The 139,894-nt window shown below is 44.4% G+C and overlaps 10 protein-coding genes across 19 annotated transcripts in view; 6 read left to right on the top strand and 4 right to left on the bottom strand.

Moving 5' to 3' along the window:
- slc46a3 (solute carrier family 46 member 3) overlaps nt 1-1,181 on the bottom strand; it is a 3,403-nt gene extending 2,222 nt beyond the window's left edge. The window contains exon 1 of the mRNA XM_058087061.1: nt 275-1,181. Within this exon, the coding sequence (XP_057943044.1) occupies nt 275-1,181 (907 nt within the window). The remainder of the gene's footprint in view (nt 1-274) is intronic.
- Nucleotides 1-21,232, top strand: part of synj1 (synaptojanin 1) — a 42,001-nt gene extending 20,769 nt beyond the window's left edge. Inside the window, exons 2-33 of one of the 4 annotated variants that reach the window (XM_058086488.1) lie at nt 3,001-3,092; nt 4,945-5,101; nt 5,253-5,339; nt 5,579-5,846; nt 6,831-7,056; nt 7,293-7,376; nt 7,596-7,673; nt 9,144-9,205; nt 9,802-9,898; nt 10,741-10,916; nt 10,984-11,065; nt 11,156-11,308; nt 11,926-12,091; nt 12,357-12,380; nt 12,710-12,901; nt 12,980-13,064; nt 13,888-14,028; nt 14,097-14,289; nt 14,358-14,516; nt 14,580-14,736; nt 14,809-14,935; nt 15,010-15,222; nt 15,300-15,378; nt 15,467-15,632; nt 15,704-15,886; nt 16,193-16,321; nt 16,433-16,471; nt 16,824-16,865; nt 17,626-17,678; nt 17,761-17,950; nt 18,028-18,269; nt 19,053-21,232. In XM_058086488.1, coding sequence (XP_057942471.1) covers nt 3,045-3,092; nt 4,945-5,101; nt 5,253-5,339; nt 5,579-5,846; nt 6,831-7,056; nt 7,293-7,376; nt 7,596-7,673; nt 9,144-9,205; nt 9,802-9,898; nt 10,741-10,916; nt 10,984-11,065; nt 11,156-11,308; nt 11,926-12,091; nt 12,357-12,380; nt 12,710-12,901; nt 12,980-13,064; nt 13,888-14,028; nt 14,097-14,289; nt 14,358-14,516; nt 14,580-14,736; nt 14,809-14,935; nt 15,010-15,222; nt 15,300-15,378; nt 15,467-15,632; nt 15,704-15,886; nt 16,193-16,321; nt 16,433-16,471; nt 16,824-16,865; nt 17,626-17,678; nt 17,761-17,950; nt 18,028-18,269; nt 19,053-19,850 — 4,896 coding nt within the window. In that variant the 5' untranslated portion in view covers nt 3,001-3,044 and the 3' untranslated portion in view covers nt 19,851-21,232. Of the gene's footprint in view, nt 183-278; nt 3,093-3,926; nt 4,109-4,944; nt 5,102-5,252; nt 5,340-5,578; nt 5,847-6,830; nt 7,057-7,292; nt 7,377-7,595; nt 7,674-9,143; nt 9,206-9,801; nt 9,899-10,740; nt 10,917-10,983; nt 11,066-11,155; nt 11,309-11,925; nt 12,092-12,356; nt 12,381-12,709; nt 12,902-12,979; nt 13,065-13,887; nt 14,029-14,096; nt 14,290-14,357; nt 14,517-14,579; nt 14,737-14,808; nt 14,936-15,009; nt 15,223-15,299; nt 15,379-15,466; nt 15,633-15,703; nt 15,887-16,192; nt 16,322-16,432; nt 16,472-16,823; nt 16,866-17,625; nt 17,679-17,760; nt 17,951-18,027; nt 18,270-19,052 lie in introns of those variants that run through there. The other 3 variants (XM_058086489.1, XM_058086490.1, XM_058086487.1) reach the window with 3 other exon arrangements.
- Nucleotides 21,233-21,382: 150 nt separating this feature from the next.
- On the top strand, nt 21,383-25,603 carry cfap298 (cilia and flagella associated protein 298). The gene is made up of 8 exons (XM_058086495.1): nt 21,383-21,526; nt 22,068-22,213; nt 22,455-22,622; nt 22,687-22,754; nt 22,827-22,985; nt 23,066-23,197; nt 23,754-23,849; nt 23,918-25,603. Exons 2-8 carry the CDS (start codon nt 22,075-22,077, stop codon nt 24,026-24,028), a joined length of 873 nt encoding a protein of 290 aa, XP_057942478.1. The 5' UTR covers nt 21,383-21,526; nt 22,068-22,074; the 3' UTR covers nt 24,029-25,603.
- On the bottom strand, nt 21,847-29,722 carry eva1c (eva-1 homolog C (C. elegans)). 3 transcript variants are annotated; one of them, XM_058086493.1, is made up of 8 exons: nt 29,427-29,722; nt 29,034-29,236; nt 28,816-28,939; nt 26,561-26,713; nt 26,035-26,178; nt 25,792-25,866; nt 25,085-25,180; nt 21,847-25,018 (listed from the first exon to the last, which is right to left on the bottom strand). In XM_058086493.1, the coding sequence occupies exons 1-8, from the start codon at nt 29,503-29,505 to the stop codon at nt 24,690-24,692; spliced, it is 1,203 nt and encodes a 400-aa protein (XP_057942476.1). In that variant the 5' UTR covers nt 29,506-29,722; the 3' UTR covers nt 21,847-24,689. The 3 variants fall into 3 exon arrangements, with proteins under 3 accessions (XP_057942476.1, XP_057942475.1, XP_057942477.1); XM_058086492.1 differs by having other exon boundaries at nt 21,847-25,180; XM_058086494.1 differs by lacking the exon at nt 26,561-26,713 and having other exon boundaries at nt 21,847-25,180.
- A 562-nt stretch (nt 29,723-30,284) lies between these two features.
- haus1 (HAUS augmin-like complex, subunit 1) lies at nt 30,285-32,971 on the bottom strand. Its single transcript, XM_058088254.1, has 9 exons — nt 32,756-32,971; nt 32,508-32,682; nt 32,229-32,364; nt 32,032-32,166; nt 31,836-31,959; nt 31,606-31,671; nt 31,470-31,541; nt 30,461-30,508; nt 30,285-30,384 (listed from the first exon to the last, which is right to left on the bottom strand). The coding sequence occupies exons 1-9, from the start codon at nt 32,774-32,776 to the stop codon at nt 30,340-30,342; spliced, it is 822 nt and encodes a 273-aa protein (XP_057944237.1). The 5' UTR covers nt 32,777-32,971; the 3' UTR covers nt 30,285-30,339.
- A 429-nt stretch (nt 32,972-33,400) lies between these two features.
- On the top strand, nt 33,401-39,315 carry mis18a (MIS18 kinetochore protein A). Its single transcript, XM_058088255.1, has 5 exons — nt 33,401-33,989; nt 34,131-34,197; nt 34,612-34,734; nt 35,895-35,997; nt 38,960-39,315. Exons 1-5 carry the CDS (start codon nt 33,584-33,586, stop codon nt 39,038-39,040), a joined length of 780 nt encoding a protein of 259 aa, XP_057944238.1. The 5' UTR covers nt 33,401-33,583; the 3' UTR covers nt 39,041-39,315.
- Nucleotides 39,316-47,466: 8,151 nt separating this feature from the next.
- hunk (hormonally up-regulated Neu-associated kinase) lies at nt 47,467-56,633 on the bottom strand. The gene is made up of 10 exons (XM_058088253.1): nt 56,050-56,633; nt 52,533-52,825; nt 52,301-52,356; nt 51,830-51,965; nt 51,617-51,744; nt 51,222-51,348; nt 50,974-51,142; nt 50,750-50,912; nt 49,673-50,398; nt 47,467-49,583 (listed from the first exon to the last, which is right to left on the bottom strand). The coding sequence occupies exons 1-10, from the start codon at nt 56,290-56,292 to the stop codon at nt 49,549-49,551; spliced, it is 2,076 nt and encodes a 691-aa protein (XP_057944236.1). The 5' UTR covers nt 56,293-56,633; the 3' UTR covers nt 47,467-49,548.
- Nucleotides 56,634-57,433: 800 nt separating this feature from the next.
- scaf4a (SR-related CTD-associated factor 4a) lies at nt 57,434-69,996 on the top strand. 2 transcript variants are annotated; one of them, XM_058088250.1, is made up of 19 exons: nt 57,434-57,634; nt 61,206-61,289; nt 61,368-61,412; nt 61,495-61,656; nt 62,650-62,776; nt 62,853-62,989; nt 63,083-63,244; nt 63,318-63,397; nt 63,509-63,572; nt 63,793-63,963; nt 64,467-64,537; nt 64,610-64,800; nt 65,739-65,839; nt 65,916-66,029; nt 67,102-67,258; nt 67,327-67,442; nt 67,505-67,649; nt 67,711-67,860; nt 67,962-69,996. In XM_058088250.1, exons 1-19 carry the CDS (start codon nt 57,605-57,607, stop codon nt 69,038-69,040), a joined length of 3,186 nt encoding a protein of 1,061 aa, XP_057944233.1. In that variant the 5' UTR covers nt 57,434-57,604; the 3' UTR covers nt 69,041-69,996. The 2 variants fall into 2 exon arrangements, with proteins under 2 accessions (XP_057944233.1, XP_057944235.1); XM_058088252.1 differs by having other exon boundaries at nt 57,435-57,634; nt 67,505-67,646.
- An 832-nt stretch (nt 69,997-70,828) lies between these two features.
- Nucleotides 70,829-73,633, top strand: sod1 (superoxide dismutase 1, soluble). The gene is made up of 5 exons (XM_058088256.1): nt 70,829-70,998; nt 72,191-72,287; nt 72,363-72,432; nt 72,929-73,046; nt 73,131-73,633. The coding sequence occupies exons 1-5, from the start codon at nt 70,927-70,929 to the stop codon at nt 73,236-73,238; spliced, it is 465 nt and encodes a 154-aa protein (XP_057944239.1). The 5' UTR covers nt 70,829-70,926; the 3' UTR covers nt 73,239-73,633.
- Nucleotides 73,634-74,524: 891 nt separating this feature from the next.
- On the top strand, nt 74,525-139,415 carry LOC131138896 (rho guanine nucleotide exchange factor TIAM1-like). 4 transcript variants are annotated; one of them, XM_058088248.1, is made up of 31 exons: nt 74,525-74,608; nt 76,757-76,839; nt 84,366-84,395; nt 105,245-105,371; nt 105,616-106,253; nt 107,609-107,892; nt 108,588-108,842; nt 109,866-110,097; nt 110,572-110,744; nt 112,170-112,394; nt 115,713-115,898; nt 116,972-117,118; nt 117,457-117,531; nt 119,583-119,753; nt 121,428-121,532; nt 122,845-122,926; nt 123,194-123,280; nt 125,644-125,856; nt 127,688-127,812; nt 132,448-132,666; nt 132,860-132,928; nt 133,004-133,129; nt 133,534-133,642; nt 134,130-134,309; nt 134,399-134,514; nt 134,583-134,691; nt 136,008-136,063; nt 136,184-136,280; nt 136,489-136,576; nt 137,158-137,330; nt 137,567-139,415. In XM_058088248.1, exons 5-31 carry the CDS (start codon nt 105,623-105,625, stop codon nt 138,130-138,132), a joined length of 4,899 nt encoding a protein of 1,632 aa, XP_057944231.1. In that variant the 5' UTR covers nt 74,525-74,608; nt 76,757-76,839; nt 84,366-84,395; nt 105,245-105,371; nt 105,616-105,622; the 3' UTR covers nt 138,133-139,415. The 4 variants fall into 4 exon arrangements, with proteins under 4 accessions (XP_057944231.1, XP_057944230.1, XP_057944232.1 ...); XM_058088247.1 differs by lacking the exons at nt 74,525-74,608; nt 76,757-76,839; nt 84,366-84,395 and adding an exon at nt 89,521-89,643; XM_058088249.1 differs by lacking the exons at nt 74,525-74,608; nt 76,757-76,839; nt 84,366-84,395 and adding an exon at nt 104,878-104,947.
- Nucleotides 139,416-139,894: the final 479 nt, after the last annotated feature.

The raw sequence follows: 139,894 nt of genomic DNA, 5'->3' as shown, positions 1-139,894 counted from the left end.
ACTATATCTGTGTGTCAATAAGTACCTTGGTTTTTGTTATTAATTCATTACAAAAGCAAAACATACAAAGGCCATTTTTTTCTATTGGAACTCATGCAAATCAAATTCCACTGTTTCAGACTCCCAAAAATATGAACAGAAAATAATTGTTGCCGGCCCTCGTAACCGTCTTTGGTCCCATGGTGAGTTATTTAGCATTCATAAGCTAGTAAGCAGTAAGCCTGTTTTCAATTTGCGAGGCAAAGAACTTTAATGGCTGTATGTTTCTCCTCACCCAGAAATACCATGAGCGTTGTTTTGGAGAACGCCATCATGACCATGCCCATGGCTACGGACAGGATGCCCATCAGGACTATCAGCAGCTGAGGCGTGCCGCAGTACGTGAACGCCGCCACGCCCATAAAGCTGGACAGGAAGATGGCGGTGAACAGCGCCGTGCCATAGCCAATCAGGATCTCGGTCCAGCACAGCGGCTCGTTGAGCTCATAGAGCACAAAGAGGGAGATCCCGCCCATGTAGGTGAAGCAGAAGCTGTTGAAGATCAACATCAGGAGGATCAGTAACGCCCGGCGCTTTGGGCTGGCCCCCGCAAACATCTGGTAGACGCCGTAGAACATCTGCTGCATGGCCCAGCGCTGCTGGGACTCGCCCAGATTGGCGGCGTCAGGGGGAGGCTGCTTGACGGTCTCCTCCAGAATGAAGATGGCGTACAACAGGATGAACACTTGACACACGGCGGAGGTCAGGAAGGGCCAGTTGAAGCCCGCCACCTTCAGGAAGTAGCCCGTCGACAGGGCGGCCACGCCCGACAACAAGCCAATCATCGAGTCCAGCCCTGCAATGCGCAACGTCTTCTGCTGGCCGTCCTCGCTCAGGTCGGCGATGTAGGCAAAGCAGCCCCCCAGGAAGGTGCCCAGGCCCCCGCATAGAGCAGAGATGAGCGTACAGCCCACCAGGATGTAGACGTTGAGCTCGAAGTAGGAGACGGACAGGAGGGCCAGGGTGTACGCCAGCGTGCCGACCAGGGGAAGGATGATGGCCAGCTTACGGCCACCGCGGTCGCTGTAGGCCACCACCATGAGCGTGACCACCAGGGAGGGGATGGCCGACAAGACCTCTGAGTAGAGTGAGAAGAGGGACGCTTGCCGCTGCACTTCCTGGAGACACAAGCGGAACACCATCTCTTAGAGCAGCGGTCTCAAACTTGTGGCTCCCTACTTGTCATCAGAGTCAATCGGTAGCCCAGGGCCTTCTATATATTGTGGGGGCCTTACGTCCCACAAGAGATGTTAAGAGGCCCTTTGATTGGCCAAACAGGAAGTAACCACAGGACTGTACCACTACTGCAATGGAGAATCATAAAGAAAAGCTACGTTAAAACATATAAAGCAAGTGCCGCAAGGCATGCTGTGAAGTCAAAAGCACACCCAGTGATGCTACAATGTATTCTATTTTTAGAATGATTCTATTTTTTGTGGAATCATTGATTCCTCCAGCGACCCCCAGGTAATTTGAGTTTGAGACCCCTGTCTTGGACATTTTGCATTCATCGCCATATCCATATTGACAGTTTGACACCACCATCATGTTGTTTTTGCCAGAAGTCCGAGTCAGCACAATCAAAGACTGAGACCGGGACATGTTTTCCTAGTCTTCTATTGTCCAACTTCAGTGTCCCCCGTGTGAACTGTGGCATGTGGACACAACCAATTGGTTTGTGTTTCCAAACAATCCTGCCGTGGGAAATAATCTGAATAGATTTAATCTGTTCCAGAGTCAAAAACGCCGCCACCATGAAAGCAGGTGATGTTTTAAGTATTTTGGTACATGTTCTGATCAAAGGAGAAGTGAAAATTAGCAGAGAGGAATATCAAACACCTGATCCTGTATTTAGCACATTTTTCAGCTCGCATAGAAAATGGCAGTTGAAGCAGCTGAATGTTTACAGACAACTCCTTTGCATTTTCTCTTCTCGGTGGTTAAAAGCCATCTGATAACAGTTATTGATTGTATAACCTCCTAAGAACAACAAGGAGGGTTTCGTATGTGCTTTTCAAATGCTAGTCTGTGTATAATACAATACTCTCACCATATTTGTGCAAATACTATAATGCAGTATTAATATCTAGTACGTTATCTGTGCATATCGCCTGTGAATGCATCATTATGACCACACCCACAAGAGCTGAACAAAAGCAGTGTTTCCCGCAGGACGTTTACAGGTAGATGGTGTCATCGTATAATTGGCCATGACTCACGTGTACCACAGACAAAAAGCAAGCCAAAAAAAAAAAACAAAGGCAAAACAAATATACAAATGAACGTTCTTCAAAAAAGAACTTAAGAAGAGCGAAACATGCTAACGTTTAACAAGACCAGAAACAGTTGCTAGATTTATTGCTAGAGAACCTAGAGGGGTTTGAAGTTTGGGAGTTGGTAACGCTGATCCCTCATGCCACGTCTTCTTATTCTTCGAGAAACCAGGTGCGTATACAATACAAAGTCAGACATTCCTGTTATAATGTGTTTAAGAGCCAGGGTGAACAGCTAAGGGGTACAAATGTATTTGTGTCAGCACTAAATGGCTGCATAGGAAACACTGAAAAGTGGATACCGTCAAGTATTCAATAAAAAAGTGGCATAGACCTGGACTGTATCATTCTAAGAGATCTTTCTCGTGTTTTGGTTAGTCCATTTAGCTAAATAGAAGCGTCAAAACAGTAGAAACAGCTCTCTGGTGTGGCGCAATGTTGTTGTTACCCACGAAAACAATAGTATAGACATTGTTACATGAATTAAAAAGATGAGTTAGACCTCCATGCCCAACATCTCATACCTGTGCAACTTCCACTTCAATAGTTATAGTGAGAAAATGTGATGATTTACTATCTTCACCATCTTGTGCGTTTGTTTCTTCTACAGCTCCAAGTAAGATGACATTTTTGACTTGCCTCAAAGTAGATGGACTGGTTGATGTTACTGCTCCTGTTTGCCGCACAGGTGGATGCGTTGTCCGAGATGGGATAGGTGCTGTTGGTCAAGTCATGCCACAGGCGCCTGTACACGTACTGCTGCATCAGAGGGTAGGTGAGGTACGTGGAGAAGGCATACAGAGCCACCACCGGCTCCACCAGGTAAAGACCCTTCATCCTGAGTTTGCCTCGACGCTGCAACAGAAGAAGATGTGATTAGTTTGCCTCCCAAAAAAAAACATTAAAGGTGAAAGTGTGGGCAGCGATGAGGGACAAGCTGTCCACAAGACGGATGGTTTGACGTGCACATCCTCTACAACTTCCAGGACAGGGTTATGTGTGGGTTACACCTAATTTTTGTCTTGTGATGCTTCACTAATTTCCGTAAATGCACTGAAGGACATGATCACGAACAAAGCAAGCTGACATTGACTCTGTTTGCTGAATGTGCAGTCATTAGCACAGACGCTACATGCATAAATAGGCACAAAAAAACAACCAAATTATATTAATTGCCTAAACCTGTCTAGGTGAATGTAGTAAAATACCTACCTTCTTATACAGCTGTTATAATCATAGTTGAGTCAGCCGACAAAACCGGTCGCTGCGCTTATCAGTGTGTTGTGAAACAATCAAGTCCCGCCTTCCTCTAAACCCAATTGGTCAGTTGCCTCTCAAAGCCGCTCCTATTGGACAGTACATATCTGTCGTTTACAAAACACATTGGACTACAACATTTTTAAATACACCTTTCCCGTCATTCTTTTGTAATGTGTGTATTTGTAGTTCATCCATCTATACTAATATAGAGTATATTTCAGAACACTTATTACGGTTGTTTGAGTTTGGCTTAGCCGCTGTCCTACTAGAGCCAGTTAGCTTAGTTTCGCGTTGGACTGTACCATTGTGCCACCGCAGCGGGGAGGGTTTCTGTTGTGACAGCGGAGTCTCAGCCCGGCGGTGAGCTTCCTCCTCTTTACCTGTGTTTGTTTTACATCGACACTCGTCTCAGTGAAGCTGACGCGAGAATTTCCGCAGGCTTTTTTATGTACACCCCGCAACCAAAGGGGTTGTTTGTCTAGGTAAATAACAGTTGAACAGGTGGATTTTGCGGATAGTGCAGCCGTCAACATACAGTAAGCTAGCGGCATTTCGGCGATTAGGCTAGCAGGCTAATGCTAATTGGGCTAACCTATTGCTAGCCAGCTGATCGATGACGGTTCATCGTTGCTGCGCTCGTGTTTTATAAATTAGATAAGTCAACCATACACTAAACAGTCTTGGCGGGGTCACATTCGCGTTAGCTGTTGAAGTCGTGACTGACCGCGTCAACCCACTGGCCTCTATTACCCCAGTGGCTCTTAATCTGCACACAGCAGCGATGCTCTTGTTCAAATTTACATCAGCTTCAAAGTGGTATATGATTTCGCAGTTTTATTTATGTGCATCTTAGGGATGTGTAATGCAGCTCATTTGCGGTTTTCACGGTAAACCCTTCGAGTGTGTTATCCGCAGTGGGGTAATTGATTAACAATACATGGAAAGGTAGCATCATTCCTAATGACTAGGAAAGTTAAATGAAAGAGCCGCACCGTGGGCAAGTGGTTGGGATGTTAGCCACACAGCCAGAAGACCTGGGTTCCAGTCTCCCAAGATATCTTGCTGTGGAGTTGACATGTTCTCCCCCTGCCTGCGTCAGTTTCTCTGCGTACACCGGTTTCCTCCCACACACTTTGCGACTCTAAATTGTCCCTAGGTGTGAATGGTTGTTTCTGTATTTTGACTGGCGACCGGTTCAGGGTGACACACCCTGAACACCCCGTCTCTCGCCCAAGGGATAGGCTCCAGCATACAGTGAGGATTAAGAGGCATAGAAAACCAATGAATGAAGGAATAAATAAAATAGCATATTATGTGTGCGATCACATTGTAGAATGTAGGCAAAATTGACAGTTGTGATGTCTTTCCTTAGTCCCATTATAGGTCCTTTCTTCTTGGATCAATAATGGCCTTCAGCAAAGGTTACCGCATTTATCACAAGCTGGACCCACCTCCCTATAGTGTCATCGTGGAGACACGGAGCCGGGAAGAATGCCTCATGTTCGAATCTGCGGCTGTTGCTGTCCTGTGTAAGGAATCCTCTTCCACATGACTAGTTTCCCTTTGGAGACGTTCTAATGATTGTATGCTATGATGGAGGTCACAGATTATATTCCAATGAATATTTCACACACAACAGTCTTGCAGTCTTCTCATATTTTCTCTCCCTTTGTTTTCCAGCGGCAGCTGAGAAGGAGGCCATTAAAAACACATATTCCAAGATTGTTGATGCCTATGGAATTTTGGGCGTGCTCCGCCTGAACCTGGGTGAGCTGTTTTACGAATGTCCACATTCTCCTCTCTGTTCATCTTTGACTCTTTGTGTGTGTACCTCTTGGTGTTCACACTTAAGCTGCTTTCTCATGTCCTCTGCTTGACCTTGAAGGCTGTCATCACAGCAAGGAAAAAACAAAGTGATGGAATTAAAGCTGTAGAGAGATGGCTGCTGAGATTGACCTGTGTACAGTGATAGCTCCTAAAAATAACACGTTTCTCATGTCCGGCAGGTGACTCCATGCTCCACAGCCTGGTGGTGGTGACCGGCTGCAGCTCTGTGGGCAAAGTACAGGAGTCGGAAGTGTTCAGGGTGACACAGACAGACTTCATATCGCTGAAGAACGACCCCGGGGACGAGGAGCGCATTGCTGAGGTGCGGAAGGTGTTGAACTCGGGACACTTCTACTTCGCCTGGTCTTCCACCGGCGTCAGCATGGACCTGAGCCTCAATGCACGGCGGAGGATTCTGGAGGACACCACGGACAACCGCTTCTTCTGGTAAGAGCATGGCAGGATGAATGTGGGGGTACACTCATACTGAATGACAGGACCGTATTTGTTTAAATGCAAGCTGACATCATCTACTGTCCCACAGAATATTGAGTTTTAGGACTACATAAACATTGAAACCATGTAAAGACACAAAAAAAACTTTGTTTCTAGTTTTTATCAATCAGCAGAACATAGGGTGGTTTCAGCGAAAACACCCGATTTTGACCTTTTTCTGCAGAGAAGCAGAAGGGTGACTGAGGTCCATATTTCTTTGTTTTAGTGACACCTCAAACATCTGAACACTTATCGTATTTTCCGGACTATAAGTCGCACGTTTTTCATAGGTTATACTCGACTTATACTCCAGAGCGACTTATAAATGAAAAAACTGTTTATTTTACATAAACACTGGACACCTTTTCTGTTCATGTTTATTTTTTGTGTAGCTGAATAAGCATTGTGTTAGCATATCTTACACCTATTCCTGTTCTCTATTCTTTTATTAATGTCACAACTTGCCTTCCAAGAGCATGTAATGTTTTGGTCAAGTAGTTTGTAAAATAAATTACCCGGAAAAATTGCGACTTGTACTCCAGTGTGACTTATGTATGTTTTTTTTCTACGTTACGTTATTTTTTTTAATACTTTTGCTGCTTTTTATTTTATTTTTAGAATGTGCCAGGCGCCAACAGAAAGCAAGCTGGGGGCTGTGTTTTTGACACCCCTGGCTTGAGGGCTCAAGTATTGGCCTCCACTACAGTAGGCAGTAACACGCCCTCCCTTTCAGCCTGTTTTGGATTTGTTCAACAATTATCTCACCTATGCCAGAAAAATATGACATTTGTCGAATTGCGGGAATTCAAGTACTGATTTGAACCCCATTATGACATATGACAACATTGGGGTAGGGACAATGTGTATTTTGGAAAATGTGCATTTTTGTGAGGACTTGGCCTAAGTGCTGAAGCCAACGTGTGTGTGACCCGTCAGGAACCAGTCCCTCCACCTGCACCTGAAGCACTACGGCGTCAACTGCGACGACTGGCTTCTGCGACTGATGTGTGGTGGCGTGGAGATCAGGACCATCTACGCCGGACACAGACAAGCCAAGGCCTGCATCTTCTCCCGCCTCAGCTCGGAGCGGGCCGGCACACGCTTCAACGTGCGCGGGACCAATGACGACGGGCAGGTGGCCAACTTTGTGGAAACGGAACAAGTGAGTGACAGATGGCCGCATGTGTGATGAAGTGGTTTGATGCAATCGCCGCCATGGGTCGTGCTGTTCTTTAATAGCCGCCATCCATCAGTAAATATGCGACAATGGTGAGCTTTGTCTTCAGGGCTAATTTGATGTCACAAGTGGGTGTGTTGTTGTAGCCTCAGCATTGTCAGTGAGAATGGATTTGCATTCAGCGTTTCCATGACTACTTTATGTGCTTATGTGTCCAACAGGCTATTTTCCTGGATGACAGCGTATCATCCTTCATACAGATCCGCGGATCCATTCCGCTGTTTTGGGAGCAGCCGGGAATCCAGGTAATGGAAAGGACATCCACTTGCACACAGTCACATGTGGAATTGTGTTTGACGGTTTCTTCTTCAAACTAAACAACTGAGCATGTTGCGGAGCGAGGCTGTGAAAATGTTCCAGTTTTCAGCTTTCACTTCTGTGTTTGTGCCAAGAGGCTGCGAAGGCAATGAAGCGTTTATTTTTTTTTCCGTCCATTTAACACATTTTGTCCGTGCTGTGTTCAGAAAAAGTCCATTAAGGGTGTTTTCTTGCACCTGAATGGGAATCGGCAACCTAATCGACTGGATCAGAACCCTCACCTGGTATAAGCCTTTTTTGTCGGGTTTTGGGACGAGGGGGGGTTCTCCTGGCTCGCACTCATTGTTTGGCATTTAGGGATTCTCTGTGCAGTGCCACATGTCTGGCAAAAACCAACGAGTCCACTCAGACATACGATACTTTTCAACCTGGTGACGCTGCACAGACCGGCTGTTCCATGATCAGCTTGGGGGACGCTCACTGGTAGATGCAGTGGTTGGTAAAGGGCATTTTTCTGTTTTCCTCAGCTCCCCGACATCTTTGGGCAGGTGAGAGCCTGGTCTGAAAACATACCCCAAGTACTTTTTAGTCTGCTCACCGTCCCCTTAACCTGCACAGGTGGTCCTAGACTACATGCAGCAACTGTAACTGGAGAGCACAAACTGGTTCCAAACACACGGTAGAGAGCAGGGGCTTGTTTTCAGACACTTTCAGAATGTTGGCACTTCCTTCTGCTTCCATGGTTCTGCTGTAGTGCTCAATTCCCTCCATCCAATGTCACAGTCTCCGTCCCAAACACTTTCCTCTGCACAGGACTCATTGACCAGAGTAGTGGTTGCATTCTCATCATAGGGAGTTTGTAAAAAATATACATGTATTGACCATGAGTTAAATGTGTCAGACAAGAGTGGATGAAATGAAAGATGGTTTTTGGTCGGATGTGATGGCAGGAAGTGATTAAGTATGCAAAGCTGCACAGTGGCACCAACAGGAAGCGGCGGCAACATTGAGACACATGCAGGTTTATTCCAAAATTACCGAGTGTGCTCCTCCTTTCACTGCAATGGAGCAGCTAGTTTAGAGAGGAGTGGAATGTGTGAGTAGAGAGATGTTAGATTCTTGTCTTGGTGCTGCTGGGGCCTGTTGAGTCCTGTCGAGGCATGGTGACTGTGCGCTTTACTTTACTGATGCTTTTCAGTGAGTCACACCAGGAAATCAATTCAAGAAAAGGCACGGGTGGATTCATAGTTAAGTTGTTGTGTGACAACAAACGTTACTTTAAGGCCCGTTTCATAAAGAGAGGAACACATGAGCAAGCACTTTGGCCACAGACGGCAATGAACAAACTTCCCTCTAAGGTTAGTAGAGCTCAGTAGATCACCGACCTCCACCAAGGCCGAATTTCGATCGGCGCGTTCATAGATACACACATTGTGTATGCAATTTGTCATTAATACTCTTATTATTTATGTATCACAGATAAATGAAAAAATTCTCTAGAGAAATTACAAAAACAAAAAGTTGTCCTTGGTGGAGGTAATTAAAGTTACGTCAGCTGCTGCTAAAGTGTGCTCCCTTATGCCCCCTGCATCCTTGTGTCCTATGCCTTATGACACTCTCAGAGTCTTGTTGTCGCCTCGTAAAAGTCGTCTTCTATCGTCATCAACAAGTTCTCTGTCTTCCTGCGACGTATGTGTGTATTTTCAGTGTGTGCTGTTATTCAATGCGTGTGCATTGTGTCTGCTGCCTTACAGGTTGGCTCTCACCGTGTCAAACTTTCCCGGGGATTCGAGGCAAACGCACCGGCCTTTGAGAGGTACTTGGAGTCTTCACACAGGCTTGTATGCATGACAACCACGACGTTTGTCCTCTGCGCTAGATTTATTGTCACGAGCAGGAAGGACACATGAGATGAGCTGTCAAAGCTAACGGCCTATAAGTCTTATTCATCAGCCTTGACCTCTCTCAAAGAAAATTGTTCAGTGTTGTTTCTTAGTCTGTTGGTAGTCTGCAGCAGGAATGGACTGAGATAATCTCTGTGCCACACCTTGATGCTAGTGTGCTAGTGTGAATGCTTAAAACCTTATCAACTTTTTTGACTGGTCTATCAGTGTCAGGCTGGAGAACACATTGCAGGATGAAGGATGATCGCTGCTACTCTCACGAGATGTGTTGTATAGAGCTTATTTTCTACCCGTCCTCATTGGAGCCTGTGGGGTGTTTTACTTTGAAAAATACTGTGATTCCATCCCAGCCATCACCCCTGCCTGTGCGTCTTTCCCTACACGTCACTGTAAAGTGCCTCTAAATGCCTCCACCTAAATTAAGGCCACAGTGAATGGATTAGGGAATCTCCTATTCATTGACACAGTTTGAAGCCTAGTTTTTCTTCACATTGATTTGTTTTTCCAGACACTTCACCGCTCTGCGGAGGTTGTATGGGAAACAGGTGATCATCAACCTGCTTGGCAGTAAGGAAGGAGAGCACATGCTCAGCAAAGCCTTTCAGGTGAGGAGGATTTGGATCATCTCTCAACATTCACGCATCACTTTTATGTGACATCAGGAACCTGTTAGTGTTTCCTTCAGGACTGCAGTCTATTTGTGGTGGTGTGGAATTAATTATGTATTATCTAATTTCAACCATTGTCCATGATGCATTTGCATGTAATTGTAGTAGATGCTGTAGGAGAATGGAGTAGTGTTGTGGGAGACAAGTGAGTAAAAAACCATGAAGAGCACAACAAATAGAGTATGTGTAGAACTACAAATGATTTTTTTTCTGTCACCAGCCAGGGTCCCACAGCAGCACCTGCTGCTCGATAGTGCTATTTGTTTTTATGGCAGAATTTTTGTCAGATAGCTCACCAGTTTTACATGTTTGATTGATCATGTTTTTCATCAAGCATTAAGATTTTGCACTTTGTTCGGCAGTCCTTGAATAAAATACAGTTATGTTCTATGAGCCTAAAAAAGGGATACTTACTTAGTTTCTTTGATGCTGCCACAGCTTAATAATTCCTCCAAATAGAAGACAAACTGTTCTTTAACTTAAGCATCTGTATTGCTGTCTTTTTGCTTGTTTGTGAGAGTGTCTTAAGGGGGCTGATTACTCACTAAGTATCGCAACAATGTCGAAAATGTGACTGACTGACCCATTCTGTTACATCATCTTATTGTCTGGTAAACTAGGTACAAGTGAAGCATGTTAACAAGCGGTGTTACACAGACATGGCTCATCATAATGTGTTTATGAGGGAGGCTGAAGAGATACCACCGAACCGATGGGGAAACACCGCATTCATTGAGACATTTCCCAGTTTGACCTTGCATCTTCTCTGACACTGCCAGAGTCACTTGAAGGCATCGGAGCACGGCGCGTTTGTGAAGATGGTCAACTTTGATTACCATCAAAACGTGAGGGGGGGCAAGGCAGACAAGCTGCACAGCGTGCTCAAACCTCAGCTCAGCAAATTCATTGACGAGTGCGGCTTCTTCTACTACTCAGGAGAGATGGGCATCACCAGGTAACACGCACATTTCACTTTTATTTCCTCTGAAAGCCATCCTTACCACTTGCGTGTGTCTCTTTAGGAGCCAGGGTGGCACCATCAGGACCAACTGCCTGGACTGTTTGGACAGGACCAACAGTGTCCAAGCCTTCTTTGCTCTGGAGGTACAGAACTTCTACAAGCGTCGGCTATCAAGCAATCAAACAATCCAGGAGGTTTCTGTTTGACTTAACCATCACGCTGCCTTCGCTTAGATGCTACCCAGGCAGCTGGAGGAAATGGGCCTGACTGAGAAGCCGCAGCTGGTTGCCCGCTTTCAGGAGGTGTTCAGGACCATGTGGTCTGTCAACGGAGACTCCGTCAGCAAGATCTACGCTGGCACAGGCGCCCTGGATGGCAAGGCCAAGGTGCACAAAGCTGACTCGTATATAAAGCACACTCTCCTCTAAAATATGACGAGCATGTTACTTTTAGCCTTGAGCTCTTATGGAAGCCATGCTGTGTGAACGTGTGTGCTGCACTCTCTTACCTTTTGTGTACTGTCTCTTTCTGCCGCCCTCTGGAACGTTCTGCATGCGTGGTAAGTTCCTGTGTGAGCTGTCATCTTTCCTGATTCCCTGATTTCAGTTTCTTTGGCTTAAACTCTTGTGAGGGGGCGGGATGGGATGGCTACATCCTGTGTTGTCTTCATTTTCATGAATCAAGGCGAGGTATTCATTTGATTTGAAGAATCAGAGCGAGACCCCCCCACTTTTTCTGGTGGAAAGAAATCTGGTGATGTTGTCTCTTGATTCCCAGAGTCCTTTATTGTTATTTGCAGGTCTTGTTGAGTTTCTTTATCACAATGAGAGCAATGCAAACTTCAACATCTACACAAATCCATCACATACCTGCTACCAACATCATCATGTGCTTCTCTGAAGTGTCACTTTGGCTTCCTTTGGGTGGCGTAGGAATTATATCTATTGTTCTCCCCCCTCACTGGCATGCAGCAAATAATGATGGTCATGTCGTTTACCCCCAGGCGGGAAAGCTCAAAGACGGCGCTCGCTCTGTGACGAGGACGATCCAGAACAACTTCTTTGACACCTCCAAGCAGGAGGCCATTGACATCCTTCGGCTGGGCTCCACCCTCAACAGTGACCTGGCCGACAAGGCTCGGGCCTTGCTCACCACTTCCAGTCTTTACGGTAGTTCATCAGCATCACACTACTTTTTAGCCATCAGAAACTCTGATCTTTACCCTTGATTGTATATTGCCTGCATTCCATCAGCTAGCATAAAGCTAGTATAAAATCAACATTAAACAGTGTGATTTTCCTGAACTGGCCACTACCTTGTGAGCTATTATGCAGTAGCTAACGTGTGTGGGCTACATGTCTGTCCTGGTGTTGCGTGTTAACTAACGTGCCCTTTTCTTCCTTCTCTCCACGCTGCGCTCGCTTACAATGTTAGTCACTGAGCCCGTCTTGCAATCAGGTACAGTAACTCAACACCCAGTGGACGGACGCTTTCATCCCATCACCTCATTTGTGTTCATTGTGCTGTTAAAAGACGCCATTGGTTGCTTCAAGCTTCAACAGAATGCTGATGTATTGGAAGTTAATTCATTATTTGAATCTTATTTTGTTTATCCCAAGCCCCCTTTGTTTTATTTTAGACCAGCGTTTGTCTGCTGCAAGTGGATGTGGTGTGTTAGCGATTGTCATGTTTTCTCTTTGCCACTTCATTAGGCACACAATCTAATGAAATCCACAACAAGAGCTTTGCCGCCTGAGTCAGGCACTAATCCTCAATCCCCTCTGCAGCCTCCCCCAGGGTACTGCTGGGAATGTGTCAGAACTTCCACAAGTACACGCGGCCCAAACAGATCCGTGTGTGCGTCGGCACCTGGAACGTTAACGGCGGCAAACAGTTCCGCAGCATCGCCTTCCGCAACCAGACTCTCAACGATTGGCTGCTGGATGCACCAAAGATAGCGGGACACCCTGAGTTTCAAGGTGCGCTGATGTACTTTATGTCTACGTGCTTTATGTCCATCTCTGTTAAACTTTGCGGGGTTTCTCGCCTTCTTCCAGATACTAAAGCTAACCCTGTCGACATCTTTGCCATCGGCTTTGAAGAGATGGTTGAACTGAACGCTGGAAATATTGTCAGTGCCAGGTACGTTGTGAGGCCCTGTAAGACAAGAAAGGGACTGTATGCAACATTCAAATGTCCCGCAAGCATGATAGAATTAGAGAATGTTGTCTTCCTGCTTGGGGTACATAAAGTACACCCACCGTAATACATGCACGCACTCTACTTATGTTTGTTGTCAGCTAATGATAGCAATTTGACAGCATCATAAATGTTAATTATTGCTTGTCTCTCTGAGACTGCTTGTGTGGGTGCGTCTACATGCTATGACATGTATGTGGATTTCAGACAGTGGTGAGTGACAGCCATGTAGGCTAGTTATTTTATTTGGGAAGAGTGAAATTTTACAAAATTTGTTTGATATTTTGGCTGCACGGCATTCAAGTGGTTAGCACGCAGGCCTCACAGCTAGGAGACCCAAGTTCAATTCCACCCTCGGCCATATCTGTGTGGAGTTTGCATGTTCTCCCCGTGCATGCGTGCGTTTTCTCCGGGTACTCCGGTTTCCTCCCACATTCCAAAAACATGCTAGGTTAATTGGCCACTCCAAATTGTCCATAGGTATGAATGTGAGTGTGAATGGTTGTTTGTCTATATGTGCCCTGTGATTGGCTGGCCACCAGTCCAGGGTGTACCCCACCTCTCGCTTGAAGACAGCTGGGATAGGCTCCAGCACCCCCTGCGACCCTCGTGAGGATAAGTGGTAGAAAATGAATGAATTTTATATTTTATGTTTAGAAAATTGAGCCAGTTGCTTACAGTCCCTTTAACATCCATATTATGGACATAAGTCAGATGGCACCTGAGTTGTGGGTTCTTTCAACATGTGTGTTTGATGCTCGCACAGCACCACCAACCAGAAGCTGTGGGCTGCTGAGCTACAGAAAAACATCTCACGGGATCACAAATACGTGCTGCTGGCCTCGGAGCAGCTGGTGGGCGTGTGTTTGTTTGTTTTCATTCGTCCGCAGCACGCGCCCTTCATCAGGTACTCCTCACTCCCTCAAGGAGATGACACCGTCTTTTCCCAGAGGTGACATTTTTGCTGTCGTCCAGGGACGTCGCAGTGGATACGGTGAAAACGGGAATGGGTGGGGCTACGGGCAACAAAGGGGGTGTGGCCATCCGCCTGCTCTTCCACACCACCAGCATCTGCTTCGTGTGCTCCCACTTTGCGGCGGGACAGTCGCAGGTCAAGGAGAGGAATGACGACTACAACGAGATCACGCGTAGACTCAGCTTCCCCATGGTGAGATTGTGGTTTTCTAAATGACAACGTGAAATCTGAGCGTGACATGCATGCCTCCTCCCCACCAGGGTCGTCTGCTCTACTCGCACGACTACGTCTTCTGGTGCGGAGACTTCAACTATCGCATCAACCTGCCCAATGAGGAAGTGAAAGAGCTGATCAAGCAACAGAACTGGGATGCTCTAACTGCTGGCGACCAGCTCTTTGACCAGAAGAACGCTGGTTTGGTATGGCAACACGCCACCTCTCCTTAGCTAACACATCGGTGCTCATGCAAAACTTCTCGTCAGGTGTTTCGAGGATTCATTGAAGGCAAGTTGGACTTTGCGCCGACGTACAAGTACGACCTCTTCTCAGAGGACTACGACACCAGCGAGAAGTGCCGCACGCCAGCCTGGACTGACCGCATCCTCTGGAAGAGGAGAAAGTGGAACTTTGACAAAACAGGTTTTTGCTGACACAGCAACAGTCTTCCTTTTGTCTTGACGTGGTTTTACCATCACTTGCTTACATATGCAGCAGAGGAAATGAACGTGGTCGGCGCAACGTCAACATCAGCTGAGAGCGAGGATGACCCGGATCATCCCTGGAGTCCTGGGACCCTGAAATACTATGGCAGGGCGGAGCTGAAGACCTCAGACCACAGGTAAGCTGAATACACTCGGTGGCCACAACATTAGATATACAAGATCCACACCGTATCCGTGTGTGTGTCTCCAGGCCCGTGGTTGCCATAATGGATGTGGACATTCTGGAGGTGGACCCGGAAGCTCGGCACCAGGTCTACAAAGATGTCATCGCCCTGCAGGGTCCTCCAGACGGCACCATCCTGGTATCTCTGTGCTCCTCCGGCCCCGACGACTACTTTGACGACCCGCTCATTGACGAACTGCTGGACAAGTTTGCAAATTTTGGAGAAGTGATCCTCATCAGGTGAGAGTGACATCCTGACACGGACATGTACTGCTCTCACGCTCGCCACATTTAAGGCAAATATTCTTGTGCTGCAGGTTTGTGGAGGAGAAGATGTGGGTGACCTTCCTGGAGGGTTACTCTGCTCTTGCTGCTCTGTCACTGAGCGCTTCAACTGTAAGTCTCTAATAATATGAAGCACTTTGTAGCTTTAGGAACATTCTTAGCGTAACAACCATGTCCTTTTCTGGTGACATCACCGCAGGTCCTTGGCAAGGTGATTGACATCCGCCTGAAGAGTCCCGGCTGGATCAAGAGTCTGGAGGAGGAGATGAGCGTGGAGAGGATCTGCGGGAGCATCCCAACGTCGGCCAGCTCCACCCTGCTGGCTGAGGACGCCGACATGGGTGACGATGACTACGACATGGAGGGTGAGGAAGGGTGCAAGCATGAAAGGCTGCGTTCAAAGTACATTCTGACCCGTTTGTCTTATTTTTATCAGGTGACGTGGATGAGGAGGTGGAGGCCATCCTTCCTCAGCACCTCCAGCCATCAGTGGGCTCTGGACCTGGATCTTCTCCTCTCCCTTCCCCTCGCAGCAGCCCTTGCTCCTCCCCCACCCACGGGGAGCCCGTAGCACCCATCAGGCCCGGGCGCTCCGCTCAACCAGTCCGACCATCACACGGTAGGTCCATGTTGTCCAAGGCCACTTCCATACTACGTGTATTATCATCATTATCAGTCACAGTAGCGATGCCATAGTCTGATAGACAGCCCCGGTCCTGCACGACAGATTTTCTATTAAACCAGAAATACCTTCACGTTTTAATCTCCAAGATCTTATGACATCCACCACCACTAGTTGGTATCCTCCACAAAACAGGAGGTAGGCTGATGACAAAAGAAAGACGGATAAACATTTGATGTAAATTTGAGATAAATATATGAAAATTCATTGTAACATATGAACCCGTTTTCCTCGTTTGCACAGGACCTCCTGTGGACTTCCAGCCTGGTGCGCCGACACCGCAAAGCCTGGAGCCCAAACGCCCGCCGCCTCCTCGGCCTAATGCACCCCCAGCAAGACCTGCACCCCCCCAGCGCCCACCGCCACCTTCAGGTAGCGTAATACTGTCGCACTTTTCTGGTCAGGTCAGCCAGCTGAATGAAGCAGAGCGATGTTAACACTTTCACTTTTACTTCACGGTGTCTCATCCCTCCCCCTCCGAAGGAGGCATGAGCCCCATACCTGTTAGAAAGGACTCAGGAGGTAACATGTCTGCTGTTTTCCTAATGCGCTTTATGACCTGCCTTCCATCACGCTTACACGATTAGAGGCTTGTTGCAAACCATAACCACTCTAAGATGTTTCCAAGAAGCTGTGGTCGTTGTTACAGTGATGGAATTAACAAAGCACTATTAAGATCCTTTGTCCTAGCAGGAAGGCTTAGAGCGTGAAATAGATGCTTCTAGTGCATCCTCCATCAGCAGCCCATACATGCATGCTAGCTGGTCCCTTTAGTCGTCTCAACAGCCTATGTCGCATAGCGCTTCCTGGACAGTTTTGATGTTGCAATCTGTGTATGACAATTGTGTGTTTTGGTTCCCGTTGTGCTGCAAAGGATCAAAAAGTCCGGCTCTCCCTCGGTCCGATGCCGCTGCAGGTGAGTGCCGTAGAGCATCACGTTGCATCACCGGCAGGGATAGACGTGTTCACTGGAAGTCTGCCTCAAAGTGGCGTGGGAACATGTTCTTTCACACATGAGCTTGGTGCTGAGAGACAATAGTGAAAAAGTGTTTAGTCAGCAGTTTGGCCTGCCCCCTTGCCTCCGGACCTCCTGCAGCGAGTCGCTGAGTCATTCTTAATGACCAAGTCGGCCGTGGAGAACATAATGGAGCATTTACGCAACAACAGAATACTGCAGAGGCTTCGTTATGCTCCAGCGGCTGGCTTCTCCCCTGGCAGACCCTCCGGTGGAGCTGGGCACGCACCTCCAAAAAATACCTCACGTCAATGGCGACACGGGCCGCAGAGTTGGGATTAGTGGGCCAAAGGAAAATAGAGAATGGGACAAGAGGATGTTGCAGCGACAAAATATGCAAATATGAGACGATACATGAGATGGGGCCTACGGTAACAATACACGGAATGAATCCTCTTCCTGCCTGGGTGGAGGCAGGAGACAAGGAACACAGACACACATCCACGTGGCGATGTCATGACACCGGCAAAATGATCAAGTCCATTTCCATCTACTTTGTGATTGATTCATCAACCTCATTGTCCAGGCCAAGTGCCCAGCAGACATTTCTTGTCTATGTGGGAAATCTTTTCACATTTTAACAGTTTGTCACTGCAGCTAATTCATCCATCTAGAGGAGGCAACAGTTATCCAAGTTGTTTGTCCTTCTGAACGCTTTCAGGTCGAGGCCAGGTCATCTCAGGACCTCCTGGACTAGCAGGCGCTGCAAGGCCGGTGAGTTTTTAGCCAAACTCCTCACAGAAATCCAAGTGATGGCGGAGCTGGTGATGCTGACGATGATGTTCGCTCGCTCTAGAACCTTCCTCCTCGAGCCGGCGTGATCAGCATGCCCCCACAATCTCGCCCTCCTCCTCCATCCCACCCAGGCGCTCCCCGCCCCATCCCAGAGGTGCACCCAGGAGCCCCTCGACCCATCACTGACACCCACCCAGGAGCCCCGCGACCAGGGCCGGGTGGCCCCGCCATGACGCCTGATCCTCCTTCAGGTGAGGCCGTGTGTTTATTGGCCACGGTATGTCCTTTCGACTCCTTAAGACTCAACTCATTTCTTTGGTGGCATCAGGAGCTGCTCCAACAGCGCCCCCTCCTGTGAGAGCGCCGGCACCCACACAACCCCAGCCTGCTGCCCCGGTTCCGTCTCACCTGCCTCCCCCGATGCAGCCCACGCCAGCCGTGGCTCCTCCCCCTACTGCCGCCACCGCCTCTGGTCCTGCTCACAATCTGGCCTCCCCAAAACCGCCGCCACGTTCCCGCTCCCATCACGCTCTGCCGCCGGACGCCACCAAGGCCGACTCAGCCGCCCAGGTAGGTGTCACCTTTCTTGTGATTGTGATGTTGCACTCGGGAGGTAGAAAGATAAACATGGAAGGAGCTTCTCTCTCTTCTTCTTCTCAAGCTTAATGTCTTCTTGCTTTTGTCTCCCTTGACTCCTTTGTCTTTCTCTTCCAAGCCGGAGAAGCCGTCAGGCTGACAGGTACTTGACATCTATCCTCCATAGCACGCTGCACCTCCTCTGTCCACCTCTCACGTTTCCTTCTTAGTTTGCTCTCCTTTCTGTACGTGTCTGGCCACGGGCAAACACTGCCGAGTTTCCATTATGTCGACAACCGCTTATGTTGACGCCAGTCTAAGTCGCGTTGACATAAACGCTTTCCACTCTTTTTGTCTTTCTGTTGTTGTTGAACAGAAGAAAGTCTGTTTATTGTGATATGTTTCCTTCATATGTGTGTACATGTTTTATGGTTGTGTAGGTTATGGCACCATCTTAGTCTATGTAGGACTTCATTCATCTCTGCTAGTTTCTTTCTAGTTACCACCAAACAGGAAGTAGGCTACCGAATTGGGGCGGGGGCTACACAGTACACACTACACAGTGTAGTGTGTTGATTGAGGGCACTGATGACTTCCAGAATGGGAAGAACACAAAAGACATCCTCCATTGTTTGTTGCGTTCTGGCGGTACACCGTGTGATGTCCCCGTGACGTCCCCGTGACGTCCCTGTGACGCTTACATAGCGGATCCCAGCATCGGATCCAAAGTTGCCGCTTGAGATGGCGACTGATGCTTTGTGTGTGTTTCATTATCAGACCAACGGACTCAATGGCGTCCAGTGGAAGCCCAACCCCTTCGACGCCTTCGACTTCCTCCCCTCGTCGTCTTCTCCCTGGCAGACCACCCAATCCCTGACCCGAGGATCCTCGCTGAGGACTCCTGCCTCAGTTCCCAATTCCTTAACCCTGCCTCATTCCCCCGCCTCATCCTCACTGGCCGCCACCCTGCTTCCGCCTCCCCCTTCCATGCCTCGCAGTCGCTCCCAGGAGGCACTACGGGCCTCACCCAACCCGTTCACAGCTGACCCGCTCCCAGCCCGACCCAGCAGCACCAACCCGTTCACCGGGCCGCAGGCGCAGCAGCAGCCGCTTCCAGCTCGCCAGCCACTGGACTTCATCACCCAGACGCCACACCCCCAGTGGTCAGCACTTTCCGAGCCTCTCATTCCCACCCCTGCAGCGGCCCCCAAGCCTCTCTCTAGAACCATGTCCCTGTTTGCACCCTCACCGGCCCCCGCCCTGCCTTCGGGCCCTCCATCGTCCCTCCCGCCCATGCTCCCGCCCCGCCGTAATCCGCCTCCCCAGAAGGGCAAACCAGCGCAGCAGTGGGTGACCTTCAACGATGACTTCGACTTCCCTCTCCCCGCTAAACCCCCCCAGGCTTTGGCCAGCCAAACTCTGCCCTCTAGCTCCACCCCTCTCACCGAGCTGGACTGGTTAACCCCGACCCCTGTGTCGACATTCCCGACACTCCCTCCTCCCGTCCCATCACGGAAGCTCCCAGACGGGTCCAGTCAAAGCTGCCTCTTCCCCAGCGAGCTGACGGAAAGATGACCTGAGAAGCCAACATCCAGACACGTATACATTTATCTTAGACGTACAGAAACAGTTGATGTGTGTGAAAGAGTATTTAAGACTGATTCCCGTCGGAAACCCAGGGATGGAATTATGTGTCAGTATCACAAGAGCCCGCACGTGCGCTCTCATCTTCCAGTTTACTCCCTTAGCGTTTTAAATGTTTATTTTTTAAATGAAACTATATCTATGTGCACATTATCTACAAGCGCCTGTGCAATATCAAACACGCGTACTGTTTGGTTTGTCGCGTTTCATTCCGTCTCGTCTCGGCGTCCATCGCTGCGTTGTAGGCGCCGCTCTTCTTATGAATGTATTCCACGTTGCACTGAGTCCCGTCACTGTCGCGCCCCGCGCCGCTCAGCTGCTCTGCAACCAGTCTATACATAGTGTTGAGGTAGGAACCATACGTTTGTGTACGTTTGTGTTTGCACTGAGGCTGCACATGCCACACACCAGAGGGATTTGGTTTTGTATACCCCCCCCCCCCCCGTCAAAAGCAACAACACATTTGTGTGTGTGCGTGCGTGTGTGTCATCCACTACATAAAAGGGCACATTTTCCAAGTCCTCTTTAAAGCCATAGTGCTAACTGAATAATACGTGGTAACTGTGGTGAGCTGTGACGTGTTGTGTTCAAGGTGCATTTTGTTTGTCGTGCTAGTGTTGTGTGAGTGTCGGTGCACAGTCGGCAGTGAACCCCCCCGCCCCCCCACAAGGTCCAAGGTGTTTACTTCTCCTTTCCAGACAGCGTAGTCACTAGCCTACAGCAAGTACCCCCCCCGCCCCCCCCCCCCCCCGCTGCAAACATTCGTCTGATTGATTGACGTGTTGAGTGTCCCTGCAACAGTGTTAGTGAAGTGTGCGGGGTGATGCCACGTGCCAGGTGTGAGTGCACAACACGCAACAGTCACCACAAATATGATCAATATTGACTAATCATGGCAGACATCCGTTAACTAACTTTATCCCCCTCTGTGTGTGGTTTCAAAATAATCTCCATTCACTGCTCTTAAAGTATCATTTGTTTGTGACGTAGAAAATATATCAAAATATCTTTATCATAGTTCGCAATAGGCGACGAGCCAGCGCTTTGTGTCACATTCAAGATTTTATAGCAAACAAAATTGCTCCGTTTGTGAGGTCCGTGTCCCCTTTTTAATGATTATAATCCATAGTGAATAATTATGATGAACTGTGCTGGTGAACATAATCTATGTGTATTAAAGAGCAAACATGAATCTGCTGTTCATGTTGATATCCAGAAATATTCCATATTTAAAGTGTACAACCGGTTGCACATCTATGTATAAAGCAGTTTATGTTATATGTATGCAAAAATAATTAAAAAAATGGAACTCAGCTGAGTTTTGTCTCTATCCAACAGATACATATACAGCTTTTTATAAATACACTTTACACTTAAATTATGGCAAATGTGTTATTTCTTATCTATCAACTTAAAACAGCTTAGTAGTAACACTATTGGCCGCTAGATGGAGCAACACCGTGTCGAGTACTTGATCCTGCCGTTTTAGGAAAGAAGAAGAAATGCTGCACTCGTACACACAGAAGCGAGTACTGTACACATGTGAGTTGCTCAGTCACAACTTGTCAACAAATGTGAAAGACTGGGGTCTGCTATTTGGACAGAAGGTACGTCTATTTTTTGGTTTGTGGAGTGAGCTTTTACGGAATGTGTCAGGGAGAGCGAGCGAGCCGGCTAAAATAAAGGGAACTCTTATGATGCTGTCAACGATTAATCGCCTTACAAGTGAAAAAAAACCCAAGTAGTTAATTTCCAACGTAAATGCATACATAGGAGTTATCTAATATAAACATCCCATTGGTACAGTTTAATTCATCTAGCTAGTTAGCCGACATTTTCCCTACGGCAATACGATAGTAGTATTTCGTGCAGGGTATATTTTATTTAAACGATTTAAATATGTTTCAAATAATTGAGCCATCGCCGCGAGAAGATACATTTATGTTGCTTTTGTTTCATTATCAAGGTGGGTTACTCGATTAGCCGAAGTGAGCTAGCATGCTTGCCTCTCAGTACATTCTAGAATGCAGAGGCGGGGCTGTTGCTATGGTTACATTGTTGTTGTGTATCCGTGATAGCAGTCGGTCCACCAGAGACACGTGCACCTTTATTCAACAACCTTTCTTTATTTTTGGTGTTTGTCTTTAGGGACAAAATGGTGATTCTGCATGTGAAACGCGGAGATGAGAGTCAGTTTCTCTTGGCCGCCAGTGTGGACGCCCCCGTGGACGTTCTGCTACAGGAAATCACGGCCATTTATAACGGAAGACTCAAAGTGGGCCGCATATGTTCAGGTAAGGAACCCTTTTACTCATGTAGGCATTTCCCTCATGCACTTGTTTTGGGGTTTTGTGTGGTTTGGGCATATGCAGCACTTTACTTAAGCATTAGTTTTGTGTGTTTATGTAGCAAAATGGTGCCTGCCGTGGTTTGGACACCTTTGCAGCGTGTTCTCCCCTGTCGGTCACCTTAAATCTTGTTCTGGAATGACATGCAAAATACTGCAATGCCTTTGATATTGGGTGCTTCCTTTAGAGCTGACCGAGCTGGCCGAGCATGGCATCACACTCCCTCCAAACATGCAAGGCCTGACGGACGAGCAGATCGTGGAGCTGAAGCTGAAAGACGAGTGGGAGGAGAAGTGCGTGCCCAGCGGCGGCGCCGTCTTCAAGAAGGATGACATCGGCAGGCGGAACGGACATGGTTGGTTCTCACATTTGATCGATGAAAGTTGTTGTTTTATTGATTTATTTCTGCTCCGTGTTAGCTCCAAATGACAAAATGAAAGAAGTGTTACTTAAAACGGTGGACGAGGTCAAAGCGCTCATCTCCAAAGTGAGTACGGCTTCATTCTAAAAGTGGACATGTCTACTTCAAATGTTCATTTGACTCTTTTCCTCCTTAAAGAAACAAGCGGAAGCCAATGTTTGCGTCACCATGGCGATGGTGAAAGAAGGCCTGGACCAGCTCAGGGGGGCCACCATGATTGTGTACCCTATGGGGCTGCCCCCTCATGACCCCATACGGATGGAGTTTGAAGACCGCGAGGACCTCTCAGGGACGCAGGTCAGTACCGACTCCCCCACTCTGACTCGCGAGGATCCAGAATCACCCGAACTTCCTTTGCCCTCTTTTACCGACCCCAGGCGTCACTCCAGGTGCTGGAGGAGGAGGAGTGCCAGCTATGGTGGGCTGCCAAAGAGATACAAAGAGGCAAGAAGCTGCAGGACTACATTGGCAAGAATGACAAGACCAAGCTTGTGGTGAAAATCCAAAAGGTGAGACTAGGTTATTCTCATTAAAAAAAAAAAAAAAAAGATGCGTTTAGAGGGGACCTATTATCCTTTTCCTCTTTGGTGACCAATAAATGTAGTTCGAATGTTGGATTCTGATGTTAAACGATGCCAAAGCATCAGATCATGAGGTTTGTGCCAATTATTCTCATCTGTCAACGACACACGGGGCTGTTTAGTGAAAGCTGGACGCTATGAAGCTGGACAATCCGCCAAACTGTTGCTGAAGTCTGACACTCTTCCAACATTACTCGGTCGTGTTGAAGAGCAAGCATTAAGTAACAATTTATCAGTGTCATCATACAAAATGGGTTCGGCAGCTGTCCGGAAGTCCTTGGGAGCACTTGGGAGTGTGACCAATCACATAAATTAAACAAACAGTTTGGGTGGGAAGCAAGAACTCCATGAAACGCTGCTGGAATCCGGAAGATCTGCGGGTCGTCATGTGTCGCTGCTCTATAGGAGTCCACGTCTCAATACAGAGGGCCGAAATGAGCATAATGGCTCCCCTTTAAGCTTGGTGTCCCGCTGCTCCCTGCAGAAAGGACAGGGGGCGCCAGCGAGGGAGCCTCTGGTGAGCGATGAGCAACATAAGCAGATGATGCTGCATTACTACAGGAGGCAGGAGGAGCTCAAGGTGAGCAAAAACACCTGCACGCTCATACATGACTCAGATTTTTAACGCCGTTTGATCCATTTTGATAGAAATTAGAAGAAGCCGACGACGACACATACCTGGACTCGGAGTGGTCTGACAGACAGGCCCTGAAAAGACAGTTTCAAGGCCTCACCAACATTAAATGGGGGCCCAGATAATCCTTTTACACCGGGAAAGATGTCACACACTGGAAAATCTAACGTTTGAACTGAAGTGTGATGATGTCACACATTTAATAAAGCGGATTTCACGCAAACATGTGGACCCTGCATTGAAAATAAACATTCCAGTCAAAGAAGGAGTTGCCATTGAGTGCAGCAGCAAGGATGCTACACCTTTCCTCTCTTTGTCTCGCATCTCCGAGTGTGGGCGCAGGAAGTTCCCACTCGGAAACCTGATGCCTCACTGGTGAGAGTGATACAATAGTCAACGTTTAAGGTAGAGTCTGTTCTCGGCCAATGGAGTCTTCATCAGTGTTAGTTAGCAGGGCAACCAACCACAACATTTTGGTGCAGATCAAGATAAAGGCAACATTTTCCTTCATTTGAGTGAATAATGTTTTCCATTCATTTATGCGAAATCTCCCCTGTTAAAAGGGACAGTAATCATTTTTTACCACTAGAGGGCGAACAGCAAAATACACATGCATGTTTTTGCAGCCTCAAACCCAATTCCACCTTATATTATTAGCTTCATCTGGCACTATATGTAAATAAATAAAATGGCTACGTATACAAAATGAATAAAAACAGTTACATTCAAAGATTGAAGAGAGTAAGCCTTCCGTAGGTGGGTAAAATCTTTGATGACACCGCTTCTTTATAAACAGGAGCCTCCGTTTAAGTAAGCGTTCATCCAGATTTCCTGCACAATCATCTCTCTGCGCTCAATCCTCTCCGCCCTCTCCGCCGCCTCGCTCACATACATCACATCCTCCCAGTCGTAGTAGACGGCCTTCCTCTCCGCTAAAGAGCTTCTCTCTGTATTATCATCATCATTATCATCCTCCTCATCTCCATCTTCATCCTCATACACCTCGAGCCTGTGGCGCCCCATGCAGGTCACTCGGACTGATACGGCGAGTAGCGTGACCACGAGGCCCACGCAGACGCTGGACGTGAAAAGCAGTGCCGCCATGTCGCGATGCTCTGGATTGGCAAGTAAATAAAAGGATGCCGGTGTGTTGACGCAATGGCGATATTCTTTACACTGACCTTTAATGAAGGTGTAAGTGACGAGGGAGGTGCTCATCATCGCTCCTGAGCTGTCCTTGTCTCTGGAAGGCGGTACGTCCACATCCACAGGAAGACCTGCGGAAAAAGGAAGCGTTAAAAGGTGATGGTGGAGTACAGTAATCCCTCGTTTATGGCGGTTAATTGCTTCCAAAAATTCCACCCATTAGGATTCCTTCCTTGTGAATGGAAACTTTTTGAAACCTGCTCATGACCTTCTAAACAAGGTTTTTATTAATATAAGTAGAGCTCTCTGGACATGAAATAACACCCCTATAGTCACCGTTAAACTTCAACAAATGAATTTTTGACTCTGTGTCTGTGACCCACCCAAAATGGGAACCGCGGGTCCTGACCCACTAGAAAACCACTGATCTAGAGGACCTGAAAGGCTGGCAGTCAGTAAGTGATGTTGGGGGGGATTAGAGTAGCTTGTGTTTTTATTGTGGCTGTTGCCCGACAATTCAAACCTGCAATAAAATCCTGTTGTTAAGGTGATCGAATCTGATACTTGTGTGCCTCACCAGACATTACAGCAACATTACTGACACCTAGTGACCAGTGTAGAATACTACATATTAACATTAACACAACACGGGACGTTAGATGATCTTGACTATCTAATGAAATGGAATGGGGGGGGGGGGTATGAAACCACAACACACAATCAATAAAAGCAGATAGCTAACCTTTTTCTGTGATTGCTGTTGGCGATAAAGTGATGAGAATTTTGGCGTCCACCTCCCTCAGTAAAGTCCAGGGCACTAGTAAGAGGTAAATATGAAAAAAAATCAGCACTGTTGCTAGGCAACCTGTCTGGACAGAATGTGTGGATGACAATGTGGCCTCAGCTTTTTTTCATTCATTGGTCTACTCCAGTTCAGCGTCTGATTGATTGATTCGACAACCGTGTATCAATACTTGTGTCCTACCGCAAGAAAAGAGCACGCTGAGGTACTTCCTGGTTCCGGGGGCGCAGGGGTCCTTAAAGGTTTTGTTGCTGACGGCGACAGCACACCTCTGTTTGCTGTAGCACCGCTTGTTCAGCACCTGTATGGCGTCATAGTTCAGGCAGTCTGTAGGGGGCAGTAAAGAGATACTGTGTACTTTGTGGCATCACTGCATTCATTGTGTCATGAAAACCTCAGGTGTAAGGTGTAATTGCACTACCACTCTCTGCCGCAGGGGGCAATAGTGAACCCCAGTCAAATACAGTATTAGCGAGTGTTTTTGTACTCAAAGAACAAAGAACACTATAATGTTCTAAATTGATGATTGTCACAGTTGCTTCAAACAAGATATGGTGATAATTGATAATAGCTCTTATTGAAGATTGTTTTAGATACCTCTATACTACCCACAGTCACTAGGGGGCATGGTTGCATGGGCTCTAAGGATTGCTGTGCTATACCAGTGTTGTAGTTGCCATTTGGTTTGTTTTATTTACAAGCTACTCACCAAATGGGGGGTCTGGGGCCAGGATTGAGGGGCAGGTGTCAGCCTGGTGTAGACCTCTCCCATAGACAGCTGCATAAATGTTCAGCACCCGGGGGGGCTTACAGCGTAACACCATGGTCTCGCCCTCACACGCCACTCGCCTTTTGTGCTCAGCTAAATGTGAGATAAACATACGTGTTAAGATAAATAGACTCCATTGTAAGCTAAGGTGCTAGTAAAGGCCTCTAATATGAGCTAGTATTATATTACATACGGCGGTGTGAAGAAGTGTTGGTCCCCTTCCTGATTTGTCACACTTAAATATTTCAGATCATCAAACATATACAAATAATAGTTAATAATAAATTAATTAATAAATAAATAATAGTCAATGACAACACAACTGAACACAAAATGCAGTTTTTAAATGAAACTTTGTATTATTAGGTGAAAAATCCAAAGCTACTCGTGTCTCGTCAGACCACAGAGTATTTTCCCAAAGTTCTTGGGGATCATCACAAAATGTTCAGCAGTGGTTTTGGTCTTGGAACTCTCCCATGCAGGCTGTTTTTGCCCAGTGTCTTTCTTATGGTGGAGTCATGAACACCGACCTTAACTAAGGCAGCCTTAACTCATGGAAAGGTTCACCACTGTTACATGTTTTCGACATTTGTGGATAATGACTCTCACTATGGTTGGCTGGAGTCCCAAAGCTTTAGAGATGGCTTATAACCTTTTCCAAACTGAAAGATCAAAATTAATCTCAGTTATATTTCAGCATACACCCTACATGAATGGATGGATATAGAGTACACGAAAAAAGTGGAATTTGAAAAAATGCTATTTGTTTTTTTTTTTTGTACAGTACATAATAATCAAGATTGCATGATACAGTGGAATGTGCAAAACTATTATTTAAAGGTTTTTTAAAACTATAAATAATAATCTGCAGTGCACGAGAAAGTGGAATGTGAAAAATAAAATGTTCTGGTTGTTTTTACTATATTTATATTCATTCATTCATTCTCTACCGCTTATCGTCACAAGGGTCGCGGGGGTGCTGGAGCCAATCCCAGCTGTCTTCGGGCAAGAGACGGGGTACACCCTGGACTGGTGGCCAGCCAATCACAGGGCACATATAGACAAACAACCATTCACACTCACATTCATACCTATGGACAATTTGGAGTGGCCAATTAACCTAGCATGTTTTTGGAATGTGGGAGGAAACCGGAGTACCCGGAGAAAACCCACGCATGCACGGGGAGAACATGCAAACTCCACACAGAGATGGCCGAGGTGGAATCAAACTTGAATCGCTCTCCTGGCCTGCATGCTAACAACTCGGCCGCTGTGCAGCCTTATATTATAGATATATAATGTATTCATTCATTCATTTTCTACCGCTTATCCTCATGAGGGTCGCGGGGGTGCTGGAGCCTATCCCAGCTGACTTTGGGCGAGAGGCGGGGTACACCTTGGACTGGTCGCCAGCCAATTACATAATATATATTATATTATTTATATTTATGTATACACTATATTGGGCTGCACGGCGGTCGAGTGGTTAGCGCAGCCCTCACAGCTAGGAGACCCGGTCTCAATCCCACCCTTAGCCATCTCTGTGTGGAGTTTGCATGTTCTCGCCGTGCATGCGTGGGTTTTCTCCGGGTACTCCGGTTTCCTCCCACATCCCAAAAACATGCTAGGTTAATTGGCCACTCCAAATTGTCCATAGGTATGAATGTGAGTGTGAATGGTTGTTTGTCTATATGTGTCCTGTGATTGGCTGGTCACCAATCCAGGGTGTACCCTGCCCGAAGACAGCTGGGATAGGCTCCAGCACCCCCCGCGACCCTCGTGACGATAAGCGGTAGAAAATAAATGAATGAAAGAATGAATGTACACTATATTTACTATTTACGACTTTTTTACTATAAATGATTATCTGGACTGCATGAGAAAGTGGAAAGGGGCACAAAGCTCTCTTTGACCTCATGGTCATTTATGAACAAGTAGAGCAACACCAGAAGCAATATTGTAATAGCAGCAAGGATGAAACTGCTGAGTCAGCATGAATAGCATTGATGAGTTAATTGTTAAAAAACCAAACAGCACAAGTGTAACATGCATGACTTTGACACCAACAGCTGAGGAGCACATGATACTTGTAGCGTTAATGTCGAGTTAAACTAAATGATACATTTTTTTGGACTTGGTGACTGTAGGAGACTTGGTGGTTAAATGAATAAAAGGTGTCGTTCGGAGCAACTTACTTGGTTTACACATGTAGTCCACATGGAGGTACTTGCTGGTACCGGGGCAGGGGTCGGGTCCAAAGAGCAGGTGGTTGACATACAGCTGACAGTCTCTGTGGTCCTGACACTCTGACAGCAGCTTCTGCTTCCAGCAAACATTGCAAACAACAAACATGGCTGCTGGGGAAATTTGCTAATTTCTACTTGGTCTAGACTAGGTCCTTGAAGGCACCTACTTGCAGGACAGTCAAAGACGAGCAGCTGCGGTCCCAGGCCACCACAACAGGGGGAGGTTCTACTGGGCACCACTGGGCCAGCAGGCCGCTCCCGTAGAAGGCCTTGTGGATGGAGATGGTGGAGTGACGAGGACAGGTAAGTCTGAGAGGATGGCCGTCGCAGGCGTAGACTGAATGACTACTAAGGATCTTGGACAGGTAGTCTGGAAGGGACCGGTAGGCAAGAAAACTAACACCAGGGTTCTCAACGGTGTAAAAATAAGTTCACCACTGTTAATATTCCATATTCCAGTACAATTCTGCCTTTGCAAATATAATAAAATAATAATATAATCATCACCTATTAGTGATGATGATGATAGTATTGTGAAAACATCTCCATCATCCTCTTACTTGAAAAGTCAGCCAGTCCGTTCCCTCGTCTCGTCCACAGCAGTAAAGTCAGGTAAAACAAATCCGGTCCGTGGCCCATGGCTCCCCTGTGAGATCATATTAATGAATCAACTGGACCTGGCTGGACCCTGGACATGATACCGTGAGGAGAACCGGAACACTGGAAGTAAAGTGCGAGACGAGTACTGTGGGCGCGGAGGAAAAACGAGTGCGCAACAAGTTGTGCTGAGGTGCTTCTCCAGGTACCACACTGATAGACGCGCGGGGGTGGGGTGTCATGTGGAGACAACAGCTGAGTTTTGGGAGGGGGTGTGGTCCAGCCGCCAAGTGTCGAATGACGCACTTGATTTGGTTTGTTTACTTCCGGTTTTTAACTTTTATTTCCCTCCACTTTAAAACGCACGTGCCGATTTAAAATTGACTTGAACCGAGTTTGGCTCGTGCTCGAGCGCACTTTCAGCACGGAATAGTAAAGGAAAAGAAGCCGTAAACATCTTCACGAGAACGGTGGCTCTGAACTACTGCCCCCTACTGGCTCATCTCCTCCTTACAAATAACAATTCAGGATACGTAAGTAAAAGCTCATGCTTCGATTGTAATAAACGTGGTTTTATACTTACACGCTATGCCAACAAAGAATTATTTTATTGTGATTTGAAGAAGACATGTGAATACATTGCTGCTTCAGCTTATATATATATATATATATATATATATATATATATATATATATATATATATATATATATACACACACAATATATACACACACACACACACATATGTATATATATATATATAACTATATACATATAACTAAATATATATAGCCTAATTTAAATGAATGAAAACACACGATTTGAAAAATGCTACATTTATTTCAACACAAACTCACAAACCACTTAGCACCGCTTCACTTGAAAGCCATGTTCATCTCCAGTTTGGAGTCGAGCGCCGCCTGACATTAAAAAATAAAAAAATAAAAAGCTGACACCCAAAGCCCAGTAATGTAAATGCAAACCAACAATACTCACCAGTTCTCTTTTTGCTTCTTCTATTTTAACTCGAGCAAGAGATGGGTTCTGTGGAGGATGAGCATATCGCCAGAAAGACGCACACATCAGCAGTGTTTCTCATACATTCATTTGTGGCAGCCCACCACTTTGGATCGCCACAGGAAGATTTGGTGGTATCTGTGGGCAGAAACCGGGGGGCGGCAAACTACGGCCCGGGGGCTACTTGCGGCCCACCAAGTGCTTGTATCTGGCCCGCCAGTTGCTTATTTCAACTTTTAACATACAAACTGGCATGTCTTCTTCAGTAAAAAATAAAAAAAAACAACAGCAAAATTCAATTTTGTAATTTGATGTGGTCTCATACACAACTGGTCTGTCAGAGGATAAGAGGTCATACATGGTTTCCCCAAGAGGGTTCTGAAGCTGTGGTGGTGGGCTGCATGGGACTGCCCCCGCGATGTTGTGCTGCTGCTGTGTGTGAAATCTTTTAAAATTATGACAAATTTCTATGACTTATTTATTTACTTTTTTCAACAACTGGCAGAACATAGGGGTGGAATAAATTAAGCCAAGGAAATACAACTGGAATAAGTGTAGATTCTGGAAGCTCAAGAAAGCTTTCTGTGTGGCTATCGGTTACCTTTTATTTTGTCATGGCGGTGCGCCACGATCAATTACATGTAGAGGAAACCCTGACACAGCAGAAGGTAGCAGTCTTGGCAACTTATATTTAGCAAGTATTCTGAACACTCTATATTCTATTTTTCAATAAAGCAACTCATGACAAATGTAGCGACTTTTCTGGTGTAGTTGGACACATTTAGGGACCAACATGGAAGCAAAAATCGCCCTTCCATACGAGGAGACTCAGCCTCTCGCACATTATTAAATGATTATGTCATCAACCCACCGCAACAAATCACTTGTACTCCTGTGGGGAAACACTGCAAGCCTTTCCAGTCAATCAGGATGCAACAAAGACAATGAACCCACATCTGTCTAGTGTTAATATGATGAAACAACCAACCGGGCTGAGGTCCATGTAAGGTTCCAGCTTCTTTTTCAAGGGCAGAATTTCTTGCTTCAGTGTGGTCACTTCCTGTTGAGAAACAAAAGGAGAATGTCAGGCTTGTGTCTTATATTTCAACGTGGCTTGAGCTCACCTCTGAGAGTTCAACCAAAGCTTGATGTGTAAGGGACGTGTCCATTTTTCTGGAAGCTAGCTGGGCCTAGATCAACATGGAGGCAGCACGGTTTAAATACAAGATACACATCAGAAAAGTAGACCTCCTGCAAGGACAAACTATCCTAACCAGAATGAGCACTAATCCATACACCTCCTCTATGTGTCTGAATTTGTTATATTTATGTATCTAATGGCCTGCAAGTGTACCTCTTGGCTCTCCCGTCTGATGCGGAGCTCTTTAGCCTTTGCCCTCACAAAGTCCATGCTGAGTAGCCTCTCCTCAGCTTTGGCGCTTTCCACCGCTTGACTCTCAGCAATTTTGCTGAGATCCCTTTGGATGGAAGCAAAAATGTTCAGAGGGCGCACTCAGACGTCATCATCAACGGGTGTTCAGTGGTCTCACTCCTGCAAGTTGCTGCGCAGCACCAGAGTGGCGCTTAGCCTCTTCCGCAGGGCCACGACCTCCCGCTCCACTTTCCTCTTAGACTTCTCCGCATCCAGAAGCTCATCGGTGAGGCGGTTCAGCGCGGGCATGAAGCTGCACAGTGCAGAAGCACCATTACGAATGCAAATGAAGTAGAATCAACAACAACAGTTTACCTGCACAGCGACGTGTCTCTGACCCCCAGCACCATGGCGCTATCCACTAAAGCAGACAGGTAGACCACAGAGGACTTGGACAAGCTTGCGTAGGACAGACCGACGCCTTGGAGAAGAACGTCCTGGAGATGAGCGCCTGCTTGGAAGAACCTTCGCTCACTTCAGTGTATGCCAGAGGCTTCATTTTCACAGAACTCAAAATTAATATAAACGCCTACAATACATTTGTATTGGTGTAGCAGTAAAAAGTTGTAAAATGAATTTTCGAGTGTGTCTCACCCTCAGCCTGGTACTCTGACGCTTTCTGGTTGAGGTCTTCTATCAGCAGCTCCGTGTCATTGCAACGGGCCTCGCTGGCCTGAGCCAGCTGGCACAGAATGTCCACGGTTCTTGAATTGACCTCATACTGGGGCACGGCCTGGTCCCCGAACGCAGCACCTAGCCAGCTGTTGACCTGAGAACAACATGCATGACAACATCACACGTAACTTTAATGATAAAGTCGCTCCCAAGACAGGGATAATTACCTTATCAATGTTTTCGCACATGGCCAAAAAGAACACGATAGCTCTGTCAAAGACGGGTAATCACACAGGCTTTACAAGTCAACAATAAAAAAGCAGCTCCTATATTCCATTTTCGCGCCGCCGCCACCGTTTTCCTTCCAACTTCCGGGTTGTTACCCAATGAGAGGACAGTAGTATACTTCCGCCTTTAGAAATCGCGTAAACACATTTTGACAAAACAAAAATTTGGACTACAACTACTCGCCAATCGCACAAACAATGAAAAACAATGTATTTCATCAATAGACAACAGACAAACAAAATAGTTAATTTTGTCTGTTTACGTTTCTTATTTCTTGAAAAGAGTTAACAAATAACTGAAGATGGTTCACCCCTACTAGAAACTAGAAAAAGAAGTCCGCAAGAAGGTTTTGGAGAATGAAAAGCGAAAAAAACAAAAGTACATCTAATCTATTGTTTATAAATAGCATGTAAGCGACATTTTAAAATGTCATAAGGTAAAAAAAAATCAGTAGTTTATCCTTTGGTGGCCATTAAATACAAAAGCGGAAGCTTACAAGATCGAACTATCTTGCTTAATTGGCTCTTTGAGCACGAGACAAAAAAATGTGATGCTGTAGCTAGGATGTGCCTGAAACAGTGCAACATGATCATATAAATTGCCAGTAGTTAATAGAGAAAAAAACAATTTATATACGACTACTGCGGACATGGGATATACATTCAGAATGCAAGCTCAAAAGCAAATAATCAGAACATAACGTCATAAAATATATATTCGAGTTTTTAAAAGCCTCGTTCTAATTTCTTATTTCCCAAATTCTTCAAATGAGTTCTTTATTGATTGTACCTTTGAGCCATAGAGCTCATACACATCCGAAGGGCGGCGGTATTGCACTAATATGCTTTGCATCCGCCGTCAAACGACAAAAGTGTAGAAGAAGAAGACGTCCTAGAGCTGCTGTGTGTCCTGTATCCAAGTCGCGGCGCCAACATTCAAATGTAAAAATGGCGACCAGGGGGAAGTTTTCTTCTAACGTCCTCAATAGTGCAAACAGTACATTTGAAACCCAAAGCATGGACTCCACTATCGTCCGAGAAAAGTTATTCGGCCAAACGGAAGAAGACGACGACGAACCAGTGGTGTTCATCTGCGGGAAATGCAGGCTCCCTGTCGGGGATTCCTTGTCTTGGGGTGGAAGCGAAGACGGACAAAATCAGATACGGTTAAAACGTGAGTTGTTTTATGGCCTACGGAACAAGTGTAGCACGTTAAACGGTGACTGTTCTACTAATGTTGAATTCGAGCTCAGACGACACGTTTAGTCTCAACTCGGAAAAAAACACCAACAATCCTGACATGTTTTCATCTCAGGGGTCACTGACAATGTTTTGGTTGGAAAGGACGCTCGCCTGCATGAAGCCAGCAAAGGTTCACTCTGGTAAGAAACGTCCATCCATCCGTTTTATATACAGCTTGTCCTCATTGGGGTGGCGGGTGAGCTGCTTTTTATCCCGACTGGCTTTAGTGTCCCGATACACCAGCAGTCACATAGTATAGACCAACAGCAATTCACACAACTTCTTAAAGCCAAACATGTTTTGTGGATGTGGGAGGAAGCTGGAGTACCTGGAGGAGACCAACACAAGCACGGGGGAAACAATGCAAAGTCCACAGAGAGATTCCAACTGAAGCTGTCATTCAAAGCATTTTGCCATAAGAAACTCCAAAGCAGTAATTTTGAGATCCTTCACTCAATACAAGTAGAATCTGTGTTCACTACAACCATCTGATGTGTTGAGATGTAACAATAGAAGTGTTTTAGAGGATAACATCTATCGATCTCCCTGCGCAGTCTCATTGTGGATTTGATGTGCCGAGGCTGCCACTCTGTGCTGGGCATGATCTACTCCTCCACCCCCAAGAGCCTGGACCACAAGAGATACATGTTCTGTTTCAACGTTGCCGACATTGACAGGTGGGCTTGAACTGGGTGCTAGTCACGAGTGGACGGGGATGCTTAATTGTGATTGGTTTGATGTGTGCTGTACTCAAGTCGGTCGATTTGTTTAGTTTATCCATAGCATGGGAGCATCGTTTTTAATCCTAAAATGAGTGTTGCTCAAAAATCACTGAGATAGTGCTTACTCATTTACTTTACTCATTTTTCTGATGCGTCATTGCCAGTAATGGAAATTATCCCTGTGTGAAAAAGTGAAAAAGCCCTCTAAAGCTAATAACTGGTTGGGCCATCCCTAGCAGCAACAACTGCAATCAAGCGTTTGGGATAACTTGCAATGAGTCTCTTCCAGCGTTGTGGAGGAATTTTGTCCCACTCATCTTTGCAGAATTGTTGTCATTCAGCCACATTGAAGCACATTTTTAAGGTCATGCCACAGCATCTCAATAGGATTCAGGTCAGGACTTTGACTAGGCCACTCCAAAGTCTTCATTTGCTTTTTCTTCAGCCATTCAGAGGTGGACTTGCTGGTGTGTTTTGGATCATTGTCCTGCTGCAGAACCCAAGTTGGTTTCAGCTTCAGGTCACCAACAGATGGTCGGACATTCTCCTTCAGGATTTTTTGGTAGACAGCAGAATTCATGGTTCTATTTATCACAGCAAGTCTTCCAGGTCCTGAAGAGTGCCCAGATAATTACACTACAACCATATTTTACTATTGGTGTGATGTTCTGAAATGTGACGTAACTACAGATGTAATGGGGCACACACCTTCCAAAAAGTTAAACTTTTGTCTCGTCAGACCGCAGTGTATTTTCCTAAGTCGCCAATTAATCTAGCATGCATGTTTTTGGGATGTGGGGGGAAACTGGAGTACCCAGAAAAAACCCACACACGCATGGGGAGAATCAGTTATCAATTACTAATATTTAAATTTCTTTGATCTGAACCATTTATGTGTTACAAACCTGAAAAAAAATCAGGAAGTGAGCAAACACTGGTTTTTTTGCCATTCTACCAAACATGCTTTACTGTGTAGAAATATCAAACAGGCCCTTCTAGAAATGACGGAAAACAAAGCACCAAAAGTGTGTACACTGTTGTGTGTTTTGGTGTAAATTTCCCTTTCTCTTTCTTTTGTTTGTGCCCCTTTCTTCCATCGCCCTGATTGACTGTAGCTACGTGCTGGGCTCTGCAAGCCAGATGTTGGCAGCAGAGGGCCCCAAGGAGCAGCCGGTGACGCTGGAGTACAGAGGCCATGTTGAACAGCAGCTGCTGGAGGTAAATAATGACAATTTTCTCTCTTTGTCTCGTCGGGCAGGCAGACACGGTGTTAACAGCAACACGTCATGCTGACAACAATATTAACATGCCGGCAAAAGAGCAGTCTGATGGCTAATCAATGACGTCATCAATATCAATGACCGAGTGAGATAGTCTCAGACATGAGCTCATCCTATAATGTATTTACTGTGCATGTTAAAAATCACAGTTCCTTTCACAGTCGCAATCTTCATGTCAGACTTTTCATTGTTGAGTTTTAAAAGCTTCAACCTGAAGGTTATTCCTTAAAAAGTCCAGACGGTGTTTGTCTACATGGTAATAGTGTGATACTCAGGAATGACCCTTTGTTTGGAAGGGGAAAATACACGCCACTTTTCACATTGGCCAGTAGGAGGCGGTATGAGCGAGCTCTCTTATTTACAGCACCGGGACAAAAGAAGAGCATGTGGAGGAATCTTTGTTACAGAAGAAAAACATGTTTGTGGTGTGTGTGTGTGTGTGTGTGTGTTTGCACTGGCATCTATCCATCTTTTGAGTGTGTCACAAACAACTTGGACAGCTTTAAAGCACAGCTTATGACACACAAACTACAGTGCTAAGTATCACTGTTGTGGTTAGCCAGGTAAATGATAAACGTGTGACAGTCAATCAAAAGGCACACCTTGTCTATTGGATCTCATTCTTCTCATTGTTATTGAGGATATATGGTTACAGTGTCTTTTTGGCTGCTTTTTTAATGACAACAAAAAGGCTGTAGTTGATGTGTTACTACATTCTGTCAATCATCCCAGAGGTGTCGCCCACCAATTTGTGCTGCAGCTTAGACCATGTGCTCTTCGGCTAATATGTAGGCTAATATTTGCATATCCCAATTTGCTAAGTGTGTAGCCTGAGGGGTCCTCCTCCATGTGGCTCCACACTGACACATAACGCTGCTAATGATCATGATAAATGCTATTACTGCCATGAGATAATGGGATGATGGAGACCTTTGTGTATTAGACCTTTTGATACACAAGGGTGGCATTTATGTCCCTCGAGGTCTAATAGACACAATTTAGGAAAAGTCAAAGAATAAGTGTAGAAAACCAGAACTAATTGAGTTGATGAATCAACAGCACCTCTGCAGGATGCAACCTAGAAGTGAACTCGATGACATCAAGGGTGCAGACACCAAAACAAATTGGGGGGAAATAAACAATTTCCAAAATAGTATTAATAGTAATAGTATGTATTTACTTAATAAAACATTTTGTCATAGTTCTGCGCTATCATCTGCCATTTTGGAATAAGAGCACTTTCTCACTCACAGGATTGTTTTTTTTTTTTAATGGCGAAAAATTGTGTTAAAAAGGGTAAATATGTCGGTGTACGAGCAGACAAACAAATATGTAAATAAATAAATATGCCCTGAAATGTTATTTTGAATGGCTATCATAACAAAATTAACAGGTGTTTTGGTGCCATGAGCACTTTAAAACGCTTATATTATGGATAATGAAAGATCAATACTTCCAATACCAGCTCTTCATGCTCTAAAATCAATTCTCAAATCAAAATATCGCAACTTTTTTAATGTTTGTCTGAACCGTTTCTGTTGAAGCGATGAGTTAATCATTTATTTGAACGTTTTTATTTTATATCTTATTGTTTAAAATACTATTATTAGCATCATTTCTGCTCCAACACGCCCTAGTGTGTACTCGATCCCCTTTTGACATATACACTAACTCTGCACTTTCATCACATACAACAACATAACATGAAGGAGCGGGGCCGTGTGATGCTAAAGCAGGGGTGGGCAAACTTTTTGACTTGTGGGCCGCATTGATTTAACAACATTGACGGGGGGGGCAGACTATATAATATTTTACACGTAACGGTCCATTTTTACACGTATATTTTACACACGTTTTACATGTAAAAGTGTCATGCAATCTGCTATATGTGCACTTTGAGATGATTTATTTGATGTAAAGTGTGTTATAAATTAAATGTATTATAATAACAATAATAATTATTATTATTATTCAATATTTTTTATTTAGTATTATTACTAAAAATAATTACTATTATTAATAATATTATTATTTTATTTAATATTATTATTAATTATTAATAATGTCAATAATTAATAATATTATATTAATTATATTATTAAGGCTCAAGCCTTGATGTCAGGTTGTATGTTGAGTTTAAATGAAAGAACAGGCGGGCCGTATTCAAGCACTTGGCGGGCCGGATGTGGCCCCCGGGCCGTAGTTTGCCCACCCCTGTGCTAAAGTGTTAAACGTACACCTGAACATCATGCTGGGTGAGGCTAATTGCTGAAGAAAAGCAAAAGAAAGCGGCAGGCGTATAGATGGGGCAGGCTCGCCTTGCCCGTGGGCGGGTCAGTGGCAGTATCATGTCCATGATGACGGAGGCTGGAACACCTCTTCTCTCAAAAGTGGAGCCCGTTGAAAGTCAACTGCAAAGTGAGGAAAGTACGCTCATCCTGCCACATTTTTGTTTGTGAGGGGGTTGGGATTTTGTCAAGTACATATATGGTTGCCATCATCTGTACGTCTAGGTCTAGTGGTTTTCTAATATTTAAGTAGTTGTAGTTTTGCGTTGCTGTATTATTAAGTATGTGTGTCTACAGTTTGTATGGAGACAACATGTCTGACAGCCTCATTTTAATGTATTCTGTCTGTCTGACTTTTGTCGACGTTTGTTTGGGTTGTGCACTCGCTGACCTGCCAAACGCTGCCTCTTCCCCCTCCACACCCTCCCCGAACCCCTCCTTCTCCTTGCTCCCAATTATCTTCACGCCCCCCTTCTCCTCCTTTTCCCCCCCTCACCTCCCTGCGTCCTTCCTCGCTACTTCCTGCTGCTCCTTTAATTTCCCACCTGTCCACTTCCTCCTTTGCCTCATCCGTCATCATCTCACCCACCCCCATCCCCTACCCCCCATCAGATGAAGATGCTGGTGGTGTCCATGGCTCAGAGATTGGAGGAGATCGAGGGCGGCCTTCAGGATGGATGCAATGAGGCATGACACAAATGGTCAACCTCGTTCCTGTGTCTACCTCTGTTCAAACAAAGGCATCCTGGCCCCACCCTGACCCGCTCCTTGCCATCCATCACGTTGTCAGAAGGGCGGGGGGGGTGGCCTCGTGACGCCACCACCTGAGCGGATGCTCGCCGGCAGCAGAGTGCTTGTGTCAGCACATCAGCGCCTCAATCGATTCAGTTGCCTTTGTCCTCCTTCACATTTATGTTTGGCACATTCTGTTGTTTAACTCGTTATAAATAAAGTTGTTCCCATCTGGATCATCTTTAAGCGTTTTTCTTGGCGGCCCATCCCGCTGTCTGCTCTTTAATTAGGAGCATCCGGGGGTGGGATTTAGTAGCGTCAAAGGTTTTAAGGGTCTTTGCGGGCGATTATACTGGTAAGTGAGTTTGTTTACCGACTGACCTCTAATGTGCCTAGCAACACTTTCTACCAGGCAGGGAAAAATGCCCCTCGCCGCACCCCGACCCACCCATCAACCCACCCCCCTCCCCTCCACGAGGTTTCATCAGCCTCTTCTTGCTTCATCAACAACAACCACGTCCAACCAGCACGCCGTATCCGAGGAGCCGTCGTGATGGCAACAGGGAGCACGTGCTACAACGAATGCCTGTTGCCATAGCGTTTCACACACACAGGGGGAGGAGCTAACAGCTAATCTCTCTGTATGTGTGTGGTGTTTTTCTCTGCGCTAACACCCCCCCCCCCCCCCACTGAAAACAACAAGCAAAGCACATGTTTTTTGTTGTTGCCGGTGTTTTGTTGTTTAGTGCAGCACTTTAGCTAGCATACAGTCTCACTTTTTTGCATATCGTGAAACACTAATGGACGCCAAGTCACTGACGGCAACGTCTCCAGATCCCAAAAGGCACACGAATGTTCCCAAAGTGTCATTTTAAGTGTACTACCTGACGCGTTTCATTTGACGTGAAGCCTACGTGACATTGATGACATTGTACCCGTAAAGTGTGAGACAGGTGAAAGTATCGGCGGATAACCTCATGGGCTTGATAAATTTAGACACATTGCCACGCTCGCTGCCTTTATTGCACCAGTTGTAGCTTCCTCCAATCAGAGGCGCCGTTAAACGCACGCACGCGCTCACGCACGTCCCCCACTCATCAGTCTATCGTGAACAAAGCATGAATAATGCAGAAGCGTCGTCTCAGTCAAAGCCGCCGCCCATCCCTTCCTCGCTACCTCACCTACTCCCGCCCATGAGGAAGCAATGTTGCCATGGAGGCAATGAAGCCTCCGAGGCGGCCGCCCGCCAATGGCGGCGCTCTCTGCCTGGCGCAGCCGGCCAATGGCGGCTGGAGCTGTTGCCACAGACACTGGCGCGTGATTGGCTGAGAGCGGCTCTTTGATGACATTTTTGGTCTTGTTTTTCTTTTTGGGGGGGGGGGGTCAGAGAAGGAGAAAAAACATGAAGTCAATGAGTTTCACCTGTTAACAACTTGGGAAAATATCTTCAACTATGTTTTTTGACGTTCATTTTTAGATGATAAATTAGTATGCATATACACGATATATATTATTTTATTTAAGATATTTCATGGGTACGTTTGGGATTTGTCAATAAGTAGATGGCACAAAACACCAAATATATTTACATAAGTATAAGCATTTACTGATGATAAAATATATATAATTGACATTTCACAGTCCTCCCTTACATCATAGGACAAAGAGCCACACCCCACTACTTGTGGCTGGCTGCTTTTTGACCCATATTGATTTTCTACATACTTCATATTTCATCATTATTAGATAAATACAATAAAAACTGCCTTAACAAACACTACCATGCTCATTTATTTGGCATTTATTTAACAGTGTGTTGTGCTTGTAGTTTGCAGTGATGTACATCTGAGCTGAGCAATAATGCAAACTACAATAAGGACAAAGATTGTTCATTAAATTCATATTTTGCTCATTTGTGTCAGTTGAAATGCTGTCCTATATTTCAGAAGGTGTCCCTGAGGCATGTTTTTAATGACACCGGTGTTTTCCACAGGACTTCTATTTGTTTTGGTTTGCCGATAATGACGCCCTTGTCAAATTTGTATAATTAGCCGTGATGCTTTTGCAAAAACATGAAAATCAAAAGAAATATCTTTTGAATTGCTTCTTTTTGTTTTTCAATGTCACAAACAAGACGGAGCTGCCTGTTTTTAAATGGCGGAGGAGCCCACAGGGGCCCACTTGACACTCATCGGTCTCTCCAAAAGCGGTAGAAAATGAAATTAAATGATATCTCCTGCTACATCTTCTTATTCTCTATATATAATGTGTTTATGAGTGACGGCAAACAGGTAGCATCAACTCTGGCGGGTCACAAAGAGCTGAATGTATGAGAAACATTGGACTTAATGTGAGTGAGATGATCCTCACTTGTTGTCAATTTCATTCTGATTTTGTCATACTGCTTGAAAGAAGTGTAAATTCTATGATAAGCCAGATGCGTCCACTAATCGTCTTTGTGTGTGTGTGTGTTTCATGGAATAGAATAGCCTGCCAGTTGTTGAAAATAACCCAAATCCTCTCAGAGCGCTCAAAGCCTTCATTTGAAACATCTGCTTGTGTATTTCAATCCCGAAAACAAACAAACAAATAAACACCTGAATATTCTTGGCCTGGTTCAGGGCTCCAGACTGCGACTAAATGGTCACAGTTTGCGACCAAAATATCGAACATCGCAAGTGAAATTTTTCATCTCCTCACGCGTGTGCGACCAGATAATAGTACGCCTCTTGACAGGTGACCCACTTTGCCCCGAATGAAAAATAGTTTGTAAGATCTAAACCTATCAATGTGTGATTGTTCATGTTTCAATCACAGATGATCAACTTTGTGACAATCTTTGTTTACACATTTTGCCCGGCTCACACTTTTTTCTGCCTCTCTGCAAGCTAACTAGCTATAATTACTCGCCTAACTGCTCCAAATTTGCCTTTTTTACCTTTAAATCAACCAAGCAATGCAGTTAATTAGTAGCTCATTTTGGTCCCACGGGGAAGCTGCAAGTGGTCGTACAAGTACTGACCGTACTTTTTTCATCTAACAACCTTGTTCTCTGCTTTTGACATCCCCGCTGATTTTGACTAGCTCACCAGAAGATTGGATTCAATTCTTAGTATATTTACAACTTTTTAATTCACATTATTATGTCTTCATTTAAGACTGCATGGCAAATCAGTGGTTAGCACGCAGGCCTCACAGCTAGGAGACCCGAGTTCAATTCCACCCTCGGCCATCTCTGTGTGGCTTTTGCATGTTGTCCCTGTGCATGCGTGGGTTTTCTCCGGGTACTCCGGTTTCCTCCCACATTCCAAAAACATGCTAGGTTAATTGGTGACTCCAAATTGTCCATAGGTATGAATGTGAGTGTGAATGGTTGTTTGTCTATATGTGCCCTGTGATTGGCTGGCCACCAGTCCAGGGTGGACCCCGCCTCTCGCCCGAAGACAGCTGGGATAGGCTCCAACACCCCCCGCGACCCTCATGAGGATAAGCGGTAGAAAATGAATGAATGAATGAATGTCTGTATTTAATGGCAATTTAGCATAAATACTACGAGCACTGTTTGAGTGGAGATGTACTTTGTACAATGTTGGCTGTCACATAAAACATTAATAGCTTTTGTCAAAGTCGTTTTAAAAGTGATAAAAGGTGGATCCACCTGTGCTATCATAAACCTGGACACTGTATTGTTTTATACTCTCCTCTTTAAGGAGGACAGATTTCTATGCAAAAGATATTTAAATTTTATTTTATTCTGTAAATTGTGTTACTTTTAACATCCATTAATTCCCCATGTATTAGTATTACTCTAAAACAGCTGTCAAATTACACAGTTAAAGGCACAAAAAAGCAGACCAAGGAAAACATCAGCAGTTGATGACTATCTCTTAAAGGTGATGTATTAGCCTCATTTTTCAGCCCTTTCACTTGTGGACTCCTATAGAGCAGCTACACACGATAACCAGCACGGAAAGCTTTCTAGTTCTTCCAGAATCTGCACCTATTCAGCTGTATTTCTTTGGATTTTGTGCTTTCCGCGAAAACGATCTGTTTTAATGTATTCCACCTATGGCCGGCCTCTGGGAACGCCCACTCTACTGTGGTTGGTCACACTACCGAGTGCTTAGAAGGACTTCTGCTTTGTGCCCCTAGCTAACCCAACCCAATTTAAAAGGAGTTGATAAGAAATGGCAATTTATCTTTTCAAAATGTCTACTTTTAACATACAGCCATATGTGTTGGATCCTGAATCCAAAACAAAGACTGTACAGTCCGAAGTTTCTCAAGAAGCGAAGTTACTTCAAGGCGTCTCTCAATGGTAAGTAGCTTTAGCATTTTAGCGTTTTCTACAGCATCGTTAGTGTGTAATGTTTTTTTGCGGGACTACCAGTGTTTAAAAAACTCGGGTAGAGCCACTAATTGTGGCTGCAAGCGCTTTTGCTCCATGACTTACACCAAAAAAAACACAGTTAGGACACTGATAAACTGTTACTTACTGCTTGCTCTTCTGACTCTTCCACGCGACCAGGTAACGTTGGAAAGGCGTCAGATTTCAGCAACAGTTTGTCAGCTGTTCACAAAACAGTCCTGTGTGAAATGCAGTTTACAGATTAAGATATTTATCTCTTGCTGGTAGGGAATCCGGAACTCGAACCACTTGTGCCTGAAGGTGGCGCCTTTAGGAATTGTAAACAAATGTGTCTTTACCTTACACCCAAAGAAAGACTTTTTTCTGAGCCATTGTTAGCAACATTAACAGATAAGCAAAACTTGGAGAAGGGCAGGGAGGGCAGAGAGCTTATCTGGCTTACAGACATGCCCATATAAGGAAGTTCGCCTCTCTGTGACATCACAAAGGGGCGGTTTGACCACGCCTTTTGAATCTGAGCGTTTTAAGCCATCCCAAACTTCTTTCAGGGATCACTTCCAAATGAGCAAACCTCATTATCTGAAACTTTGACATCGTTTAACACGTGAATACAACATTCTAACTACATTTATGGGTCAGAAAAGTGGAAAATTATTATTATTATTATTATTTTATTATTATTATTATTTTTATTTTTATTTTTATTTTTATTTTTATTTTTATTTTTATTTTTATTTTTATTTTTATTTTTATTTTTATTTTTATTTTTATTTTTATTTTTATTTTTATTTTTATTTTTATTTTTATTTTTATTTTTATTTTTATTTTTATTTTTATTTTTATTATTATTATTATTATTATTATAACATAATGTAATTATAATGGGTCTGTCTTGCTAACACACCTCATACACACTTGGTTTGCTAGAGAATAAGAAGACAGAACTGAAGGGATCAGCGATGCCAGCTTGTATTAAACAAGTCCGAGTTCAATTCCACCCTCGGCCATCTCTGTGTGGAGTTTGCATGTTCTCCCCGTGCATGCGTGGGTTTTCTCCGGGTACTCCGGTTTCCTCCCACATTCCAAAAACATGCTAGGTTAATTGGCCCCTCCAAATTGTCCATAGGTATGAATGTGAGTGTGAATGGTTGTTTGTCTATATGTGCCCTGTGATTGGCTGGCCACCAGTCCAGGGTGTACCCCGCCTCTCGCCCGAAGACAGCTGGGATAGGCTCCAACACCCCCCGCGACCCTCATGATGATAAGCGGTAGAAAATGAATGAATGAAAGTTACGTATCGGTGTCACCTTTGCATATAATGTACATACATAATAATATAATATTTGCACATCACCGTGGTGCCTTCCAGGACTGATGAACAAAGTGCGAAATCCTAATGCTTGACGAACAACATATCAAATGAAACATGTCTCTAACAGAGACTCGTAAGACATGAAAGCACACATCGCTCTTCTCAACGAGCAGTGGGTGCTACTGTGGTCCACCACCGCATTGCTAAGCACTCACAGACTTCGAAAATCTGGAGTCCTATTTCTGGAATAAGATAATAAAAACCACTCTGTCCCCCCCAGTGGACTGTGGAGGTCTTGCTGTTAGCGTGTCCAGTTGCTGCCAGACGTAAAGTCCCGTTAACCACGCCTCTTTTTCTTGGCTTAAATAAAAGAAATTAAAGTGGGATTGAGAGGCAGAAGAAGACGGCAGCCTGGGAAATCAAGGATGTAATGTTTTGGTCGGCTAAATGTTTCCCCCTTGTAGACGTGCTGCATAATATTATATTAAATATCAACTTTATGAAATGTCAACAGGCTGAATGCTTCTGTGGTGTTCTTGGTTTTATCTCACACACCGTTTGACCTGAGCATTCGCTTTGCAATCATCTCCATGGCAACATTTTGCCTTTAATTGTTGTGTGAGTAAGCAGGAAGTCATTGTAATACATTTACATGCTGGATTATCAGCTCTAACAGCTAAAAGCTAAATTGTTCCAGTCTAGCTCTTTTCAAAGTCACTTTCCGGATCTTTCAGATGAAAAACGAAATTGCATCAAAAACGGATGCAACTCCAGGCACAATATTTTCCTCCAGGAAAAGTTCTGATACTTTGTTGTAATAGTCTGTCCATAGGTATGAATGTGAGTGTGAATGGTTGTTTGTCTATATGTGCCCTGTGATTGGCTGGCCACCAGTCCAGGGTGTACCCCGCCTCTTGCCTGAAGGCAGCTGGGATAGGCTCCAGCAACCCCCGCGACCCTTGTGAGGAAAAATCGGAAGAAAATGAATTAATGAATTTGGGACCTGGGCTGCACGGTGTATGAGTGGTGAACGTACAGGCCTCACAGCTAGGAGTTCGATTCCGCCCTCGGCCATCTCTGTGTGGAGTTTGCATGTTCTCCCCATGCATGCATGGGTTTTCTCCCGGTACTCCGGTTTCCTCCCACATTCCAAAAACATGCTAGGTTAATCGGCCACTCCAAATTGTCCATAGGTATGAATGTGAGTGTGAATGGTTGTTTGTCTATATGTGCCCTGTGATTGGCTGGCCACCAGTCCAGGGTGGACCCCGCCTCTCGCCCGAAGACAGCTGGGATAGGCTCCAGCATGCCTGCGACCCTCGTGAGGATAAGTGGTCAAAATGATTTTTATGCTGATATGGGGCCGATAATTATCGGTACCGACATCCCTAATAATGATTTATTTGATGTCATTTCTTTTTCAACATGGCGGGTGAGGCTGTGGCTGACGTGCCTCATGCCTCTGCATTTGTCGTACTACTCAGTGTGAATGTGCTGGGTGTGTGAGTGCGGGGTGAGAAAACTCCCCAAAATAAGCTCCGTAAAATCAGTTTCCATTATTCTCTCTGAGGGGGGTGCTTTGAAAAGCACTCTTCTTGTCTCTTTGTCACGTCGACACAATACTATACAACTTCAATTGTTACAACAACCACAAATCTTATTTTAAGGGACTTTTAGGGATTATTGTCCCCTCTCCGAGCAAGTACACTGTAGATTTTGAAGGAACAAGATGTGGTTGGCGGCTTGTTTGTCTTCCCACGGAGGTTTGGACTAACAGTCGGCCTGATAAACAAAAGGCTATAATGCATCGGGAGCCTCTTCTTTATCCGCTTAGCGCGGCGCCGACTGTTTGTGTCATCCAGTGCATGTGTTTGTCTCAGGGCTGGCATGACACCCTCCCACCCCAATACCCTGCCCTAAACACTACACCCGCCCCCATTTGTCTCGTCAGGCCAATATGACCCAAAGAGGTTTATGGCAGTGACGGGGGAGCCACAGCTGACTGGATTAAAGTCTACAGTTTGTGTGTGGGTGGGGTCGGGGGTGGGCGGCAGGGTTCCCCTAATATTGTCCAGAGGGTCCTTCAGCTGTTGCAAGGATACGCTGTTTTTGGTATTTTGTTTTTTTTACCCTCCACCACAGGTGTCCCGTAAGTGTGAAAGTTAGCTTTAGCCACTTTAGCACCTCAGCAACTAAATTTGGTCACTTAATGTGGACCCACCCCTTTTTGGGAGAGGTGTCACAAGATCTTGTGTAAAAAGATCTTGTTCAGGAAAAAAAAGATAATCAATTGGGATGATAAATGAGGCGGCACGGCGGTCTAGTGGTTAGCGCGCAGACCTCACAGCTAGGAGACCAGGGTTCAATTCCCACCCTCGGCCATCTCTGTGTGGAGTTTGCATGTTCTCCCCGTGCATGCGTGGGTTTTCTCCGGGTACTCCGGTTTCCTCCCACATTCCAAAAACATGCTAGGTTAATTGGCCACTCCAAATTGTCATAGGTATGAATGTGAGTGTGAATGGTTGTTTGTCTATATGTGCCCTGTGATTGGCTGGCCACCAGTCCAGGGTGTACCCCACCTCTGGCCCGAAGACAGCTGGGATAGGCTCCAGCACCCCCCGCGACCCTCGTGAGGAAAAAGCGGTAGAAAATGAATGAATGATAAATGAATGACACAATAAATGAAAACACAGGAAGAGAGTTCACTGTTCCATTGAACAACGGAATGAACAGAGTTTGTCAGTCTGTCTTGGTGGGTGGAGGCGGGGCCACGAGCATACACACAGAGTGCCATGTATTATCATATATTTCTGATAATGTCAAAATCCCATCTCATCCCATGAAGTGATCTCATCCCTACTTCCATCCATCCATTTCCTTCGGGCACAAGGGGTCAGCACTCTCAGTAGGGAGACTCCCGGAGACATAATCCCCCCACCCCCTAAAATATTTCATTTCAGTCAGACGTCAGGGTGTGCAAATAAGAGACAAAGGCATTAATGAGTTCAATATAAATATTTAAAATAACTTTTTACAGCATAGAAATCTCTTGACAAACAAACAAAACCATCCATTACAAAATCTTACAAAAGACCTCCCCTCCAGTAGCAATCTCTGTATGAACCCGCACCAAAAAAAGTACAAAGACGTCGTCATTCATAGAATTCCTTCATGAAATCATTTCAAATTTTGACAGTCACAACATTGCATGCAACTTTTAAATTGGAATTTTAACAGTGCGAAGCCCGAAGCACGTAAGATGGCTTTGTAGAGACGGATGACGGGAACATGGAAGTCTTACTGCTATTTACATTGTTGTTTTTACATCTTGGCAAACAGTTAGTTGTAACACTTAAGACTATTGCACAAACTACAGCATTAAGACAAAAAGGAAGTGGATTGTGTTTCTTTTTTTAAAAAAAACAAACAAACAAAAAACATTGTCTCACCATTTTCTCGAGGTGAGTCCAGTTTTTCTAAGGCTCAATTTATTATTTTTTTCCATACAGCCAACTCTTGGTTTTCATTGAACATTTTGCCTCGGTTGTTGGACAGTATTGCACGTAACAAACTAGTCGGCACCCTAGCAGTACGGTTGCTCGATAACCCACCATGGGGCCAAAGAAAGTTGCTTTTGACGACTTTGACAAAGAAGGTGATGTACGGGAAGTCCACATACACAATAAGTTGTGTCCATTCCTTGTTTTCTGCATGTATAATTAGAATTATTCTATGTAAAATGTATTTTTCTTCATGTTTTTGTGTCTGTAATGGAATAATTGAATTGACATTATTGCCTATGGGAAAATTTGCTTTGTTTTTTTGTATGTTTGGGATTTTCCTCTGACCTTCTGTGACAAATTAACAATGAAAACCAAGGATCCGCTGTATTTTTATGTTTTTTCTTTTCTTTAAAAGTGACTAGAAACAGGTGAGACAGATGTCCACATAAACACGGGTTTACACATTTTGTATATTTTTGCATTTTGGCCTTTTATTCACATGCATTTGCATTTTTCAGCACTTGTTCATAGATCGCAAAACTAGCCTCATTGTTGACTGTTTTGTTAACTTTATATTCAAGTATGATACACAAATGATTCTTCTTTTTCTACATTGATGACTGCCATTGTGTCTTTTCCAGAAATGGCTTTCCTCTGGCTCTTGATTGGCTACCATGCCCTTTACAGTTCGGGCTTATAGTTGCTTTGGCATGCACTTGACTTTTTGCTGATGTGTTTCCAGAAGTGTTTTTTTTTTAAATGTACTGGTGTACTAATGGACATACTTTAACTGCCAGCCAGTAGCAGAAGCGGAAGCGCTCTGGTATAAAAAGTCAAACGGGAAGGATGAAGGTTGCTACGACAACCAAAAGACATGGCACCTACTTGTACTTAATCGTCGTCACAGTCGAGCGTGAGGTAAAAGGTGGTAAACAACTCTGATTCCCAGACATTTTGGTTTTTCCAGGCTAGTGCAGCGAGCTCGGCCTTCCAGTCAGCGCTGAGGAATACGGCGGTGCCGGCTGAGCTGGAGGTCCGTTCAAGGAGTTTTAAAAATGATTTCACAGACGACACAAAACGCATAGACGTGTATTCAGGGAGGGGGGAAGAGCTGGGTCGTTTAGCTGGTGTGAATCAGTCTGCGGCTCAGTTATTATTACATAACTCAGTGTATATTACAGTGTGTGTGTGTGTGTGTGTGTAGTACATGGTGTCCTCTGTCCACTCTATCTAGGACATTTGAGTCATTGCTTCAGGACGCGTTCCAAGTCTCATTGTCCTGACGTCACCTGAAGAACCTTTTCAAACCAAAGTGGCTCACTGGTGATAAAAAGAGACACAGTTGACAGTTTTTAAAGACCTTACGTCCAAATGAGACGTGGTTTGTTAGCAGAGGGTCTTGAGTGCACCTGAAGCGCAAAGGAGCGTCTGCATGGGGTAAGGAGGCGGGGACACCACTTCCTCTACGACCTGTTCCGGTCGGAAGGTGAACGGCTGCAGCTGGACCTTCTTCTTCAGCATCTGTCCAATCCCCATGGAGGGGAACTTGCTGCGGTGCGTGGGGCTGTCGGGGTCGCTGCTGCTGCTGTTGGATGGGGGACTGAACGCCGACGAGGGGTTGAGGGCGCTGAAAGCAGACCTGGGCGGACTGAAGGCCGAGCTGCCGGCTGGACTTCCGATGGTGCTGGGAGGGCTCCCGCTGGTGTCGGAGGAACCGCACCAGTCGGTGGAAATGCTCTTCTTTGGCTGCGGGTTGACGATAAGAACGGGCGGACTGGGGATTGTGGCCTTCTTCAAGTAGGACGAGTCCGGCTGGAAGGCGGAGACGTGGCGCGGTGGCGACAGAGTCCCGTTGGTCAGCTTGTACCACGGCGACACCGGAGTGTCTTCGATTTGCTCGGCTTTGGAAAGGGAGCCGAAGGAGTGCATGCCGATGGGCGATGGCGCCGGCGGAGCGGGGATGTTGTGCTCCGGACTGGTGTTAACCGGCGGGAGCGTGGCTAGGCGCCTCCGCTGCTGCGGCGTGTTGGAGAAGAGAGGCTGGATCTCCAGGTATTCCATGGAGGAGGACGCAACGGTGCCGGGCGGAGCCAGGGGTGAGTTACGATGGCCACCAGTTATAGCACGTAACAGACCTGAGGGGGGGATAATTCAACTGAATAACGTTGCTTCTCAATGAAACCGCTAACTGGACACACGTGGTCTTCATGAGTCTACACTGTGTCAGTTGCTAACGCTCAACTAAGGAGTTGTGTTTTGTGTGTTACAGTTGACGGGTGTCCGTGAGGTGCTTCCTCTCAGGTTGATGCACGGAAGGGGAAGGTGGTTGGATGGATGTACAGACAAACAATGGAGGGATGGACGGACGACTGGGTAATTAACAAGAACATGCATGCTCAGTCAACCTACCCTGTATGAGAGAGGGGACACGTCAGGTACAACACAGACCACAACACCAAGACCTGTACGGGAAGGCGAGCCTTTACCTGTGCGGGGCTTCTTCTCCTTGGTGGGTCCCTTGCTCACCGCCAGGTAGACAGGCGTCTGTTTGGGCGGGATGGTGAGCTTGTCCACGTGCTTCCTCCACTGTGTCTGGAAGTATTCGTTCTTCTGCTTGTCCCCTTTCTTCTTCTCCTGGAACTGCATTTCCTGAGCGGAAGCACGACTGTCAGACAAACGTGTTCCTGAAGAGCCAAACGATGTCACTTACCCTGTACTCTTTGGACAGTCTCTTCATTTTCTTGTTGAGGAGGAAGTACACGGCCAGGGTGTGGCAGGCGCGGTTGGTGAGCACGGCGCTCAGCACCTCGCTGTGCTTGTACGCCATCTTCTCCGTCATGTGCAGCAACACCGTGTGGTTGATTTCCTCAATGTGGATCCTTAAAAAAAAGAAACGTTTGTAGGTTAGAAAAGCGGCGCTACTTGAAACAGTTGGGCCCATCGGAATCTTCCGTCTACCTGTTGAGGTACGGCGCGCCTGTGTTCTTGTTGGCGAGCTGCAGCCAGGAGTCCGCCATCACCTGGTGGATGTTGGGCCGCTTGTTCGGGTCTGGCTCGAGGAGCTTCTTCAGGAGGCAGATGGCGGCTAGAAAACACAAACAAACGTCTGAGATGCATGACAGCACTTGGATATTACATAAGAGATACGCCATGACACACCTGAGTCATCGGCTTTATTAAATGACGCTCACGCAAGTAGGCTAAGCCCGGTATTATTACGCTATTACGTTATTATTGCATCACACCCAGGAAAGTGGCTTTGCTGTTATGCAATGCCAGGTATCGAACAACATTCCTCAGAACCACAACTGCAAAACTGTTAGCATTCTTTAACGCTAACAAGTTTGACCTACCTGTGGAGAGTGATGGCGGTAGAGGGTTCATCTCCTTGTCCACCATCTTCTGGTGCAGGGCCCGCAGACTGAAGGGCTCCACGGTGAAGGGAAGCGTCCCCGTCAACATGGCGTACATGTTCACCCCGCTGGAAGAACAACACATCCGCGCTTTATTATTCAGCACCCTAATGGATTCTTCCACTCTATTGGTTTAATGAGCTAAGAACTCACATGGACCAAACGTCCACTTTGGGTCCATATTTCTTCCTGGAGAGCAGTTCAGGGGCGGCATAGGCGGGACTCCCACACTGGGTACTGAATGGATCAGAGTATCCCAGGATGCCGGCGCAGTTGCTCAGTCCAAAGTCTGACGGAAAGGAAAGAATGTTATTCCTGGTTTTACTACGCCGGTTTGTGGGCATGCCATTAGATAAATTGCCTCATCACACACCCTAGCCAGAGCACATTAGCACTTTGGTGGGATCTTGCGAGGGGTTTAAAAGCACATTAAAGTACTCTTAACCCCCCCCGGCACCACATGGGGCGGCTGCTAGACGCCAACAGCTGAGAAGATCTTGGCAATCGACCAATACGCCTTCAGTAATTGTTCTTTGCTGTCACAATCTTCTGCCTTATGAATGAATGCATGAGTGTGCAAGTGAGGGGCAGCAGCAAGGACAGGAACGGGCGGGAAACGGTTACCTATGAGCTTTATGTTGTCCTGCTCATCCAACAGGAGGTTTTCTATCTTCAGATCTCTGCAGCACAAAAGAGAAAATACGTATTCACTTGAGGAATCAATACATTTGATCATATTAACAAATGTCTACATGAAGAACAAAAAGTATGGATGGGTTAAAGCTCTTTGTTCACCCTGAATCTTAATTCTTCTTCTTAACAAGACATTTTGGACAACCGTACAGATGTCATGTACCTGTGGACCACGCCCGCCCTGTGCAGGTGCTCCACGGCCAGCACCAGCTGCCGGATGTACTTCTGCGTCTCGCGCTCGTCCAGCCGCTTCTTGTCGTAGATGCGGTTCATGAGGTTGCCGCCGGGGCACAGCTCCATCACCAGGTAGTAGCTGTTCTCCGTCTCCAGGATGTCCAGCAGCTGTGTGATGTTGGGGTGGCGGATCATCTGCTGGATGTGGCCCTCGCGCCGCAGGTTCTTGGTGACGTACGAGTCCTTCTTGGCCTTGCGCTTGTCGATCACCTTCACCGCCACCTGGATGTAAGGACAGATGGATGAAGGAGTGAGTGGCCGGAGCAAACTAGTGGACTAAGTTAGAATCATCCAATCAGAATACCCTGATGTCATCCCCATACTTGAACTGAATGTAGGTATTTGCTTTTGGGAGTTTCAAGCAATTTCCTAACATTCCCTCACAAGTTGTTTGGGAATACCAGTTGCTAGTCATGAATGAGCATGAGGTCACCGCTGAATCCTGGGAAAACATTCCACAACACCATGCTAACAGGTGATGAACGCCACAACTTGACACCGAGCCCCCGTCTTGCAGCTGCTCCCAATGTGACGCACAACGCAGGAGCGACTCAGCCCCCTGAGGGTCCCTGGACGGGGGGGCAGGGGAGGTGAGCAGTGTGTGCATTCAGCACGAGCGTGTTGTTGAACTGTCATAAAGCAGCCGAAAAGCAAATGTTATCCGATCTGTAGAGGAGGCGCCAGGGGAACCAAATGGGAGCCATTTGCCTCCAGGTGACAACTGGCACTGAGGAGAGGGCCAGGAGGAATTCGGTCCCAGAGGAGAACAGGCTCCTAAGCTGGAGAGTTCCACTACATACTTCTGTGGTCTGATGTGTCAACAAACCTGAAGAGCGTCCTCTAAGAACACAACTCGAATAACGTCTTTGCGGAACTCATTACATTCTACGACTGTTCTCTCCTTGCGTGCTGTCTAGACACGGGTTCAAGAACGCTGTTGCCGACCATCCGTCTGACAACAAATCATCTCAAGGAGACACAAAATTAATCACCATGTTGTTAATGACGTCGAGGAGCGGATGTTCTGTCCTTCGGCTTGTCTGTTTGTCCTTTCCTCACCTCCAAATAATCTTTTTACTGCATGATTGTGCATGCTAGTATATTTTGCATTAGTGCTAGTGCGAATAATAGTCCCACTGACCGTAAAATTAAGATGGTAGTATGAATACATTGCCACTATCACTATGCATTGTTGTACCCCCATCAATCCATCCTTTTCTGTTGCTTACTGGTCGTTTTCAAATTATAGTACATACAGGATGTATTTACTGGACAGAACAAAGCACCCTATCTTAGCTCTGTTATAGCTGACAAAGCAAATGTGTCATGTCTAAAATAAACTTCTCATTAATAATTCATTTTATTTTTATTATATGCCGAGGACCATTAAAATAATGAGCTGCGTGCTGAAAATGGCCCGTGGACCGCACTTTGGACACCCCTGCTGTACAGGGACCATGCTCTTTTATGCAACATGCCTACAAATAAGGTTGTGTCCCTTTAAATAATAAACATAATTGTTTGCATCGAAGCATTAAACGCATCTTGTTTACATCAGAGCGAGCATGGGGGGAGATGGGTCACTGTATTTACAGTAGGCTATGTGAGCCAAAGGGGTGGGGGGAGGGGCATCAGCCGGGGGGGCGTTCAGTTGTTTATCAGGCTCCCCTCAGACAGAAAAAAGGAGGGGCCGGGGCAAGACATGGGAGGAAAGTGGGTTACAGACATCAAAAACATGTGACCCCCCCCCAACCCTCACCGCCCACGCCCCAGCACCCCATGACCACCTCACTTTTGTACACCACTACAGACTTTCTAGGGATGTGAAAAAGAAACCGCATTTTTCTTCTTGAATAAACTCTCTGACCCCCCCCCAGTAAGGCAGTGAGTGCATGTGTGATTGCATGTGTTTGCATCATCCTCAACAAAGAGGGGAGGGGGGGGCACATAAGGTGAGCATCTCTACAGTGTAAATGAACCACTGTACAGTATGCTGTATAGGCAATATAACATAGTGCGTGTAAAGACTATGTTATATGTTGTATAGGCAGTATAGTATAGTACCGGTTTACAATGTAATATATAACGTATGCTGTATAGGCAATATAACAGTACATGTACAGACTATGTTACATGTTGTGTAGGCAGTGTAGTATAGTACCGGTTTATAAGGTAATATATAACGTATGCTGTATAGGCAATATAACATAGTACATGTACAGACTATGTTACATGTTGTGTAGGCAGTATAGTATAGTACCGGTTTACAATGTAATATATAACGTATGCTGTATAGGCAATATAACATAGTACATGTAGAGACAATGCCATAGAGAATGTTGTATAGGCAGTATAATATATTACCTGTTGACAATGTAATATATAATGTATACCGTAGGCAATGTTATATTAGACAATGTAATATATAATGACAGTATGTATGGATTGTGTGAACATGATGTAGCCAACAGGTAGCCATGTGGCCTCCATTGTGCTTCACAGGAGAACAAAGGCAGCTCAAGAGTGTCCAACAGTGGCCTTCAGCAGAGCCCTGCGCTGGCAGAATCCTGATGAGGTCCATTTATCAGAGCCCGTCATTGCATATGCAAGCAGCGGCGCCGCTCCCCCATAGGTCCGCCAACAATGTCACCCCTCCCACCCTCCCTCGCTGTGCCCACTTCGACGGTGAGATCACCACAAGCAGGCAGCATGCGGACAAAGACGAGGTGGTGTATCGCAAGGTTGCTCAGCGTTGCAAACACACGCACACACACAAAGGATGTCAATATTGTCACTCCGGAGGCTCAACCGCATGAGGTCATTAGTAAAGATGGCAAACAGAGATGCTGACTTTCTCCCAGGGGACACTTGGTAAACATATTTCTCTTTAAACTGTATGTTAGAAAAACATGATGGAACTGAACATGCCCGGAGGTATAGACAACCATAATGTATCCTACTGGGCAACATCTGAATGTTCATAATGATCTCTAAAAGTTCCAATTGGATTAATTAATGTTGCTTTCTTCATCAGATTGTGCACCACAACAAAACAGGAAAGATAATGTAACAACGTGTTTGCGTCATACTGAAAGCTGTTTCAAACATATTGCTTGGCTAAACAATATAAGCTATGTGTAATGCAGTGGACTTTTTTTTACACCTCAATATAATAAACACTCCCTTTGTTGTTTCACCTGACAGACTCCAACAAAAGAGTGCTGACTTTATCTACAGAGGGAGCGGGCGATGATCATTTCAAAGATGATTTAAAGCTATAAAATAGTAACACAAAACATGTACACAAGTGACAGCTGAAGCTCTCCCCTGCCATTAAGTTTAAAAGCCATTACGTCCTTGGCCGCTTGCCACAAATGGTTCAACTAACCAAAGCCATTAACAGTTTAAGGAAGTTAATCTAACAAAAAGAGTGAGTTGTTGCTGACCTTTTCCCCAGTGAGAGCATGGAGACCCTCCCTGACTTTGGCGAAGGAGCCCTCTCCCAGCTTCCTGCCGATCAGGTAGTTGCCGACCCGCTTGGTGTGGTAAAAGTTTTTCAGGATGTCGGCGGCTGGGCTGGCCAGCGAGGCCGGGAGAATGCCCTCTGCCCCGCCGCTGCCCTCGTGGGTGCTGCTGCCGCTGCTACTGCTGCTCCCCTCCAGCGGCACGTCGCAGTCGGCTACCGGCATGGCTGCGTCCTCGCCGTGCGTCTCTTGTGCGCACCTTCGCGGGATGGGTGTTCTCTGCCGAAGACGCTCCTGGTACCGAGTGAGTGGGTATCGCCGCTAATTGAACAAATAAAGACAGTCTGGGGCCGGGGTGGGTTAGGTGGGGGCGTGCGCCACCTGTTCCTCCAAAGGCATCCACTCAGCACTTTTTGCAAGCTTAGAATAAAGTGACTTCCCACTCAGAAACTATGACGTCATGTGTCTAATCGTGTTAGATTCTAAATTTTAAAAAGTGAACTTTATCCGAGAGCGTCTCCTTTGTGCGTCTCGTCTTCAAGTGTTGTTTATCAATTTGAAGAAGCCACTTTCCCGGTTCATAGGTGGGCGTTTCATGGAGGGAGGGGGCAAGGTTTTAGCCAATCAGTACCAGTGGGCGGGGCTTGTCTGCTGAAAATGAGGAAGAAAAACACCGTCATAAAAACCACATGAACAAAGAACACGCCTGGACTGTGGAACGCTTGTCTTTTTTATATCTAAATTTGATGTCATGTGTATCAAATAATACCCAACATGGGAAGCTGGTCAGGTTTAACCAGATCTAGAATGCTTTTATAGTAAAATACACCATTCAAAGTAAATATTTTGCAACTACTTTGCATGGGTGTGAAAATATTAGCACAACGAGGCTTCGATTACCTAATTAACAAAGAGCAGGAGGGACATCATTCATTCATTCATTTTCTACGGTGCTGGCAGTTTATTTTCATTTTCACTTAAAATCGCACAATGTACATAAAAACAGTAAAAACAGTGCAGTTAAATAGCAGCAATGGAACAATGAAGCAAAAACAGCAGGAAAAAAATGACACAATTTACTCATCAATGCAGCCATTATGTCGCATTATGAGAGCTACCCTGGTGTTTTATTTTGTCACTTCAAATATTTAAATATATTTGCATATTTATCATCTCCTTTTATCCTTTCCTAGAAGGAGTGCACCTGTACACGGTCATTGATGCGCTGAGGAGGTTGAAAGATAAACAAAGAGAACCATATGAAGGCAAAAGCGCGATTATACTGCCACCAATTGGCGGTGAGATGTTCTGCAATTAGATACTCATTTGTTTTGCAAGGAAGCCACATCCCCGCCATCTGCTGCCCAAACGCCGGAACAACAACATAGAATCCCGGCATGCATTGCGAGCCCGCCGACCCTGTAAGCTAGCCTGCTGGATGCTAAGCTAGCAGAGCGGACATGTTGAAGCAACCCTTGCTTGGGTAACCATTGCCCGCAGCAGGTGCTAAGTGGACGTCGCCGGGCGTTGGACCACCATGGATGCCGTCAACGCCTTCAATCAGGAGGTAGGCTGCCTTCTCCCGGCGTCGCTTTGAAGGCATTACAGCCACCAGGGCTCTGGCTAGTGGTGATGGAGGTGGAGCAGCCGTGTTGCATTACGGTTAGCCGACCTACGAGGGCCTTAATGGTAGCTAGTAGTCGTCGAGCATACTGGATGTGTTTTTAAACATATTTGTAGTTTACCTTTTAAGATTAACATCACTTAAGTACCATTCTAAGGAAATCAATTCTAGTTAGCTGGCTTACACACAGGGTCCATTGTGTACCGTTGAACTCGTCAACATGTTAACGCTAGCTTGTGGGAACCATGATAAACAGTCATCTATAATGCTCATAATCGTCACTGTGGTCTTGGTTGATGCATAGATATGAGATAATATTCTACTCATCCAAACGGGATGTTGTTGCTGTTGTCTCTATCTTGACCAAATCCCTTGTTGCTGCTAATGGTGATCCTCGTTTCTCATGAACTGTCAGCCTGATTATTGGGACTTAATGACGGCTTCCTCCTCATAATCTGCAGATCTTGTACAATATACAGTAATGCTTTATTCTAGCTACGTAATGTTACGGGGTAGAATGGAATGCAAGAGAATGTGAGGAAGTGACGTTTATCGGCATACTCAATAATAATGTGTCACGTGTGTTTTGTCACTGTTAAATTGACAACAGTGCATCATAATATTATTGATAAATGTAGATACAGTACCGTATTACAGTGGACCACAGGGCACGGCCAAATCCTTCAAACAGAAAGGATCCACAAACACTATAAAACATGCAAATCTGTCCTATGTGCTAAATACAGTGATTAATAGGAGTTTGAACACGCAGGACATTTCTGTTTTGAGTTTGTTTGTTTATTTATTTATTTCTCCATCCCAGACAAATTTGCCTTCAAAATAACTACTTAGGTGGTATGGGCTGGAAAACACAATGTGGTCATAGTTTGACTTTTTACCCAATCATGTTTCAAATTTGACAATTATACTACAAAAGTGGGTATTTTACCCAAGTTTTTCTAAAGTTTATCTCAAAAGTGTTGTATTTGGAGACCCTTGGCCAAGTGTTTAACAACGACATAAATAAAAATGTACTTTTTAATTCGGCCAACTTTCTTCTGGGAATCTAGTTAATGTCCTAAAGACATACTGTATATCCCTCAGGTCTGGCGCCCCAGATAGCCTGGCTAAAGTCCTGGTTTGTTCCGTGAACTTGTGGCATATCTCTCATGTGGTTGTTTTTGCATTTGCAGCATTTTGCATTTTTAATTATGTATTTGTTATTGATCCTGCAATGTTTATGTGATTGCAGCACTTTCAATTTGCAGCATATTCCTGTTGCATGTGTTTCATGTTGTGTGCATGTTTTTGGTATGGTATCATTTCTGGCTTTGGAGCATTTGGATGTTCCTGCGCGTTTTACCCTGTCGGCCACCATACAAGCACAACCTCATCAGATTTACATTCCAGAGTGTTATTCCAGTCAGTATAATTAGTATTTACTTGGTATATTTTACCAAGCAAGGGTTTCCTAGAGGGTTTCCTCTAGGCTGTGGTAGTGGGCTGCATCGGAGGGTTGACTCCCACTGCTGTGTGCATTTTATTATTTGTTTGTTTGTTATGACAAATAACCATTTTTATTACTCATTTATTCACTTATTGAAAATGTTTCAACAACCAGAAGAACAAGAACTAAGAACATTGCAAGACAGCAAAGTTGCTGAGGGCACTTACAATTAGTAATGTCATGTCTCCTTTTGTTACCTATTCAGGTAACATCCAACTATGCATGGAGGTCTGGATTTGAAGTTATAGTCAAAATGAAAGTACAAAAACACACTACAGGCTGATCCAATTTTGATGTTGGATCCAACTTTGATCCTTCAAACAAGTCAAAATGAGGCTCAGTAGAGTGTGTGGCCTTCGCGTGCCTCCCTACAACGCCTGGGCATGCTCCTGATGAGGCGGCGGATGTTCTCCTATGAGTAGGCCTGTCATGATAATGGATTTATTGAATGATACAAAATAAACAGTTCAGTAATTATGAGCCCTGGATAAATTGACATATGAGTGTATGCCTGTCTGTTCCATCTGTTAGTCTCTCTGTGGTACACAGGCTGGATAACAAGAGGGTTCACTCTGCATCACTCTCAAGCCGAATGCCACAGTTCCAGTGTGGATGTGCACAACAGCCTTCTGCCGACAGCCATTGCTTACTGAGGCGTTTGATCAGCAGAGTAAATATTAAATGAAACGGCACAAAAATGGTGCATGTTCAGTGTTGTGAGCGCGCTGCATAGCTAAAAAAAAAAAATGTAACCTTTCAATACAGCCAACATTTGGGGAAATGTTAGACAGCAGGAACGGCCTCGGAAAAAACGTACATGTACATGTCACAAACGACAATAGAAGTGAGTGAAAGAAGACATGAATCTCACACATGTTGTGCAGCCTGTCGTATCCAGAATTTTTACACAGCTCAAATATGACCCCTACGATCGTTAAACAATCCACTGCATAACTGTTTGGTTGTATTGATTTTTTTTCTTAACACAGATGATGTAGCATCGGTGGGAGCACTTCCTGTTACCCAGAGTGCTTTGCGGCACGGTTTTTGTAAAGTACATGGTTAGAGCTCACATGATATGCTGCATTATACGTTGGTAGTGTCGTGTGTTTTTATCCACCTATCGGGTTGCTGTGTCGTTCCTTTGACACCGTGAGTAGGAATGGTGCCTGAAGTGGTGACTCCTGGCGATTCATAACAGTTGTGCACTGCAGTTGAGTACAATCTAGTGGCTCAAATGTGATATTACACTTAATTTTTATGCTAATTAATGTTTTATTTTAAAAGTATGATCTTATAGAATACCGTGGATAATAAATGGCCCAATTATCGATCAGAAAAATGCGTTTATTGTGACAGGCCTAGCTATGAAGCTTCGTACCTACAGTCGTAGTTCTTCTTCACTGTGCTCTTATTTATACTACATACCGTCAATAAATTACTATTGCATGGAAGAGAGTGTAAACAAGCGGGTGAGGATTCCCATACTATCGGAGTGCAGCGTGAACAAAAGGACAGGAGCTACAGGAAGCATGTTTATTCTTAGCCCGCTTGTCTCTTTGCTGACTCCCGTCAAGTGACCCTCAACACACACAATCCCTCCAGCCTTCAAAATAACAGCACATCTTGTGGGAAGGTACAAAGTAAGGGCGTCTCAAAAAATGGCTTATGAGTTTGCTTTAAAAAAAAAAGTCATTCTAAATCGCATCCAAGGGCAATTTTATATTTTAAATAGTCTTCAAAGTAAACAAGCATATATAATCATTAATACTAGATATTACTTAATGTAGTTTTCAATTTGTTAAAAAAACCACCTAATTTTTAAGGTGTGGCAGCTTTTATTTTGTTGTGGCGCTGCGCCACAATCAATTACACAACTGCATTGACACAGACAGATAACACTTCCACACAAAAGTCATGAATACCTATGAGACATTGGCTCTGTTTTCCGTCTGATTTCGTTATATAAAAAAGAATCATAGCAGGTGTCATCTTTTATGTTTGTAGTTATTCTCCTTGATGGACTCCAAGCCGCCAATATCTCGGGCCAAGATGATCTCCATCACCAAGTCGGCCATCAAGGCTATGAAAGTAAGTCGTGTCTTTGCATGGAGAAAGCAAAAGCGTTTATTTTTTGTCAGTCAAATAATAACATGACCTCTGTGTCAGCTTTACAAGCATGTGGTTCAGATTGTGGAGAAGTTCATCAAAAAGGTGAGATCAAGAAACTACAACTAAAATCTACCTGGTTCCATTTGAGCAAACTTGTAATGAGCTCGCATGTTTTTGTCTCCAGTGTAAGCCGGAGTACAAAGTTGCGGGCCTGTATGTGGTAGATTCTATTGTCCGCCAGTCCCGGCACCAGTTCGGCGCAGACAAGGATGTGTTTGGACCCAGGTTCACCAAGAACATCACAGGAACCTTTGAGAATCTCTGCCTTTGCCCGCTAGAAGACAGGGTAAGAAGAACCTCCAATCACGAACATAGTTGTCTTAACTGCTCAACGTTTGACCCAGGAAAGTGTAGTGTTCTGATGCAAGTCGTGTGCTTTGACTGTCGTAATAAGTGAATTGCTAGGCAATGCAGTCATCTCTCTCTCGTTTATAGCAGTTAATTGGTTCCAGACCCAACTGCAATAGTTGAATTTTGCAATATGGGATTGAGTGTTAATAAATTGATTAATTGTGTAGTTACAGCATAGAAAAGCTGTTTATGACAAAATACGATTTCATGTCCTGTAGACATGAAATAACTCTCCTATAGTCACCATTACACTCCTATTATTCATTGTTTACAACACACCGGCCAACTCTTACGCTGCAGGGACTCCAGGCAGCGGCTAGCAGGTAAATAGTTGAATTTATTCATTCCCAACACCTTACCACTTCCACACAGAATGGGAGGAGAACTTTTTTCATTCTATAACGTCGGACATTCCATGGCAGACTTTATGACTTCATGCAGTGTTAAGCTAATGTAATGTAAGGTAATGACTCAATGTTTTGTGTCATTACTGCCACCTAGTGATCAGAATACTACATATCACTTGTATTTCAATATGTTATGACTAATAAAAGACAGCAGTCTACCATGAAACAGCTAAAGTATTTATTAATTTATTGGGGGGGGGGCCTCAATTTGCGAGGGACGACTGTACTACAATATGGACACAGTTTTAATATTGAGTATGCATGTGTCTGGGAGGTAAATCTCTCCACGTTCGAGTTGACTTATCAATGTACATTTGATTTTTCTATTATTACTTTCTTTTATGTCTATTGTTTACCTGCCATTTCCTGTTCTATGGGTATCGCCACAATTTTTCCACTCATCTAAAGTACACCAAAGAAATAAAAAACATTTTGATAGTTATTGAAATGCTCTCTGATTTGAAGCCACAAGTCTGGGACTGTCATACTTTAGCTGACCTGGTTTGGCGGATTGCTTATAGAGTAAGCTGGTGCGAGTATTGAACCTGTGGCAGAAGAACGGCGTCTTCAAGAGTGAGGTCATTCAGCCCCTCCTGGACATGGCCGGCAGTGGGGGTGCAGTGCCCTTCACAGGCTTCGACGAGCCAGGTGATTGTTTATGTTCCCTGTAATGTTCCCTGATCTTTCCAAATAGGACCAAGCTGATAATTGTTTGTCCCTTCAGGGTCCCCTCCATCTCCAGCCAAAGAACCAGTCACCACAGTGACAGCCAACTCCACCATGGCGCCTGAGGGTCAGCTGGAAAAACAGGACCCCTTCGCCGCCGTGGCGCAGCTCTTCCAGGCCACGCAGGGTCACCAGGTGAGTATATTTATATCAGAGAATCTTGTGAATATTGTGAAAAATGTAGCCTAGCGATTTCTCAATCACCATGCTTGTCCTTCCATCACTTAGCTTCAGCAGATGCTCCAGAACTTTCAGCAGCAGCCTGTCAAAGCAGACACGGCCCCTCGGCCTCCCGCCCCTCAGACAGACACCCAACACGTCACCCCCGTCTTTAGCCACACTATCCAGCATCCTCCTCCACCCTCCCAGCAGAAGACGGCATTTGACAGGGTGAGCATTGGATGCTGACAACTTGAACGTAGCCTCCACAAAACGGTCACACTCAAACTGCCTTTGCCTCAAGACGCTGCTGGATCGTTTCGACTATGACGACGAACCAGAAGCTGGTGACGACGCCAAGGGTGACTCCTCGCAGCCCTCTTTGTAAGACTGTGATAGACTTGTTTACGGACTATGAAGTGCATGTGTGTTGGTGAATAGTTTGACAAAGTGAAAGCTGCCAAGCTGATGATGTCGTTGTTGTCATGACAACAGTATGCAGCAGCCCGCGTCCCTCCAATCATCCATACTGAGCATGACTCAGGACCTCTCACAGCAGGTTTGTGATTCCATAAGCAATAATTAGGCTACAGGAAGTTCAACAATTAAACATGAACTTCCTTGTTAAAACAAAAACATTGTATTCCGTTTCTCTAATGATTTCTAAGGCATCCAACTAGTTGAGCATCAATATATTGCGCCCTCTTGTGTTTAAGTATTGCAGTTGAATATGTCCTTCATACTACATACCACCATCATCATCCGCATGTCCTCCTCAGGTTCCTCTCCCTCCTAACGGCCAGCTCCCAGCCTATGGTTTACTTCCAGGACAAGGCTTCCCGGTTATGATGCCTCCGCTGGGGCACATTCTACCAGGCCAGGCCCTCCCTGTTTCCACAGGACAACCAGGCTTTCAAGGAGGTTTCCCACCACCTAGCTCAGCTCATCAGGTAAACACACAGAAGAGAACAATACCTCCCTACCTGACACCACTGGTGGTGTTTGCAATTTCTCATCTGCTCCATGTACCACTTGCAGAGGAGCGATCGCGTTCATTAGATGAGACATCTTAACTTTGGGGCTGCACGAGTGATTAGCTCGCAGCCCACACAGCTAGGAGACATGGGTTTGATTCCCCTCTCTGGCATCTCTGTGTGGAGTTTGCATGTTCTCCTCAGGTGCTCCACATTTCAAAAACATGCTAGGTTAATTGGCGACTAAATTGTCCTTAAACAACTGGGATAGGCTCCAGCATGCCCACAACCCTTGTGAGGATAAGCACTCTAGAAAATCAATGGGTCTTAACTTTGACATGGTGGACCAATGAGGAGTCTTTCTATTACTTTCTCCTTTGAAAGTTTGTAAAATGTTGCAGTGGAGGAGCAATTGCAATACCGACGGCTACACTGTGTAGCCAATGGGAAAATCTAAAAACCTCTTGGTGCCATTTTAGGACTCGTCAGTTGACGCGGGATCGTCTATGAGGGATGGCAGACACAGTCAAAGGTCACGATCAGGCTCCAGGTAAGCCGCCGTTTGGTTCATTGGGCTTTTGACGAGTGCAGTTTACGTTGCAGCATCTCTTTGTAAATGCAGGTCTCCGAAGCGTAGAAGGTCACGGTCCAACTCCCGCACGCGCCGATCCAGACATAGGCGGTCCCGCTCGCGCTCCAGGGACCGCCGCCACCAATCCCCGCGATCTCGCTCGCAGGAGCGTAAGGAGAGGGAGCGGGAACGGGAGCGTTGCCAAAAGGGTCTCCCACCGTCCAAGAATGAGACGCTGAGCAGTGAGTTCTCATACGCTTGTGGCGCTTTTACTTGAGGTGTGAGTGTACAGTGCCACTGTCAAAATAACATAGCTATTGGTGCCTCGTTTTGGTACAAAATGCAGACTCAGCCCATGCAACAAGTGATATTGTGAAAGTAACGTATTCTAAGTCACGCAAGGTCCCCACAGAGAGTCTGGCACTCTTTTTAAACTTTGTTGTCCTCAACACGACTACAGCAGTGCTTAGTTCCAACATGTTGTTCCACACAACACTTTTATTTTGTTGTTTATTTTACTTTCATTATCAACCAACTGCAAGCAAGGTGCATTCACAAACACCAGAATTCTGAACATCACAACACAGGCACGTCCGCAGAATGGTGTCAATTTTGTGGAATGTATGCACTTAAAGGACATGCTATCATGAATGTACCCGTTACTACATGGTCACAGCATACATATAAAACCATAAAACTTTGTTGGAGGTTTTTGGAGGTGTTTTAATAGCAGGCTTTGTAGGCGCCATAGGTTGTATCCCATTACGTGCACTATTGAGCTGTTGCTTTTTATCATATTTTATCTTTAAAACACAGAGAAAAGTTAGACATACGTATACGGTGTTCATGTCTCATATGGATTGTGGATGATGAGCCAAATTTACAAAAGTGCAGTCTTCCTTTAAAGTACTGTGAACATTTTTCCTGACAAATTGTTGTGAATTTTATTTCATATTGGTGAACTTGTGACTTAGTTATTACATACGTATTTTAAGGACTGTTCTGTTCAAATTGCATGTCACAAAGTTGGCACTTTCTGTGGACAAAATGTGAAGTACCTGTTGAGACACCATTTTAGCATCGGCACAGTTTCAAAAATGTCCATTTGGCACCGGTGTCGGCGGATATGTAAGTGACACCCAACCCGAGAGGTCACCTTGAGTAAGTGTGTGCTGTTCAGTCTGCAGCACAACTCTGTGGGTGGGCCAGCTGGACAAGAGGACTCAGCAGCAGGATGTGGCGTGCCTGCTGGAGGAGTTTGGACAGATCGAGTCCATCAACGTAAGGAATTATAGCAAAAGTCATGTGTAGGTGCAGAGGTTGGAAATGTCCATGTGTGCTTTCTGGTCCTGTTCAGATGATTCCTCCACGCGGTTGCGCCTACATTGTCATGATACACCGACAGGATGCGTTCAGAGCCCTGCAGAAGCTCAGTCGAGGGTCCTACAAAGTCAACCAAAAAGCCATCAAGGTGAATGAACAAAAGTAACATCCTAAAATGTGATCATCTAGAGCAAGGGTGCTCATTAAGTCGATCGCGAGCTACCGGTCGATCGCGGAGGTGGTACTGGTCGATCGCTGGTCGATCGCGGCGTGACATTAAAAAAATATCATCCCAGCATCAATGCCGTCACTTGATTGATATACAGGGCAGCCATTCAGATGACAACTGAATGTTGCCCTTCGGGCGACCAATCAAATCAAACAACGTCTCTAAGTGCAGCAGAACTTACGATGTCAGCCTATCATCCATCCCCGTTACTTGATTGACATACAGGACAACCAATCAGATGACAACTGAATTTTGACCTTTAGGTCACCGCTCATGCGTAAACAACGATGCAAAGTGCTAAGCTAGTCGGCGAATTGCGAGATTTTAAAGCCCTCGCTAAAGTTTATGGTCACTAAAATGAGTGAAGGAGCTGGACCAAGTAAAAAGGCAAAAACTGGACCAAGTAAAAAGGCAAAAAACATATCACTTCCATACGGATATGGAATATTATCCGGATATTATGATACGGATATTATCCATGACTGATAAACATTTGGAAGTGTGCTTGAGGCTGGCTATCAGCAGCTACTGTCCGGACTATGCATCCCTGGCTGGTTCAATTCAGTGCAAGTCATCAAAGTAAACTCAGGTAATTACAAAAAATGTTAATAGTTAATTATGTGTGTTTTGCAATATTGGCTCATTTGGTTATGTAAGGTACATCAACATACATTGTACGTACAAATAATCCTCAATACATTTGAAAATAAATAGATGTTTTGCATTTTTGTAGTGGGTAGATCATTTTGACTCGGTCATTTTAAAAGTAGCTCGCATGCTGAAAAAGTGTGAGCACCCCTGATCTAGAGTGACATGTATGAAGATACAGTGGTACAGTTGGTTACCTCTGATAATTTTCAAGATTTTCTTTTTACAAATCACTGGTTATAGCAGACGAACACAGTGATGGATGGGAAGTGAAATGAGGTTTATCGGATATACAAAAAGTGTGTGTTGTGTATTCATGGATTCGATTGTTTTCCATCATCAGATTGCATGGGCGCTCAACAAGGGCATCAAAGCCGACTTTAAACAGTACTGGGATGTGGAGCTGGGAGTCACATACATCCCCTGGTCCAAAGTGGGGGAGGACCAACTGGAGGACCTAAAAGAAGGAGGGATGCTGGATGTAGACACTTTCTCGCCAGGTAATACATAGGAGAATGCTCTTCTTTACTGAATGTTTGCTTATGAATCTTCATTTCTTCATTTCCAGAGTGGAGCACAGTGAGAAAGGCCCTTACCAACCCAGAGCAGCTCACCCACAATGGCGGGGCAGAGTCCTCGCAGCCCGAGGAGGTGCACATGTTAGCCGCAGCTCCTCCTGCACAGGTGATTGACTTGCAGACATTTTCTGTGGTTGCAACACGTTCTGTAATGTACATTTTTCACAGGTTCCTCCAATGATTGGCATGGGAGCTGTGCAGCCTCCTGGCTTTCCCGCCCACATAGGAATACCGCCTCCTTCCTTCCCCCCGGGCATGCCCCCGCCTCCTTTCATCCGACCTGGCTTCAACCCCATGCAGATGCCTCCAGGTAGTGCCTGTCTGGCTCACTCATGTTGGTGTTTTTGACACATGCAAACCTCTACCTCTCCCAGGTTTCCTCCCACCTGGGGCCATGCCTCTCAGACCACCACCCGCTTCCAAAGCTGAAGACATGCCTCTGGGCCCTGCAGGTCTGGTCAACAGGAAACACGAGGTGGTTCCGGATGCGCCCAACTTCTTCAATAACCAGATGGGGGCCGTGGGTTAGTTACTCTCGCCATCTTCTTTTTGATGTTTTTGTCACATGAGGTGGTGATAAGTGAGATCAGCTTTTCTAACCTGGGCCGTTTTTCTTTGGCTGCAGGTAACCAGGTAGGGGGTCCTCCAGGGGGTGCTCCAGGGAATATCCAGCCCCCTACTGGTGGCTTGCTGGGGACACGGCCAGGTTTGATTCCACTGCAACGCCCCCCAGGTCCTCCTTTGCTGCATGGTCAACGTTTCCCTCCACCCCATGCACAGCAATCTCCTCTCCCTGCCATGCCCCCCGTCCCTCCACAGATGATGCCCAGGGGGCCTCACACGTCGATGATGCGCCATGACGGCCCTCCACCCAAAGGAGGCTTTGGGATGCCCCCTTCCCACAACATAAGACCTCCATTTCCTCCACACAGGCACGGACTGCCCCCTCAAGGTCCCCCTCCTCCTTTTATCAGACCAGGGCCCCCCCATGCAGTTGATGGGCCTGAAGAAACGACTGGCCGCTCTTTTCGGGGTGAGCGGCTGGGTTTGAGGGACCAGGAGCCTGATCGGGAGAGAAACTGGGACCGAGAGAGAGACCGAGAGAGAGACCGAGAGAGAGACCGGGAGAGAGACCGGGAGAGGGATCGAGGATTCGGGGGCGCAAGACGTCCATTTGGCGATGGGGGAAGGGGCGGCGACAGAATGGACGTGAGGGATAGACTCAGCAGCTGGCAGGAAGATGGTGATCAGCGGGGAGGCGGATGGGAAAAGGACAGTGACAGACGGGACTGGAGGGACCGACGAAGCAGCCTGGACCGGGAACGAGGGAGAGGGGGTGACGGGGACAGGGAAAACGGGAGAGGTGAAGGTGGCGAGAGAGGAAGAGCAGAAGGAGGGAGTCGGGAGAGCGGAAGAGCGGCTGAAGGCAAAGCGGGGGAGCGACCCAAACGCCGCGAGAGGACCACGCGATGGGATCGGGACGACCGACTGGCTGAGCTGGAGAACATGGACAAGTTTCGGAAACCTAACGCCGCACAGCAGTTGGTTGCCATGGAAACAGGGAAAGAACCTGTTTCGGAAGCCCCCCAAAAGACTCCTGAATCAGCACCTTCAGCTCCACCCCCACAATCAGCTCCTGCTGAGTCCCTGTCCTCCGAGGCTCAGAGTGAGCCGGTAGAAGCCAAACAGGAGGCTGCGTCTTAAGACTTGTATGACTTCCTGTCACACTGTCACATGACTTGTTAGTCTGTTTAACAAGCCATCACATGGAAGTTACACCCCAAGAACTGGTTGCATCTTCTCCTCCCTGTGCATTGTATGTATGCTCGCATGTTGATTTGACTTCTGTCTCTTTAGAGGTTCCCTCAGAGTAGATTTGATCTTTTTAATATGTTTTAGATGAACAAACAGTCAAATGTTTTTGTTTTTTTTACTTCAAGGCCTCGTGTGTTTGCAGCCACTCCTTCCCCACCAACAGCAATGTGTTGATTTTAAAAAGATACCAGTATGCATTTAACATGTCATTCACCTGCTTCTTGTTTTTATGAGTACAAATTGGGGAAAAAAATATTTGCTTTACAAATACACTAACCCAATCAAAAGTAGAATACATCCCATGTGAAAGCATTAAAACAATTTAGGAACACATTTATCAAGCAAGCTTTTTTGTTATAATTTGTATTGTAATTTTAAAGTTAATTTTAAAGTGATTTCTATCCTGACTTAACTCAAAGATCAATCTCTGCAAACAAATAATGAGCATACAAATGATTTAATTAAGGGATTTGGTGCTGCTGTGTGTTTTCCTAACCAAACAAGCTTTGTTTCACTGCTGAAATACTGTATGTGACTTTAGTTAACCCCAGAAGACCGACTCCTACTTGAATCATTTTAATCACAATGGAACAGAGTGACGAAATGAAGAGCACTGCTTGGAGCCGCCACTGTAAATAAGCTTTTCACTGTCCGTACCAGGGTGTGATGCTAATTGTTTCTAACCTTTTTGCTTTGAGAGCAAAGGTGAAGGACCTGGAAGGAATCGCTACAGCCCTTTTGCTTTGAGGTTTTAACTTTGAACGTTAACAGTACAAAAGACATGGATGTAAAATGTTCCGCATTTCAGCCACAAAAATGTTTTTAATAAACTATTTTTGTACCAACATGTGTCAATTTACGTTTTCCTCACAGACAATATAAGTAGGATTATTCAAGTTGCACATGTGCGGCCATGTTTCTAATACAAAACGAGCATAAAAATAGTACTTCTGGCCTCTGGCAATAGTTGGATGTGTATTCCCAAAAGAGCTTCATTTAATTTTATTGAATTAATAGTTCAGTTTTGGTAGCATAATCATAACATGCTGAAAACAATGTTCCCAATGTCCTCAGTGATGTTCATGAGGACTATTTCATATCAAATGAAGTTGGTCATTGTCGAAAATGCAACAAAATATGGGAAAATGCTTCACAACATGACTGAAAAAGTGTTTTATATATATATTTAATATTTATTTATACACACACATTTTTCATATTATCTTGTAAACTATACTTGTATATAATCCTGGGTAAAATTGTTAATTTGTTAATACTTTTAAGGTTGTTTATATTGTCTATTTTCAGATTGTTTATTTTTTACTATTTAACTGGTTATGTCCTCTTTTCTACTGTGCAGTGTAAATTTCCCCACTGAGGGATGAATCAAGGTATATGTAATCTAATATACATGTATTTTCCTTTAAAAAATAGTACCGTTGTCCACCGCTACTTCAATAGTTTCTATTTCAGAAATTGTATTTCTCTCGTTCCCGGGAGGTTAAATATGTCTGTTTTTTCATAGGACAACTATTCTCCAAAACGTCTTTAAATGGCAATACAAGGTAAACAAACTTGATTGTTTAATAGTCGGTCACCTGCTTCCGGGTCGCGCCAGCACACACCGACCAATCCAGAATCGAAAATTTGTCTAGTAGTCGTCTCTGATTGGTTGCCGCTAATAACCGTTCCTTGTCGATCAGAGAAAGCTTGGTTGTCTCCACTCCACTCGACAGCAGCAGAGAGAAGTCCTCGTTTGTGAAACTACTGCGAAGATGGTGCTTAAAGCTGTTTGTGTGCTCAAAGGAGCCGGGGAGACCACCGGCACTGTGTTCTTCGAGCAGCAGGTAAGTCATGTTACACTTAAATTCAGTAAACAAACATTTGGCCGCGTTACAGTTAATTCTACGGGGTGTCATTGCTAGCATGCGTTCCGACTAAACTAGCAGCGTTCTGCATTTGAACGCCTTTAAAACATATGTTTGATTTCTGGCGTTTCCCACAACGACGCTCGTTCCTTTGTTTGATAGTTACAACCACTTCATTGAGTAGTTGTGTTAATTCATACAATGCAAAGGGACGTTGGAGTGCACAAAATGTCGTTTTGCAGCTGTCAAATCGTGTAACTTGGTTGCTAGTGACATTTATTCGCTCGTAGCTTATCCAATAACACTTGACCTAACACGAACATTGAAGTTGTAACCTTTGCACGCCGATTTAATGATTGATCTATATCGCGCCTGTTGCGTAAGTCGGACCTTTCTGTCGCACTTTCAATTACAAAAAAACAAACAAACGTAATCGTTCCATGTTATAGTTTCACTATAGTTGGGAGTAAAACGACATTGTTGATGGATGTTGCATTTATATAAAAGCCGAATTAAATTGCTGAGTCATGACCCGCCCACATTCATCAAGTGTGACTCAGCCTTGCTGATAAGCCGAACAAACGGACCTAAACATTTCATGGCTACGAGAAGACACGAGCCCTTTAAAAAAAAAAAAAAAAAAAAAAAAAAAAACGCTCATGTGTGACAGGAAGTGTCGTCTGGTTTTGACATGCCCGCTAATTGTGTGAATTTAGATGTTCATTAAACGCTCTAATTTTCTCACTAATTTTCAACCCATTCAAAACCAATTTCCCGGGAATTCTGACCTTTTTATGTAGCACAAATTAATTCTCAATTCAACTTCCAAACCTGCATGTCATTCATAGAAATGTCCCATCTGCAGAATTCCCACTTTTCCAAAATTACACACACACACACAGTATTCTTGCCCAGTTTTTGAGTGAGGGTGAATGCCAAATTTGGAAGTGTCAAATCTGTTGTCTCTGCTCCCAAAGGCCACTGCTAGTAGATGTAGTGCGGCGTTTCAGTCTATAACAACATGAATGTTTATTTTTTGGATATTGTGCTATTTCAGCATTAATACATCCAGGGTAACAATTGTCCACTTTCCAAAAATTCCCACCTTTTCCATTCAGCTTCAGCTCAACACATTGCCTTCACTTGTTGTTGTTGTTGTGATCTTGATTAGAACGACTCGTCTCCGGTGAAGCTGACAGGAGAAATCAAAGGCCTGACGCCCGGTGAGCATGGATTCCACGTCCATGCCTTTGGAGACAACACTAATGGTCAGTATTGGTTGGACGCTGTTAAGTTTTTTGAAAATGTGAAATATGGTCATGATGGTATCTGTTGTCGATCAGGGTGCATCAGTGCTGGCCCTCACTTCAACCCTCACAACAAGAATCACGCCGGCCCAAACGACGCAGACCGGTAGGTCCTGCTAATGTAATGTTGTCTTGTATTGGCTGGGATTTGACCCGAGATTGGGGACAAGGTCTAAACGAGGCTAAACAGTCCTCATGTTTGCATAATTATGTTATTTACTACAGGTCAACCTGATTCACCAACTGTCTGCACCAGTGAAAGGCATTTCATATAAATGGGATTGTCAAATCAAGTACTTCATATATAGTGATGGAAATTATATTCTGCAACATTGAAACATTAACTCCCTATTTGCTCATGGCTGCATTATTTCTTCTATTATTATTATTATTATTACTTCTCCAGTCCAGAGAACATCACTCCATTCCCTTTACACCAACCTTACAGCTATGCATTTATTAGCTTGGCCATCTTTGTTGTTCGTTCATAGCTCAAAATGGTCAGCTCTCAAGTAGTTCACCTGAAATTTATTGTGCCCCCTATTGGTTGCTGTTAAGCAGTGCAGTTCATTTCATCAGCCGTCTTTTAAACACCGATACAGGCACGTTGGGGACCTCGGCAATGTGACTGCAGGCGCTGACAACGTGGCCAAAATTGAAATCACAGATAAGGCGATCACCCTGTCGGGACCATACTCCATCATTGGTAGAACCATGGTGGTAAGCGCTCCTTCTGCCTCTGTTTGAGTCTGATAACATGACGGGAAGTCATCATCTTTGCCTTTTGATTACCGTGTGTTTTAGATTCACGAGAAGGCCGATGACCTGGGCAAAGGAGGCAACGATGAAAGTCTAAAAACTGGCAACGCCGGCGGACGTCTGGCATGCGGAGTGATTGGCATCACTCAGTAAAGGCCAAAACACAAAGAAGCAACTCTTTCTTCCCAAAGCACTTAAAGACCAACTGAGCTATTTGCTGTGCGTGTGTGTGTGTGGAGCTTTGGTTTGCCTCATTAGGAGCATTAATGAACCAGAACTTTTACTCTTCTTACTTTGAAGCGATTCTTTCTTCTCCCAGGACCCTTAACAAGTTGTAAACTGACACAAAGTAAAGTTAAATAAAGTTTGCCAGAAGTCATCTTCATGCTGGAAGAGTATTTGTTTCTGTCACATGAGCCATCACGTGTTTTTGGCTTGTATAACGTTAGTAAGATGGCCATTTGGGTGATGTAACAGTTGTGTATCATTGTCACCTTAAGTTAGCAATTTAGAGAAATCTAAATAAAAAAAATAGACAAAAGTGGGAACCATTTGACATTTTTGTGGTCGAAGTAATTTATTAATTATTTGTGTCTATAACCTTTTCCTCCGGAAATGAAGTACCCGGAAGTACTTGTCATCTAAGTGGGCTAGCATTGATGCTACATTAGCATTGACGCAGCAATTAACACCTCCCACAGGTAACCCAGAAACAACTTGTCATTTAAAGTGAATGTACATGCGTCACTTAGCTACGTGACACTTATTATTACTACACTTATTACATTTGATACAATTATTTTGTTGGCGTGTGTCAAAGTGAATGTTAGTGTTCGAACCGTCTTCTGTAAAGCCAGTTGATGGTATCGCTGTCATTCAAAGCTACATTCAATTCAAATGACATGTTTAATGTATAAAAATGAACGTATCCTTTAACATTTGGATTAAATATATTTCACTTATTTCTAAACATTCGCCAGGATCCTGACGTGTGTTGCATTACACGGCATCCTCCACCAGGTGGTGATGTCGAGCCTCCAATCCGGCATACAGTCGCTATTGATGTTTCATCACAACCGCTTGACTTGTTTTTTTCATTTTCATCCAAAAGCAAGCTGTTTGCCTATGGAGAGAAAATGAACGAGGCAGTAAGTCCACACACTCAAATATTGATGACAATTATACTTTATAAATTATTAACTGTGGTTGTGCACACATGAAAACATTTGACGAACATCTCTCACACACAGCTGAGCTACTAAAATATAAATAAGATTTTATGATTGGAAGGTTTGGATGCTGAAATTGGATCTGTGCTTCTTTCTGGTCTGTTATTAAAGTGAGCAGCTGTGCCCTGCCGTTGGCCGACGCACTTCCTGTCACGGTTGTCTCTGTATGCTCTCACTGGTGCCCCCCCCTCTTTTTTTTTTTACAGGAATTGTCTGGAATTCCATGTGAAATGACATGCTTCTGATCTCCCTGGGTGGGAATTTTGGGTCACATGCTGGACAGAACATACGCAGGTGGGTCATAAATGTTAAAATGAGACAAAACAAAGAAAAATAGAGTAATGGTGATGTCACATAGCAAAAATTTTTTTACAAGGAATGAAGTGAATGAATTTGTCATTTAATTGTATCATTTATTCTGGCTTTGATATATATGACTTGTAATTTCTTACACAGGGGAAGGAAGTAGCTTTATTAATGTGGAAAGATGCTTCCAGCTGAGTGGACTGACTGACTGAGTGACTTCCAGACAGTAAAAGCTGGTATAAATAGCCTGGGAGCAGAGCTGATGAATAATAGAGGAAACCCGTGTTGCAAAGACAGGCCTCGGGTGTCCAGTGGATGATAAAAGTGTGTAATGGAATGTTACAGTATTCCATTATTGGCTTTTAGGAGTAATTCCTCTGACCCCATTTTCCAACTTGGGTTGTGCAGGGGTACCTAATGAAGTGGCAAGGAAATGTTTTACTGTAAGTCTCACAGATCCTTTCAGAGAAAGGTTTCGTGAGTTCACATTTGCAGTATGCACCTCATATTTTAAAGAGAGGGGTAAAAGTGGCGCTGCTGCCAGATATTCATCACCCACTTGCACACAGACACACACAGAGGTGGTAATGGCATGGCATAAGGCTGAGAAAGGGCTTTTGGAATGTGTGCGTCCGGAGAGCATTGGCAAGCTGCTTCTATTGTGAAAGTTGGTCTGAAACGACTGACGGGAACCAGCGTGGTCACATTTTGAAGGGTGCTCTGTCATACCTGTTGTTCTCCAGTGTACGCCGTTGAACTGCTCCAGGTGTCATCTAGTCATTAATCATTGGGAATTTTGTCAGTCATAAGGAATTGGGTGGGTGGAGCATTCAGTAGCGAACATGAATGCTGCCGGGAATGGGGAACTCTGGTTCATTAGGGGAAACATTCCAACATGAAGCATATATGATGTCCTCCCGTGGGAAACACTTTTCCAACGTAAGGAGCCCAAACACACCTCCAAGATGACCTGCGAAGCTCTGCTCAATTCAATGCCCAAGAGGGTTAAGGCAGTGCAACACACCAGTGACGCTTGCACCATATATTCACCCCATTAATATTTGGATGAATATGAATATAAACTGGTTGGGCCACCCTTAGCAGCAACAACTGCAATCAAGTGTTTGTGATAACTTGCAATGAGTCTCTTCCAGCGCTGTGGAGGAATTTTGGCCCAATCATCTTTGCAGAATTGTTGTCATTCAGCCACAGTAGGATTCAGTCCTGGACTTTGACTAGGACATTTTGTTTTTCTTCAGAGGTGGACTTGCTGGTGTGTTTTGGATCATTGTCCTGCTGCAGAACCCAAGTTGGTTTCAGCTTGCGGTCAATTGCCGGACATTCTCCTTCCTCCTTTTGTTAGACGGCAGAATTCATGGTTCCATTTATCACAGCAAGTCTTCCAGGTCCCGAAGCAGCAAAACAACCCCAGACCATCACACTACCACCACTATATTTTACTCTTGGTATGATGTTTTGAAATGCGGTGTTACTTTTATACCAGATATAAAAATATAAAAACTTCGATTTAAAAACTGCATTTCAGTTGTGTTGCCATTGACTGGTATTTAAATTCCATTGATCTGACATATGTAAGTGTGGCAGATGTGCATTTAGATTCAGTTTTTTATGGTTATTTCTAGCTTACAATCAGATGTTGTATTTTATTTAGGATAGCATGACAGACCCGTGTTTGGCCACTACGTAATAGTAACGTCCAGGAACAAGTCTTTCATAACAGTCTGAAAGCTTTAGGGTTACGATCAATCAATGATTGATGATTGTTCCTTCCAGTGTCCATCCCTATTAGAAACACTTGATGTTTTTCTAGGTGGTTTTAGGAAAAACTACAAGGGCTACTTATGAGACTGAGGAGAGGTCAGGGGTGAGATGCCATCCTGTGAGTCGTGTACTGCTTGCCAGACAGACTAATTACATGGCCCTTGTGACATGACCTCTGACCCCTAAGCTTTGCCTCGAGTGAAAGTGGAGCCTCCTCCTCTTAAATCTGGTTACCGAGTTGTCTTTGCTCCTCTTTTGTACCCCAGAAACTCTCTATTGCCTCTAAATCCATCACAGCCGGCGTCGTCTGAACTTTGACTCACCAGCCGTTGTTGTTCTCCTTTCTGGCTTCAGCATGCTCCACCCTGGCGTGTTGACCACGGGAGCAGACACTGGCCTCACGCGACATTCCAGAGATGTTTTCGGGATTCAATCAAGTGAGTAAAATGTGTCAAGCACACGCAACTTTCAAAGGAATGGTCATTAGGATGATTGTTAAAATGTTAAGTCTGCGTAGGCAGTAACGTAGCCACGATACTTGCTGGGAGAGAGAAGTTGCAATCTTTTGCAATCCAATAAAAAAATCACATGTAAGAATCTTTACAGGCTTTCCTTGGCAACTCGGATGCCTCACACAGTCAGACAAGGACAGGGAAAGTGGCAAGTTAGACAAACAAACACACACTATGGGCCAGATTATGAGAGTTACACTGCCCTCCAGAAGTATTGGAACACCGAGGTGAGTTTCTTCATTTTAGCTGTAGACTGGCCACATGTGGGACATATGAGAGTTATTATTTCCTGGTTGTAGCACCTATTGTTTGAACCCACCCATTTTTCGTGCGAGCAAAAGCATTGGACCATGTGAGTGACGGGAATGTTTTGTTTTCTGTGTAGACTGCATTTAGAGGTGAAAACAACATGAAAAGCAGAACGCTGACTTTGGGTGAAAGTACAAACAATTTTGAAAAAGGTTGGGTCTGGAGTCTGGAGCATCGATGGGCACAGAGACTGACATTGCGTTTTGATGCCCACTTTACTGAGCGGAAAAACTAGCCATGAACACCAAGAAGAAGAAGATGGCGAGTTTAGCATTTGCACAGTCCATGTGTGTTAGCAACACTCATGGGACCTTCTCAACTCACACAATACACTTCTAGCCTTCAAAATAAGAGGGCTCCCATTTACTTGTGTTAACAAAATAAGGGTGTCATAAAAAGTAGAAGATGATGACAGAAGCATTCCGGAGCCGTAGCGAAGGAGAGTAAAACAACTGTTCTTGACACCAGCAACAACCTGCAAAGGGCAGGATTGAAGTTCTCACTATCTATCCATCCATCCATTTTCTATGCTCCTCATCCTCAGTAGGGTATGCTGGAGCCTATCCCAGCTGACTTGGAGCGGGAGGCGGGGTACACCCTGGACTGGTCCCCAGCCGATCGCAGGTTATCCTTATCTACTCTTCATAGAAGACTTAATGAACAAAAGTACTGTGGCTGCACCTTCAGTTGCAAACGGTCACCACATCACCCGGACCTAACTGACACATTAAAATCTCTTTTTATACTGCTTGACTTGAACCTGAATTTACAATAGTTGGATGCGTGTTTTGGAGTAACACAAATTCATGGGAAACAAATGTTTAGTGCAATATAACTAAATAACAATAATAATTTAAAAAAACAGTTTGGAGCTGGGGTCACACCTGTGCCCTCTGCCTTAAAAGGTAGCAGCTGTACCATTACACCACCAGGGTCAGACAGGAGGGGAGGGGAAGTCTGCCATTTGCCCAGTGTCAGATTACTCATCTCATTTCCTCTCTTCCCTCGGGATCACTTGGTGCTCCATAGCCCCGTTTCCATCAAAGGTCCTGAGTGGTACATTTCTACAGTGATGCAATGTAAATAAACAGTCAATATTAGGTTTATTCATTCCACTTGTTTACAGAGTCCTCCATTTTGCCACACATCCTCCAGCACTGAGCTTGTACTTTTGTGCAGTAATACAGCGGTTGGACCTTCTGCGACTGGTCTTCATCTTCTTATAATATTGCTTACGTCTCCAACGTTTCACCGATTTGTTTGGACGTGTATCCTACATTTAGGTCCACCAGCTTGTCGGCTATTTTTCCACAGACTCGGTTGTTTTAAATAGCTGTCTCAACATCCCGCCATTTCTATTTCTCTGTAATTACATTGAAAAGGAGGAAAGGTCCTGCGGGGGGAATTTGCTAGGAATGCGCCACCTCGCATCGACTGGGGTTCCCCATGCATTGTGGGTCCCTATGCACAGTGTGTGTTCTGTGTGTAGGCAAAGAGGGCCCTGTTTTCTCACCTAAAAGAAAAAAATCCCAAGCCTTTTTCAGCACATCACCATCTCCTGGTTGTGTTTCACAAACGCAACATTGTTATTTTGTCTGTTGATCTGTTGACCTTCTTCCTTAGCCAACGTCTTTGTTCCCGTGGGTCATCTCTCTCGGGCTTTTCCCTGCAGATTTCCGTTATGTCATTCTCCTTAGTCGCATGTTCCCAAAGCAAATATTTAGCCAGGATTTTTTTTACACAAATGAAGAAGCGGTGAGAAAAGTGAAGACAGGAAGTCATGATCACTTTTGTGTTTGTACATTATTTTATCAGCCATTTCTCTCCTGAGTGCAGGTTTCCATTTTTGAAGCTCCTGACATGTGTGTGTGACATGTGATACTGCAGTGTCAAGTGTTCTGTTGGGTTGTCATCCTTTTTTCCAGTGCGGAATGCCCTGGGATACAATACACGTCATTTTACGCCCACAACATCTGCATGATAAATTGTCTTTCTGCACATATTATTGTGTGTTTCTTAGGGCTGTCAAAAATGACACAATAATGGCGATAACACATTTATTTAATTATTCATTAATTCATTCATTTTCTACCACTTATCCTCACGAGGGTTGCAGGCGTGCTGGAGCCTACCCCAGGTGTATTCGGGCAGTTGGACTAGTGGCCAGCCAATCACAGGGCACATATAGACAAACAACCATTCACACTCACATTCATACCTATGGACAATTTGGAGTCACCAATTAACATATCATGTTTTTGGAATGTGGGAGGAAACCCACACACAGGGAGAACATGAAAACTCCACACAGAGAGGGTGGAATCGAACTCGGATCTCCTAGCTGCTTGGCCTGCGCGCTAACCACTACCACATCCACCGTGCAGCCTATTTCATTATTTACGTGAATTATTTAGTGTAATTAACACATCCGCATCATGGCAAGTCAGGCCTTTCTAGAATGATGGCAGATGGAGTCACAGTGTATCGTCCCCACACAGTCATAACTTGATTCTGCCCTCAACACATCTCAGCAGTGCACTTCCCACACTAAATATGCATGTCCAACTCACAATACACATCACATCATAACAACACTTCCTCATTCTTGAGTTGCATCCATGGGGCACGCTGAACTCCAAATACCACAATAACATTTTTATTACCGGTATGCATGCATGTGTGGTCTAAATGAACAGAAAGACTAAGAACAGTAAGTGGATATTCGTATCTAAGTGTGCTTAGAAATCCCAGAAAATACACTCAAAACATGTGACCGCAACTGAAATGACATAGTGTCTTTGAACACAACCCCTCGTTGCTCAAAGTAACAGTTAAAATGTTCCCCTGGGTGTTTTTGTGACGGCTTTAGCGTCAAAATCGGTATTTTGCATGACGTCCATTGTTAGCTAGCTCATATTAACTCTTTTTCTTGCGCTAGAATGCACAGAAAAGGGAAGGAAATATGTGTTCATGTTTCCCATAAGGATTGGGAATGATTTTCCCAAACAGTCAAACAGTCCAGTTCCCCTTTAACCAGTGTATCTATCGATTTATCTGTCGATTTACATCCCTACTTATACATTAAAAACGTCTTTCTATTTGTGATTAATTATGAGTTAACTATGGGCAAAAAATGAGATTAATCACAATTAAATATTTTAGTCAACTTACAGCCCTAATTGAAATACTTTCACACAAGGCCTCACTGCTCCAAACACGACTCCCCTTCATTTCCTCACTTACCGTTGACTTTTCCAAAAAGGACTTTTTTCAGGCTTGTGATTTGCTAACATGCTCTTATAGTCAGTGCCACCTGCTTTTATACAAGCAGATTGTTTAAATATAATTTTTACCGAATTAAAATAAAAACAAGCATTTATTAAATCCAATGTGTTAATCTATTTGCATGTTTTTAATGATAAAAGGGACATTTTAGAATTACATTTGGAAAAAAAAGCCAGATTATCAAGAGATGACAAGTCCTTCAATGACGTGAGTGAATGTCCGCGTGGGCGTGTGTTGGAGCTTCTAAGCACTGTGGGAGCGTTCGTCTTCGTCATCAGACATCTCCCGGAAGAACACCGCCCCCACAGAGGTTTAAACCACCCCCGCCTCCCACTGCCTCCTTTTCCCACACTTCACCTCGCTGCTTGTCACGCCTGTCAACTTACATCATTTTAAAATATTTAAGTGCATGAATAATTTCATCTCAGTCCAGTACTCACATTTGCATAGTGGCCACAGTCAGCACTTCCTGCCTGGATGCAATAAGAGACACGTGCTGCCTGTCTCTAACGTGACGTGAATATGACATGGCTTCACGTGCCACGCAGCCAGCGATGCGATGAGACACAACTGGGCGACGAAAAAAGGTCCAGTTTGTGTCTCTGCTGCCTGACCCGGAAAGAACCGAAATATTCCTATTGCCTGGATTAGCATGAAGAGAATTCTGTTCGTTTTACAGCTACATTTTGATAGATGTGCATTCAGCTGCTGACGTCGTTGAGCTATTCCTGCTGAGTTCTAAGATGAATTATTTATAGAAGTTTGTGCATTTCCTGGAGAAAAAAAACAACTGCGTAATGGCAACAAAGTAGTCGTCATTTTAAGGTCTATTATTAAACTGACTGTGGGCTCATTGATAAAAACAAGACATAAGTTATTGGATTAAAGGAATGTGTTGAAATACAACTTCAGTGTAACAGCGCTAATTAGGACAAACGGTATAGAAAGTGGATGGATGGATGGATGGATGTAGCGGTAGCAGATGGTGTGAGCATTGCATATGGTACCGCCATTCAGCATCTACAGTTTATATGTCAAGCACTCTGTGTCTAAGTGTTTTAGCTAGGCTGCATGTGTAATGCACAGTTTGTGTCTAGGTCAGGAGGTTGTAGTGTGTGTGCGTGAGTGCATTAGAGCGCCAATGCAGCTGTATCTGTGTCATCTGCGGTCCAAGTCCAGACAGTGTCCTCTATTCCTGCTTTCCTCCAGTCGTTCCTTGTTATCATTCTTATAAAGCAAATGTGCCAGAAAGTGGAGCGATTAGGAGAAAGGCAGGAAAAACACTAATTGAGCGTGAAAACAAACGAGATTTATGTTCATCCCGCCCCCTCCCATGTCGTTGTATCTTTATATCTACAGTAGAGTCAACACTGGTGCTCAGATAAAGGAAACAAATCATTCACAATCCATTTGTGAGACATGAGCACATGTCTTTCTCTTTTCTGTCTTCTAAAGATATAAAAACAGCTAAAGAGAGATGGATCATTAACGCACGCAATGGGAAACACCTACTCCGCAGCATGCTATACAGTAATCCCTTGTTTGTCACGTAACATAGGAAACTGATTGGAACCGGTTCTAAATACCTACCCAATTAACTAGTTTTTACCATTAACGGAGCCATGTTCCCCCTCAGTTTCCAAATATCTGAGCATATACAAAAACGACTTGAGCCTCCTTTGGACCTCTGTGAGCGCCATCAGACGTGCACACTGTCACGTTCGGCGGGTACATCGTTGCGTTGAAACCCAAGGATGCAGAGAGCAGGACCAAAAGCGCAGATAAAAAGGTATTTTCTTTATTGATGATGGCTTTGCAGCAGCGGGAAAAACAACAACTTCTCAAATCGAACCAAAAGTATGTAATGAACCAGCAAACGGAAGGAGCACACACCTGAACTAAATAGGAGACGGAAAAATAGGAAACCAGAAACGAGGCAAGACAGGAAATGAGTACCAAACTAAGAGCATGCAAGGGGAAACTAAGCTAGAAGGGGAACAAAGGAAGTAGTGGCAAAATAAGAGCGTTGACACAGTAACAGAGGAAAAGAAGAAAACTAAGAGAGCTGTCACGAGGGGGTGAAGCCCAATCGTAACACACACTCTAGTATCACACATGCCCAAAACCTGAAAACTTCCATTCTGTCATATTTTGGCTAGGAGGAATCCATAATGTCGCTTTCTTTATTTTCAACCTCAGACAAATCAGTTCATTCATTCATTCATTCATAGCTGGTCGACAGCCAATCACAGGGCACATATAGACAAACAACCATTCACACTCACATTCATACCTATGGACAATTTGGAGTCACCAATTAACCTAGCATGTTTTTGGAATGTGGGAGGAAACTGGAGTACCCGGAGAAAACCCACACATGCACAGGGAGAACATGCATGCAAACTCCACACAGAGATGGCCGAGGGTGGAATTGAACTCGGGTCTCCCAGCTGTGATGCCTGCGTGCTAACCACTCGGACCGAAAAGTATTGCCATCCTTGTTGTCAGGTTTACTTTTGTCTATATATATTATATATATATATATATATATATATATATATATATATATATATATATATATATATATATATATATATATATATATATATATATATATATATATATATATATATATATATATATATATATATATATATATATATATATATATATATACATATATATATATATATACATATATATATATACATACATATATGTATATACTATATACTATATATGAAAACTAATTAACTCTCAACCGGCCTTCCAGTCCCGGTCCCTTCAGCAACAAGAACTCAGGTGAACTTTTCCTGTGTCCAGTCTGTCCGTCCATCAAAATAAAGCACAACGATAAGAAATTGAGTTACGCCACACATTCAGTCCACACTTTTCACTCAGAAAACTGGCTTGCTACTCTTGGCTTTGCAGCACATACTCCGACAGCCAATCCACCTTAAAAGACACGCTTCTTTTTTTTTTTTTACTTTGTGAGTGGATGTTGCACTGCCTGTTTGTTTGGCAAGCAGCATTTACAGGTAGATCTCTTAACAGGTAGCTCTCCGCTGCAGCGTTAGCTATATGTTAACCTGCAAAACAGTGGCATGTACTGTGTAACATTAATGAAGTGACATATCAACATATCAACAGGATCTTATCATTGGCTGGGCAGTGTTGTTATTCAGTATGTCGTTACAGCATTTATTAGAGCCCTCCAGACATGAAATAACACCCCTATAGTCACATTTACACTCATATTACAGAATATATATTAGATATTTTCAGAGAAAATAAGCAATTTAAAACTTGTGATTATGTGTGTTTCAATAAAAACGTTCCGGGCATGTAGAAAGGAAGTCAGGGATTCAGAGTTGAGTTTTAGCTAAAGTACAACAGGAGCCTCTGTTATTATAAAGATGATTGTCTTCCGGTGTATAAGCGACTTCTTTTTTTTTAAACTTTGAACCCTGCGGCTTCCACAGTACGTTTCACACCTGTGCAGTGTGAAGGGAAAAGGGAGGGGGACACAATGCACACAGGGTTGTCTGCAGGCTGCAATAGTACGAGGCTCAGGTGATGTTTTTTTATGACTGGCATCTCCCTGTGCACTTTGCTTCCATATGATTATGTGTGTGCAGCATCATAGTACTGCAAAAAGTACACACTTGTTACATTTTGACCAGCTTACCTGTAGAGGGCAAGTTCATACACAAACTTTGACTTTTATTTTATTTGTGTCTGTCAGTCAATTGTTATCTCTTTTGTCTCGGTTCATCATGGTTCACGTGTGTTCAAATCAAGAGGTACACAAATGTGTTTCTCACATCCCTGTTCGTCCTGTGCTTGTCTGATTGCAGCGTTCCTGGTTAGTGAAGGCCTCTAATGAGGTAAGCACATCCTCATGAATATTCACAAGTTGCTGGAGGCTGCAGACGTGTTGTACGACCTTGCGCTTAAAAGCGTGCACCGGTGTGTTTGAATAACGTTTGCCAAAAAAGACGAGCTGCTGCATTTCATTATCTACTTTTAGCTGTCCCTTTGAGAGGGGTAAAACAATAAAATGATTTAGAAGTGCAGGTTATCGATTTACAATCTAGGCAAACAGGTTTGTTTCTCTCCATAACTTTCTATAGCATATTTCGTTAGCTACAGTAGCATATGTGGAGCAATGAAACCCTGGGACCAACAGGTGGTGCATTGAGTGGGTTCCCAATGGAAAAAAAAGATTTCTTTCTTTTTTCTTAAATTGTGGTATTATTATATCTGGATTTACAGTATTTACTATGACATTCTTATCTTTAATTGTTGATGTGAAATTTGCAGTGACTGGCTAAGCTAGCATGTCATACAGGGGATCATCTCTGCATCCAGCAGATACAAAGATGGTTGAAACAATGTTGTTTTGTAAACAGAAGTTGTTGTTCACAATGTATCGTTTTACATGGGGAAAAAAATAAGGTGTGTCCCATCGTGAGTTTACAGTGCTTTTTCAGATTTCATTGCATCAGAGACACAGGATTAATACCGAGCAACATCACTGAGGCCCTATGAAAGCGTTTTCGAAGTTTTTTTTAAACATTGTAACCATATCTGCAAGGCGTCACTCACCTCTACAACCCCATATTGACTCTTGGCTCACATACGTATGCAACAGAATGTGCTTGTAAATCCAAATCGCCCTGTATTTTATAGCAGAGTGTATAGCAGGTTGACGTAACACCCACCCCCTGTGACGGTAGCGCTAGTAAATGTTTCATCTTCATTCACAGGCTCATTGGCTCACATCACTCACTACTCCCCAGGGGGGTCGTCAGGGGTCACATGCGCTGGTAGACTGTAAATGGCTCAGCGGCTTTGGCTAGCCTCTATGTTTGCCTTCACGTAAAGTATCTGACCCTGCTTTCAACTGGGAATACATGCTACAATTTTAGCTGTCTGTAGCCTTATTATTCGTTTTTTAAAATCTCTACTCTGGCCACAGTTTTTAAGGACAAAAATATACGTTTTTGTGTCGACAAGAGGCAAAATGTATGGAAAATATGCCTTTTTAAAAATATTTGCATGGGCCTAACTTATAGTCCTTTACTTGTAATGTCCCATTTATAGCAGCAAGGGTAATCCTCCCGATTTTGCCTTGAGTTCTTAGAAAATCAAGACATCCGGACATTATCAGTCAAACATGGCACTGTGCACCTTCATGCTATTGTGAAGTAGAATGGCAGTAAACAACAAAAAAATTTTTTTTCAAGCAGACACCGTAAGTATAAACTGCTACTTCTTTCTTAAACTTTGAACCCTGCGACATATACTGCGGTGCGGCTAAATTATCATCTCCTGACATCTCTGAGTGGAACAGTTTTTCTCATTTTGCCTCGCACTCCCGAGCGGTGCACCCCAGCCAAACCAAATCACATCACATTGTAGGGGATTCGATTATGCGTTATACACACTTGGAATGGCCCTCCTGGCACAATCCGTTGGCTTGCAGTGGCCCGTCGTAATGTTCTTCATTTCACTACTGTTTTCATTACTGCTAATTGTTTAAATACTGTGCTGCTCGCCATTCAATGGGGAAACAATAGATCTTTCTTCAAGCTCAATAGATCAGGAACTATTAGTGCACAAACAACAAGCTTGTCAACCCATTGGAAGTCAGTGGAGGTCAATATATATACCAGTGTAACAACGTAACAGTCTGACTCACAGTGTCACCTTTCAAAGAACACTAAATTCATCACACTGCAAATGAATACTACAAAGGTGTCAAAAACTGACTCTGGCTCTCTCCGGTGAACAGAAGCAGCACAACAGCACCATTTTCTATGCTCCTTCAATTAAATGGATTTCCATTGAAACTGTGAGTGAGACTGTTATGTTGAGTAATGACTTCCTGCAATTTCCAATCGGTTGACAATGTCTTGGTGAGTTTTTTCATAGCTCATGATTGGCTTCTGTCAAATAAAGAGCTGAGTGGTCTTCGCGGACTAGTGTGCGCCACAGTATGCCATTTTATGACATGGAGTGCTTGATTTATACCACGTAACACTCTAGGTAATCCTGTCTCATTGGAGACAATGAGATATCCCTTATCAGTGCTATTTTTTATCAATATGATAGCATCATATATATTGTGCACCCTGAAAATTCATACAGAGTCTGTATATAGTGCAATCTGATTTTGATTGTCATAATTTGGCCTTCCTGCATTATTTTGTGGAACCGTGCATCCCACTACCCGTCAGCGGTAACATCTGATGCCCACCCGCATCCGGGGATGCCGCATCATCAGGAATGAGTGTATTTCTCGGTCACCAAGCTGCATTAGAATGCATAGTGGTGTTCCACGCTAATGGAAAATATAAGTTGGCCAGACAGGGATTAGCTGACATGACCCCCAGCGGTAAGAATTGCAACCGCTAGCCTCTGTGCGGGAAGATACAGGAAGCCTGGCAGAGCCTGTGTGTGTTAGTTACATACATATGCCTTTGATACATTATTCATTAAATGTACTCGCTTGGCTGCTGATTAGGATTTTATCGGGCAAAGCTGGGTCCGCGAAGGAATGGGAGACCTCATTGTGCATCGCCTTTTGTTGATACAGTATGTTTCACTCTGACGTGTTTGGCAGGAGGCGTGAAATGGGAATCCACATGTCATCCTGTACGCTGAGATAAAGTCTGATTGTTACCGCAAGGCGGAGTGAGCGGCGCCGGCAGGCCCGGCTCAGGTGTGCTGGGAAGCAAAAATACGGCATCCTGCTGGTGTCCCTGCTTGCATAACATCCCCCACACCTGTGCCGCTTGTTGCGGCACGCCAACACCGCCATTAATCCGCTAAGTGCTTCCACTCCTCTATAATTGCATTACAAGGCAATAAAGCCATGTTTGGGTATCACTGTGGGAACGGGTCATCTAAGCCCCGCTTCATCCTGCTGGATGGCTTATTTCCTGTCCTATAGCCCCGGACCCCCACGGGGGTCAGAGATGCAACGCGTATGTGCAACATCCTTTCTCACAAAATCATCCTTTGGATAATATTGTGAGATGTTGCTTGTGTTGGTTCAAGGTGTGGCTTTGTGGCTGCCCTGGCCGGGGGTTACCTTCCCTTCTCTTTGTGCGGTTTGCTCCCTCTCAATGCTCCATAGCGCTATGCGGCATCTTTGTGTCAGACAGAATAAAGATCAGCATGATGTTACGTAATCACTGTTTTCCTCACAACCAACATCTTGACCTGAAAAGTCTTCATACACAACTATATCATCACTCAGTAGAGAGCAGACCTCATCCAAAGTTGAACAAAAGTGAAAAATAAATTGTCTTCCTGTTTGCTGGTCTGTTCTTACATGAATAAGCCACTTCCTGGCCAGTGGTCAGTTCTTTTTTTCACCTTGGCTTTTGCATGACTTGACAAAGCTTTGAACATTTCCACCAAGCGTTTCAGCCCAGATCAGCTTGCCATGAATGAGTTTTTGTAAATAGAACAGTGACACATGGTGCAAGGCAGGGGTGTCCAAACTTTCCACCGGGGGTCACATACTGAAAAATGAAAATATGCAGGTGGCCATTTTGATATTTTTGTGAATTATTAGTGATTGACTGGCGACCAGTCCAGGGTGTACCCCGCCTCTCGCCCAAAGACAGCTGGGATAGGCTCCAGCATGCCTGCTTCCCTCGTAAGGATAAACGGTACAGAAAATGGATGGATGGATTTTTATTTTGTAAAGAGTCTAAGAAAAATGTCCTAAATGGCCGCCGGGCTGCACATCGGACACATCTGGTGTAATACGTCAATACAACACGGTCAACACGAACGAAAGACATCTTTCTGTATGGTTTTAGTCTTCCATGACCAGTCTACCAATCAATCTATCTATCTATATCCTATCTCTATCCTGTCTTGACCTTAAGTCAGTAATATTTTATAAATACCCGACAATACAGGTAAAACACAGCATACAGGTAAAAGCCCCAGTTTATATGTGTTTGGTTGTTTTTATGCTTCACTGATTTCACACTTTGTTCTGCAGCCCTTGAATGCACCGTAGTTGCTCTGACTCCAATTCCATCTGTTCTATCGATCATCTTGCATTATCTTTCATTAGTGGTGAGTACCTAATAAATGTGTTTAATAAGTGTGTGAGGCGCCCTGTGATTGGCTGGCCACCAGTCCAGGGTGTATCCCACCTCTCGCCCGAAAATAGCTGGGATAGGCTCCAGCACCCCCCCGTGACCCTTGTGAGGATAAGCGGTAGAAAATGAATGAATGAAGTGTGTGAGGCTTTTTAAACCTGGAATGTGTTGCTTGTGAACAATGGTAATAGTTGATGAGAGAAGGTGCAACGGTCTCACTTTTATTGTAAATGTTGATCTGAAATCAGTCTATATGTGCCCTGTGATTGGCTGGTGACCAGTTCAGGGTGTACCCCGCCTCTCACCCGAAGACAGCTGGGATAGGCTCCAGCACCCCCGGTAGAAAATGAATGAATGAATGATCTGAAATCAGAGGAGAACGTTAACGCCAAGCTATCAAGAGGTTTCGGAGGGGTGGGAAGAGTGGGAACTGAGTCATGAATCGACATTTTGATGGGCGTATTGATTCGTCGCTGGTTTTTGCCATTCACTGGTGATCCAGGAACGTAACTATCGTGCAAAGCGGGGCCGTACTGTTGATCAGTTAAGTCGAAAGGGGGCTGTACGGTGTTCATTCATGCACATCTGTGCACGTGTTGGCACATGCCTCTACACTGTGTGTGTGTGTGTGTGTGTGTGTGTGTGTGTGTGAGTGAGAGAGCGCCTTTGTTGTGTCGCACTTGAGGCCAATGAGCAGCAATTAAAGGGAGCACCGGGACATGTGAAGGCTTGGAGGACACATGCTGACTGTCCACTGGCCGGCTGTAGATGGAGGGAGGGTGGGTGAGAATGAAAGGAGGAGTGTGTAAGAGGGCGGGCTCTAGCAGTCACACACACACACACACCCTCTCCACACAGTGCTCAGTCTGGTTTTGGTTTGCAGGGAGACAGCATGTGTGAGTGTGTGTATGGGACGTGTCGCTAATGCACGGATTCTCCAGGATCCTTCCTGCAGAGGACCTGTGCCCGCTGAAACACCAGGACACCAGGAGATCACACTAGGAAGGTACTGATGCACGCTTCCTTTTTTTAAAAGAGCTTTTTAAGGGATTTAGCCGATTGGCGTGATGCACTCACTTTGGATCCCTGTGTGTGTGTGTGTGATCTGTGACGGCATGAGCGGGAGTACTCGTTTATTTATTTACACGCATGATAAAAGTCTCTCTGCTCAGTCGGCCGTGCTGACAGTGTTGATCAATCATTCATGTTCAAAGTGGGACACACACACACACATCATAACTGATTTCTTGTCATTGTAGCGTCCTCTCCAAGACCGAACATAGTCGTACACTCTGCATGCTTTTGTTTTAGCACATTAAGTAGAAAGCAAGAGGAGTAGAGAGAGTCAATGAAGACGCGAGGCTGCTTTGTTTGCTTGCACTGTGCAAACATCCACTGAGGGACGGCAAACACAAGACAAGGAGAAATGGGTGAGCGGACACCTGCAGACAGTCAGTGGAAGGTTAAGACAGTTTGCAGACGTTTAATAGCACACTTTACCTCTCCTCATGTGTGAAGTATTTCAGAGGAGGTGTGTGCATGTGACCAGGAGGCCAGGGGTCATAGGGCACCCATCTGTTCTAGAAAAGAGCAACAAAAAGTCTAAAAAGGTGTCAAGCAGCTTTCCGTATCTTCACCATGCTTCCACATGGCTGTTACATGTCAGTAAGTCATAGTACTAGTACAGCATACTGTGTGCGTTCTGTGTATTTCCACAGAAGTACTCATCTTTCTGTCACACACTAAGTTTGCTATCAGCCACAAACACAAAATGTCTCTTCCTAGTTGCTTTGCGAACGCTACAAAGTTGACTATCAGTGGCGCCTTTTTGAAAGAGGTGAGCCGTGAAAGGATTTATGGCGGTGTGTGTGTGTGCGTGTGTGTGTGTGTGTGTGTGTGTGCACGCGTGTGCATGTGTCCGTGCTCACACTTTGTTTTCCAAATTGACAAAGACTGAACTGGAGCCCAAGGCTGTGAAACAGAGGGAAACCCATTATCTCATACACTCTGATTATCTATGTGTACGTGTGTGTAACACAACCATGTGCTTTGTGTGCGTACAGTAAGCTAATATAGTGTGTGTGTATGTGTGCATAAAGGGGGATGGGACTCAGTGCGGCAAGCCCTGTGGGTGTGTATCTGTGTTGCATAGTGTGACCCACTTTGATCCTCTGCCCTGGTGCCAAGTCACCTATATTTGTGCACATAATAAATACAGGAGGTGAACTTGTTTATGTGACTTTAGAGGATGATGCATTCAGGTACTTCATATGTTACTTTATTTATTCATTTTCTATCGCTTATCTTCACGAGGGTGTTGCGGGGGTTGCTGGAGCCTATCCCAGCTGTCTTCGGGCGAGAGGCGGGGTACACACTGGACTGGTGGCCAGCCAATCACAGGGCACATATAGACAAACAACCATTCACACTCACATTCATACCTATGGACAATTTGAATGGGGACAATTTGGAATGTGGGAGGAAACCGGAAAAACCCACGCATGCACGGGGATGGAACTCGGGTGTCCCAGCTGTGACGTCTGCGCTCTAACCACTCGACCACCATGCAGCCCTATGTTACTTTACTCATCTTTAATCTTTAGGAAGCTTTATTGTTTGAATTATGTGCAGTAACTGGGAGTGATTCATTTTCATAGAATGATTCATTAGAAGTTGTGGGCTAATGATGTTGGTGTAGAGAGCCCCTCATGTCATATTGTCACATATCAACCTTGAAAGGTGTCCTATTGATGGAGGAAGCGATAGTGGCAACCACTACTGCCATTTGTCACCTTCCCAATGCAAATACAGCTGTTCCTCTCAATATCACAATATTTTAGTCCACACTGGTTGCGAGGCCACATAAACTTTGGCGTGCGTCCGTTTGCAAAGCCACCAGTCCGGTTGCACAGGTTGTCATTCATGACTTGATACATGACTTGATGACACAAGGATGGAGACTCTGCATTTGCTCATTCAGGCCTGGGATTTCCCTGAACGACGTGTGCCCTCGATCATTTCCTACCCTTTTGTCTGTTTCGTGTCTGCTGATGAGTTTGGAGTTGTTCCCATCCTTCCTTCCTTTGCTTCCTCCCTGGGCCTCCATTTTTCTGCTGTCCTTCTTCCTCTTCATCTCTTCATTCCTCCCCCCTCAGCGTGACAGCCCCGCCATGCCCGCACATTATCTTTAATCAGTGTTGCGTTCCAGCCCACACGTGGATTGGAGCTGCCAGCTGATACACTTGTTTCTGTGTGTGCATTCCTCCACTTGTCACTCAGACCCTTTCATCTTTGGAGGTTAATTTGCATCAGTTATGAATATTGTGAATATGGTATAGTGTGTTTACATGCACCAAGACGGGAACCTGTTAACTCTATCTCCTCTTTCTGCCTCTCGCCGTCGTAAAGACGTCACAGTGGCACACTCTCGCCTGCTGACCTGGAAGTGATGAGAGTAGATGGGCACTGGGGCCGTCTCCAAAGAGTGTGCACGTTGGCGTGTGCGTGTGCAAAAGAATGATAGACCTAAAAACCGCAGTGTCGTGTTTCTCTTCTGGGCTATTGTTTGATACGGCTCTGTATTTTGGCTTGTAGGCATGCAAGTATTTTTATGTGTGTGTGTGGGGTCATGCTGCCTTTAACCGCACCCCAACCAACTACCCAGCCACCCCCCCTCAGGCCTGCACTAAGTGTCAGTGTCACATTGAGCTCGTGCAGGTCACTAATGCACTGAGATGCGAGGCTCTATTCATCGTAGTGATGAGCCCAAACAATAAGCGAGTGTGTTACATGTGCGTGTGTGTGTGAGTACTCAGCTCCCAGGAAATGGACCCACTGACCTGGATCCAGCTCTGTCCACTCTTGTTGACATGTCGCTTGTTTTAGTTTTTAAAAGCCGGCCTACACTCTTTAACAGCGGGCTCGTACATGGATATTCAGTGTGGTGCTCAACAAAAACTTTTAGGTTACTGACTGGAATGTCCATACTTACCTAGACATATGGTGAGCTGGAGAAATAAAGTGCACAGTAGTGATGGGAGTATGGATTCCGTGGTATCAATAGATAGATGGATACTCACATGAGTATAGTTACTAATTCATAAATGAAAAAAGTGCATATGTTTCGTTCACATCTTTTAGGGTAACCAACAAGTTTTTGTTGTGCCCTGTGATTGGCTGCGACCAGTCCGGGGTGTACCCCGCCTCTCGCCCGAAGACAACTGGGATAGGCTCCAGCACCCCCCGCGACCCTTGTGAGGAAAAGCGGTAGAAAATGAATGAATGAACAAGCTTTTGTGCTGCAACAATCCCCGGTAGCATAAATTTGAAATTTAATTTGATTGAAACAGATTCATTCATGTCACATGACCATTGGACCGAAGAGCACAACACCAACATGATACCCATCCATTCATCCATTTTCTATACTACTTATGATGGAGCCTATCCCAGCTGTCTTCGGACTGGTCGCCAGCCAATCACAGCGCACATATAGACAAACAACCATTCATATGCATAGATTGTTGTGCATAGATTTCAGTACCTTGGTACATTTGTTCCATAGAACAATAGCATGAACGCTGTAGCCCTGGGTGAGACATACTGTCTCAGTGGGTGGAGATGGGGCCAGTGGCATACACACAGTGTAGACGAGTGAGGAGTCATGCAAGGTAACATAGAAATTAAATTAGTAGATTGAAATATATTGTTGGATATTTTTTCATTGTACTTTTTAAAAAGTAATGCTATGTCTCATCTTGTTCTTCTAGATCTCCCTTTGCAAAGTATTTTTTTTACAGTTGAATGGGGAAAGTACGCATCTTTGTGAAGAGTTTTTACAAAATCTGACTTTCTGTGAGACCCTGAATGAATCCTGGCCGAGTTCTGACTCATGATTAGGATGAGCTTGAAGAATGGAGGGGAAGCGGGTGTTTATGTGGCGAGAAACAACAGTTTGTTGTATTCTGCTGTTAAAACTGGTAAAATCAAGAAAGATGTTGTTTTTAAATTATTCTTTTGCGGCTCCGGTCTATTTTCTTTGGTGACCATTGTGGTAAAATGGCTCTTTTTATAGTAAAGGTTGCCGACCCCTGTCCTACATCCAACATATGTGACACCCCAACATGTGACCCTTTTTTACGCTGTGCAACTTTACTTTTGATTATAAATACCAGATATTTCATTGATTTCAGAATTTTGACCTTTGTGATCAGGACTGAAGTTGATGAAAACATATTAAAAATATTATTCTTTAAATTTTGAACAGTTTTGTACCTTGATGGTAGCGATTAACTGTTTGTATTTTATTGTAAAAATAAAGTATTGTAATTTGCTATGACTAATACAGTATGTTGTGCAAAGTGCACATTAGTTGTTAAATGGCCAGTATTTGTCATGCGTTATTAAATATCAGTCATAGTATCAGTATCTTTAAGGAAATACAATCGCCAAAAATGTAATCGCTCTTTCATTGAATCCAAAAATCTGATACCGCCCGTCACTTGTGTATTGTGAATGAAAGTAGTATCATTTTGACATCTGCAAGGCAGTCTTTACTAAAACATATAATACAGTAGGACTGCTGCTGCTGTTGTGCTGAAACCTGCAGAGCAACGATCTGGGCGTGGGTCTTGTCCCTTTCACTGCACCTGACAGACACACCCTCTCGACACCTGTAAACGTACAAACAAACAAAAGCAGCAGATGTGCACAGGCGACAAGAGAAGAGGAAGTAGGTGGCGGGTGTTTCACATTCCCTTTCTCGATTCCAACAACAGACAAAACAAAAGTTGGCACCGTCATGGATGTAGAGCAAAGTGCAAGCAGCCGGCATGGATGTCAGGTCAATAAAGTTTGCTGCTACGTCACCGTCTGGACCTCCCAGCGGGCCGACTTCTGATTTGTGCTGAGGTCGGATGGCGTTTGTCTGCAACATTCTCAATCCATTCCTTCTCCGCCATACATTGTCTGTCTCTGTCTCGGCTTCAAGGGGGTACTTTGTTTACGAGCGCTGTGTTGACTCAGGTGTGAGGATGCGCTCAGATAACTTCCCCCTTCCGGCTCCTACTGTCGCCCACATCAGTCTGTCTTTCTACCACCAATGGCACCTGCTTTCCCAATCCTACCAGGTTTGTTGCACTATTCTATTTCCTGAAATCAAACTGCCGACCACCTTAACCACCTCAAAACAGATAAAAGTACTTGTAAGTCATACAACATTTTTTTTTTAGAGATATTTTGTTTTGTATGTCAGTTTCTCATACAGCACTCTGTAGGCATTTTGCCACCACTTGTCCAGTCTTGTTCAGTTCATTTCTGTGCCTAGTTTCACCCTTTAGATACTTTACAGTTGGAACCCTAAGTGTTTTGTGACTTTACAGATGCAATTATATATACAGTATGTTGAACAGTTTTGGTCCCAGTATTGACCCTTGGGGTACACCACGCGATGTGTTTAAGCTTGCAGGTGTATATTCTCTTAGTTTCACATATTGCTTCCCTTTTGCCAAGTAGTTTTTACCCAGTTGAAAACTACCCCCCTGATTCCTTACCTTTCTAGTTTAATTAATTTATTGTATCACATGCTTTTGTTAAATCCGTAAAGACTGCGACTGTGCATTCTGCGGTCTATAGCACTGGTAAACCATTCATTGTGCCATTCATACAAAAGGATGACAACACTGGATATGTAGGATGATTACTTATCTGTTTTTCAGTGCTCATGTGAAACTTTATCAAAACCTCATCAAAATGTGACCATGCAAGATTTTGACATGTTTTTACTGTAAAATTAATAAATTTTGTCCAATATTTGAAGTTTAAAAAGTTTATGTTGTGCAGGAGTAGAGGGTACATGACCGAAATGTGTGAAGGGGTACGTGACTGTAAAAAGTTTGTGAACCACTCATCTAACGTGAAGTCATATCAGTATAACATTATTGACGCCTGGTGACCAGGCATTCTCTTTGTCTTTCAATATATTTTGACTAATAATAGGCCTTAGTCAACCACAAAACAGCCATCAGTTAGTAATGAATAAATAAAAAAGCAATAATGCGAGGGAGTGATCTTTCATTACCAGCATTACTGAATTGGGTTTTTATTTGTGACTTTATTAAGACTAACCGGTCTTGCTAGTTGTTACTTAACTATTGCTCATGATGTTTATAATAGCTATAGCACTTTTGTGCTATATCTATTATAAATATATTATATAGTATAATATATTCATAAAACAATATATATATAATATATAGTAAATATTATATATTTATAATATCTTTGCTCTTACTAAATTGCATATTGCAGTATACGTATGCCTTATTTTGCACACATAGTGTTTATTTGTGAAATGCATTGAATGGCATCATGTGTTCATTCATTACATGAGATGTCACCTGACATTAGTTTGAGGGAAGAGCTGCTGCATACACTGCCAGTGAGAAGTTTGGACACACTTTCTCAGTCAATAGCAAGAGGAAGTGTGTCCAATCTTTTGACTGGTAGTTTATCTGTAGTCCTGCAAATTGTAGGACAATGCGAAGGCAACATTTGTGCAAGGGTGGCATAAGAAATCCATATTGAACATCTCTAATGGTAAGTCTTTATATTCCAAATATGGTATATGATCCGAGAGGTTTTTGCTCTGTCATGGTAGTTGCATCACTGCAGAGTTGAGCTTCCCAATGTTTCACCAACTGCAGTTTCTGCTTGACACAACTCGTCATCACTTGTGTGTCTGCGCTTTACAAATCCGACTTCCAGACTATCACAGGAAGTCGATGACTACAACCTTTTTGTTATTGTTGTCGTCTGCTTCCCGTCGGCTGCTCTTCCTCTCTCCTCATCTATTAGACTTTGTTGACCATGTCGAAGCACGCATGTGTTGGACAGGAACATGTTTTTGCAAGTCTCAGCACTTAGTGAGTGTTAACGGTGTTAGCTCACATTTCACTGCAGTCTTTAAGCCTTCCTTATTCATCTTCCTGGGATTAAAAGAAAATTTAAGTTTGGGGGAATTTTGCCCATCACCCACAATCCTTATGTGAGATATGGACACCAACCATTCACACTCACATTCATACCTATGGACAATTTGAAGTCACTAATTAGCCTAGCATGTTTTTGGAATGTGGGAGGAAACCGGAGTACCCGGAGAAAACCCACGCATGCATGTCTTTCTCTTTTCTGTGCATTTTAAAGATATAAAAAGAGCTAAAAAGACACAGCTATGATTGCATGTAATGGGAAACATGTATTTTGTCTGTAAAGACTCCTGAAAAAAAACTCCAAAAGCACCACCAACACTCCATGTGACGTACATAAGAACCAAGCTACAGCAGCATTGTTGCTGTGTTTTTGAAATTGGAAAAATATGCTATGTGCAGGCGTTCGTTTCTACGTTGCTATGTGAAATCATTGCACCCAGGAAGGAAGTTCTGGTAATGCTCAAAAGGCCCAAAATACAGCAAAATACCTGTAAATATTACATGTTATCATGAATGTACCTGTTACTGCATGTAAATAAAACCATATAACCCTGTTGGAGATTTTTGGCGGATGATGACAACAAATCAGATGTGCTCCTCTTTGAACTGACATTATATTCATCATCATCATCATCATCCCCATTACCTCCCGGGACTCCTTCAGCACACATCATTCATCAGTCTACCTGTGCTCCCCCACTCCATCCTCCAACAGCCTCTCATCATCCAGTCAACACCATCAGCCCCCCCCAACCCAGCATCTATCTCTCCCACCGCAATCAGTCTACCTTTTGGCTAAAACCCTCTTATCCCTCGTTCTCGCCCACTCAGCCTCCCTTTTATTTGGTCCAGCCTTCAGAGGATGCCGAGCGGAACAGGAAGCATTGCCTACCAATTTGCTGACATTCACACCTGTCTGGGTGGGCGGGTGGGTCGGTGGGGGGGTGAATTTAGCTGGATTTGGGAAGGGAAAATTTACTTTCCAAAGAGGAAGACATTTCAGATCTCCTTGTATTGTTTCATAAAGTCAAATACAGACTTTTTAAAGAAGAGACAACGTCAAAACGTTTTTTTTTCTGCAACTGCATGCCAGGAAATACAAGTTGTCTGCCACCTCCAGCACTTTTTTCCCACATCTTCATTATCAATTATTATTAGCAGTGCCACCCTCGGCCATATTGGGGCTGTAAGCAAAACAAACACTACCAAGAATTCTGGGGCCAATGAAAATTGTGGACCCTCTGCAGAGGGTCTTCAGAGGCAGCAGATGCATTTTTACACCACCAGGAACTGACAGGTGAGCAGATGAATTCTGCCATTTTATTCTCTTTTCCACTGCCTGCTGTTAATCATTTATAAGCATGGTGTCAGATTACACGTCTCTTTTTTCTCCTTCCTCGGACGGCCCTGTCTCATGCCAGCGATGCTCATCTTTTTTGGCAGAGAATGTGCCACCTTGCGCAAAACGGGGGCCCTACACACAGCACGTGTTCTCCGTAAAACAAGGCTTGTATCGCGCATGTGATTCATCAAAGAGCGACTAAAGCAAATGGTAATGTGCGACTTTCACCGCCAACATTCCGTAGCTAACCCGTAAAAGGATATTAGCCGCTATTTCCTCTTGATACGTTTGGATCTCATTCAACAGCATCTTAAAGGAGATGGAAACTTCTATTATCAATGAAGGTTAATACTCTATCTTTCAGGTTCAGTGTTTAGTTTTGCTGATCCATGAGGTGGTGAAGCAACGTAAGCTACATGCCTTCATTCACTCACTGGAGGACTTGTGCCTGAAGGATTTTCTTTAAATTATGGTAATCCCTGACGGCACTGTAGCACAGACAGCAGTCGGCCATGCTAAGGAGCGTGCGGCGTAAGCTCCTTGCTCGATGGAGGAGCGTATTTAATGAGGTTAGTGCCACTTGAGGAGCAAAGTGGAGAGAATTGGCTGTTAGCGAATCCCGCCGCGGCGCTTATCTGCTCGCCGGATCCTCAGATGCCACACAGACACGCTGACCCGGAATCACAAAACCTTTATGCATCGTTTTGTAGGACGATGCTTCACACTACGCCTCGTGTATTTAACCCTTTCCCAACTTTTTATTTCTCTGTTCTAGAACACTAGAATGGCTGTCAGAACAAAGCCCCCCGCCCCCAGCGATGAACAATCAATGTTAACAATGTGTTGTTCACGTTCCACACATTGGTGAAGTAGCTTTTACAATACTAGAAAGCATAGACCTCCATCAAACAATTTGGATCATAAATACCCATGAATGCTTCATTAAAATGGTGAAAAATGCCATAGTTTACAACGTAAACATCGGCATTAAAATGATTAGCACCTTTTTACTCCCCTGCCCCTCCCCAAAGTTAAATGTCATTCTGTAATAACGCAATATTTGTATTAGCCTGCTGAAAAAACCCTGACACTCCGACCTGAGCGCTTGTTGTGAAGTTGGTACCACATGTTGCTGTTAGTATGTGCGTGTTAGTGCTAATGGACCACTGGAGCAACTTCTTGGCCCAGACGCAGTTGGCATGAAATGGCCCTCTTTGGCCGCTAGCTCCCTTTTGCATCTTTAACACCACGTGACACAACAGTGGTGGCGGCCTGTATCAAAATGGCGTGCCACTGCAACAAAACGATGCCATCGGGATTTAGGATGTGCTGTCATGGCGCACATATTTCCAGTGAGATTGGCTTGGCTCGTTGACAGGAATTGGCAGTCATCATGCATCTCAACCTCTTTGACAGTAATCCCAAATGGAGCCTCTTCTTCTTGTCTGCTTTCCTCTGCAAGAGATGACAAAATGAGGAGAGCACATGAAAAACAATCCAGCGTCCTCGCACTTTGTTGTGCCGCTCATTGATGTGCTAGCCTCTTCTACAGACAGGAATTAAGGTTTGTCTCTCAGCAATTTAAATACTCCAACGTTTGATATAAGCAGCAGGCAGCAGCGTACAGTAGATGTTCGCATGTGGAGGCTGGGGAAGGCTTCTAACGTCTTGTCAGATCCCGAAAGGATGAATAAGAAGCTAATCTCCCTCTTTCAGGGAACCCAACCAGTGATGTCTGAGACAGCCTGGTCTCTGAGGGACTGGGGAAGTGGAGATGGATGTTCCTATTTGACGTAGATATTCCTGCTATGCTACTTAATAACTATTCACACACCGTTCCCCATCATTATTACTTGTCTGGCCAAAGAGAGTATTCATCATTCATGCATGTCTCATCTTGTGTTTGTATAACGCTACAGATTCCAGTGTTTGGTAGTTTGCTCCCTCTAGGAATTCCTGCTAAGTGTCAATCTCAGCCACTCTCTGTAAGAGGGGAGGGGTTAACTATTTAAGGAATGTCAAAGGTGCACAGGAACAGGCCCCTGGGGCAGGGCAAGGCCAGGAACAACCTCACAGCCTTTTAGGCTTTACGGGGGCAAATGGGGTGCACATGGAGGTCAGGGAGATCAGTCACGCTGCCAGCATCTCGTCTTACAACACCTCGGCCACTTGTGCAGATTCTTTAACCTTTTATGCTGCTGCCTGAATGGTTAAAGACCAGCATTGCTACTTACCAGCTTCAAGACCGTTGGTGCACCTAGGGTTCAGGTCCAGCCCAGCATCTCGCGCCACTACTTTGCTGGTGCAGTATCAGCCTCTGGGCACTGTGATCATGAGCTTGCATGACTATTTACAAGGTTCAGGATAGTGCTACATCTAAGGTGCTTCTATTTACCAAGGTAGGGACCTACTGTTAGAACTGGTACTAACAGGGGCAGGATCAGCTGCTACATACCACAGCTACTACTTACTTACCAGGTCAGGGTTCCCAGCCGCCAACACAATTAGCACCATGATCTGAACAGGTTCCAAACACTCCTACTTTCTTGGCTCAGACCAGGCAGACAGTGCCGAGTTCCAGACTTAACCTAGTTACCAGACTCCTTATTAGCTGCTACCGGGTTCAGGACAAGTTGCTGGTGCCACTACTCAGCATAGACTGCTTGCACGACTTCTTATCAGGATCCTCTGTTAACCAAGTGAGTGCAGGACCGGTTACTGGAACTCCTACCTTAAACAACCGTTTAGTGAAACAAGCGAGATATAAATTCTAATTATTCACAGATGGTACAAGTTGTTTTTCCAGGAGGCGACACTTAGTCATGTGCACTGTGCTGCTGCTGATTTACGGCCGTGGGTGGAGTGCAAACTGTAGTTATACAAGAATGATTCACTTTGGGAACGCTTCTTCTTTTTGAAAGAGAACGTTGTTGTTGTCAGTGAACACCATCAAGCACTTACATGAAAGATGTTCCACATAATCTCAGCACTTCGCTAGGATGCAGACTTCATGTTGACTCTGCTGGCAGACTGAACCGTGTGTGTTTGTGTATGTGCGTGTGTGCGTGGGCGGGTCGTTCAGACAGGTGCATGGGTGGGGAGTTGAGGTAGGTTTAGGAGGGTGTCTGCTCTGACAGGACTTTGGTGTTATTCCAAGATTGTGTGTTGGGAGAATCATTTCTCGTGGGAGCGTTGTGCATGTGTGTGTGTTTTATCTGCCATGAGCTTTCAGATGCAGTGAGAATTCTAAACAATGAAACCCCTGATGGTGCAAATAAACCAAGAAAGGACTTATGTAACCATGTTTGTTTTTAACCATGTTACCGTCATTTACCATCAATTCACAATTGTACATTTTTTCCACAAAGAGCCACACAAAGGAAAAAAATGGAAGAATGCGGGGGCCACTTTGGTCACTTTGATATTCTTCACCTTTTACCTGTTTGTTTCATACACCCAAACCTACCCAATGCAGATTAGGGACTATCACTTATTGATATAGCACACTTTGGACACCACTGCCATAGGAAATAATGGGAATAGAAATCATCTGTTCCAGGGTCAAACTGGGGCCATCATAGTAGTGTACAGGCTACACTGTTTTAAATGGGAACTGCACTTTTTAAAGGAATTTTGCCCATCATTCCCAATCCTTATGTGAAACATGAACACACAGGTCTTTCCCTTTTTTCTACCACCACAATCACAAGAAAATAGTTAATATGAGCTAGCTAACAACAGATGGAGTCATGGGAAATATCTATTTTGACACCGAAGCACTCACAAAAAGAACTAAAAAAAACAGGAAACTGTGTTCCATTGACATTCCATTGTATATTAACCTAACTATAGCAATATTATTATTGTAGCAGCTAACATGCAAAACCATATTTATCTGGCGGACTAAAACGACGCTTCGCTAAACGCTAGTCTCAGCGTCATTCACAGACGAAGAGTGGATACCTAGCTCTCGATTTTGCTACAAAGACGCAACAAGAGGCTCGTTTGCATCAGCATTTTTTACCTGAGGACTGGAGCACACATCTTGTGCTGGAAGACACAGCCATCCCAAAGGGGAGTGTTGACGCTATGTTTCTGTTTTTGATGGAAGATAAGATTGTGTATCAATGCGCCCTTGGAAAGAAGTTTCAGTAGTGTTCTAAATCATCAAAATACTGCAAGTTACGGCAGCTATTACCTGTTATCATCAGGGTACATGTTAATGCATGATCACAGCATGGATACCAAACCACCTCATGGACCGTCAGTTTTCAATACATTTTGCACTCTGTGTGTGTGTGAGTGTGTGTGTGTATGTATGTGCTTGCATTCAAGATTCAACAGTGTATAGTACAGAGTATATATCGGACAGGTGATTGGACACGGCAGATGTCCCCAGCTACATGCCCGACAAGCCCCCTGCTTCCTGGCCCCGACGTTAAGGTGTGGTGCACCTGTTTTTCAACACTTGACTTCCCATGAAATATGTAAAGGGACATGGATGAATGCATAAGATGAAAGCAGGGTGCCGTTGTTCAGTAGAGATAAGAAGGGTCTTGTACTCCACAATTATTAACTCTGCACTTCAGGTACCTATAACACAAAACATACATTATTGTACAATGTACTACACTGGACTGGTAGCATATATAATGTACAAGACTGTGGCCCCCACAGCCACTCTGAATGCTCACTAAGGTTGCGGGGGTATGCTGGTGCCTATCTCAGCTGTCTTCGAGCGAGAGGCGGGGTACTTTTCACCAACCAATCACAGGGCACATATAGACAAACAACCATTCACACTAACATTCATACCTATGGACAATTTGGGGTCGCCAATTAACCTAGCATGTTTTTGGAATGTGGGAGGAAACCACCATGCACAGGGAGAACATGCAAATTCCACACAGATATGCCCAAGCGCAGAATCAAACCTGTGGTTTACGTGATAAGCATTAGGCTTCATTGTAAAATATTATTTTAAAAAGTCGATTCCATTAGCATCCAGTCATGGAAGCATCACTGATTACGGTAAACCTGTACCCTAAGTAGAATCCTTTCTGCTAAAACATTAATTTCAAGACATTTTATGATGCTCTCCGCAGACACTGTTAATTTAGCAGAACAGACCCAGCGTGAATAACTGCATATCCCCTTTTTGTCTTGAATGCTTCAATTAAGCTTAGAGCAAGGCAGTGGAAGCACATGTCTGCTTATCCACTTAAAGCCCAGCAACAATAATCTAACCCCCCCCCCCCCCCCCCAAACCAGCCCCCAGCCCAGCATCCTCGTCTGCTTGCATCTCTCACATCTATTCATAGCTCAGAATCCCCCCTCCCAAATGTGTAGCTGCCTCCTGTGTTTTGCCTTCAGCCTCACATCACCTCCCAGACCAAGCCCCCCCCCCACCCCTACCCCGCCCCCTTTGCTGCAGGGCAGGTAAGAGGAAGGGAGGGGAAAAAAAGAATAAACATTGTCGACTGAGTGCTCCTGCAGGAAAAGCAACATTTTATGCACTCGCTGTGTTGCATTTTTTACACTTCCTGCACTCTTACACACACACACACACACACACACACACACACACACACACTGACTAGATGTATACAGGTGGAAGATGACGTTAGACTGGATGTGATATGTAAATATGATGGAAATATAAGTCACCCTCAGGAGCCATGTTTGGTACTTTAATTTCTTCTTTCATTTCATTCACTTTTTTTAATGAATGAGGAGTTATTCTTCCGAGTGCTCCCATTTATATGTAATGTAGATGAAAATACACACCACTACTCATTTCTACAGCTTACACAGCATTAAAACCATTTGGGATGGCTTTACTAAACCCCACAAAAATATGCTTATGCAATGGAAACATTACATTCAGGAATTACAGTACACAGCCTGGGATTTTCAGTGTTCAGTTTCATTTGCTGAGTCTCAGCTAAAATGAAAGGAAAGGTATACAGAGACCAGCCATGTTGTTTGGTCTAGAGACAGTGCCACAGAGGAAAAGACAGGAAGCAGAACTGGAGGTAGCAGAGTTGAGGAAGCTGAGGTTCTCATTGGGAGTGACCAGGATGGATAGGATCAGGAACGAGTACATCAGAGGGACATTCCATGTTAGAGGCCTTGGAGATAAAGTTCTTTAGGCCAGACTGAGATGGTTGGGACATGTCCAGAGGAGAGATAGTGAATATATTGGTAGAAGGATGCTGCCAGGTAGGAGGCGTAGAGGAACACCAAAGAGGAGGTTTATGGATGTAGTGAAGGAGGACATGAGGGGAGTTGGTGTGAGAGAGACAGAAGAGGAAGACAGGGTTGGATGGAGGAGATTGATTTGCTGTGACGACCCCTGAAGGGAAAAGCCAAAGAGAAAGAAGAAGTTTAATTTGCTTCCAAATGTGCAATCTCAATCAGATCCAAATTTTAAATCAACATTCTTATTTGCTTATTAATTTCCTTATTTATTTATTTACTTACATAATTTTTTATTTTAAGTACACAAAACAAAAAAAAGAGTACAAAAAACCTGCATGGAGAAAACACAACAAAAACTCAGGTCAGAGTCCCACTCATTATAAAATTGTATTATATTGCAGTTAGTGTGCAGATTCTGACCAAAATTGAATGTGACCTTTTTTAAAACGAATCATTTAAGATCCAATATTTTATTACAAATTGAAGAGAGGAAGTTGCATAATTACAAAGATGAAAACATGACACAAGTCCTTTATTTACCTTTAAAGAATCACCATTTCCAAACTACTGCTTAATGTGACACAATAAGGCTTTGTGACACATTTTATACACAGCTCTGATGTCATGTTCTACCTCACTTGAGTAAATGAGTAAAATGAGTAAAAAGAACAGAAAGTAAGGAAGAACCCCGGTATAGAGTTTGGAATATCTGTAATAACTGTAGGTTGATGATTCAAAATGCCAAGATGGCAGCCAGCTCCTCCCTTTATGCAACAACGGTTTGGATCCTCCTTTTATTGTTTCATGATACGCATCATGTAACATCATAGTCGCTTTTATCCTTTCATTCTGTTGGTAGGAGTTTGTGAGTCTGTGTTTGCTGGGCTGCATTGCCTTCGCGTGTGTGCACAAGCCCAAGTGGTTTGTGGTTAGCCGAGAGTTTCAGGGTGTAGTTCAAAGAAATGTGGCTTGGGACTTTGCGGAGCGCATGCATGCTTGTTTCGGCACTGTCCTTACTTGTTGTGTTAGCTTAGCTCACTTTTGTTGACAGCCTCTTGCTTTCTGTGTGACGACAGGTCACATCAGGCTTTCCGCGGGTCGAGTGGAGCCACCGTGCGATGCCCTGCAGAGGATGGTGTGTTGGGCCCAAGATGGCGTCGCACTGAGGCCAACATGCTTGTGAGACAGCAACTTTGACAACAGGTAATCATGCTGCAAAATCAAATAATTAGAAATTCATGGAACCTCTGAGGTTGAAAATAGTCTTTGAAGTTGAACATTTTCCCACAGGAGAATAAATAAAAATAATCTAACTGTAGGCTTTAATGAGTGTACAGGCCATGTTTTAAGTCAACATACTTTACTGTTAATATTCAAAGTCATTGTTAAAGCCATATTGTCACTTTGCCGTGAATCTGTCCTTGAAAACATGGCCTTTGATGTGCAGTTGAATCATGGGAAACGTGGAGAGTCAAAATGGAGAGAGCGGCTTCATCTGCAACTCAACAGGACACCTGTCCCGTAAACACACCTCCCGCTCCCTCCGTCTCTCCGGCAAGCAGCCAATCACACGCCGCACCCGGCTGTCCACGTCAGCCAAGCAGCAGCATCGCAACTCGGAAGCGTCCACGCGTTCCTCTAGCACTCCCAGCATCCCCCAGTCGCTGGCCGAGAGCGGCCTGGAGCCGTTCGATGCCACTGATGGACTGGCGGACTTTGGCGTCAACCCCCACTGGACGCAGCGCGTGGCCATGACAATGAGGCCCGAGTCCTTCCAGCAGGATGACGATACCTTGGCCACGCCCACCCCTGAGACGTCTGAGGCGGACACCCTGGCCCACGACGGCGGCGAGGACTCCGCGGGGGAGGGGGAGTCAGGCGAGACGGCGTTCCTTCAGCAGACCAATGACAGCTCCAGTTTTATGAAGAAGCGCTCAAAGTCCGCCGACATGTGGCGGGATGACAGTCTGGAGTTTTCTTTGTCGGATCTCAGCCAGGGTCACCTGACCAGCACTGAGGAGATGATGGATGGCGGTGAGGAAGAAGAGGAGGAAGAGCACTTCAAACGGCCCAGAGGCTCTGCAGGTACAATCTATATGAGGACTTTCATTCATATTCAGTATATCCAATCCAATCCACTTTATTTATACAGCATATTTTATAAACAGTTTCTAAAGTGCTGCACACTTGATTACATTTATTGTAATCAAGAACTAAAAAATCAAAAAGATCAAATAACAAAGACATTTAAGACAGTAAATTATTATTATATTTGGATGAGGTCCAGGTTAGTTTGTATAGATGCAACCTTGTCATTGAAAAATTGCAAGAGGTTTTCACACATGATTTTCCAGTGTAGTGGATAAACTGGGATTTAAAACAGAATCAATGGTTTTAAAAAGAACACATGGGTTGTTAATATTGTCCAATGTCAACTCTGAGAGGTATTTTGTTTTCCCAATCTTTACAACATTCTGATAATGCCTCCAACTGGCTTTGAGGGTTTGGTAGGAGACCAGTAGACCGTCTTTCTTCCACCTGCGCTCTGCTTTTCGGCATTCACGCCGTACTGCTTGAGTGACATCGTTGAGTCACACTTCCTGTTTAGCTTCGGGGTAGTATAACATATAAACACTCGATGACGACACAACTGAACACAAAATGCTGTTTTTAAATGAGAGAAAATAAATCCAGAGCTCCATGGCCCTGTGTGAAAAAGCTAATAACTGGTTGGGACACCCTTAGCAGCAACAACTGCAATCAATCGTTTGTGATAACTTGCAATGAGTCTCTTAATTTTGGCCCAGCATGAAGCCTTTTTAAGGTCATGCCACAGCATCTCAATAGGATTCAGGTCAGGACTTTGACTAGGCCACTCCAAAGTCTTCATTTGGTTTTTCTTCAGCCATTCAGAGGTGGACTTGCTGGTGTGTTTTGGATCATTGTCCTGCTGCAGAACCCAAGTTGGTTTCAGCTTCAGGTCACCAAAAAAATGGCCGGGTATCTGGGAATTCATGGCTCCATTTATCATAGCAAGTCTTCCAGGTCCTGAAAGCAGCTGCTCCAGACCATCACACTACCACCATCATATTTTGCTGTTGGTATGATGTTCTTTATCTGAAATTTGTCATAATGGGACACATACCTTTCATAAAGTACATTTTGTTGAGTGTTTACCCAAAGGTCTTGGGGATCATCAAGATGTTTTCTGGCAAAATTGAGACGAGCCTTGATGTTCCTTTTGTTCAGCAGTGGTTTTGGTCTTAGAACTCAATCACTTTACAAGCCTGTGTAGGTGTTGGATTTTTTTTTCTCTCTTAATAAAAGGTTTCATTTAAAAAGTGCATTTTTGTGTTTAGTTGTGTTGTCATTGACTAATATTTAAACTTATTACATGATCTGAATCACTTTTTCACACCACTGCATTTGTGTGGGTCAAGGTGCAGCAGAGAGGGCCTCGTCTCTGGACCACCTGTGCAGTCATCAGAGTCCAGGCCTCAGGGGCCAAAGGGTCCGTCCTGACAAAGCGCACAGAGATGTCCAGCACGACAGGGACGCAGAGGCGGTGCTGATGTCCCCTGGTGAGGACGACAGCAGTGCCTACGGAGCCTTCACACTCCCCTGCCGACGCTCGCACTGCCTCTCCGAGGGCCTGGCCGGGGTCAGAGGCGTTGCACCTGGGCCATGTCCCGTTTTTCAGGGACGCCGTGCACAAACCACTCAGGTGAGGAGTTGCTAACAATGAACATGTGACAAATATGACATAATTGTGATGATGTAGCCATTAGGCAAGGACATCGTTCTATCAAAGCGTTAGGACACCAACAAAGTGGAACTACAATGACGTTTCCAACGCTGGCCTGATATTGATCACTTTACAATAACACAATTCAAATATTGGGTCTCACTTTTAATGCAGTATAAGATGACTGACTTAAAGTCACATGGATGCATCAGCATAAATCTAATGTTAATGTTAGTGTTAATGCAAAAGCAGCTTGTGTAATATTCCCTAGTGGAACTCTACAAAAGTCCACAACAAAACATGCTCTCCAGGCCCCCCCTTCAACTTCTTCCCAGAGCCCCCAAGCTGCACCCTAAGTGCTCATCACAAATTCACTCGGCCCGGCTGAAGGGGGAGTGGAGGGATGGGGGATGTATGGGTCTAGGATATAAATAGACGTAGCAAAACAAGGAGGAAAAGAACGGAGTCTCAGTTTGGAAAGAACTGACTTAGAAAAGGACAGTGGACCTCGAGTGGAAAAACGGAAACACATTAAAAACACACATGCAGTACATAGTACAGCCCAGTGTGGCCTAAATGCTCACATTGTCTCGCATCAACAAGCTGCTCCCACATGCTGAGAACCATATGATCATTTCCCTTAAACATGCTGTCTTCTACATGTGCCACGACAGGATATCTCCACTGTCCTGGGAGAGGGAAGCGAGTACGGCGACAGCGGTATCGACGGCGTGGCCGCCGAGACGGACATGGACGGTGAGCCATTATCTCGCCGATGCAAGGCCATGTCGGCGTCCTTCGCCGTATACTCGGCCACAGAGAGCGTGGTCTTCAACGGCAGCGACAGCGGTAGCAGCAGCGCCGGCGGGGCGGAGGCACGCGGGGGCGTCTACGAGAACTTCCGAAAGGAACTGGACAATCAAGTCTGGGTCAGTCAAGCTACTCGCTACAGTGACCAATCAAAATCCAACATAAATTGTTCCACAACACTACCATCTGATTTCTTACCATTTAAAATCTTTCCGAGGCTTTTCTACCCGTAAATTTGTTCCCATTTCATGGTTCCTTCCCATTTAAAATATTATGACTGACCATTTTGAATCTTTCTGAGGCTTTTCTGCTTTAATCTGTCCCTATTTCAAATGTATCCACGGCTTTTTTATCCTTTTGTTCCCATTTCAACGTTCCTTTCTACCCTCTGATTTGATCCTATTTAAAGGGGACCTATTGTGCGTTTTCCACTTCTCTGACCTATAAATGTAGTTAAGTGTTGTATTCTAGTGTTAAACGATGCCAAGGTTTCAGATCACAAGGTTTGCTCATTTGGAAGTGAGCCCTGAAAGAAGTTTGGGATGGCTCAAAACGCTCAGTTTCACAGGGCATTATAAAACTGTACTTTTGTGATGTCACAGAAGGATGGTCTACCTTATGGGTGTTGCTGTAGGCTATACCCACAACACCTATACCCACAAAATTTGAAAGTGGGGTTCGCAGTAGTCAGGAAGTACTTTGGTAGCGCTTGGGAGTTTGACCAACAAAGAAAATACAGCTGGAATAGGTACAGATTTTGGATGATCTAGAAATTATTCTGTGCTGGTTATTGTGTGTAGCTGCTCTATAGGAGTCCACAACTCAATACAAAGGGTCGAAAATTAAGTTAAATTAACAATGGAGGCTTTCCTACCTTATCATTGGGTCCCATTTCAAACGTTCCCGAGGCTTTTCTTCCTTATATGTTCCTGTTTCAAAGGCGTTTCTACCCTTTCATTTGCTCCCATTTCAAATGTGTCTGAGTCTTGTCTACTCGATTTGTTCCGATTTAAAATGTTTCCGAGGCTTGTCTACCTTTTCATTTTTTTCCCATTCTGAGGCTTTTCTACCCTCTAATTTTTCCCCATTTGAAATGTTTGCTGTTGAAAATAATGTAAATGAACTGTTTTTCCTCTTGTCAGGCACGTCAAGGTCGGGACTGCCTGGAGGAGGCGGGCTCGGCAGTGAGCGATGAGCAGAGCAGCAGCACGCTCAGCAGCGCCTATCCCTCCGACTCTGCGACGGGCTGTGCTCACGGCACTGTCAGGAAGGCAGGTGCGCTGGCCGTGAAGAACTTCTTGGTCCACAAGAAGAGCAAGAAGGTGGAACCTGCCACCAGACGCAAGTGGAAACACTACTGGGTCTCTCTGAAAGGTCAAACAGCTTTTTTATTACCTGCAAAGTAATCTACATGATGCTAGCACATGGTCCAGCATGGAATCTGTATTCAGTAATTATTAATAGCAATCCAGTGACAAAGCTGTAATATTCTACACTGCTGGCGACCTTCTCCCCTTACTGTGTGGCCTTTTCATTTTCTGTCCTCTGCCTCATCTCAATTTAATTTCACGCCGGCATCCATATCTAATCCAATCTCATCCTTGTGAAATGCACAAGATGCCGCTAATGCTTCCCGCCTCGTCTACGCAACTCCTCTCTCCATGAAGATGAATAAATCAGGCTCTAGTGTGTCCCTGTAGAGGACACACGCGACGCTTGTAATTAGCCCTTCAACACCATAAATAGATTTGTACTTTTTCAAGAGAATGTGTGGTCATTTTTGCAGTTTTTCTGTAATCCTGCAAAAAAATACAACTTTAAATGTGAATATCCTTCTGGGTTTGTCAGGCTGCACTCTGTTCCTGTACGAGTCGGATGGACGCTCAGGAATCGACCACAACAGTGTTCCGAAACACGCTCTGTGGGCGGAGAACAGCATCGTACAGGCAGTACCTGAACACCCCAAGAAGGATTTTGTCTTCTGCCTCAGCAACTCTGCAGGAGACGCCTTCCTCTTCCAGGTACACTTACTTAAATACATATATCCATAAATACAGTATTGGTGTATTTCAATATTGGAACAATATTAAAAAAACAGCCTGCACATGTAAAATCACATTATGAATTTGGCATGACATTAGCATGCCAGATTCATTTCCCTCAGGCTGCGTGTGGCAGATCAAGCATCCTGTGTGTGTTTTTGTTTGACGCGTTTAAAGGCCACACTGTCACTGACCATTGTGAAGCATGAAAATGTCTTATTTGTATTCATGGTGTCTGTCGCCAGTGAATGTCACTGGCGACAGACGCAATGAAGATGCGCAATGAAAGAAGCATATTAGGGTGACTAACCTTGTCTCTATTCATGTGTTCTCATCAATGCAACGTCACTATTCTCATACAGTTACTACAGAGTTGAAAACAGTGCTAACCTAGCACTAAAAAAGAGACTATTTTGGTTGAATTTGGAGCATTTGGGGGGTGGGTGACCGTTGTAATAACTCAAAAACAAAAGCAGCACAAACGTTCATTTTAACTGCACAACAGCTCAAACATAGCGCTAAAAATGACACTATTGAGTGACCTCAATCAGGTCTTTTCCGGATGTAATTTCCATTAATATTGTAGCTATCTGGTAAATTGTTTTGAATCAGATTTTTTTAAAATTAATTTTAAGCCGAGGCGGCACGGTGGTCTAGGGGTTAGCGCGCAGACCTCACAGCTAGGAGACAAGGGTTCAATTCCACCCTCGGGCATCTCTGTGTGGAGTTTGCATGTTCTCCCCGTGCATGCGTGGGTTTTCTCCGGGTACTCCGGTTTCCTCCCACATTCCAAAAACATGCTAGGTTAATTGGCCACTCCAAATTGTCCATAGGTATGAATGTGAGTGTGAATGGTTGTTTGTCTATATGTGCCCTGTGATTGGCTGGCGACCAGTCTAGGGTGTACCCCGCCTTACGCCCGAAGACAGCTGGGATAGGCTCCCGCGACCCTCGTGAGGAAAAGCGGTAGAAAATGAATGAATGAATGAATTTTAAGCCGAATAAAACACTATTTTATTATTTTTTTAATTCATTTTTTCTTTTTTTGTATTGTATTTTGGAATATATGCTCCATTTTGTTTTTAAAACAAGTATATATTTAGAATGGGACGCACGGTGGACAAGTGGTTAGAAGAATGACCACACAGTCAGGAGATCTGGAACATCTGGCTTTGAATCTGTATGTTCTCCTTGTGCATGTGCGAATGTTCTCTGGGTACTCCGGTTTCCTCCCACATTCCAAAAACATACATGTTAGGTTCATTGGCGACTCTACATTGCCCGTAGGTATGAACGTGAGAGTTAGTGGTTGCTTATGTGCGCTGCGATTGGCTGGCAATTTCTTTTATTTTATTTGCAAACTCTACACTCATCATTATTTTCTGTTTTTTTGTTTCTCATCAGACGTCGGGTCAGACAGAACTGGAGAACTGGATCACGGCGATCCACTCTGCGTGCGCAGCCGCCCTGGCCCGCCAGCACCACCGGGAGGACACAGTGCGCCTGCTGCGGACCGAGATCCGTAAGCTGGAGCAGAAGATTGACATGGACGAGAAGATGAAAAAGATGGGGGACATGCAACTGTCCACCGTCACCGACGGTAAAAAGAGGAAGACCATCCTGGAGCAGGTAGGCTATTTGCAGGTTATTCACCTTCCTCCTCTCCCTGTGAAAGAGTGAAAACACCTGAGGCTCTTTACATCATATCCACATGCTTCACACCTCGGCCAGCATTCTTTCTCACTGCACAGAATGTTCCGCTCGCTGGCACTGACATTAACAGCAGAGAACATGCTCATGCTGAAAGTGACATAATAATGCACACACGGAACTTGACACATCCTCTTGTTGCGTGGGAATGAAGGTAGTCAAAGATCAGTGCAGACAAAACAAAGTAGGGATGTCAAATGATTATACATCAGTTTTCAAGTAATTATGATTAATCCCATTACCAACTGTGTGTGAAATATACTGATTTTTACTGTATTTTACATACAGAAAGATGAATGATACATACATATGTATATGATTGCTTTGAATCTTTTTTATTATAATTATGTATTGTGTAAAACAGGAACAACATCAAGTTTAAAAGGCGCGAATCCATAGCCACCATCACATGGTCATCAATAAGGTCATCATATCTTACCTGTGTGCATTTCCTTATAGTATGAGCATTAGTATAGTCATCTAGCTGTACAGCATTTGGACAAAGTTAGAAGGTGCGGTGCGTTCAAAGACTGTCAAAGCGGGACTGGGACAAACCACTGCTTGCATTAAACTTGCAAACAGGAAAGAGGCACCAATGTAAAACAATGTATTTCATCTTCTCACATGGTTAGGATAAGAACATTATTCATCCCACACAGTAGTGAGCATTCACCTTACATCATTAAATCAATCTTTCAATCTTTCCATAAATCAAGGCACAACAAACACAAATGTATTGTTATATAAAATATATAATACATGAATTATCTACTTGGATATGGGTGAAGTAGCCAAAACAACTGTATTCATTTAAGAGTATTGTTACATAGTAACGGTGCTTCTCAAATATTTGGACGGGCCCCCTGGGGGGTGGGGTGGGGAACTGTCAGGGGGGTTTCGAGAGGTTGTAATTTTAATGCAGACCTACCAACATGTTCAAATTTGTGAGTTTGACAATATCAGCATCGGTTTTCGTGAAAAAAGCCAATATCGGACACCCCTAGTTATTATACTTGCTTATCAAATCATTTACCACTTATTTCTATCTGTGATTAATTGGTTAATTGTGAGTTAACTGTGGACAAAAAAATGTGATTAATCACAATTCATTATTTTAATTGACACCCCTAATTCTTTTTACTTAAGGATAGTCAAACTAATACAATAGCCATGTATACATGGACCCAAACATTCCAATTCCATTTGGGTTATTTGCTCAAACGGAAAGAATGTAACCTTTGTATACACCTCATTCCGAAAGAAAAGTGCCAATCCGAATGAACATAATCGGATTCACAGGGGTGGAATATTCCTTTCCCCAATCCGATTGAGGTATCTTGTACCCGCTCAAACGTAAAGTTGGCAGGATGCATTCTTCTTCACGGTTGGCAAGCGACTTTCGTGTGCATTAGCGCCATCTGTGGAACAGAATCGAAACCCTTCTATACGCCATTCACAAGTCCACTTTTATTAAAAAAGAAAATATATACGTATCTATATAAAACATGTGACGAGCTTAATTGTACAATATTAAGATTGAACATTCTTTCAGCGAATCCTGAAAGGCACGCAGCTCGAGACGTGAAAAGAAATGGAGGCGAGCAATTGGCACTGGACTGCTGCGGAAAGTTTGTTTTTGATTCAAACTAAATTTCAAGACTGGACGAACGAAAAACTGGCAATACGGAGTTATTCCAAGAAGTGAAAGAAAAACTTGAGGAATTCGGTATCACGTGATGTTGGTGTATACGCTTTACTGCGCATGCCCCATTGACTATTCTGGTTCATTATAGCGGCTCATGTAGACAAGGGATTGGAATATTCCTTTCCATGTATACCATTGCTTTCGGAAAGGTCATTTGGAAAGATTCCATTCAGAAAGAGAAACTCCTCATGTGAACCTGGCTAATGTTAGTGTAATATCTAATCATGTATCGCATGATTAAAAAAAAACAAGCTTCAAGCAGCGCTTTGGACGCCCCTTTTTGGAAGTGTTTTACAAAATGTATGAAGCAGGAAAGCAGTCTGACAGTAGACATGTTAAAACATTCATTCATTCATTTTCTACAGCTTTTCCTCACGGGGGTTGCAGGGGGTGCTGGAGCCTATCCCAGCTGTCTTCGGGTGAAAGGCGGGGTACACCCTGGACTGGTGGCCAGCCAATCACAGGGCACATATAGACAAACAACCATTCACACTCACATTCATACCTATGGACAATTTGGAGTCGGCAATGTTAAAACATGTTTTCAAGTATTTTTAACATAATCAAATTATTATTTATGTTTTGTAACTTTACTCTTCAGGCCACACAGTCAAGAGATCGGGAAGACCGTGGTTCAAATCTCTGCTTAGGCATCTCTTTGTGGAGTTTGTATGTTCTCCGTGGTGGATTTTCTCCGGGCACTCCCACATTCCAAGGTTAATTAGGTTAATTGGCGACTCCAAATTGTCCATAGGTATGAATGTGAGTGTAAATGGTTGTTTGTCTATATGTGCCCTGTGATTGGCTGGACACCAGTCCAGGGTGTACCCCTCCTCTCGCCCGAAGTCATCTGGGATAGGCTCCAGCATACTTGCGTCCCTAGTGGGGATAAGCGGTATAGAAAATGGATGGCTGAAACGTTACTGTCCATGCATATGTGGTATTCTGGACTATTTTACACACACATTCAAATGTGTCCTCAGTTCACCATTGTTATTTTGTAGTCTTTTCCCGACCTTGTTCAGCTTTCTGATTGGTCATCTTGGATATTTTCTCTACCAAAAGTTTACAACACATGAGCTCTAGAATACACAAACTGGTTAGTTTTCCATACCTGACAGGTTTGATTGGTCACTTGCATCTTGCAACTTTGATCTGTAGAAGTCAGCTGGCAAGACACATGACAGCAACATCACGTGGCCACTCTGAGGAAGACTGCAAGTGAGCAGTTGAAACTGCCCGGTATGAAAAGGTGACTCTGGTATGAACAAAGAATTGTTTAGTATATAACCAAAGGACAGTTTGTGGTGTTTTGTGTGTGTTGCACCTCCCGCGGCCCACCTTGTGATGCATTGCACACAAGCCAGCGGGTGGGTGACCGGTGGGGGCCGTGCTGATGAGTAATACCACCGCATGGGGGCTTCATCACTCCCACATCTCACTTCTCCTCTTTGGAACAAGCGAGGCTGCAGGATGTTCTTTTCTTGTTTATGTTGAATTAATTTATTCACCCACCTCTCTATCATCACCAGATCTTCCTGTGGGAGCAGAATCTGGAGAGGTTCCACATGGATCTGTTCCGCTGTCGCTGCTACCTGGCCAGCCTGCAGGGCGGCGAGCCCCCCAACCCGAAACGCCTGCTGGGCTTTGCCTCGCGTCCCACAAAGCTGGCCATGGGACGACTGGGAATCTTCTCTGTGTCCTCCTTCCATGCCCTGGTACGGCCACATGCTCTCTAACATAATTACACTTCCTAAAAGTCTGAATTCAGTTCTACATGTCCCGCTAGGCATTGCATGTCTGTCCTCCTCACTGAAGCAAAGGTTTTTAAACCAGAAGAACTTGACCGTGAACGTGTTTAAAGCAAGTATTTAATTAGCCAGAAACTTTGTGCCATCCTGTGGATCCTGCATTAGCATGACTGGTCACAACAACCTGACGACAAAGATCTTTGGCCCGTTGTTCGAGATCTTAGCCAACAGTCGTTGCTGAGAATGTACAGAATGAAACGGCGCCTGAGACATGCTGAACACACACACACACACACACACACACCAGAGGTTGATAGTGTTGATTGGCGGGTGGATCAATATGAACTGTGCCATCCCTCAGGCGCTTTCCCACAGAACAGACTTTTCTAACCCCCCGACCACCACCACCAGCACCCCTCTTTCCTTTTTACTGCCTACATCCTCCCTTCCTTTGTGTCCTTATCTGCTTCACACCCTCTCTAGACCCCCCACCCCCCGCAAATCACCACCCTGTCTCCTCCCTGCTGTCTCACACTGTCAGACATTACCACACAATTGATTTTTTTCACCAAGATTTATTGGCCTAGCACGACGCCATTTTAAACATGTCACCTAAAGTGACACACAATTGGACCTGCTACTACCACTAATAAATGAAAAATACCACGCAATGTGCAAAGCAAGAAAGTAAGCAAAATATAGAGGAAATAAATCCAAACGGTCTACAACAGCTTTATCGGAAATCGGTTAAGTAGCTTTTATGTAATCCTGCTAATGGAGATTCCTTATAAAAGACGCATCAAGCATTAATAGTTCACTAACTAGTGAATAAGCAACTTTCTGTGTTAGATATTAAATCCTCTGTGTGCACTGGTTAGCATATCGGCATATTATGGTTAAGAGATGGAATCTCTGTTCTCTCTGTGCGATTTTTCCGGGAACTTGGCTTTCTTCCCATTGTAGACTGTGTCAATGTGTGTGTCAGTGCTTGCTTGAATGTGTCCTCTGATGGACACATTGGCCATTTGTGCGTGTCACAGGTGTCTGCCCGCACCGAGGGTAGCGTGAAGAGGCGCAGTCAGGCCGTCCATCGCACCTTCAGCAAGCGTCGCAGCCGCTTCTCCTCCTTGTGGGGGCTGGACACCACATCACGCAGGAAGTCTAAGGGACATCCCACAATCAGCCAGGTACTAAACCAGGGGTGGGCAAACTTTTTGACTCGCGGGCCGCATTGATTTAACAAAATTGACAGGGGGGGGGCAGACTATATATTTTATACATATAATTCTAACTGTCCAACTGAAATTATTGTATCTGTAAAAGTGTCATGCAACCTGCTATATGTGCTTGTTATGTTATGTTAAGTTTTCAAACACGTATTCAAACACTTGGCGGGCCGGATGTGGCCCCCGGGCCGTAGTTTGCCCACCCTTGTACTAAACCAACTCCGTCAGGTGGCACATGTTGTTTCTCTCTATAGCGCCTCCTAGTTGTAAATGTTGTGAACACTTCCTTGTTGTTGCAGGTGTTTGTTGACGGGATGGAGTCACCCAAACCGCCCATAGAGCAGACGTTTGAAGACTCCGCCAGTGAGAGATCTGTAAGATGTTCGTTTGTAGACTATTTTCCCCACTTCCTGTTTCTTTGTTTCTCCTTGTTGGCCACCCTGAGACCACAAACACATTCCACGCCACCATCTCCATCCTTTCCCGTTGAGAATGTAGCTGCAGGCTAATTGCACCTCATTGTTTGTCTTTTTCATAAATTACTGGAGCGGCTGATGCTGGCTTACAATCTTCTCGGCACCCCGAGGCCAGCAACCACCCTCCATTTACCACCTCCTTCCACTTATCTGATATCCGCTTTGTGAAGTTTGTTTTAATGGCTTATGTGGAAGAGCACCATGGATGAAGCCTTCCACATCTATGACAGACACCACGTCCACATCTGCCTGGACACATTCTCTTTTCAACCCAGTTCAACCATAAGTCTATTTTAACTTTAATGTTTTTGTCTTTGAGTGCATTACAGGCAACCCACAAACTCATGCAAATGTTAGTATTACTTCAATCGTGCCTGTGCCTGTTCTTGATGTAGTACAAGAAAAAGAATACATTTCTTAAGACAAGAGACTTCTGCAGTGCTCTAACCCATTCTCACACTGTGGAGGTCCCCAGTGGCTCTGTGGGAGATTGATTTGCTTCCACCCACGCACAGCTACTAACATACTAACATCAGGCATGCTAGAGGCGAAAAGAGGAGGAAAGAGGTCTAGAGGATGGGCTGAAGGACGCTGGTTGACATCCAAGCCTTTGTCTCTTTTTTACATTCTGTCCTATGGATCTGTACTAGGTTTAACCACAAATATAGGGGAAATGTTAAATGTAACAAAGTCTGTTGTAATGTCTCCAGAGTGATGACAAATGTGAAAAACATGATGCAACCAACAAATACAAAAAATAGCACTGCAAAAACAATCACAAAGGGTAGAAGGTGTATAGCAAGAATAAAGGGTCCTGGCAGGAAGACAAAGCTAAGAATGGAAGTAAGACTGTAAAAGTACAAAAGAACACAAGGAATACTAGACCGTTGTAGGTGATTCACAAAGTAGTAAAAGGGAAGTAATGCTGGTGTAGCCCAGTTTTGGATGAAAAGAATATTCCAGCATCTTCCTGATGCAGCCAGGGAGTATAAAAAGATGCTGCAGCCATGCCGTGTTACTACACCCCGCACCAGAAGGAGGCCAACCAACCTAAGAAAGAAGGCAGCATACGGCCAGTAGAGAGACAAAGGTAACAAAAGCATGCCCAAAAAAGGTGAATCCATGAATCCATATTCTCAGGTTTTGTCCGACCTTAGGGGCATTGGACGACAAGGCTTCCACTGTAAAACAAAACATTACAATGCGACACGCAAAAATGACTTTTCAGTGAGGATCTCTAACAATCATAAAAGCTTGGTTCCAAACGGTCGCAGCTGAAGGATTTTTCCAAGCTTTTCAATGAATCCCACTGATGGCAGCAGGGATTTGAGAGTCTCGCCTCGTGGTGTGCCGATGTGACCCCCACCAGCAGAGGCATCTTATGGGCCATGCTGGCAGCCAGATGGTGTTGAGCCTGGGAGGGGGCGCGGTGCATGTCTCTCACGCCCCCGGTCTTTCTTTTCTACTTAATGTGTGAGGCATTATTTTGGAATGATGATGATAAAACTTGCTCCCTTCTGCCATCACCCTGCACATATTGAATGGCTGGATCGGGGGGGAAGGTGATGGCACAGCAGCAGTCGGGGGGGGCACAGACCTAGAACAAAGAAGGTGCTGGAAGCTGTCACCTGATAGCAGGGGATGTGATAGCACAGATAAAGTAGACGTTGATTGGCCTGCCAGATTGTCCCGGGTCATGGCGATGGGCGCAGAGGTCAGATGTGCGCGTCAACACACACACGCGAACATATGTGGCTCAAAGCCGCTCGGGAGCTCAAGAGGCTTACAAATGAGATTTTGTAATTAGATCTCCAGATGCTTTAGACCACCATCAAATCCATCAAAGTCAGCGCCTTTCTTCAATAAGAACAATGTCGCTAGCTAATTATTATTACTACAATCTGATTGCCAACATTTTGCACATAAGCCCTTACTCTGTGTGTTTACAGAAGGACAGAGAGAGCTCAGTGAAGAGTCTTCCTCAGCTGACCCCGGACAACGACATCTGGGTCTCCGAGAGCCTGGCCCCGTCCTGGGTGTGCCTGCCTAATGACCAGCCTGTCCTGGCCATCGTGCATCCCGGCGACACGGCGCTGGAAGTCCTGAGCGATGTGTGCAAGGTGGGGCATCAACACCGCGTGCAAATAGACACCTCATGCGCTTAGCCCAGGGGTGGGCAAACTTTTTGACTCGCGGGCCGCATTGATATAACAAAATTTCCAGGGGGGGGGGGGGGGGGGGGGGGCAGACTATATATTTTACACGTAACAGTCCACCTGATATTATTGTATCTGTAAAATTGTCATGCAATCTGCTATTATTTATTATTTTATATTTATATTTAAATATTTTAAAAATAATAAAATATTATAACTAAATTATTATTATTATTATTATTATTATTATTATTATTATTATTATTATTATTATTATTATTATTATTATTATTATTATTATTATGTAAAATATGCAAATATAACAATATTATTATATATAATTAATATCATAATTAGCATTACTATAATAAATATAATAATCATAATAGTTATAATAATAATATAATAATTATTATTTTAATTTTTATTATTATGTGCTTGTGTCTCTTTTTTCAGGAGCACTTTATAAACAACAGACCATGTCAAACAACGAAATTGATACAACCATCAAAAGGTTGGCTCAGGCCATGATGCCAGGTTGTATGTTGAGTTTAAATTAAATACTTTTGAAAGATTGGGCGGGCCGTATTCAAACACTTTGCGGGCCGGATGTGGCCCCCGGGCCGTAGTTTGCCCACCCCTGGCTTAGCCTGTAGAATATGTGCTCCTGTCTCGCTTAGCAAAGCACACATGCTATGTAGAATGTACTACGTACGGTATGTGGGATGACACCTTCCAGCCCGTGGATGTGTCACATATTTTACATTCAGTCTGAAACAACAGAATGTGACACGCAAATGCAGATGGTTTTGGAAAACATGCCGTGTTTTCCATGTGTTCTGACCTCTCACACACACGCAAACTGTCTTTTAGGGCAAGTGGACTATGGAAGGAATCATAAATCAAGGAATGAATGTTCTCTTTTCACTTTGGTTGGAATAGTGACACTGTTGGGTCATGAAAACGTTCACACCATCCTATACGAACAAGGAAATAGCCAACTAGCTAACTTGACAGTTGTGTACACTTCTCACATTTCTGCAAATAATCTTTATTTTATTATCAAATTTACCATAATAGTGTGAATTGTGTCCTATGAAAGTGTCCCATGAAAAGTGTTGGCAGTGTTAGCTCTTTTTGTGCACCATTCAATAGTAAATCCTACCAGTACACACATACAGTATGATTCCCCTTTGTTGTTGTTAGGCTTTGACTGTAATGACTTTCTTCAGGGTTCATAAGTAAAATGACCTCATGGTAAGAGCTTATAGCGCCACCTGTTGTCTAGATGTGTGCTTGATACATGACTAGTTGTTTCATAGATGCAGTCTGTGTGGCCCTACAGTATTTGTGCGGCATGTAAAGGCAAGTACGACAAAGAGGATCTTCTCATTTCCTCACCTCTCGCCGCGTAAAGCCGCCACAGACTTCATCTTCTTTCTCCTAATTGGTGTGAGATTCCTGACAACATATTCCGTCTAACGCAGACACACACATAATATAGAAAAAAAACATGACGTGTGGGCGATCAATGCACACTGACAACGTGTCACAAGCAACCAAAGCATCTGATTGGCATATCACATGCATTCAGGTCTATTAGAAATATGTCATTTACTGTTATTTTCCTCCCTGCAGAAACACAAGCTGGATGCTTCTGGTCACTATCTGCGATTGAAGGTCGACGTGGACGACCACACTCTCTTCTATGTGCCCAAACCTGAGGAGGACATCTATGATGTGGTGAGTGATTAAATGACCACGGCCACCCAGCTAGGAGACCCGAGTTCGATCCCTGTGTGGTGACTCTGTGGTGACATCAGAGGTCCTTCGTCCAAACTCTCTTCCACCGTCAACCCTGACACCTCGTCCTCGTGTTCATGTCAATATAAGGAGGTAGAAAGCACATCTTAAAGCTGATGATAGTGTATTCATATTCACAGGTATATATATTTTTTAAATGTTATATACTGTAGGCGGGCTGCACAGCAGACGAGCAGTTAGCGCGCAGGCCTCACAGCTAGGAGACCCAAGTTCGATTCCACCCATCTCTGTGTGGAGTTTGCATGTTCTCCGTGCATGCCTGGGTTTTCTCCGGGTACTCCGGTTTCCTCCCACATTCCAAAAACATGCTAGGTTAATTGGCCACTCCAAATTGTCCATAGGTATGAATGTGAGTGTGAATGGTTGTTTGTCTATATGTGCCCTGTGATTGGCTGGCCACCAGTCCAGGGTGTACCCCGCCTCTCGCCCGAAGACAGCTGGGATAGGCTCCAGCACCCCCGCGACCCTTGTGAGGATAAGCGGTAGAAAATGAATGAATAACGCTCAACAGCCTCCACATGATACCTTCTCTCAATTCACTGTTAGGATGGGTTCATAAAATGTAAATCCACACACTTAAAGTACCATTGTCTTACTAAAAGCATCAGTGGCCTTTGCTCGGTGGCAGAGCAATTCTGATGGCATCTAGTACAAATGGCAACATTTTTTATCTGCATGAGGGCTTTATTTTGTCTCCGTTAAGGGGGTCCGTGCTCCTAAAAACCTCTGCTGTAGTTGGCTGTCAGATGTCACCAGATGAGCTTGTTTATAAAGAGCCTTGGCATTATGTTAGCCAAGAAGGGGGGTGGACGTTGCACATCAATTCTCATGCATGATGTATGATAAGTTATGCAAATTAGCTTGATGTGTTTGTAGTCTCATGGTGGAATAAAAACATGGCCACAAAGAACGGTCATATGACGGCGCCGCTCTGAGCTCAAGAGTACATCAATCTTCTCCCTGAGTGCTCTTCATCATCCTATGATCCTCTCCATCCTCTTTGATCAACATCTCCCCCTCCTTCACTGGCATTACCTTCTCATTTCACAGCTCTCACACCTCACATCGCCTCATTTCACACACACTCCACATGTGTCGTGACCCCGCAACCAATTGCTTTCTTAAGGAGCGTGAATAATACATGAATTCACCTCACCTCTATCAAGTGTGATGACGTGACATTGACCTTCATGCTGCCGCCCCCCTCCTCTTCTTTCTTGTGTTTATCTAGCTCTACAAGGAGATTGAGATCTGCTCCAAGTCCACCAAGGTGATCCAGTTCGACAGAGAGGAGTCCTGCAGCTTCGGATACGGTAGGCCGGCCTCAGAGCACAGACCTGTTTAGACTAGACTAATGGACCTCAGAGCCTTGTAGAGTAGCATTTGTCTTAAATGGATATAATCTCCGAAAGCACAGGAGAAGCTGAAATGTATGGTTTGCTTGTCAGGAGGCATCCTATGGATTTTTGCATGCCTTCTAGTAAAGGAAGATAGATTGTAGTTAATGGTGAAATTGTAAACTGACTAAATCCTAGTGCGAAACAATGGATGCCGAATGTCACTTATATGTGTGTCTTTAGGTTTCTGTGTGGCGGTTTTGGACGAGGACGGGACGCAGCAGCTTCACATCACTGAAGTCAAAGCAGGAGGACTCGCTTCAGCCAAAGGTAAACATGACACACCTTTACACCAAATGCCAAGATGGCTGCCATAGATAGATGTATATAGTTTCTTTACTGAGTACTAAGTACGCCATCTTCGTGGTATCAACTGCTTCTTTCTGTGGCTTTGTCACATTGTACAAATACAATTAAACAAAAAAAGAACAGAAATAGAGCCAAAAGACATAATGTAAAGAGGAAAAGTCAGCACCGAGTTTTGTATATTTGAAATATATATACAGGTTCATTCTGTGTCTTGCTTTCAGCACCTTGGCACGTGGCAATGTAGTAGAAATGTAGTAGAAATTAAATTAGTAGATTGCAATATATTGTAGTATATTTATATTTTTTCATTGTATTTTTCTTAAAAGTAAGGTTAAAACCTTGTCTAGTATATCATCTTGTCTTGTGAAGACCTGTGTGTCTTTTGATGATTTTTGTGTGTCCTGTCATGATGGACGTGCGTACTGAATTTCAGGTTAGCTGGAAGAACTGGTGGCAAGTGCATGGTCCTTACACCTCACATCATAGAACTGCCATAGAACTGCACCTTTATCCTGATCTGCAACAACATTTCATGTGTCCAAAACGTTGATTGTAATTTGGTTAACTTGGCAGTACTAATCATGCTTGGCTACATCGCTAGCAGTCTCTCTCTACAATGATAATTAGAGTTTAGATTTGTAAATACTAAACGTCCTGTTGATGCCAGTGTACCTGTACATTGTGTAGTTGAGACTTAGTCCAGTTTGAGGAGAAAAGATTAGCCTAGTCTAGGGGTGGGCAAACTTTTTGACTCGCGGGCCGCATTGATATGACAAAATTTAGGGGGGGGGGCAGACTATATATTTTACACGTAACAGTCCACCTGGTATTATTGTATCTGTAAAATTGTCATGCAATCTGCTATTATTTTATATTTATATTGAAATATTTTAAAAATAATAAAATATTATAATAATTACAATAAAATTAAAATAATAATTATTATATTATTATGTAAAATATGCAAATATAACAATAATATTCTATATAATTAATATAATAATTAGCATTAATATAATAATTATAATAATCATAATAGTTCTAATTATTATTATAATAATCTAATAATAATAATAATAATAATTATTATTATTATTATTATGTGCTTGTGTCCCTTTTTTCAGGAGCGCTTTGTAAACAACAGACCATGTCAAAAAACGAAATTGATAAAACCATCAAAAGGTTGGCTCAGGCCATGATGCCAGGTTGTATGTTGAGTTTTGGAAAGATTGGGCGGGCCGTATTCAAACACTTGGCGGGCCGGATGTGGCCCCCGGGCCGTAGTTTGCCCACCCCTGGCCTAGTCAGTTGAATGGACCTTCATCTTTGCAGCTGCCATGTTTCCATAGAGCAGTAGCAGAAACCCCCAGTCTTGCCGCGTATACGCCACTAAAATCTAGAAGTTCTTAGCTTCTGAGATCACTCAAGTGTGAGATTGTATCCTGCAGCCTTAGCGAGCTAAAAGCTGCTGGCCTAGCAGTAGTCGCGGGAAGTCGGCGTGTTGACTTCTGTGCATTTTCTGCACGGTTGGGTTTTTTTTTTAGCTTTACATTTTGCTGAATCACAGACACAATGTTTAGCAGGTCAACCAGTGTGAATGAGGAGAATGCATGAAGACTGAAAGCGATCACGCTCTTCTGTGTGCTAGTAGATGGAAGAATAAGGAAACCAGGCCAGCACTGCAGGGTTAACCAGAGATGATCTTTTCTATCCCTTTCATTCTCTTTCAGTGTAATGACACAGATGCACACAGCAGTAGCAGCAGCGTAGGGCCTGGAGGGTTATTTCTCTCAGTCCAATAAAGACTCCACTACAGCTGACATTTCACATTGCCGACAACTAGGTCATACCTTGGGGCTGAATGTGTCATTTGTGTATAGATATATTAACTATGTGTGTGCGCGATTGCATTAGTGAAGCATTGTGGTGCGTGTCTGTGCCAATGCAGGTGAGCTGTCACCTTATTGGCTGCTAAGTGGGAGTTAATTAGCAGAGCAGGTGATGGGGGGAGGAGCTAGAGGTTTTTTCTTCCAAGCTGTACCTGGTGTGTAAGCTTCTATACATGACAAGACAGGAATAGAGCCATCCAGTCTGGCCATGTTCGTTATTAGCCTGCAGCTTGCTAGGATGGATTTTTAATGTATTGGAGCACATTGAGGTCCCAACATGTCTGATTAGGTGTGGATTTGTTTGTATAGCTCGTTTGTGCACATTAGAGCTCTGCAGCTCACGGTCTTACATCATGATGTCGTGTTAATGCGCCGCAAAGAGGCAAAAAGGTTATTTTTAGGGATTAGCGCTGAATAGTTTCTTTTGTCACGCAGGTTTGCGAGTGGGTGATGAGATCCTGCTGCTGAACAGCAAGCCTGCCTCCGCCCTCCAAATGGACGACATGAGGGCGGCATTTGCTCACCAGGCCTTGACCCTGAGCGTGGGCACCCTGCCCCGCCTCGACCCCTCCATGCTGTGCTCGCTGCCGCCCCGCAGATCCGAAGCTGAGCCTGGTCCAGTGACGGACATCTTCTCCCAGAGCCAAGGTCAGGATGACACGTTGTCACTGGGCTGCGAAGGAGGGTACAAAATATGTTAACATGTTGGCTTTATTCAGTCAGCTACCTTGGCTTTAGTTGTCCACTCCTGCAGTTTTAGCTATAATTTAGATGCTTATATCTTGTTCCGTAAATCAATCACTCACTCGAGTGTTGAACTTAAGAGGCTCCGCTTTAGAGGAATATGCAAACCCTAGATCACAGCTTTCCACAAAACCGAATAACATGGGCAACCTAGCTCTTATAATTTGTTGACGGGCTGGAAAAAAGACAAGTTGAGGGTAGGTTTTACTTTATGCTTGGACTGGCTCCAAATGGGTGTGTGTGTGTGTGGCCAGATGGAGCCGGGCCCCTTGCCGCCACCTTGTGGACTGCAGCGGAACAGTATCATCCTGCAGGCCATCATTTGTCACGCAAAGGACAAGTGAGGGACCCGACTTCAGGAGGTTTACACTGCTTGAGAAGCGTGTTTTTGTATGGAGGTTAAAGCTACCAAGCGGCTTCTGTCTTTTTAGGGTGAACGCCAACCCATACGGGGTCATGCTGTAGTGCATCTTCCAGATGGCCAAGTGTCTCTCTTAACGTGGAGGCTCACATGCTAATTAAGCAGCAACACTACCTGTGACCTGCCCTCTTCATCTGCGCAAGGGCGCCATTTGTTAAAAAAAAACCACATAGCTCACCGTAACACACAGGAGCAGCATGAATATTAATCAGGCGCTGTCAGATGTGTCAGTGTGAGGGTCGCACACAAGTAAACACTTCTGCAGCCCAGCTGGAGGTTCTTGATGATTTTTAGGAAACAGCAGACATGCAGAAGGGAATAGTTGCCCCGAGGATGCTGTCAAAAGTCTTCATTGTTAGGATGGCGGTCGATCATGTGCCACATATAATGTGGCTTTTACTACACGGAGGCAACCAGCAGATTGTACAGTTCACACTTTAGTAGTCGTTTGCTGCCTAAACGGGCTGCGGAAGAAATCTAAACGGGGCATACCAACAAATGCTATGTAATGCTAGTGCTCAAAAGACAAACAATGTATTCAAACACTTATAATAACTCGTATAAATGCTATAATATATTATTAGTAATTAAAACATAGGTGAAGTGAATGTTCTCCATGCAGGTGAAGTTGGTGGAGACGTTCTCTTCAAGAATCATTATCTTAGTGATCACACTTAAGATACAGGAATGGGAAGATGCCCAAGTGGTTCAATGGTACATGCTGCCTTTCCTGCGGATGGCATGGCTTGTATCCCAGCCTGACACCCCGAAAATGGAATTGGAGACATCTGATTGGACAAAACCTAAAAAGGAATTTGAAGATGTTTAGCTTGGAGCCTCCTCCTACAGTATTCGTACATTAATTTTCTATCGCTTATTCTCACAAGGGTCGCGAAGGGGTGTTGGAGCCTATCCCAGCTGTCTTTGGGCGAGAGGCGGGGTACACCCTGGACTGGTCGCCAGCCAATCACAAGGCACATATAGACAAACAACCATTCACACTCACGTTCATACCTATGGACAATTTGGAGTGGCCAGTTAACCTAGCCTAACCATGTTTTTGGAAAGTGGGAGGAAACCGGAGTACCCGGAGAAAACCCACGCATGCACGGGGAGAACATGCAAACTCCACACAGAGATGGGTGGAATCGAACTCTGGTCTCCTAGCTGTGAGGCCTGCGCGCTAACTGCTCGTCTGCTGTGCAGCCCGCCTACAGTATATAACATTTAAAAATATATATATACCTGTGAATATAAATACACTATCATCAGCTTTAAGATGTGCTTTCTACCTCCTTATATTGACATGAACAGAGGACATTCTGGACGAGGTGTCAGGGTTGACGGTGGAAGAGAGCTTGGACGAAGGACCTCTGATGTCACCACAGAGTCCTGGAGATCAACCTGAAGAGAAGATATGCGGCGGGGCGGGACAGAAGGTACGAGTCCATATGCCATTAGATGAAGAGTGCGCTTAATGTCTGGCAGGTGGCAAGCAGATGAGTGTGTGTGTGTGTGTGTGTGTGTATGTGCGCACGCGCGCGCATGTGTGACAGACAGGTAAGAGACGCCGCGAGACAAGTGTATCGTTTTGTAATCAAACTGACGTCGAGTCTCATCAGCGTTTGTGATTGTAGCGACACGCCGCATGCTACCAGGCCTCCCCTGGATACGCTTGTCACTTTTATCACCATGGCGATGAGTGACGACCTGTCACCTTTCTTTATCACCAGAAATGCAGCACTGTTGTGGAAGGTCAGACAGCGAGATGACGCTTTAGTTTTTCTTGCTCAAACTTCCTTGCCCAACGTCTTGGCGGCTTTCCTTTCTGTCTGCACTGTGCTTTCTTTGTGGGTCGATCCAGGAGTGGCGAGGCCCTCGTCTTGCCTCATTTCACCGCTGGCAAAGACAGGACAATTTTAATTATCCCCGCATTATAATTACTTGATTCTATGCACAGTGTTTCACATCATTTAGTGCAGATAAATGAGTGTCTGGAGCGGCACAGGAGACTGGGAGGTTCATTATTTTAGACAAAAGCAGCGCCGCCACCTCCAAATGTGATAAAGCAAGGGGGAGGGGGAGGGTGGGTGATCACTTGGGATAACAGCAATCATGGAGACGATGGTGGTGAGTGCACCTCTTCCCGGAGGAGCAGTTAGTGGAAAGAGCTGCTTATAATTTATAGCGCTTTACTTTTTAGCCTGGAGGCATTTGGGATGAAAACTCTGCAGGAAAAGTGGGGGTTGTTTTGATTGACAGGCAATATTTGGCTTCTGGTTATCTTGCCTTTATCATCTTTGGCATCGATTCTCTTCTCAAACGTCAGTGTCGTTTTTGTCCCTACTCTTCTCTTATCTCACTGATGTCCAATGATGCCTACTGCTGGCTGCTTGTTTACTGTAGTTGCACCGCGCGGCCACTAGAGGGAAGACGGGGGCAATGAACCATCCGTCAGTCTGCCAACCCTCTCAATTTCACTGAGAAATCACCATATGCCCTTCTTTCACATTCTTGCACCCAGGTTGGATGCTGGTGGAAATGATTGGAAGATGAGAATTTCCTTCATTGTCCCTTATTTTATTATAAAATGTTGTCTTGTAGGATTTATAATCATTCCAAAAGTCTCATTAATTTGCCTTGATATTCTGCAGTTTGAAGGGTGTAAAACGAAACATGATATTTACATTTGCACCTTTCCACTGACGAGTGAGCACACATGCTGTTATGCATGTCGTAATGTGTGATGATGTGCATATGGATGCCAAGTACTCGGATGTGCATAATCTCAGTTTATCCTGCTTTCTGCTGGCAGGGGCGGTGGCAGGTTGGTGCTTGCCTCCAAGCTCCGCCCCGTTCCCCGTATTGCGCCCACTGTGCAACAACTCCCCTCCCTCCACACACTGGCTCGGGCGGTAGCCACAGGCTGTTTTACGTGTGCTGAAAAGGTCAAGGTTTGTCTTTGCATGCGCGGCACCTCTTTGGAGAAAAGGTAACGCAGATCCTGTTGTGGCTTGACTTTTCTTTTCACTTAGCTGTTAGTTGACGTGTAGAATGCTTATCATTCAAATCTAATGCTCATGCTAAATCCAAAGGATGGCTTGCATACATTAAATGTATTCAATGGAATGAAGAAGCTTTCCCACTTTTCCATTGAGCTAATGAGCACTCCAAAGTGTGTGCATGCGTGCATGCGTGTGGAATCAAGGCGTGCTTCTCTTACATAACTTATGTTTTGTCAGCAGTACAGCAGGTGTGGCCTGAAGAGTCTTTGCAGGTTGGAAAGTGCAGGTTAGAATGAAAGTACTGGAGAATGAGAGAGTAAAGCATATGGTCATGAGGTTATGTTTTCATTGCCTTTGTCACTTTCAGCTGCAAGAGGTGTTTGTATGAAAGGTGTACATTCTGGTGCTGGTCCAAATGTGCTCTGGTGTGGGCTGTTTTGCTTCCTTAAGTACGTCAGCCACGAAAGAACCAGTGCTGCGCTTTCTTCCTGACCCTCCTCCTTCACTTTGCCTCCACCTCACTTGCTCCTCAACTCACAAAGAGGCGATGTTGTTCCCAAAACAACCTGAAGTGGACTTCTGCTGATTGACTCGGTTCTGTTCAAGCTCACGGTGGATTTGCTTTCGTCAGCATCAGTGAGACTTGGGAGGTGTAAGTGGAGGGGGCTAGTCATGGACAACACGCCGGACTTTTGTTTGGAGCTCTGATCCTCCAGCATGTCCATCTTCAAGAGGAGGAAGAGAACCTCCAAATGCTCGTCCAGGTTTTTTTATGATTTACAGCCGGTGAGCCGCACTTCCATTGTTTACACTCGTGTCTGCAGGATGCTTTTTAGGCCACGTTCCCACTAGCACCATTTGACCTACGCCTGTAAGCATCACATTAGTGCACACAGTTTGGCAAGGAAAAGTTCATTACTGCAACATATTTCACACAGTTCTGCTTTTTAATGCTGGTTTTAGGAAGTCCGCTCAGAAGTTGTTGATTTTCTTGGGTCGTTTGGTCTCCTAGCTAACTTTTATGTATCTGTCATCTCGATGCCTCGTCAACAATGACCACCAACCAGCTAAAATGATGAAAGAAAAGCTTTGTTTTTAACATTTCACGGCAGCCATGCTTGGGCGGGTTGTTAATTGAAAGCTGCTTTTTAATGACGCTTCATGCATCATCATCATCCATGTCACGGTGACATGTCTCTACTCACCGCTCCGTCTGCTGTAAAGTCCTCTGATGGTGGCAGACTGCGAGACCGACCACCTCAAAGGCTCTCATACCGTCTTTGGCTCGTTAACGCATTAGCATGGCGAGTGTGTGCTTTGTGTGACGGGACTGACTTGTTTCCTTATTAGCTTGATTGTGTGTGTTGTGCTTTAATGCACGAAAGATCAGCATCCTCATTGGTCTGTTTGCTGCCCAACGGCTTTGAAGGCCTCAATGGGAAATTGAGTTAGTCACTGGTGCGACATGACAGACAAGGCATGCAATCTGCTTAGATGGACTTGTTCGCGCCTCAGCATCTGTCTGTCAATGTAATTGCATGCCACCAGGAGGCATATATTATGTTGATTTTTTTTGAGTGCATAACACAGGTCACACTTGTATTTTAATCACGTCTAGCTCTTTAATAATTGCAGCATTAATCCCAGTCCACTAAAATGGCAGCATGAAATTGGATTGATCATCTGTTTGGTGGCTGCAAGGCTTCATTTACAGCAAGCGTGTCCAATATTTTGCTGCAGAGGGCTACTAATATTTATTTTGCTTAAAAAAATCTAATATGCTAAAAATGTTTACATTATTATTAGCATCAACATTATTAGCATTGCCCCCCATCTGCATATCGGACACCCCTTTCAAAGGAGATCGAAGAGAAGAAAATACATAACCGGTGATCTGTGTCATAATGTATTTTCTGTATGATTACAATATTTTTTTTACATTTTCTTAGCTGAATTTGCTCATGTACGTGCAGAAAGCAGAGCCTCTAAATGGTTGTGTGTTCGTTTCTGTTTGTCAGTATGTCGCCACAACATTTCTAGAAGATTTATTATACACCATGACTTTTGCCAGCCGGTAGAATGTCTTTAATGGACCATAGAGTATGGCTGCAGAGAAGTATGGGAGTACTTTCCACTTAACGGTAACGATTCGGTGGTCTGCGACTTGTGCAAAATGGAGATAGCGTACCATAAAAGCACTACTGTGATGCACCAGCACCCGGGAGCTGCTTGTGTGGAGAAGACTTTTTTTAAAACTTTTTTTTTCTTTCCTTGTTTGTAATGATTAACCCCGTCATTCATCCGAACCGCACCACGTAACTTACCACGTACTCCGGCCTCGCGCACACAGCATGCGCCCACTCAAACACACACCTGTGCAGACACACGCACAGAGTGGGAGTGGTGGTGGAAAGCAAGAGGGAAAGAAAGTGCTCTTGCAGGAACACAGCTGCTGTTATTTTTTTATTTATTTTAGTTTGTATTTTGATTCAGATTGGGATCTTTGCACAATAGTTTGATTCATTATTTTTTTTATTACAATTCATTTTTGAACATATGAAAATAGAAAATCTATTGGAAAGAAGACATTTGTTTTATTCAAGGAGATAAATTAGCATTAATTGCTTTATAGGTTAAATTATAGGGAGATGATCGAATAGAAATCAAATTGGATTTAAAAATGAATCGTTAGATTAATTGATGCATCGAAATTTTTTTCTAGATTAATCGATTACAAAAATAATCGTTTAACCCAGCCCTAGTGAAGGAGGTAGTACTCTGTTGTGCTTGAAGGGGGCGTGCATGTAAATACTACTACTCACAACGATAGTAGGGATACCTACATAAGTGTTATGTGAACCGCAGGTTTTCCTTTAAATATTGAACATCGTGGACACAGTAATGTTGACCTGTAAAAGTTATACAGTAGTACATTTTACATTCATCCTGAAATGTATGTGAAGTATCCAGAACATCTTGTGAGTAGTACGACCACAAGTGCCACACCATGCATGAACCTCACTGGATGTCACGGACTCCCAGTTCAAAAGTGAAATGCTTTTCTCGCAGAACACGGCGCAGGTCGCCACTTTCTGCCGTGGCCTCCACGACGTCAACGCTCCCGACTGCCAGATGTCGTCATCATCGTCGTCCTCGTCTCTCTCGCCGAGCCCTGTGTCAGCCCTGCCGCCCTCTTGTGGCACAGCGGCACAGAGGCAGCTGTCCGACGCTGACAAGCTCCGCAAGGTCATCAACGAGCTGGTGGAGACGGAGAAGACCTACGTGAAAGTCAGTAGGACGGTTGTTGATCTTGAGAATACTAATGCTTTTCCACATGCACTCGATTTTCGTACAGTAGCTGAAATTGATGTTTGTTTTGTTTTGAGTGAAATCCTCAGTAATGACTCACCCCCTCCTCCCTTCTCACATGCCCTGCCTTGTTCCTCTTTATGTTGTCTGATCTTGTTCTTGGTCTTTTCAGGACCTGAGTTGCCTAATCGAGTGCTACTTGACACCACTACAGAAAGAGAGCTTCCTGACTCAGGATGAGGTGAGGTCTGCAGCGTCATGTGACCACTTGCTGACATACCTGCTTTAATTCAAATTCTCTGCTCGTCTGACCCAGTTGGACGACCTGTTCGGTAACCTCGGCGAGATGGTGGAGTTCCAGGTGGAGTTCCTGCGGACGCTGGAAGACGGTATCAGATTGGTGCCAAATCTGGACAGACTGGAGCGGGTGGAGCAGTTTAAGGTGCGGTATGAAGTTCCGCCCATTATTCTAGACCTGTTTCCTCCGATCAGCACAAGTTTGCAATTTGTCTTTGTCCCAAAATGTGAATTGGATGAAAATAACCGTGGCACCCCCACTGCAGTGTCAAGCATACCAGACTAAATGTCTTGTTGGAATGCTTCTTCTATGGTTTCGATACAATTGCACATTCAGAGATGGTGATTATGCCGCACCAAGTGATTGTTGATTGTATTTAGATGACTGTAATTACTGCTGCATATCTTCCAAAGACTGACATCTCATTAACATCTCAAAGGATCACTCACTGAGATTCGTAGTCCCAAACAATTCCCTTCACGTACATCACATCCCGCTCACACCCACAGCCTGGATCAGGATAACAGTGTGACATCATTTCTCCACAGAAAGTGCTCTTCTCCTTGGGTGGTTCCTTTCTTTATTACGCCGATCGCTTCAAAATCTACAGCGCCTTCTGTGCCAGCCACACTAAGGTCCCCAAAGTACTGGCCAAAGGTAAGTGCAGCCAATAACGTGGAAACCTCCTGGAGGCTTTACCAGCGGCCTTTTCAACTTGTTTGTTGATGTTTCACGTTGAATCAAAAAGCCTTCTCCTGTTCAATTTTTTCCGGTGTGGAGTCTTCCTGTTTATATCTCTGGTGGGTGTGGTCGCATTAAGAGTTGCTGGGAGTGGCCGGTGAACCACAATAGGTTGTTTGCTTATTCCCATGGAATGCAACAGTCATTGGGTAGAAAGGATGGCCGCTCGTTTCAAAGAGGTGTGGGAGAAGCAGTTTATGGCAAACTAGAAAATACTGTACCTCTCAAAATAGTTTGCACCAGAGACTTAATAGGTGGACTCCACATTTGCAAACAAATGAAATGAAATATCTCCAACAAACAACAATCCAGTTCCCTCCATTCATCCTTTGTGGATTACAGAAGTTCCTTTTTGGCCCTCCTTGTGAAGAATTTTTCTCCTTGCGTCTCTTTTTACCGGCAGCCAAAACCGATCCAGATTTCAAGGCCTTCCTGGCGGAGAGAAACCCCAAACAGCAGCATTCGTCCACGTTGGAGTCCTACCTGATCAAGCCTATCCAGAGGGTTCTCAAGTACCCCTTGCTCCTCAGGGAGCTGTTTTCCCTCACTGACCCAGACAGCGAGGAGCACTACCACCTGGATGGTGAGCCCCACTGTGCCGTAGGGCAAATTGATCACCTGCTGATGATGCCCTGTTGCTGATTTCTGTTTTTTTATGCCCCCCCCCCCCAGTGGCCATGACGGCCATGAACAAAGTGGCTAGTCATATCAACGAGATGCAAAAGCTTCACGAGGAGTACGGCGCTGTGTTTGACCAGCTCATTAATGACCAGACCTCACACAAAAAAGTAAGCGCCATCACGGCTTTCTTCTTCTATGACTTTTATCTTTTATTGACTTGAATTTCTCCTGCCAGGTGGCCGATCTCTCCATGGGGGATCTGCTGCTTCATTCCACTGTGGTGTGGATCAACTCTCCAGCCTCTTTGGTCAAGGGCAAAAAGGACCCAGAATTGGCTGCTTTTGGTGAGAATATGTGTGCTATCCTTTTAGCACGGGGGGGTTCCACAGGGCTCCCTTATAGGTACCTAAACCTCCATCTTGACATATTTTAAAGCTAATGTTTGGGACATATCAACACTAAAGTTTCCCTTCCTGCTTTTTCAGAATGATTGCTCACATTTTAGATTGAAATGCCTTGTCAGCCATTGGGATGTTTAGTGTAAATGTTTATTTATCAATGCTTGCATTTGAAACTTTCCTGGGCTTATTTTGCAGCCATGGCCAATAAGAAAAGTCAAGTTTTGTGTTGTCACTGTTCATTACTTAAATGCTTAATGTAGTTATTTTCTAAGCATACAGATGGCTTTAAGGTTAATTATTGATATGAGCTGGTCTACATTTTGTTCAGAATTTTCTTAATGATAAGCTTCGCAGGTACCCTAAATCAGGGGCATCCAAACTGGAAAATCCTTTTCCAAAGAGCGCCACATACTGCAAAAATTAAAAGATGCCAGGGCCACTTTGATATTTCGCAAACATTTGCTAAGAAGGTAGACATTTTGAGAAAAATGTGATAAAAGTGAAAAGGCTTTTACCCCCATTTTTACTGGCTTTTTTTCTAGTGTATCTCAAGTTTCTCTTTAAATAATCCTTGTATATTTTCTTATTTATAATTACTTTTCATTTCCTCATACTACAACTGGAAAAAATGTTAAATGTCTACTCAGTGGTACTAAATGCCATTATTTTTACATATTTTGGCCTCTGTAATATTTTGATGTGACTCAACCTTTTTTTGTATTTTCTCACCCTTTTCCCCTCGTAAAACTTGTCTTGTAATTTTGACTTTATTTCCACTATATTTGGACTATTTTCATTTTAATAACTTTCTCCAAAACCTCATTTGATAAAATTATTTTATGCTACTAAAAGTAAATATTCTTCCCAATATGATTACTTGTTTCTTGTTAGATTACAACTTTTACTCTAATATTTTGACTTTATTCATGTGAAATTACTGCAATTTTTTCCTTTAGTTAAATTCTATTTTTAGATTGTGCCACAGGCTGATGTAATAAAGCATGTAACATGAGCTCTGCTTGCTTTCCTATATGACAGGTCATTGAACAGGAATAATTTTTATAGGACATTTATTCCAATTGTATGGCATCCTGCTCAGCTTTGATGCTGGGAATGAATATTGAAAAGGGATTTTCTGGCATGGCTTAAGTGCAAGTGCATTTTCTGACATGTTGTGACTCTTTTTTTTTTTATGGTGGAGTGAAGCTTGTCTTGTCAGCTGATCTTTGATGCTGATTATTTTTCTGTGTCTTTGTCAGTGTTTAAAACAGCGGTGGTGTTTGTGTACAAAGACTCCAAGCACAGGAAGAGAGGGGTGAGTGTGCTAAACTGCGAGACCTTTAGTTGCTAAAGAAGATATGTACCAGTGTGCCCTCTGGTGGCCCGATGACGTATTGCATGTGGTGCTCACCCACAACCATCACCTCTTCCTCAGGGTGGATCTCACCGAGCATCAGTTAGCGACGACAAGGATCCCATCCGCTTCCGTCACATGATCGCCACAGACTCCCTGCAAGTCCGCGCTTTAGCGAGTACGTTCATTTCTTCACAAAGACCTGCCTCGTTAATCCTATTCTCCCACATGCACACACTCTTTGCTTCACTGCCTTTAATCACCTCTAATTGGCTCTCCTCCTAATGGTCCACCAATTAGCAGGAAAGAGATAAACGGCAGTAATTAACTGCTAGCTTAAAGGCAGTACATCACACATCTTGTTTGTTTTTTTGTCTTGTATGCAGACTCTGAAGGCACTGCTATGTGCGAGATCGTTCACACCAGGTCGGAATCGGAGGGACGACCTGAACGAACCTTCCAACTGTGCTGCAGGTTGGCACTTTATTGGTGTTTATGAACATGCCGCCATACTTCACCTTCATGTAGGAGACATGCAATGGAAGTATTGGAGACGCTCTGATAGATAGATAGATTTATGTTTAAAGGGAAACACCCCCCCCCCCCCCCACTCCCACCACTTATACCACCATGTTGGAATATTCTACAGCACTGAACCTGTGCTGTAAAGCACAAAGCATGCCATCCTTCCAAAAACCATTAAAAGGAAATGTTGGGTCCATTGCATCACCCTTTAACTGGACACAGCTTATTTCTGAATTGTATTTATTGGACCGTCATTGAATGTAGCATGTTGTCTTTGCATCCATGCACATTTATGATTCACCAGTCACAGTAATATGTCCTTAAAAAAACAGATCTCATTTCTCTCAAGGTAGTAATTTATAAATACCGGACTATAATCCCTGTTAATTGGTTCCTATGATGAGTGAATCTCTGAAAAGTAGGATTCCTTCTTTATAAATGGAATATTTTAATGTTTTTTTTTTTGTAGAAAACCTCACTGGTAGACGAGTGACGTCATCTTGTCTTTTCTCCTTTTGCCCCACGTCCAGTTCCCCAGACAGCAAGAAAGAGCTGCTGAAGGCGGTCCACTCCATCCTCAGGGAGAAGCAGCGTCGGCAGCTTTTAAAGACCGAGTCTCTTCCTCTCAGCCAGCAGTACATCCCTTTTGGGGGCAAGCGGCTGTGTGCCCTCAAGGGGGCGCGGCCTACCATGAACAGAGCAGGTGATGGAAGTACCGAAGCACCACGTGTTCCTTTGAGTTAGTCTTGAAAGGTCCACTATGCTACCATCAATTGGAAGAGCCGTGCCTGTAGTTGAATATAAGAAGCTTAGATGCTGGAGTTGAGATATCGTCAGTCAAACGTAGTCGAGTGCTAAACTTGAGACGTATTACTGCCGTAAACTAGAGACGTATTACTGCCGGAACTTTCCATTGAAGTGTTTGTGGCTTCTTTTCAGCTTCCGCTCCTTCCCGGACGCTGGCCCGCAGGAAGTTGGTCCGTAACCGCTTCACCATCGACACAGACTTGGTTTTCCACGGCAACAACAACACCACCAATGAGGACTGCGACCCCGCCCACCCGACGCCCCATTATGACCCGCCTCATCCCCAGAAGCCGCACAGCGACGACACGGACCGCTGGGTGGAGGAACAGTTTGACCTCGCCCGCTACGAAGACCCGGCCAAGGTGAAGGAGACGGACATCCTGAGCGACGACGACGAGTACTGTAAGTCCGTCAGGGCGGCGACAGCGGCGGCGGTGGAGGTCGAGCCTCACAACCTCCAGCTGGACGCCCTCACGATACATGGAGCGGAGGGGCGGAGCCAAGACATGAATGGACGAGTGCCAACAGGAGGCGGAATCACACAGGACGACGCCGCCGAGCGATTGTCTCGCTGCGCCACGCCCACTCTGAAGGTGGCCCCCCTCAAGCCGTGTGCAGCGGAGGGGGCCGCCAACCAGGACCACGACGTCATTTGGGTGCGACGGGACGACTTTGGATGTAATAGCGATGTCTTCTGACCGAAAGAACTCCCAACTCGTCTTCCCTCACATGCTTTGACTGACTGACTTGGCTGTGTGTGTGTGTGTGTGTGTGTGGTGACACAGGAACACGTGGCCAGTTCATTAGGTACACGTCGTGGCCCCACAGCAGTGCAACAGACGCCCTGCAACACTTTCTCCCTCCATGAGGACCACAGTGATGCTAGTTTCATGTTCCATCCAGTCAACACCAGAAACCCATTGATTCTTACTCAGGCAAGATGGTACAGGGGTCAAAGGTTGCATCCAGACACATTTGTCACCTCTCCCAACTTTGAAAACCTAGCCTACTGATTACAAAGGATAGCCGCCAAAGTGAGGTCAAAGTTCCCCCTTCAGGGTCATTTAAGGTTTTTAGCGTTTTAATTGGAGCTTCATGAAAAACCGATCCAAGTATTATGAACACGGAGCACCTTGCCAAGCTGCCCATCCAAATGGATTAGCGCTTCTCATTTCAAAAATCATACCCCATTATTATTATTTTGGCTTCTTGCAAGTTTGTTGCTGGAGCAGGCCAAAATCCAAATGTACAAAATGCTATGTTTTCACGGCCCCAAAGTCTATTTTTCCACCCAAAATGTGTCGACTTGTATTTTTGTGGCTCTCAGACTGTTTGTGTTTCAGCACTGGAAGCTTTAAAGAGCTTTTTTTCATGCTTTTTAACTTGTATTTAAAAGAAAAACTTCTGGAAGCTGACTTGAAATGTTTTTTTTTTTTTTCTAAAAGCTAGCTTGTTAGGATGCTTTTCTACCGTCGTCGTTTACATTCTGCTCTCCAGTATTCCCAACCCACTTTGGCGTTTCTAAAATATTTCATTGCTAATGCTAATGCTAGCATCTATCAACTTCCTCGCCCTCCCTAAAAGAAATCCTAATTTACTTGAAGGACATTCCTGATAGTGACTGCACCTCCAAAGGACCAACCCTTGACCTTGTATTCGTATTTTATTCGTCACAAAACAGGGACTAACGCTACTTGTATCACCTGCAGTTCTTCCTCATGTCCACCAGGCGGTGCTGTTTCACTGTCGCATCTTGCACTAATCAACAAACGAGACTGTCAGCTGCTCCTGTGTGGATAATGTTGGTGGACAATAAGTTAGTTTTGAATAAATTTAGCATTTTAGGGTTGTTTTTAGACCACTGTGAGACACAATCACTGCCCCCTCCCCACATGACTTGCTTTGTACTTGGATGGCCGTGTTGATACACGCTACATGGAGTATAATCATTTGTATGGCAAAATAAACTTTCTACATTTGACTTTTCAAGTGCACTTTATTGAAACTCACTATTAATGCTTTAAAATGTGTCAAATTTAACTTAAATGTATTTTGCTTTCTCATTTTATTCAATTGACTTTCCATTTATAATTTGACATACTTTGCTTTACAATTGCATACATAGAAAATTTTGTTTGATAAATATTTTAAAATATGTATTTTCTCTTCACATTTCAGGAATTTCCAAATTTCAGATAACATTTACTGTAATAAATTATGAATGCTATATGATTTAGACGTATGAAAAAGTTTGGGCACCCCTGATCATTTTCCTTTATAAATCACTGGTTGTTGGGATCAGCAATTTCAGTTAAACCCTTGTTTTATTGATTTGTATACCTTTAACGCTAATTATTGGACCAGAATTTGGTAGACCATTGACTGCATACACAAGTGAAGCCAATCATGAGAAAGGCTGTTTAAGGTGGCCAATTGCAAGTTGCATCTTCTGTGAAGATG

The sequence above is a fragment of the Doryrhamphus excisus genome, chromosome 11 (genome assembly GCF_030265055.1).
Source record: "Doryrhamphus excisus isolate RoL2022-K1 chromosome 11, RoL_Dexc_1.0, whole genome shotgun sequence".
Classification (NCBI taxonomy): Eukaryota; Metazoa; Chordata; class Actinopteri; order Syngnathiformes; family Syngnathidae; genus Doryrhamphus; species Doryrhamphus excisus.
This window is presented reverse-complemented; position numbering and strand designations above follow the sequence as displayed.

What these genes read in the sequence shown, in the direction of transcription:
- cfap298 (XM_058086495.1), top strand. Translation starts at nt 22,075, where the DNA reads ATGGTGATTCTGCATGTGAAACGCGGAGATGAGAGTCAGTTTCTCTTG. An exon ending in AGTGGGCCGCATATGTTCAG is followed by an intron (nt 22,214 to 22,454) that starts GTAAGGAACCCT and finishes TGCTTCCTTTAG; the next exon opens with AGCTGACCGAGCTGGCCGAG. An exon ending in GGAGGCAGGAGGAGCTCAAG is followed by an intron (nt 23,850 to 23,917) that starts GTGAGCAAAAAC and finishes CCATTTTGATAG; the next exon opens with AAATTAGAAGAAGCCGACGA.
- sod1 (XM_058088256.1), top strand. Translation starts at nt 70,927, where the DNA reads ATGGTGCTTAAAGCTGTTTGTGTGCTCAAAGGAGCCGGGGAGACCACC. An exon ending in GGCCCAAACGACGCAGACCG is followed by an intron (nt 72,433 to 72,928) that starts GTAGGTCCTGCT and finishes ACACCGATACAG; the next exon opens with GCACGTTGGGGACCTCGGCA. An exon ending in TCATTGGTAGAACCATGGTG is followed by an intron (nt 73,047 to 73,130) that starts GTAAGCGCTCCT and finishes CGTGTGTTTTAG; the next exon opens with ATTCACGAGAAGGCCGATGA.
- hunk (XM_058088253.1), bottom strand. Translation starts at nt 56,292, where the DNA reads ATGCCGGTAGCCGACTGCGACGTGCCGCTGGAGGGGAGCAGCAGTAGC. An exon ending in AAAGTGGACGTTTGGTCCAT is followed by an intron (nt 51,745 to 51,829) that starts GTGAGTTCTTAG and finishes TTGTTCTTCCAG; the next exon opens with CGGGGTGAACATGTACGCCA. An exon ending in GACGCTCCTTTGCGCTTCAG is followed by an intron (nt 49,584 to 49,672) that starts GTGCACTCAAGA and finishes TTTTATCACCAG; the next exon opens with TGAGCCACTTTGGTTTGAAA.
- eva1c (XM_058086492.1), bottom strand. Translation starts at nt 29,505, where the DNA reads ATGGGCCACGGACCGGATTTGTTTTACCTGACTTTACTGCTGTGGACG. An exon ending in GGCCCCAGACCCCCCATTTG is followed by an intron (nt 26,179 to 26,560) that starts GTGAGTAGCTTG and finishes TGCCCCCTACAG; the next exon opens with ACTGCCTGAACTATGACGCC. An exon ending in CAGCGTGCTCTTTTCTTGCG is followed by an intron (nt 25,867 to 26,034) that starts GTAGGACACAAG and finishes ACCTCTTACTAG; the next exon opens with TGCCCTGGACTTTACTGAGG.
- scaf4a (XM_058088250.1), top strand. Translation starts at nt 57,605, where the DNA reads ATGGATGCCGTCAACGCCTTCAATCAGGAG. An exon ending in CAAGAATGAGACGCTGAGCA is followed by an intron (nt 64,801 to 65,738) that starts GTGAGTTCTCAT and finishes TGTGCTGTTCAG; the next exon opens with TCTGCAGCACAACTCTGTGG. An exon ending in GACAGATCGAGTCCATCAAC is followed by an intron (nt 65,840 to 65,915) that starts GTAAGGAATTAT and finishes GGTCCTGTTCAG; the next exon opens with ATGATTCCTCCACGCGGTTG.
- LOC131138896 (XM_058088248.1), top strand. Translation starts at nt 105,623, where the DNA reads ATGGGAAACGTGGAGAGTCAAAATGGAGAGAGCGGCTTCATCTGCAAC. An exon ending in GGAAGACCATCCTGGAGCAG is followed by an intron (nt 112,395 to 115,712) that starts GTAGGCTATTTG and finishes TATCATCACCAG; the next exon opens with ATCTTCCTGTGGGAGCAGAA. An exon ending in TGTCCTCCTTCCATGCCCTG is followed by an intron (nt 115,899 to 116,971) that starts GTACGGCCACAT and finishes TGCGTGTCACAG; the next exon opens with GTGTCTGCCCGCACCGAGGG.
- haus1 (XM_058088254.1), bottom strand. Translation starts at nt 32,776, where the DNA reads ATGTGCGAAAACATTGATAAG. An exon ending in CTGCGCAGCAACTTGCAGGA is followed by an intron (nt 31,960 to 32,031) that starts GTGAGACCACTG and finishes TTCCATCCAAAG; the next exon opens with GGATCTCAGCAAAATTGCTG. An exon ending in CTTTGGTTGAACTCTCAGAG is followed by an intron (nt 31,542 to 31,605) that starts GTGAGCTCAAGC and finishes GTTTCTCAACAG; the next exon opens with GAAGTGACCACACTGAAGCA.
- mis18a (XM_058088255.1), top strand. Translation starts at nt 33,584, where the DNA reads ATGAGTTCTTTATTGATTGTACCTTTGAGCCATAGAGCTCATACACAT. An exon ending in AACGTTGCCGACATTGACAG is followed by an intron (nt 34,735 to 35,894) that starts GTGGGCTTGAAC and finishes GATTGACTGTAG; the next exon opens with CTACGTGCTGGGCTCTGCAA. An exon ending in TTGAACAGCAGCTGCTGGAG is followed by an intron (nt 35,998 to 38,959) that starts GTAAATAATGAC and finishes ACCCCCCATCAG; the next exon opens with ATGAAGATGCTGGTGGTGTC.